This window comes from Saccostrea echinata, unplaced genomic scaffold (assembly GCF_033153115.1).
Source record: "Saccostrea echinata isolate AGI-Se365-2 ecotype Australia unplaced genomic scaffold, CSIRO_AGI_Sech_v1 ptg000001l, whole genome shotgun sequence".
Lineage (NCBI taxonomy): Eukaryota > Metazoa > Mollusca > Bivalvia > Ostreida > Ostreidae > Saccostrea > Saccostrea echinata.
The window spans coordinates 45,204,626-45,348,804 of NW_026889750.1; the positions used below are offsets into that span (position 1 = coordinate 45,204,626).

The 144,179-nt window shown below is 34.1% G+C and overlaps 5 protein-coding genes across 12 annotated transcripts; 2 read left to right on the plus strand and 3 right to left on the minus strand.

The window, feature by feature from the left end:
- Positions 1-4,261: 4,261 nt before the first annotated feature.
- Positions 4,262-21,859, minus strand: LOC133192661 (histone RNA hairpin-binding protein-like). Its single transcript, XM_061328657.1, has 8 exons — positions 21,707-21,859; positions 19,861-19,977; positions 19,570-19,653; positions 13,186-13,281; positions 11,097-11,144; positions 8,552-8,656; positions 8,197-8,343; positions 4,262-5,549 (listed from the first exon to the last, which is right to left on the minus strand). The coding sequence occupies exons 1-8, from the start codon at positions 21,781-21,783 to the stop codon at positions 5,309-5,311; spliced, it is 915 nt and encodes a 304-aa protein (XP_061184641.1). The 5' UTR covers positions 21,784-21,859; the 3' UTR covers positions 4,262-5,308.
- Positions 21,860-23,299: 1,440 nt separating this feature from the next.
- LOC133192581 (M-phase inducer phosphatase-like) lies at positions 23,300-53,462 on the plus strand. The gene is made up of 17 exons (XM_061328576.1): positions 23,300-23,688; positions 23,807-23,980; positions 25,238-25,332; positions 29,342-29,393; positions 36,720-36,776; positions 46,876-46,915; positions 47,292-47,513; positions 47,745-47,909; positions 48,134-48,277; positions 48,740-48,841; positions 49,061-49,216; positions 49,476-49,583; positions 49,864-49,926; positions 50,190-50,288; positions 50,555-50,688; positions 50,919-51,036; positions 51,258-53,462. The coding sequence occupies exons 2-17, from the start codon at positions 23,817-23,819 to the stop codon at positions 51,393-51,395; spliced, it is 1,857 nt and encodes a 618-aa protein (XP_061184560.1). The 5' UTR covers positions 23,300-23,688; positions 23,807-23,816; the 3' UTR covers positions 51,396-53,462.
- Positions 53,463-61,282: 7,820 nt separating this feature from the next.
- LOC133192699 (RING finger protein 44-like) lies at positions 61,283-91,510 on the minus strand. 5 transcript variants are annotated; one of them, XM_061328713.1, is made up of 11 exons: positions 91,378-91,510; positions 89,585-89,957; positions 76,827-76,909; positions 72,116-72,330; positions 66,929-67,103; positions 65,650-65,952; positions 65,369-65,524; positions 65,064-65,173; positions 64,663-64,738; positions 64,130-64,357; positions 61,283-63,862 (listed from the first exon to the last, which is right to left on the minus strand). In XM_061328713.1, the coding sequence occupies exons 2-11, from the start codon at positions 89,934-89,936 to the stop codon at positions 63,800-63,802; spliced, it is 1,761 nt and encodes a 586-aa protein (XP_061184697.1). In that variant the 5' UTR covers positions 89,937-89,957; positions 91,378-91,510; the 3' UTR covers positions 61,283-63,799. The 5 variants fall into 5 exon arrangements, with proteins under 5 accessions (XP_061184697.1, XP_061184712.1, XP_061184704.1 ...); XM_061328728.1 differs by lacking the exons at positions 89,585-89,957; positions 91,378-91,510 and adding an exon at positions 81,064-81,298; XM_061328720.1 differs by lacking the exons at positions 89,585-89,957; positions 91,378-91,510 and adding an exon at positions 80,870-81,022.
- Positions 91,511-92,129: 619 nt separating this feature from the next.
- Positions 92,130-92,504, plus strand: LOC133197778 (proline-rich nuclear receptor coactivator 2-like). Its single transcript, XM_061333987.1, has one exon. It carries the CDS (start codon positions 92,130-92,132, stop codon positions 92,502-92,504), a length of 375 nt encoding a protein of 124 aa, XP_061189971.1.
- Positions 92,505-117,423: 24,919 nt separating this feature from the next.
- On the minus strand, positions 117,424-132,947 carry LOC133192732 (protein regulator of cytokinesis 1-like). Of its 4 annotated transcripts, XM_061328749.1 has the most exons (15): positions 132,843-132,947; positions 132,226-132,484; positions 131,687-131,920; positions 131,391-131,561; positions 130,997-131,146; positions 129,430-129,577; positions 129,141-129,277; positions 128,819-128,914; positions 126,466-126,612; positions 125,992-126,108; positions 123,747-123,782; positions 121,813-121,914; positions 121,482-121,670; positions 121,169-121,218; positions 117,424-117,924 (listed from the first exon to the last, which is right to left on the minus strand). In XM_061328749.1, the coding sequence occupies exons 1-15, from the start codon at positions 132,854-132,856 to the stop codon at positions 117,915-117,917; spliced, it is 1,860 nt and encodes a 619-aa protein (XP_061184733.1). In that variant the 5' UTR covers positions 132,857-132,947; the 3' UTR covers positions 117,424-117,914. The 4 variants fall into 4 exon arrangements, with proteins under 4 accessions (XP_061184733.1, XP_061184748.1, XP_061184723.1 ...); XM_061328764.1 differs by lacking the exon at positions 121,169-121,218 and having other exon boundaries at positions 121,563-121,670; XM_061328739.1 differs by lacking the exon at positions 121,169-121,218.
- Positions 132,948-144,179: the final 11,232 nt, after the last annotated feature.

Genomic DNA, 144,179 nt, shown 5'->3' on the forward strand with positions numbered 1-144,179 from the left:
ACTTCACCTGAGCTACATGCTTTTCTGATCACAATTTGACCATCATCTGTCTCTAGCTAGCTGTCTGTTCGTCTGTAAACTTTTCACATTTTTGACTTCTTCTCCAAAACCACTAGGCCAGTTTCAACCAGACTTGCCACAAAGCATCCTTGGGTAAAGGGGATTCAAATTTATACAAATGAAGGGGCATGCCTTCTTTCAAAGGGAGATAAATAAGAATAAATGAAAATTTGGTGGCATGTTTTGAAAACCATTGGGCCAAAATAAGGCCATTCCAAGTTTTTATTAGCTCACCTGAGCTGAAAGCTTAAGTGAACTTTTCTGATCACCCGTTGTCCGTCGTCCGTCCGTCCATCTGTCTGTTTGTCCGTCCGTCTGTAAACTTTTCACATTTTCAACTTCTTCTCAAGAACCACTGGGCCAATTTTAACCAAACTTTGTACAAAGTATCCTTGGGTGAAGTGGAGTTTAAATTGTTAAAATAAAGGGCCAAGTCCCCTTACAAGGGGAGATAATCAAGAAAAGACAAAAAAGGGTGGGGTCATTAAAAAATCTTCTCAAGAACCACTGGGCCAGAAAAGCTGAAACTTATGTGGAAGCATCCTGGGGTAGTGTAGATTCTAAATTGTTAAAATCATGACCCCCAGGGTAGGGCAGGGCCACAATAGGGAATCCAAATTTTACATTGAAATATATAGGAAAAATCTTTTAAAATCTTCTTCTCAAGAACCACTGGGCCAGAAAAGCTAAAACTTATATGGAAGCATCCTGGGGTAGTGTAGATTCTAAATTGTTAAAATCATGAACCCCGGGGGTAGGGCAGGGCCACAATAGGGAATCCAAATTTTACATTGAAATATATAGGAAAAATCTTTAAAAATCTTCTTCTCAAGAACCACTGGGCCAAAAAAGCTGAAACTTATATGGAAGCATCTTGGGGTAGTGTAGATTCTAAATTGAAAAAATCATGACCCCCGGGGGTAGGGCAGGGCCACAATGGGGAATCCAAGTTTTACATTGAAATATATAGGAAAAATCTTTAAAAATCTTCTTCTCAAGAACCACTGGGCCAGAAAAGCTGAAACTTTTATGGAAGCATCCTGGGGTAGTGTAGATTCTAAATTGTTAAAATCATGACCCCCTGGGGTAGGGCTGGGCCACAATAGGGAATCCAAGTTTTACATTGAAATATAGAGGAAAAAATCATTAAAAATCTTCTCCTCAAGAACCACTGGGCCAAAAAAGCTGAAACCTATGTGGAAACATCTTGGGATGGTGTAGATTCTAAATTGTTAAAATCATGACCCCCCGGGTAGGGCGGGGCCACAATAGGGAATCCAAGTTTTTAACATTGAAATATATTGGAAAAATCTTTAAAAATCTTTTTCTCAAGAACCACTGTGCCAGAGAAACTGAAACTTATGTGGAAGCATCCTCAAGTAGAGTAGATTCTAAATTCTTAAAGTCATGACCCCCGGGGGTAGGGTGGGGCCACAATAGGGAATCCAAGTTTTACATTGAAATACATAGGAAAATTCTTTAAAAATCTTCTTCTCAAGAACCACTGGGCCAGAAAAGCTGAAACTTATGTGGAAGCATCCTGGGGTATTGTAGATTCTTTATTTTTCAAATCATGACCCCCGGGAGTAGGACGGGGCCACAATAGGTATAATTACAAGGGGGGAAATCTGGTAAAGAACAGGCCAAAGTCACTCAGGTGAGCAATGTGGCCCATGGGCCTCTTGTTAATATTAAAACTAAAATCCAGAAATGTGAGAAAGCAAAACCAACTCATCAGTATTTTCAGTCTGTGCTCAGTGATGTGTGCAGATTTTAACAAATTGAACACACCCGTGAAACGTAAACATTAACGATAACAGAGCTTGTCCCATTTACAAAAGCTGTTTACGTTTCACTGGGTTTGTTCAATTTGTTAAACTCTGCACACATCACTGAGCAGGGACTGACAATACTGGTGAGTTGGTTTTGCTTTTTCACATTTCTACTCTGAATTTTCTGAATTATAGTTTGAATATTTCCCATTATAATACACAACAAAATTTCTACTTTTCTTAAGTATTAAGGATAAAGTTTACTTTGTGAAAGTGCAAGAATGTGTCAATCAAATGCATCCCGAAATTTGTAGTTTCAATAATTTCCAGATAAAATAAGTTTTATATTATATTTCCATATGAAATGTTATAGCTACATATAAGTCATGATATTATACAGAAAATTTGAGAAAATATTAACTTCAAATCTGTGTCCAGTCCTCAAGACCATAAACTGAGAACAGACTTAAGTCAAAATTTTTATTTTGAATATCTTGAGTTTTATTTAGCATATGTGCATAAAAAATTGCAGGTTTGTATTATATTCAAGTTCAAACATTTTATGAAAATTTTGTTTCATTATCAAAGTTATTTCAAAAGTTACATTGATTTGAAATTTTGACTTAAGTCTATTCTTAGTTTATGGTCTTGGGCAGGCCCCTTTAATAATGGTCGTTCAGTTTTTGAAACTTTTCTGTATACTCAAATGTGAAACTTTGATTCCCTATTGTGGCCCCACCCTACCCATGGCCAGGGGAACATGATTTGAAGAAACTTGAATCTGCTGATTGCATATCAATATGACTAATCATGGTCCTGTTGTTCTCGAGAATATTATTTCCAAAATGAAAGTTTCATCTCCTATTCTGGCCTCATCCTTATCTCCCCGCAGGCCATGATTTTTAACCTGAATTTACACTGTATCAATAAGCTTCCCCATAGGTACTTTTTTCTGGCCCAGTGGTTATTGAGATTTTTAAAAGACCCCATCAAATGTTCACCATTAAAATTAACCCCTCCCCCCTTAGAACAAACTTGAATCTCCTTCATCCAAGGATGTTTTGCAAGTTTGGTTGAAACTAGTCCAGTGGTTCTTGAGAAGTTGAAAATGGTAAGTTTTCAGACAGACAAACGTGAGACAAAATTTGATCAGAAAAGATCACTTGAGCTTTCAGGTCCCAGGATTATGAAAGCAATCTAAACTCCAAATTTTAATCATTTGTAAAACTTTCATTACTTGTGAACTAAAGCTCTTCATTTGACGACAACAGCATGTTGATGATGCCAAGTTAAATACTAGCAGCTCTTTTATTTTGGACTGCTTGATTTCAAAATCATTTCAGTGCATTATATACATTTTTATGCCCCCGTAATCGAAGATTCGGGGGGCATATAGTTTTTACCCTGTCCGTCCGTCTGTCTGTTTGCTAAAACTTTAACCTTGCCCATAACTTTTGATTGGTTTGAGCTTTAGCTTTCATATTTCACATACATGTGTATTCCTTGTGACAAGACCTTTCTTTGGGTACCATCATATTTGACCTTGGAGTTTGACCCACTTTTGAAAAAACTTTAACCTTGGCCATAACTTTTGAACAGTTGGTGGTAGGGCTTTCATACTTTACATGCGTATTCCTTGTGACAAGACCTTCCTTTGGATAGCAACAACTTTGTCCTTTTGACCTTGACCTTGGAGTTTGACCTATTTTAAAAAAAAACTTTAACCTTGGCCATAACTTTTGAACTAATGGTGCTAGAGCTTTCATACTTCAAATCTATAGTTCTTGTGACAAGACCTTCCTTTGGATATCAACAACCTTGACCTTGGAGTTTGACCTACTTTAATTTTGAAAAACTTTTAATCTTGGACATAACTTTTGAACAGTTGGTGATGGAGATTTCATGCTTCACATGTACATTCCTTGTGAGTCCTTCTTTTGGATACCAACAATTTTGACCTTGGAGTTTGACCTACATTTAAAAAACTTTAACCTTGGCTATCACATTTGAATGTTTAGTTCCAAGGCTTTCACATTTCACGAACGTGTATCATGATCTTCCCTTGGCCACCATTTGATCTTGACGTTTTGCTTACTTTTAAAAATCTTTAACCTTCGCCATAACTTTTCAACGTTTGGTGCTAGGGCTTTCATATTTCACAGGTATATTCCTCGAGACAAGACCTTTCTTTGAATACCAACATTTTTGATCTCTTGACATGGAGTTTGACTTGCATTTGAAAACTTTAACCTTAGCCATAAGCTGCTATATGGGGGCATCAGTGTTTCACAAACACATCTTGTTGACTTGAGCTTTAGAAGTTTAATGTTCCTTGGGCCAGCTGAGATGAGCAAACAATAATTTCAATTTTTTAAAAACTGCATTTGAGCTGACAATGTCCCTGCTCAAATGAATATTTAATAACAAGATTACAGAGAGTATAAATTTATTCAACTATTAATTTACACAGCAGAAAAACGGACAACAATTGGAGTTTGCCTTCAAAATTTTCATAAAATGGTACACAAAATTATGTTTTCAGAAGAAACAGAGTACTCGTACATATGAAGAGATGCACAATTTTATTAAAACTTAAAAGATGACAAATGGTGCATTTAAAAATATGTTGATGAAAACCATGTTAAAATAGCATGCTGCCTTTTAAAAACTGTTGACGACAAAAGAAATAAATCATCAAGAATGCTTTGGAAAGACTTGGATCCTGAGTAGGCTGAATACATTAAGTGTCAAATGTGCAAAGAAAACTCATATGAATAGTTTTAGAGCTGTTTTGTTTGGTATTACAAATTATATATCTACCATCACAATTATTAAATCTTTATGAATATATATATGTCAACAAGCAAACTTCTGAAAACCTTACATTCAGATTACAATCAGGAATATCCAAACAACATATAAATGACTGAATAGATCACACACATCTAAATCTTCATAAATATCTTAATCTAGACAATGAAAATGAATTAAGATGATCACATGACGAAATAAACAGGGAATTTAAGATAAATACACTAGTAGCACTAATGATCATGTTCACTTTTCATTGGACACTCTCACTCCACTGATTGTCTGTGAACTTTCCTATGACCTCATTGGTGCACACTGAACTTCACATGGACATTTACAATATCATCAATTGAAAAGTGAAAATGAAAGTACAACTTTTACAATACACAAGGCAATTTGATTGGATTGCAAGGTATTTACCATCCTTTCTAAGGTACTATAAATGATATGAATTGAAAAGACAAAAGCTTTCAAAACTCACAGATCTATGCAAAATTTTGCTGATAAACAAACAACAACTCTTATAAACCATGATAAATTCACTTTGTATTAAGACTATTAATTCATATCGCACATCATACAATCACTCATTCAGTCAACAGATCCTTGTCCAAGATGTTTAAGAAGATGCATACCATGTGCTTCACCCCCCACGGTGAGCTTCATCACTCCAGAGTGAGGTTAACATCCATCTCTAAATCAGATTCATTCAACTGATCAGCATTCTCTTTGTCCACCAGAGCAGTAAATTTCTGTGGCCTCCTTAAGACATCAGTTGAGGTAGAGGATATTTCAGAATCAGCATCTGAGTCGTGCTCAGATGGCTGCGACAGAGAGAGTGAGCTCAAATGAACATCGCCACAGTCGGACGCACTCTCTGAAGAAGTGTCCAGTAGAGAAGGATTCCTGTAATAAGGCAGAAAGAATCTTTATTACAAAGATGACACAGCTACAAAATAATTTTTACTACTCTGGTACAACATGCAATGTGTGTTTTCCTTCAAACACCATAAGTCTAAAATCTTTCAAGAGGTCCATGGACCTTGAAATCAGGGAGTATTCAGGGTATTTCCACATATTATCCAAGACATGTATTAAGAGTATTTAATCATATCCAAGATAATGCAGATATCATTCACTTGTATGTCACACAAAACTTCATCAAGTTTCTTTGCTAAAGATTTTTTTTCAAAACAGAATTTCATAACTTTCTTTGAATCAAGAAACTTTTATTATATTTCTCTATTCCTAATGTACATATTTATCATGAAGATTTCCAAATTTATTTCACAGTATCAAACATTTATATTTTATGTTTTATATATTAAATTATGAATGAGGCAAATACAGAGAAATTAAAAACTTCTTAAACTCATTTAATCATAAGTACTGTAGATTCCTTATTTTACGCGAGTACTTAATATCGCGAAATGGCCCAAGGGCGTCAAATCGCGAGAACAATAATTCGCGAAGGGGTGATATATCTAGTGATTTTACATACATTAAGGATACACCAAAGGCTTTTTACAAGATTTTCAACAATTTTGAGATTTTTGGCTAAGAAAAAGAAGTTAATCACTGCTTTATAATGCATGTAAAATTTTTGGTAATTGTGAAATGGTTTTCTAATTATTTAACAATAATGAAACATAAACACTACCACATGTGAATGTTCCGTTATTGAAGCTTCTGATTTGATCTGTAACTGCCTGCTCATGAAAGACGCAATAAATCACTGTGACCACTTCGGGAATTCTTCACTAGCCACACAGAGGTTATCAGTAATTAAACTACAGGGACTCTAGATTTAGAGAAGAAGATCTAACAGATCACTGATGACCATAAAATAGGAGGTGGAGCTTAGCTCTTGCCATTTTGCCGGGAAATCTTTCTGATTCAGAATTGAACCTATTTTACTTGATTAAAAGCATCTAAATACAGAAAAGAACCTCCCATTCTTGTGAATATTCATGGAAAATATGGCTAAGTGACAGGTATCCAAAGCTGAATCTCCAAGGTGTCATATATTCCTAGCTTTGGCAGATTTTGTTGTGTAATGGGTTTTTGCCCTCTACTGTAAAGTAAGATCAGACAGTTTGTGGTATTATTTCAAAGGATTCAGCTCCCTTATTTATTGACCAATTTCTCTGAAAATTGGATGGGTTACTTCTCAAATGTGTGTTCACAAAACCGTATCTCAGATTTTTGATATCTAGCTTAGTTTTGGAATTATTGAGGGAAATGTTAAATTAGGCTAATAAATTGTTAATATTGAAGGACAAATGGCTGTAACTTTTGAATTAGAAGATTTATCAAAAATCTGAGATACAGTTTTTAAGTTCAATCTTTAATTTACCTTGAGGCAAAATTAACACTTTGAGGGGTTAAATACAAAAAAGTTGATTTATAAAATATTTATGCACTACAATTTACATTAATATTTAAATAATTTTTAAATAAGTTATTAATTAAAGTTTAAATTAGGATAATTCAATAGTAAATTTAACAAGCTTTCAAATGATGTATACTTTTATTATGTTATCTTTGATAATGAAAGAATTACATGCAAATTAAATTCTGGCATTTGGAAACCTTTGGTGTATCCTTAAAGCACCATAAAAATAAAAGCGAGTAATTTAATTTCGCGGGCGGTGCTTCTCACGTAATTACGCGATAATTAATTCTTCGCGTATATTTAGGAATCTACAGTATTGCTCATATTCATTAAGATTTTGGGATCTTCTTGTTATTATAACAATTGTATGCTGAAGCAAAAATCTTAAATCTTTTAAGTGCCCATTGAAATTTTGTAAATGTGACCTTGAACTTGCCAAGTCCTTGGTTAAAAAAAAAGGCACATCCCCTGTTCATTAGTAATCTTTCAGTGAAATCTGTACATGCAATGTTTCTCCATTAGAAAATTAAAGACATGCTTATAAACCAGCAGGTCTTTCAAAATCTGCCAGTACCCTGTACTTTTACCCAACTGAAATCATGATTGTACTGGCCAAAATATTTGATGGAGAAAAAAAATTAGTAACATATTTAAAATAGCTTTCACAAGGTACCTCCTATTTTCGAAGTAATACATTTCTAATCTTTCTGAAAGCCTTATACCAGTTACCCTGAACTTGCTGGAATGATCTTAGGACAAGGTCATGACACACCCCAAGGTCATAAACAATCCCTGTACCAAGTAAGAGCTTCCAATGATTCTCCATTACAAAGTTGTAGCCCAGGCAAGAATTTTTGTACCTTTCTGCCAATGACCTTGAACTTGCCAGACTGACCTTGGATCAAGATCATGACACACCCTCAGATCATAAGCAGTCTATGTATCAAGTATGAGCTTCCAGTGATTCTCCATTTGAAAATTATAGCCTGGATGAGAATTTTATACTTTTTTTCTGCCAATGACCTTGAGAACTTCCCGGATTGATTTTGGGTCAAGGTCATGACACACCCATGTGTCAATGTATAAAAAGAAATTGAATTGTGAACATCATGCATGTTTAACACGACCTATTATTGGAAACTGTTCTCATGTACTAACCTGTGTGGTGCAATGGTTCCATCAGCATTAGGTGGGTCCCACTGGTGGAGTGCTATACGCCACAGGCGTACCTGACTGTCCCAAGAACGACGGCTGCACTTTCTGTATTTATTGGGAGTTCTTGGATGTGTCTTTAATCTCTGGGCTCTATTGTAATCAAGGTAAATAAGAAGATTAGGAAATTTCAACACAATATTTATCTCCATTATCTTATTTAAAACACATTTCTTGTTGTCCTGCATAAGAAATTTATTTGAATTGTCAATGTTGAAATTCTTCATGAAAATGTTTCACTGCAGTAGTGTTATTTTACTGTGTTACTATGCTACATTTAACAAGCATGAATCTCTCTTACTTGGGCACCACTCGTATGTATCTGTCATAGGCTAGGGTATTTTTGCCATAGTCAATGGCCTTCTGGCGTCGTTCTAAGACAGATCGGTCAATTTCCCTTTCAAATCTAAAAATAATTCTATTTACATGAATTTTATAGTAAAAATTCTAATCTCATACATCAACATTGTTTGAAATAACCGTGCGCCCGACCGCCCGAGACGCACAAATTTTGCCGCGGACAAACAGATTTGCATGTATCAATGCCCAACTGGACATGTTAAAATTCATATATTTGATAAATATCTCTCAAATCAACTGATAGTATCGGTGGCTAAGTGTAACAAGCAAAGGGTAGAACTCAACAGCCTATAGATTTGGGATGGAAAATATGGTGATCATGCCCTATTCACATTATCGCTAAAACATATTCATAAAAGACTTATTTTCTCGGGCTAGTTGAGTTTTGGCTGGGCTTACAACTTTCACTTTGTCATTCAGCAGTCAGCCCTGTATGTCTAGCTAATTCTATCGTGAGTTTCAAATGCTGACATCAATAATGAATATTTGTATACCTTTACTAGAAAAATGTATCAGCTAGTGTATGTAACAATTTACAAAATTAATTTTAAAAATTCTGTGATTCTCTCAATGAAATACAGTGTCCACTGTCCAATCCGACAACTATGCTTCTGGCACAATTGTATATTCCGACCACTGTACATTCGGAATTCAGGCGCTATTTTGTCAACAAAACTAGATATTAAAACATTATGATTTCACTGAGGGTAATCCGAACATAATTATACGGGTGTCCCATAATGAGCCACTGGCCGGGTAACATGAATGCCCAATTTGGTCACATTGGTATACTTAGATAGTTAATTACATGTACGAGCTTGAAAGTGTTAATGTATGTAATAAATGAAAATTTTTTGTATTTAAACATTAGAATATCAATTCTCTTTGTTGTTTTCAATTTTATTTTAGTATTGAAAAAATAGGATCCACATGACAGAAAATATTAAGAGTGCATGATATTTAGATTGCCTTTACCTTACAGAATAATTAAGATTTTTATCTTGAAATTAAAATCAAACATGCAGTCAGAGTCATTCATAAAGCCCTTACAAAAAAAAATAAGTATGGCAAACTACTGTGTATCATGCAGACAATATACAATTTGAATGCAGCATCTTGTCTAATAGAAAATGTTTCACTTCCGGATTAATATAAACTGAATTAAGTGAGAAATTAAGTAATTTATATAAATAAACAAAATAATTCTTTTCAGTAAATTTGTTTAATGACAAAGTATTCTTTATCTCAGTAAAATTGAAAATAAGAGTTAAATTCCTGTAGGATCGATGCTTCATTAAAAAAATAAATACATGTACATTACTGATATAAGTCACATATTCTATTATTTATTTTCTTGGAATTACTTTGTCTAATTTCAATCGACTTATAAAATTGTTACTGTATATACTCGCCTATAAGTAGGATTTTTGGGAGTTCAATTTTGAACCAAAACTTTAGGTCCGACTTATATGCAAGTTCTAGAAAATTTGGAATTTTTCTGGAAGAGGAAATTTACTACTAGTGTAACAACTTTACGTTTGTAAAGATCGGAACATATTCTAATGCAGAAATGAAGATCTAAGGTTTCCACCTGCACATAAAACAAGTACTCGGAGATTTAAATGATCCTGTATTTGTTAAAATTGTTAATAAAAGATCAAATATCAATGTCTTACCCTAAAATGCACTTTGAAACACTGGTAAATACAATAGATTATTATTAATCTAATATTGGTAACAGATTCTATCAAAAACCTGCACCGACTTGTATGCGTGTCAATGGCTAACTCTTCCGAATTAATCTAAAAAAAATACAACCGAATTATGAGCGGACAAACTTATAGGCAAGTATATACGGTAAGTTTATAGAACTTCTGTACTGTTTGTGTATTTCCAATCATAGTAGAACCCCATAACGCTGGCCATTTCCTGTTATTAGCCTGACCATTCAAACATGGCAGTAAAAATTGTCAACAACAACCGTTGAAGTGAAGAAGGTTTTTACGTTTTAAACATTCAGGATAACTTTTGAACTTTCTAAAAAAAATTTTGGGGGGTAATAAAATTTGAAGTTTACACCCAAATTAACCCTTAATATTTTCATCAGCGACGTCGGGGACTTAAATTTCATAATTGATTAGAGGCATTAAAGAGCTCCTATTGATTGACAATTGATCGTCAGCAATAATCGTTTCATCACTACATATAGCACAACATCTATCTATCTCTATATATACACATAACAGCAAAAAGTTATCAATGATATCAAGTACAAGAATTTAATATCTGTATCTACAAACATTCTACTAAACTTATTTTCATCAAATCTGTGTACTGGTTGTTGAAAAATATAACTTTCTTTTAGCATTGAGAATGACAGAATTTATCTGTTCCCGTTACATTACTAGGAGGAAAATTGCTTAGCACATACCTTTATTTCACTCTTTTTTTTTGGTTTGTTATACGATGGGTTAAAGAGTACTTACCTCTGTTGCCTTGACTCCTCCCCATACAGCTGAAGTTTCCTTCTACCCCTTAAAAAATGGAAAAATTTACAATTATAGAAACATGTCCATAGAACATGAAAGCCCTACCCAGGGTTCATTAGTAGTGCAACATGAAAATTTGCATTAGTGTATGAAGTTCGATTCTTGAATAGTTTCTTTAAACTAAGTTTTATACACAATAAATTATATAGTCATAGGTCATTAGGAAGGTCAAGGCAAAACAAGAGTCCCATTGGCCACATTGGTCACCTGAGTTAATATGGTCCTGCTGTTCTTCATCAGCAGATTTTAGCTATTATATATTCCTTTACAAATCTTTGACCCCTAATGTGATCCCACCCTTCCCCTCAGGGCAATGATTTGAACAAACTTGAATCTACACTACCTCGAGATACTTTTATATCAATGTGACTAAACATAAGCTTTGCTGTTCTTGAGAAAAGATTTTAAAGAAGTTTTTTTAATATATCTGTACATCTTAAACTCTGATGGGGCATTGTGGCCCCCATCCACCCCCAGAGTCATGTTTTAAATAAACTTGAATCTACACTACCTGACGATGCTTCCATATTAATATGACTAATCATGGCTTTGCTGTTCTTGAGTAGAAGACGTTTTAAGTTTTTTTCCCTTAATATTCCTATGAAAAACTTCGATAACCCATTGTGGCCCCTCACTTCCCAAGGGGGTCATAATTTGAACAAACTAGAATCTACACTACTTGGTGATGCTTCCATATAAACATGACTATTTATGGCTTTGTTCTTGAGGAGATTTTTCCTATATATTCCTGTGTATAAAACCTGATTGTCTATTTGTCCCCCCCTCCCCCCCCCCCCATGTTTTGAACAAACTTGAATCTACACTACCTGATGACACTTCCATATAACAGGCAATCTGCCTGTACCTGGTACTTTTACCCAGGGGAGATCATGTTTGTACCAGCCAAAATATTTGTTGGAGAAAAAGCTGATAACATATTAAATTAAAATTACTTCCACAAGGTACCTCCTATTTTTGTAAAAGTACCACCTATTTCTTATCTTTTTGAAAGCCCTGATATAAGCATGACTAATCATGACTTTACTGTTATTGACAAGAAGTTTTTGAAGATTTTTTTGCTATATATTCCTATGTAAAACTTTGTCTACTTTGTCCCACCCTTACCCCATGGGGTCATGATTTGTTTAACTTCAATCTACATATAATGAAGCATTTACCTAAGTTTCATCTTTTCTGGACCTTTGGTTATTGAGAAGATATTTAAAAAGTGCCATTTAATTTACACTCATTCTTAATTATCCCCACTTGTAAGAGAGCATGACCCTTCATTTGAACAAACTAAAATCCCATTCACTCAAGGATGCTTTGTGGCAAGATTAGTTGAAATTGGCCAGTGGTTCTTGAGAAAGAAATGGAAAATGTGAAAAGTTTTTAGCCGACAGACAGATGCCAAAACCCTTCGATCAGAAAGGCTCACTTGAGCCTTTGCCTCAGGTGAGCTAAAAATTGAGGTTGGGGAAAAAATTTCTGTCTGGCAAGGGATTTTTGGAATTTTTTTTTTTAAGGCCTCAGGGTTGTGGATAACCAGTCGCCCACTCACAAATGCGAGTAAAATTTGCTGTGGGCGATTAAATATTAAAAATCTGGTCGCCCACATGGCGAACAATTTTTTTTCTGAAACATAATCACATTTCAGTTTTATTTTTTATGTACTTTCAGTTTTTAAGAAAACGCTCTATTAACTAAGATTTTTTGTGTTGCTTACAAGCATATTATTCAAACATATACGTAACCGAGATCAAACATGACAATTTATCAAAGCGGTTAAATCTCCGTTGATACAAGAGCAAATGTTTGAGATTGTTCTAACAGAAATATTGTAACAATTGGCTATGGTTGTCACACACTCCATCCGGACTCCATTTCACTTATAATGGATATAAAAATACTCAGTTCATATTCAGAAGACTTTCTTTTATCATAATGATAGAATGGATACAAAACTTCTATAGTGCACTGCTTTATGAAGTGTGATATATTTTTTTTTTTCAATATGTAAGCCTACTTGTGCATTGATTGTTCACGGTCCCTGATCTCCATTTCTTCAGCCCAATCTCTAACCCTTGTTTGGCTCCTTAAATCAGTAGCTTCAGGTGTGTAACTGCAAAATGTTTCAAACTTTAGAATCTTCTTAAACAATTTAAAAGGTGAAATATATGACACTTAAATAAATTGATGGTGAAATGTCTTCTTTACCTGTAAAGAGCAAATCTATTAAAAATTTATAATCTTGCAAGTTAGTTATAAAACTTTTCTATCATGAAAAATTGAAGGGGTCCCAATTCTCATCATAACTATGCACTTTGTTTGTGTGCTTAAGAGCAGAGAAGACTTTCAAACAACAACTGCATTTTCACTATATTTTTAACAAAGACCTGCCCTTACACAAAAACTCCTGACCCTGGGGCTACAATTACAATTATGGAAAAGGCAACCTTACTCATTATATTTATGCACCTAGTTGTTTGCTTAATACCCAGGGGCAGAAAAGATTTTCAAAGAATTAATGCATTTTCACTATATCATCAATAAAGCCCCACTCAAACACCAACCCCCTGACCCAAGGACAAAGAAATGCACAATTTTGGAAGAGGCACCCTTGCTAATCAACTTTGCACTTAATTTGTTTGCTTAATACCTTAGGAGCAGAGAAAATTTTCAAAGCAATAATGTGTTTTCATAATCATTAGAGCCCATCCACCCCTCCTCTGCCAAACACCTTGTCTCATCATAACCATGCACTTAGTTTACTTGTTAAATACCCAGTCCCACCCTGGGCTACAACTTTCAAAATTTTGGAAGAGGCACCCATGCACCTAGTTCACCTGCAAAATATATGGGGGAGGGAAAAAGAATTTTAAAGAATTGATACATTTTCACCATTTGATCATTAGAGCCCTACCCCAACTCCAGAACCCCTGACCCTGGGGGACATGAATTTCATAATTTTGGTGGAGGGCTGAATATTTATATATCACAGCAATTCACTGCTTGATGTCCAGGAGTAAAGAAGAAGATTTTTAAAATTTGAATTCGATGGTTTTAACCCCATCCCTCAGGCCACAGCAGTACATGGACCATTAAATTCACAATTTTCGTTTCATTTCATCATAGATGCTATACATGTATAATGACAACCAGAAATATGTCCATAGGACATGAATGCCCCGCTGAGGGTATATTAGTATAACAACATGAAAATTTGTATTAGTGTATGAAATTTGTATTAGTGTATGAAATTTGTATTAGTGTATGAAATTTGAAATTTGTATTAGTGTATGAAATTTGTATTAGTGTATGAAATTTGAAATTTGATGAGAATATCTTAAATAGTTTCTATAAAATTGAAATTGAAATCTAAAAAGTTGGATATAGATGTTTAAGTGCATAAGCTTACATAAATATATCGTAAATGGTTTCTTTAAATTTAAGCAAAATGCAAATTTAAGCGAGGTCAAGGTCACAGGAAAGTTCAAGGTCAATTTTTTTGATGCAGTTGAATAGTTCTTACAAATATGTATCAGCCTATTAAGTTTGATTAAAATATTTTGAATGGTTTATTTAAAACTGAGCTAAACACTACTTTAAAATAAATGAAGTTAAGATCAAAGGAAAGGTCAAGGAGAAAAAATGTTGATGCAGTTGAAAAGGTTACATCAGTATGTATTAGCATATGAAGTTTGATAAAAATATTATGAATGGTTTCTTTAAAACTGAGAAAAAAGAGGTCAAGGTCAAAGGAAAGGTCAAGGTCAAAAATGTTGATGCAGTTGAATAGCTCTCTTCAGTACGTATCAGCATATGAAGTTTGATAACACTATATTGAATGGTTTCTTTAGAACTGAGCTAAACACTAATTTAAGGTAGGTCGCGGGTTTGCTTTTGTCATCAATTTTGGTACACAATTTCGACAATTGGAGTGGTTGTTTTGTGCACATTTGATTATGACGTCAGTTACGTCACAAAGGCGACGTTGCATAGCTTCCCGTTTATTTCTCTGAAAATTACTTTAGCAATAGAATCTAGTCCGTGCGAAGCGTAGAAAGTACATGTTATTTTCCGTAAACCTCGTAAATGAATAAACCAAGAGTATTATCCATGTAGGTTTGAATTCTGCTCTGATTATACACGTATGTGTAATATGTGTAAGAACAAACTAATAAAACATGACATGTAAATGCGATGCAAAATGCAAGGAATAATTTATATTGTAAATGAGACTATACTGCTAAAGGTCAATGAAAATGAGTCAGTGTTAAATTAAAGATACGGCATGCAAAAAGAAAGTTACCGTAAACTGCTAAGCCGAAAAATTGAAAGGCTGTAAGTATGCACGTAATTTGCAACGAAGGGAAGGTGCGAAATACACCATGTTTGCTCAACACAGCTTGGAAAAATGTTATTTTTTAGGATAAAGTCAATCCCTCAACACTAAAAACGGATGAAATTTAATTACATGCATTTTCCTCTTTTTTAAAAAAAATTATCTTGTATTTGAATCTGATACAGTTGTTCTCTATATGCAGGCAAGCAAGGAATTGATTTATCATAGCGAAATGCATTAAACATGTTAAAATAAATTAATACAAAAACCCAGCATATCGGACCTTTATGACACTGTAAACAGATAATAATATATTACATGTATTACGAAATACAAGTATCGAGTACAATTTTTTTTCTATATAACAAAATTAAGCTGTCTGCATATAAGCTGAATGCAAGTATTTTACATTTTGCTGATGAAAATTCATTAAAAAAAAAAAAGAAAGAACAAATGTTTGAGAGTTGACCTACGACTTTCGATTTATATAAAAGGAACATTGCCGGTAAACCCCCCCCCCCCCCCTCTCAGTAGTGGTTTTTTTTTATTGACCTATTTCGAATGAAGTGATAAAATTCACGTGTTATACCAGGTTCTTGAAAATTTAATAATGAACTTGAACATCCTAACATTACTTGAATTAATATATTATCAAACGCAGTGTTGTCGCTGCATATTTAATTCTAATGCACGAAGAATGTTTATATCAATATACCGTTCATTCTGATGTCGTGGACAGAATATGAATTTCACAATACTAGAGTAGATAAGTTGCTGTTCTTCTTAACACATTTCCACAATAAGTGAAATGCTGAATAAAATTACAGTGTGCATCTATGTAACCTTTTAGATCTTGTATATTCCAAATATAAAGATACCTGTATGTAAACGCGATTAAGTTCAATATATGACGTTTTAGTCATAAATAACGCCATAAACGCAACATTTTGGCATTATAAAAGCAAACTTTGAAATTATTTAGCAAAAAAACTAGCGAGAAGACATACTGATTTTTTTACCTCAAAAGTTTTAATTTTACCTCATCTTGATATTTTGAAATTTCTGAGTAATTTGTCTACGTCTTTAAAAAGTTATCCGACCTTTTCTAAAGAAACACTTTCGATAAAATTGTTTTAAAAACGTTATTTTCCTATATATTTTTATAGTAAAGCGTAAAAATGTACCGAAAACTATACTGTGTTTACAGTAATATAGCATTAAAACCACGTAGGCAATTTTAATAAAATTTTCAGATAATATGCAGCAAATTCTAAGGAACATTATATCAAATTTTCAGGATATGTTTTCTCGTAAAAATTTTTATGCAGTAAACCCGTGACCTACCTTAAGAGCCCTCTATACACTGCACACTAGAGAGTTCTGATTTTGTGGTATTTTTATGCAGATAGAGTGATCTGCCCTTTGATTAAAAATAAAATAAATTGAAATGTACGGTTTATTACTTAATTTGCAATCAAATCAAGCATTCATAACACTTTAATAGGCCAAGATGAATAGATAGAACACTTCATATGCATGTATTTTGCCCGTTTAAGTAAACAACAGTGATTTATGTTCATCAGTACTTCATTGTCTTTGAACATTTTTCCTGGGGGTAAATGCAAGGCACCCTATGCTGAAAAAGTGATAGATAAGCTCAATGCTTACACCTTTACATACTATAATTTTCTCAATGTCCAAAAAATAGTTTCCTCTAGTGTATATAGGGTCCTTAAGAAAAGAGAGCTCAAAGTCAAAGGAAAGGTCAAGGTCAAAAATATTGATGCAGTTGAATAGCTCACATCAGTATGTATCAACATATGAAGTTTGATTACACTATCTTGAATGGTACCTTTAAAACTGGGCTAAACACCAATTTAAGAAAAGTAAACTCAAGGTCAAAGAAAAGGTCAAGGTCAAAAAATGTTGATGCAGTTGAATAGCTTACATCAGTATGTATCCATATATAAAGTTTGACAACAATATCTTGTATGGTTTCTTTGAAACTAAGCTTTGAACTGAGCTAAACGCAAAGTGTGACGGAAGGACGGAAGACGGACATGACAAACACTATATGCCCTGGCCATATTCATGGCGGGGCATAAAAATGTTTGAACATTTTCTACAGTTTCAGAGAAAAAGCTGAAAATGTTCAAATGTAATCGGACAATGGATGACAACGGACAAAGATAGGAACAGATAGGAATATTTCACCTGTGTCACTTAAGTGACCTAAAAGTAAATAATTTTTACTGCCTTGGTAGGACTCATGTAGACCCTCGGTCTTTGAACCTTTGGTCCCATAGATAATGAATTTTCAACATTGGTTAACAGTTAAGTTCTTTTAAGTACTGTAAAGTCGCCTGTATTGGCCGTACTTTCTTTTCTTCAGAAATTTGTTTAAAATTAGGGATGTGCTTAATACATCGGAACAAAATATAACCCCCTTTTTTCCAGGTCACTTTCACAGTGCTGAGGACCATTTTCCCGATCCATATGAATTGATTACTCTTTGTAACCAATAACATCAAAGTTTATTACTATTACAGGGCTCGAAATAATTGATGGCCCGCTGGTCTGGGACCAGTGAATTTTCAATCTGGGCTAGTACATTGCAGAAGGCATGTGCCCTTTGGGTCAGCATTTTTTAATGCATAATAAAATTCATTCACATTCGGGCTAGTTAACTTGACAGGGTTGTGTTTCCCAACTTCTGCCGTTTGTTGTTTTGATAAATTGTGCTTCTAAGTATCACAATATAAAAAATATTACTATTATTATTATGGTTTTGGGCCAGTCTTTTTATAATCTACTGGCCTAGAGGGACAGTGAAAGTACTCAGCTGTCCAGTAAAAATTTAAGGCAATAGCCTGAGTGACTAGTAAACAAAAATAATTATTTCTAGCCCTGTATTACTCTAATTTCAGAGTCATTTACGTCAGTTCTACCTGTTGTAGTCATATACATCTACCCTACCTGTTAAAATAAGATAATCGTTTCATAAATAAAACCATAATGAAAAACGATCTTTGTTTTTGTTTTATTTCCATTGCGTATTTCGCCATTTTGAACTACCGTCGCTTAAATCATATACAAGAACTGCATGTCGCTTAAGACAAAGATATATTAATACCTATAAATGAATCAACAACTATAATCTTTGTGATATATTCTGAATTACCCTTAATTCTGTATCTTATTTTTATTTTATTAAATTTCAGATATGCAATTAGAGGTGCAAATCGTTAGGGATTCTATTGTCGCGTCATTGTTATATATAACTTCAGTCTATGTTGTCACGTAGGACATAACCATTGTTTATTTAACAATTATCACCTCAACACCTGCAATGAAAGCAACACGTTTTTTAAAAGAACTTATTAAAACGTATTTCAGTCGGAAGCACAAATAAAAACGTATTTGTAAAATACAATCAAGCACATTCAAGAAAATGTTCATAAGACATAAATATTAAAATATTCATTGAGCATGTCATCATGGTCACAGCACTGATTGTTCATTGCACTAGCTAACTAAAATAATTATCGATGGATACCAAGAACTGTTTAATTACCCGAAGCCATACCTTTGACACTAATATCACTTGGGTATGATTTTTGTTTACGTAAATGCTGACACGCACTTGTTATGCAATATACCGGTAAGCATAACTTCATAACACGCTTGGAATTAATTTGAAAAGAAAATAATCAGGTATTTCTTTTATTATCTCTGGTTATATAATTATTAAAAAGATTAAATTTAAATGTTCACATATGCACAATTATAATACGTAGAGTAAAAAACTGACTTGCTACTTTCGTTTGAGATTTCGTAAATTTTTCTACTTTTATCTTAAGTTACTGTACTAGAAAATTAAAGTCACATCCAATTTATGCATTTTTTGGATGCGCATTTTACATAGGACCTGCGTTTTTTTTTCAGGACTTTCAACCCAACTTTGGGGGTGCGTCTTTTACACCATTGCGGCCAATACACGCGACTTTACGGTATTTTCTTTTTTGAATCATTTCTTCCAGAATTTTTATAATCAATGACAATTACCATATGTCTTTTCGTAATGGTGGGAAATCCTCATTTTGCACCTTTTCTGAGAATTCTATATTTTTCCATAAAGGTCTTCTGTTTCTTTAAGAAAAGAACATATTTTTGTTAGTGCAAGAATGCTGATCTTAATTTACCATTACATCTTTATATTACTGATCACACATAAACTAAATTAATTTACATTAATTTATTATCAATCAAGTCTATTTATAATGGCCACTTATATTCCAAGCTAGTGACGGATACTAGGGATATAAACTATACAGCTTTTATGCAGTTCTTTGTCACCTGTCTCGTGATTCAGTGGTCTCCTTGTTTGCTCTGTTGCAGTGGTCTTTCTTTGGCTGAAGTGGACTTCTCAAAGGGCTCACACCATCTCTGGATCTATACCGAAATTCTTTACTCCTACAAATGCAATGGGATGGATTTGTTTAGCATTTGTTTTTTTTAGGTTGGGATTTTTTTTTTTTTTTTTTTTTGCCAATGCATAATGGGGTCAAACATCCCCAAACTGAATTAACCAGGTGTGATATTTACAGTGGACATCCAACATGGCTGTCTAGAAAACGAACTTCAAAAAGTTGCAAGGGAATGCTAGATGTTTCAATAATGATTAGTCTTTATATATAGGGTAAATGTTGACTAGGTTGACATAATTTATGTCTCATATAAAGCTTCATTTAACATTTTTTTGTATAAATTCAATCAGCTGATTATCAAACACAGATTTGGCAGAAAAAAAATCCATCCTGGGGTAATTTGAATGGGTAGGATGGGTTACAGGAAACAAACAATTTTTTTAGGCCTTATGTAAATTGTAAAGTTTTGTTTACAATCAGACATCTATCCAAGTTTTCACAAGTTTGCATTTTATTTAAAATTGACAAAAAAATTGCAAGTATATGATTATTAATATTTGTACTAGGGAGTTTTAAAAAAGCAACTCGGAGCAAAGAAAAGATGCATCTCCATTGTTTGCATAACTGTACACCACCTTGTGAGGAGCTAGGCATGGATAAGAATGATTACTTCATATTGTGCTAAATTATTCAGGTCCAGCACAATCTCTTGATTTAGCTGTAAAGCTGTATTAAGCTATTCAGAATAGCTTGATTTAGCTATTTTATCACACTTTTTTCTTGAATGTGTCATTTTTTCAGCATGTACCTTGGTGCAGTGATAATATTCAACCTTGAACCCTTCTGAAAACAATGCATGTAAAAATCACTCACCAAATATTGTGTCTCCTTGAGAGACTTAGCACTCGTTTCTAAAAGTTTTGGGGCTATATAAAGCATATTAATTTGTGACCACACAGTACTTCTTGAATGAAATTATGAAGGAGGTCAGTTATGGTCAACAAGATAATTGACTGGTTATAATTCAACACAATGAGAAGCAATCATACGTATCTGTGCTGCACTGTACACAAGGAGGTGTATAGTTATCCAAACAATGGAAATTCATCTTTTGCTTAAAAGTATTCAACAGCTGTAACGTTAGAACTATCGTTGATTTGGGTTGATTTTATATTAGCCCATAGTACATATATAGGAATGGTCAAATACTTGCAACTTTTTTGTCCATTTCTTACAAAAACAAAACATTTTTATGAAAAATTGCATATAAATAGCTTTGTCAAGATTCAATTTTTTCATGAATTGTTTTCAGATCAGTTCAAAATTGAAAAATTATTACTGCATGAAAGTACAGTTTTCTGCAAATCATTAAAAAAAATGTTCATTTAAGAAATAAATATGATTCAATAGCTAAATAAAGCTACTTGGGGTAGGTAAATAAATCTTTGTAAAAAAAAGCTAACTAGGTAATTCAATCTACGTAGCTATTACTGCTAAATGTAGTGAATGTACCTGACCTGCCTATCATCTTGGTTGTAATTCTATCATGAGAAAAAGGGACCATATGGTATAAGGAATTACATATTCATGATATTGGTGGCAATAAACAGTTAAAAGTCATAAGAATTGCCCATCAAACAAACGTAAGAGGATTTTCTCCACCTCATTTTACTTCACTGCGATTTCTTGAGAAAAGACGACTGAGCGAGCGAATTTTCCATTCTCAAGTGTTCAACATGCTCAAGATTTTTTTTTCTTCTTCTTTAAATTCATACCTGTACTCAGCATTACGATCTGGACGTCGTTTGATTAGCTTTCCTTCTGTTGAGAATTTGTGATGTCCCTCATCCATTTTCAAACTGCACCTTAACCAACAATAAGAAATGGTCCCAAAAAAATCTTTCTCTCACTCTCTTTTCCCACCCAAAAACAACCAGACGCAAAACAAAGATTCGCGCCAAAGTACGACGCAAGCGCTACCAAACCAAAGCGAAAGTATCTGATTAAATTTATGCCTCCGGATAAAACCGGAAAATTATCAGCCAAGGTAATTTCAGAAAAACGGATGTAAAAGCCTTTTTTTCTATTTTATTTTTGTTATTTTATAGATGTCAGAGAAAATAAAGAGAGATACATTTCAATTTCGAAAAAAGAGCAAAATTTCTTTCATAATTAAATAATTATAATTTTACCATACACTTCAAACATAAAAAAAAAGGATAGATCATCGTCTCTTCTATTTTGGTCAAACATTTATTAAACATTTTGGTAGGTTCCCTTGTTGATATTAATAAATATACTGAACCAGTACATGTATATACAAAATTACATTTATATCTACAAAATGCATTGATTTGTAATTTTGTAAATATATATTACTGGTATAATTTAAAACTTCATGTTTAACTGTGACGATTCAAATTAATATACATGTAAGGAGAGGGCGTAACAAGTTTAAGAACTTGTGCCCATGCAATCCCTGTTTTTCTAAATTATAATCAATTATGTTCAAACCAATCAAGCATGTCATCTTCATGTATGATCTATGTGCACTATGATGCATGTGCATTTTGCACTTTGATTAATAAACAGTAGTGTAGCTGCATGGGCAAAATACGACTTTCTGACTGCAAAGGGTATGCATGGCGCCGCATTGTCCCATTTATTAATAATTATCATCACTTTGTGAAACAATTTTGTTTTACAACAGACAAACATGCAGCTTGTATGAATAAATTTCTTTTTCTGTGAAGAAATGTTCTGTTGATTTCAATATACAAACAGATATGCTTATAATAAATTCAAAATATTTTGATATATGCATGTATATTATTTGTTTTCACGAAAGAATTTCGTATTTATATTTATTCAATTTATTACTGTTTTGTTTTTTTTTTTTTTTAAATAATGCCGGATGCTTTGGCATACATGGTAGCCAATATGGTGGCTAATGCAATTTTTGCTTATTTGATGAATCAATAATTTACTGACAAGGAGATAGGTCAATAACAATTCACAACCTGAGAAATCCACAAACTTGAGAAAGATTTTTTGAATGTTGCCTTAGCCCCCCCCCCCACCCCCATTCTGGGGATCTACGAGTGAACCTTGACCCTCCAGGAACGTATAATTTTGGTGATTTTGGCTCTGTTTCACGAAATCCGACCATGCTTTTCCGTGTTACGCATAATATTACTGGAAAAATAAAGAACGATGAGTTGGGTGAGGGAATTTCCATTTCCGTTTTTATGCGGACACATCTTTTATATAACCTGCTCCTTTGTTTACCCTTTTGTCATTTCGCGCAGATTTCATTGAGGTATACGACAGAGTCTGCATGGAGTGGGAGTGATGGTTGTTGTAATTACTCTGTGTGATATGTAAGCAAAATTGTCTGTTTAAATGTAGGGAATACACAAAAATTGTTGTCAACGGAATAACTTCCTGTCTGCACACGTAATAAAACCATCGCTCCGATTGGTCGATTTGGTCTTGTTTTTCAAACACTACGGCGGCGCTTTATGTGCCCAGACACATCTTTTATATTAATGAACAAATTCTATGAGAAATTGAACATGGGGTGCTAGCTATGTAGCAATACTTGCCTCAGGCTGGACTTTGTGTTCTTTGCTTATTTGAATCGCATGAGGAGCCGTTGTGAGGGAAGCGGGTGCTCAAGTTCGGGATTTGTCGCGTTGTGTATTGTATCTTGGAGGCTGTGACAACAAATCGACTTACCCTGTGGCTTATCTGTAGCGTAAGAATTGCATGCGAACCTTGACATTAACTGTATCTAGGTTTTTTTTCAAAGAATATCCTATCGTTCTTTATGTTGTCCCCTGACATTGTGATTTTCTTTGTTCAAATGTATGCAGGGTATGGAAAATGTCGAAACTTGGGAACAATGACAGACCACCCCAGTTTCATCAACCATTAAGAACAATTGCCACAAGTAACACGATTCAGAATTTGTTCTTACGAGAAAAAGTAAAGATGAATTCTCCTATGTCAAATCTGGCTTTGAACTTGAGTGAACTGAGTACTGGAAGGTAAGTGTAATGGAGGTGAGAAGACAGTCAGGGTGTTCTACAGTAGATTGAAAATATGTGTATTGCTTTTGCTTCCCTGAGAGAGGAATTGACAGTTCTCAAGTCACTTTTTTTTTGAAACGGACAACGGATACATAAAAAATCTAAATTGTTTTAAAATGGAGCACAGCGGATTCCTCCCAGAGTGACAATATAAACATTTTTTTTATAACTATATATATATATTTTATAACTATATTATATTTATTTTTATATTAAGTATATTTTACACTCTGGGAACAAGCACCTGTGGATAATGCTGAAAATGTAAAATCTTGAATATATTATTATCATGATGATGTGAGACAATTTTTGTATGTTTATATCCAAAATAATAGTTAGATAACAAGTAAACATCAAATGTATTAAAAGTTTAATATTTTTAAAAAAAATCATCATACAAATTTACACAATTTGTTATGAACAATAATGAATTTGAGAAATGGATTTTCAGATTCACTGCCATAAGTATAGTTTTTTGCAGACACCCTGGGCAAATTTAGTAAGCAGATGTCTCATCATGTGATGAGATGTCCATGATTAAAGTCATGTTCAGTTCACACAATGTAGGAGTGTTTCCAACTAGACTGTCCAGTTAGACAGGTCCTGCACTATCTAGTCTGAGTCTTAAATGATAGGACATGTATGCATAAAAAAACTTAAACCTCAGTAAATGTACAAATTGATTACACTTATTTATCTGAGTTAGGAAGATTTCTTACCATTTTGACATCATGTACTTCATTTTTTTTCCCCAGTTTAATGTTAGTTTCTATCAAATCAACTCAATTTGGCTGGTTTATTTTATATGAAAGAAATGTAAACTTTCTTACAAACATGCCAATCTGTATTCTTGGAATTATCCTATTAACAAATCAATTACAACACAATAGGTGGTCAAATAGTCCATGTTGCATGTTAATTGGACCTTGAAGTCTGAGTCCCCACTACAGGAGGGCCTAGTTTGATTGACATATATGCAAATGAGGGCAGCATGTTTTGTTACTCTATTATGTCATCTAAGAATAAACATAAGCCATCTAGAGTACTTACAAGTTACATTAATGTTATTGTTTAATACATACATATAGGAAGTCATAGCTGATATTCCATAGATCAAATTAAGATATTATATAAAGCATTTTGTAGCAAAAGACTTGCAAGAATGAAGGATGAAATAAGTATGCTGTCTGACCTGCTGAATTATTTCAATTGTAGAGGAACCCCAAGGAGAAAGTTATCTTTATCAAGTGTCGATACACCACCAACATGTAGTTCAGCCAATCAGGAGCAGGGCAGTTCCTCAGAATCAGGTATTTTAAGTATTTGTAATTAATAATTTACAATGACAATTTTTGCATATAAATCATAGATTATTTGAAATTGATTTGTTTTCCCTCCTCCGTTTTATTTGCAGTTCTGTAAAATTCATGTGAAAATTATGCATTTGGTGTCTATTATGTATCATGCATGAATTTGAATAAGGTTTGAGAAATGCTCATTTGTCATGTTTGCAAAGGCATGTGATACAAATATTGTTCAGTTTCCCTGAGTTCTATTTGCAAGGCTAAATGCATATTAAGACTTCTAATTTTCTGGAAATGATGTGTGCTTTCACATTTGTATGTGTGTCAGTTAAATTATTTATGTTTTTGCCTTTCATTTTTTTTGGGGGGGGGGGGAGGGGGGGTACCAAAGTTATAATTATGAAAAGATTTTTCTAGCCATCCAATAGGACAAGATAGTATTGAACATCTTTATGTAAAGAAGGCTTTTTTTAACACTTTCATTGTTGTATATACACCTCCTCCTCACTATTAAGGCAATCAAACTAAATCTGTGATAAGAATATGATTATCTAGATTAAGGTTTTTTAGAACAACATCAACCTATTGATAACAGGTCTATCTCAAAATCAAATAAACTACACAGTTCCATTCTCTGTTCAGTATTTTGTGTCAAAGAGACATATTTTCTTTGAACCTACTAATTAATTCTGAGCAGTTTATTGGTTAATTATGTTGTTTGATCTCATAATGGTAGGTCTTAAGCACTTAATTGGGGCAGCCTGTATTTCAATTTTGATTTTAATCAGTGACACAGCAAGAGAAACCCACATGATTTCCTGTGAGTAAAAATTTAATGTTTTAAAATTGAATGTAATACTCAGCAATAAACATGCTCTATAGTCCATACAGGTGTCAATTAGTCCAATGTCAAACCCTTAGTTACTTTTCAAATGTTCACTAATTAAGCATCTGTCAAATATTCAGTAAATACATGAATAATGTTCATTTTATAGATAATTTCTTGGGAAGATTACTTTGTTAAAATTAAAGAGAACACCTAAAATAAGAGCAGTGAATATGAACGTTGACCATAGCAGTGGATTATGTTTCTTATGAAGACCTAATGAGCTTTCAGCAATTTTAAGCATTAAAAATGAAATGTATTTCAGCAGTGACACTATTTGCACAGATTCAGTATTATAGTTCTTCATTAGGCAGATTAGTGTTTTTTAGGACCGTCCTTGATTAATGACCAGGCCCCTGTATAGACATGTTTGTCAGTGAGCTTACTGTGTTAGCTTGGGTGTGTGAATGTCAACAGAAACAAACCATTCACAAGATTAAATCCATTAATTTCTGTAAAATCTCATTTTGTTGTTTATATCCCAGATTAAGATGCTTTTTAATACTGTATACAGTGAAATTTACCATATGTGCTTTATGTATGTACTTATTTAGCTTGAGTAAAAGCTGTACTGAAGGGTTTAATGATGTACTGAAGCTATCTCAAGTAACTTGTTCAGAGAGAAAACTATGGTTTGATAGTATAGACTGAAATATTTAACAGTTTGTGTATAAATCATTCATAAAGAAAAAGAAAGTCTGACCATGATAGCAGTTTTCATATCAAGCTGGCCACACATGACAGTGCAGTCCCCACTAATCCTTTGTAAGAGCAGTGTATAGTGATAGAACTAAATATCCTTGGTCTTTTTGTAAATGTACATTAGAATAATCTGATAGAGACAGTAGATCATCACTATAGCTGTTGAGGAGTACTTCCTCTCTCTCTCTGCTCAATTGCTGTTAACATTTGACTGACAAGAGGACAAAAAATAAAGACTGGTGACAGATTTAATGTACTGGTCACTTAGTAAGGTGTGAGAGTGACTGACAGTTGGAACACAGAGAGGAAATAAACAATCTTTTATATTGTTTTTCTCATAATGGGTTATGTATTTACATAACATGTTATAATGTCTATTCTTATGAAGTGTTCCTGTGTCTGGGAGAAATGGGGAGGGGTTAATTGATGTTAATACTATCCAGATTCCCTAGTCACTGACTGAAGTGACAAAATTAAGTGTTAGGATTATTGAATGGCATGGATAAAAGTTTGATAACAAATACTTACTGAAATGTATGCTGGTCATTTTAAATTTGGATTCATTTTGCATCATTAGTATCAAAATCAATTTTTTTTTAACTTCTTCTTAAAAAAAAAAGTCAGATAAATTCATTTATTATTATAGAATTAATACTTCATTAATTTTGTAAATAAATAATATGTTTTTGGGAAAATTCATTTATGCTCTACAATGAACAGTATAAATCTTTGTTCTGAGTATTAATTTTAATGCAAAAATTAATATTTAAAAATAAAATTAAAAAAAAAAAATACAAATTGTGAAAAACCATTAAAAAAAGAATAAGAAGACAAATGAGGAAGACATTTAATTCTCTGTCAGTGCTGTAAAATTTGGAAGGAAGTTTGAAATCATTGGCACCATCAATTAAGACATCATAAATTTACACTGAAGGTGTTTAAATTTGATGTTTCTGAACATTTTCTATTGTATTTAGGTACTTAATGTGCCATAAAAGTGATATCTTACTCTAATCCTATAAATCCAATGTAACAATTAAGATTTTTAAATCTGATATTTCAATATGTTCTATGACAACTTATCAAAGTCATCTAGAGCCCTGTAGCAGTGTGGAGATTCTGATAAGTGGAGTAACTCCTATAAAAAAAACCTGTTCTGTCCAAACCTATTGTGATGATGAAATGACAATTGAGTTTTTACTATCACTGACCTTGTAGCAGCAGATGGCCATTGGTCAGTTGTAGTATTTAGCCTTGGAGGTCTCTCAGAGAACTTCATTTTAAGTCCAACGTCGGGTAGTAAGGGTGTGGGTTGTTTTTTTCTCTGGGGGTAACTGACACTTGAAGTGTTAAAACAGTAGGAGAACTTTACATAGGACATAGAAGGAACACTTGTAGAAGTGTAGATACACTGGAGGTGTGATTGAGCATTGAAACTTAATTAAGTAGAACTAAATTTAGAGACTTCAAAAGTGTGGAAGATGATTGGTCATGAAATGGATCCTTTATTTTTTCTTGAATTGAAATTTAATGGTATGTATGGATTTTGATTTTATAAATTATTTGAAAAATGTATGTATATCTTCTTGTTTTAAGAAAGGTCGGGAAACAAATTAGAAAAAAATGTGTCAACTAAATTTGTCTTCCCAATGACTGTTTTCAAAATAAGTGAACAGTTTAAAATAGGATTGTAAGTTGAAATATCATAGAAGAAAGTAATGAAATAACTAGCATGACTAAAATTAAAATATTATAAAAGAAAAAAATCTTATATTTATAAATAAATTCACCCTTGATTTGCAGGAATTCCAAAAAAAAAAACCCCTTAATTATCTTGTTTATCAGACATTGTTTTGACATTTTGTTGTCCATATACACTGTATAAAAAGATGTTACTCGGGTTGATCCTGTTTGTACATGGTCAATATTATTTCTGCCCACTAGTGGCTTCCCTTTGAAGTCAGAGTTATGGGCCCTGGGACACTCTCAGAACAAGTCCAACAGGAGGGATGGGTACTGTATATTTATGTTTTGGGTTGGTTTTTCTTATGTCTGTGGTAATATTTATGTAAGGTACAGGCTGATTACAGAACTATCAATGGGAATCATTCTGGTTATATAACATGTGTAAGATGATAGAAATCATTCAACATAGGAGATCATTCAGTAAATGTAGGAGCACATGTTTGGAAGTCGATAGATTGTCAGAGTACACTAGAAACAGTAATAAAATGCAGATATTATTTTCTTGTGACAATGAGGATTTTGACTGGAGTCTTTACCATGGTAAGCTGGATTGATGTGTTTTAGGTCAGAGCTACTTCCATGTTTTAGCTTACCGGTAATCAAGTTAATAAGAACTTGATTAGTTGTTCTTTTGTGTGTGTGTGTGTGAGTGTTTGAAATATTTTTTTTCTTTATTTTCAGGGTGTTTTGTGGATTCTCCTACCCTCGTGGACTCTCCCACACTGGAGATGAGGTAATTTATTTTTAAAACATCTCTTTCCAGGCCCTGAAAATTCAGATACATAGAGTTGTTAATATTCAAAGACATACAATCAGTTTCTATATAAAGGACAAAATTATTTGGTTTGTTTGACTAACTGATATTTAGTATTGCTAGAAATTGAACTTAACTTAAAATAATTCCAAAAAAAAAAAAATTGATAAGAAAATAAGAAGAAGATAGTACTGACAACTCTATGTAGTACATTATCTAAATCATTGAAGTCTGTATACTGTGGTTACACTGTGGGGGTTGTTATCTCTCTCAGACTGCTCCAGTTAGCAGGTCTATCTTCTGATAGAGACTGTCTATTGTCAGGTGTTAAAAATTACCATTACTGGGTATTGTTTGTCAGGTGTTAAAAATTTACTATCCTACAAAACTGTATAAAGAAATAGAAAAGAACCAAACTTTTAGATATTTTAACTTTATACCAAGCAGATGCATTATATCCTAGATACTTTCTACAGTTATAAGATCAGGGAGAAGGTTCTATAAATCTATGGCTGATCTTTGGGAGCTTAGGTTGATTATGGTCAGATAATTACACAGTACTCTGTGTAGGTCTAGACAGTTTCTGTAAACACATACCAATCTATTGTCATGTCCTACTATCAGTGTAGGACAAGAGGAAATGGGGCAAGTTCCTATGCGATGATGGAGTATTATATTTCTTGAATAAATTTGGGCATTAGTAATTTAAGGGGAATGTTTGAGAGGAGACTTGGGTAATATAAAAGTTTTGCAACATCATAACAATTTGAAAGTAATGTTGCAACTTTCTTGAAAAAAAAAGATGAATACTCAGATGTCCATTTCAAACAATAATTATAATTTGAAGTCAGTGTGGCAACTTTCTGAAATAAATAAAAAGATATCAGTTTTAAATATGAGTGAAATGATTGGGGGGGAAAAATGAAAAAAAAAATCAAAATTTCAAAACAATGTTCATTCTCGGGGAGTTTTCCTTCTAAACAGATAAGTCTTGTCAAACAGTGTATTATGTATTGATTTTAGTGTCCAAGCAGTGGTTTACACCACATAAAGTTTGCACTATAAGACCATAAATTGTTTTTTCTGTCTTAAGTATCATAGCCATGAGGCCCATTAATTGGTAGATTTTCATTTGTTAAAATCAAGCCTCAAGACTAAGAACAATTGACCAATACCCTGTCCACTACTTATGGACATGTTCTAAATCTGATCCTAAAATCCATCAAAATTGATAGGTGATGCAATTATTAATTGATTTGAACATTGTTCTGTTTTGTTCAACATTATTTTAGAGATTTACAACAGGGGCAGTCTATGTAGAGTTCATTTATCAAAAGAGAAAATGTCCTCCAAACAAAAGAAGGAAATGGAGGAATTAATTACTAGACATGTAGGGTATAAATCAATATTGGAGACTGAAAATAGATTGATCAAACCTTGTGACATTGGCAAGGTAAAAAATAGTAATCATAGACTTTACTAAAATCTGCTAGCTTGGAAAAAAAAATCATTAAATTTTGATATTAGAGCTAAAAAAGAAAATTTTTAACTTCATTGATTTTGAACTAAGATTGGGTCTGATTTTTATTAGTCATAGACTGATGCATAAAAATTATATCAAGTCAGAGAGAAAAAATTCATTTGATTCTTGTGATTATGACATAATATTGATGTCAGAGATATATATGCAAATAACATGAGCATGATGAAACTGGAGATTACATCACTGCAGTGCTAACATGATGTGACTGTTATTGGGTGTGTGGTAATTCCCTGCCCCCCATACTTCACACCTTACTGTAGGTATTAGTATGTACATGTAAGGTAATGGGGCCATTAGCCAGGACAAGGTGGTCTGACAGAGCTTGATGTGATGTTAATTGATTGCACTAGTGACTAGTAGAACTTAAAAGTGCACATGTTTGAATATGTAATAAGCTTGTCTTTGATGGAGAGGATCAAAGTATTGTGTACAAGTACACATGCCTAAAAAAAAATTTAAAAATGGAACACCTGCAGAACTTGTATATTTAAGTGGCATCATTCCCCTGACAACTTTAGAACTTTGACTTTCTGAATTTGTCTTTTATATTAATTGTCCAAAAATGTAATTTAAAATCCATTAGTTTAACATTTATAATTTATTGCTTCTAAATGTGGTCTCTGTTATTTTTTTTATATATATATATATAAATATTCTTTGAAGTCCTGGCATTTTTAGGAGCATCCTGACTTGTTACAGTGTTATTTTGAAGGTTTCAAAAATATACATTTCCTTTAAACTTAACACATTAACCCAGATGACCCAATGTTTATTGCCATAGGAAAATATTTATGCAAACTGTGACATACTGCAAGATGACCACATGCTAAAAACAGAGTTTGGGTCAATACATAGTCTCCAGGAACTTAAATACTGATATCAAAAACTGGCAACTTTTTCCATTTGACTGGATAACATATCTTGGCCTTTGTTTGTTTTTCACTTTTTCAAGCTATCTTTTCCACAATTTTCAAAGAAATAATTTGAGATATCAAGATTTTTCACATGTATGATTAATTCAAAATATGAAAGAAGGTTGAAAGATTTTGAATTAAAATTAAAATTTTAAGAAAATAAAGTTCTACATTTTGTTTAAGAATTGAATTAGTAGTGAACTTAGAATTACATAAGTCATTTATCTCGCATTAATTGTGTCGGAAGCTAGTCTGTTGTTTTCCTCAAGACTTGTAAGCACTCATTATTAAATTATCTTGGTGTTAGACAGGGTGAAGTTCCTTGTCCTTGTCTGTTTTGTTGTCTGCTTAGTAGAATCAACAATTTCTAGTCTGCAGGAATTACTGTACAACAATGGTAACAATAGCCAGCTAAAATCCAGACCACAAGGAATAGAATTAACACATAGGTCTTCCCAGGGAAATTATTTCTTGTGCATTGTGAAGACCTTGTAAATAGTTTTCCACTTGATTTAATAATGATGTCACTACCTAAGCTGGAAACAAATTACCTATCTTAATTGTATTTAGAATTATATGCAGGGGGTGGTTATAGCTCATGCCTCATTTGATTCACTAGTTTGAAATGTCATGAAATTTATTGATTTCCAAATTTTCTCTTTAACAACTATACTGCTGCAAAGTGTACATTTCACTTGGTGTAAAAAAAAATAAAATCAATCAGTAGCAACTAAAATTAATGTAATTTATATAAAAAATATACACCTATTAAAAAGAATTAGACAAATTGTTAACTAGTTTTAATAGGTAAAGTAAATACAGACAACAAATTTTGATAGAAATTACTCAGACAGCCAGTTGCTCAAATTGATAAGCAGGTAGATTTTATGATATGTAAATCTTATTCCGTAAAGGTGTGAAAAGTGTGGAGGTCCCCTCAAAAACCACATATTAGGGGGCAGTTTAGTCTTAAAAGATCAAAACAAAAAAAATTGTTTGCATTTCTACTCAGTTTATACAAAGTCTGTGTTTTCCCTGGCCTATCTGATTACAGGTGTATAATCTTATTGTGTTGCTTAATCAGATTGGTTCTGGGGGTGTTAACTGAATGCCCAGGTTTTAAATTATCCTGGGCCCCTGTTTAAAGGAGAGAGTGAAAGGAGATGATAGGTTTAGCCCCCAGACATACTCCCCAGAATAAAGGCACAGTGGGGTTGTACAAGCTGTGACCTAGTTATGTAAAGGTTGGTAACTCTGGAATAATCAAGGGAGAGAACAAAAAAAGAAAGTAATTCAATAAAACAGATAACACAATACAATAGGGATTGCTTTCTATTAAAAGTTATCCTCTCCCCTTTTCACCTTTCTACTTTGTGTTTCATTCCTACAAACAGTTTTGTTTTTTCTCCTCTACATGTATATACGAGGGGTTATCAAAAAGTTCGTGGACTAGCGTCATTAAATTAAAACCGCTTAAGATACATCAATGAATTTTTAAACATTAAATAAGCATCTTCATTTCTATCCGTAAAATAAACCATAAATCATAAGTTTTATTTTTTAAATAAATTTTTAATGTTTTTGTAAGCAATGGTATGTCAAGGCGGCGCAACCTCGAACATGACGTATTTTCTACCTAAGTGTAACTGAGAAAAACTCTTCTAATATGAGCATTTGTCATCCGAAATTCGCATTAATTCACTCATGTGATATGACATAATTTTTCCGTAAAAGTTGTAATTTTTACCTGATTCAATATATTCTATGAAATTTTATCGTAAAGTTTATAGGGAATGTCCAAACAATATAGGGGTTAAAAATGACGTCGAAAGGGGGTAGGGTGTCATTTTACAACATTCTATAAATTTTCAGCCCCTGGAAAACCTGACATAGACCTAGAAAATGTTTAAACAGGCTAAAGAGAAATAAAATACATCCAGAGTATTTGTGTTTAAATACCAAGACAGATTCAGCAAGAAAAGAGACACACGGTTAATGTCGATTTGTAGTCAGGGTGTCCAAAGTCAGACACGTCGAAAAGTGACGTTGATCATTGGTTGACATTGAACACCGGCAAGAAAATTATGCAGGCAAATCAAGCGAGGATCTTTTCCTAAGTATAGATTTAATATTTACAATATTAATGCATTGAAATCATGTGTTCATAACATTGTAAAGTCATATAAACAAGACGGGTTTAGGTCTTTACTTTACTCAAGAGAATCTCATCATGAAAACTGTATTGAGGCAGAGGGAGCGGGCATGGAGAAATAATGACGTTGTCGGACGTCATAAAAATAAACGGCGACAGCGCCGGGTGATCGTATAATGCTCTTTTTATTTAATGATAATTTGGCAAATTATCAACATATCAAGCTGAAATTTTCAACACTTCTTAAACTTTTGTTGTTTTATGTTCCCTACAAATTTTGTAATCATCAACTACATAGTATTAATTTTATCGCATCAGTCCACGAACTTTTTGATAACCCCTCGTATTTAACAACTAGACAACTTTACTAAATATGTTTGAATCAAGCAGCATCCCATTACACTCTGAACCACCAGTGACATCTTATGATGCCGATAAGTCATTGTTCTGTTGTTGTACCATATGCCTCTGTGCAGCTGTGTAGATAATGAATGCAACCCATAAATGTTTGTTAAAGAGATTTCACCTGGCATTACAGAGGTCTATCTAAGTCAGACCAAGTAGAGGAATGGGGTTATTGATTGTTGGGGACCGCAGGTGCTCTGTGATAATTGTCAGGTATTACACACTGCAGCAGTGACTTTAGATTCATTCACAGATAAATCATTTCATTCTGTTGGGTTTTAGGGGGAAAAGGGAAAATTCACAAGACAAAGATTTTAAAGACAAGAACGTATGACAAGGCAAAGTTTGAACAGTCACACAGTAGAATTCAAGATATTAGAAGAAATTAACCGAGGCAAGTTTTACCGGATTCCCTCATTGATTCTTTCAGTTACTGATCAGAAACCCTCACAGAATATAACATTTCATTTACTGACCAAAATTCCTCCTCTATATAAAACTTTAACCGGCTTTAACTGACCCTTAATTATTCTGTCATTAAATTACTTACATATAGTTAATTCAGTTTCTCATCACAATTTTTACGTAATATTAACTTTGATTCAACATGTTTTCAAAAGAGAAAAAAAAGATCACAGAATTTATTGCCACCAGATAGTTTTATCTATAAATAAAAAATGAGAGGGACATTTGGTGAGACTTGTTTAATATCTTATGTGATAATTAGTCTTTCACACATCAGTTATCATTGTATATAGGTGACCATGTGCCCTGATCATTGTAAAAACAATAATTAACCCAGGGTTTGTCTAACCATCAAAGGCTATTAACTATCTGGTAAGGTAGACAACTTTTACCTATCACTAGAATCACATCAGGGTACATACTGGGAAATTGGCCTCTAAACAGCACAAGGAAATAAGGAGGTGTTGTAAACACACCAGAGTTAGCAGCTTGGGTCCAGTTTCCTGATTATACATGGTTCTTCAAAGTAACCAATAAATTCAGGAAATTTGTAAATAACAAAAAGAAAAAAGCACACAAACACAGAAAACACAAACTTTTACATAATTATATTTTAAAAGCTTTTTAGTCATTTAAAAACAAAGTAAATCTTTTTGATAAAATTTGAAAGAAGGAAAATCTTTTAAATTTTCATGCATTTTTAGTCATATATAAAGAAATAAATGGTAAAAACTTTCTAACTTTTCTTTACTTAAAATTATGGTGAAAGAAATTAGGTCAGTTATGAATTACAACCACTTTCTGTACCCAAATTTATGATCCTTATAAAAAGAAACGTGTCTTTGTAATATACCCTGGAGTAAAGAGAAGTCTTTGATGTTTGATTAACAACAGAAATAGGTGGAATTTTACACCTATGATAAGATCTATCTTTACCATCACTAATCTCTCAATTGCTCTAGAAATTAATTTAACAGATATATGCAAACAGGTGATGGTGATGCTAATAAAATCAGGATTGTTTTGTTTTTTGCTTTTGTTTTTGCTTTTTTTTTTTTTTTTTTTGGATTTTTTATAAAGAACAATTTGTTCAATTATCAAGTATACTGAAAAGAAAATGATGAAAACAAGAAACATCATATATTATTTAATTTATTTAAAAACTTTAAGTTGATTCTCCCTTCATAAAGGCAGAGACATATATACCATATATAGTGTTTTAAGTTGATATCTCTCTTAGTTAAAAGAGGTTGGATAAAACAATATGTGTGTGGTGCACCATGTGTACACAAGGGCAGTAACCCCATCTGGCCTTCCCTTTGATGTTGTAGACCCTGTACAGAGGGGAGTTAATTACAGGTAGCTCCACTGTGATGTTGTAGGGAGACTGTACAGGTGTGTTAATTACAGGTAGCTTCACTTTGTGTACCACTAATTAACATCTCTAGCTACTTTATGGGCTCCTTGTTAATTGCCTGTACACAGATTCTGATTGGTGGACAGGTAGGGAGGGATACCTGCTCTATTGTTTTTACCTGTGGGAGGAATTCATTCTTACCTGTTACCCCAATCTGTGTACACCTGTGTCACCATCCTAAGGTATGGTACAGTTACTGTGACTTATGGCCATCTGACAATAAACAGTTATTTAGCTACAGACAAGATTTTTGGAAGATTTATAAAACTTTTATGCTACTTGACTTATGGTAGTTTTAATGTTAAATTTTAAGTAAATTCTGTAAAAAGAGAATCCTAATTAAGATTTAGTTTTGTTTAATGTTGATGCATTGAATTCAGTGCTATTTTTTTCATTCTTTCTCTTACAGTTTGAACCGATTTGCCAAAACAGTCAAGCCTGAGATCCCAGTAGAAGCTTTTACAAGGTAAGTTCTTAGTTCTCATTAAACAAGCCCAAGGTAGCTAATCACCTTAATACTAGAAGAAAAAAAAAAACTGCTGTGTGTCTGTAAATTACTGCTTTCCAGGGGCTATCAACTGTTGTATGCAAACAGTAATGAGTTTGGTGTTGTATCACATACAGATTGTATGGCACTTAAGAAGAAGGGGAAAAGCACTTAAAAGAAAAAGATACCAAAGATGTTCAGTTTATGGGATGGTGGGAATGGGTCCACGAATGTAATTGTTTTGCTTTAGAATTACAATAACAGAAAATTTGAGCCCCTTTTTATTTTTTCATGCATTTTACAAGCCAATGACATGATACCCCATCCACAAAATCTGTTATATTTCTTGCATGTTGGCATATATCTAGACAATTTTCATTGACAACTCTTTCTTCCCTATCAACTTGATCAAAGTGAGAGGCAAGAAGCTAAAACAGAAAGTATTAAGTACTTAATTTTATTTAGTGGTTTAAGTGATGAGGTTATTTTGCATGTATTTGATAATGATATGTAAATCTGAATTGAATGAAATTACCTTCTCTATTTAAAAAAATAACAAATAAGTGGATGTTAAGATTGTAATTTACACCAGCATGTTAGTGAACAAATATTGAATGAGTAGAAAACCTGAGTCACTCAGATACCTACTGGGACTTGAGGGATGGGACCAAAACCATTAAAATAAATGCAATCATTAAAATCAATTTTATAACTCCTGGACACCCTGGGTATGGGTATGCGTCAGTTGTCATCAGTGAAAAAAAACCAGGAGTTTTTCACAATTATAGAACAGGGTTCGACACTAGGCATTAGTCCAGTCAGACTAGTGCCAGTTTACTTTTAGTCCACAGGCATTTCTATTAGTTCACCAGAAAAGAAAAATCAATGTTTTGTAATGATTAGATCAAAACTTTTAATACAATTTACTTTTTAGCTCTACTAGTCAGAGACCAGAAGAGCTTATGCATTGGTAAGGTGTCTGTTGTCAGTCTTTCTGTCCATCTGTAAACAATTTTACAAAACACTTCTCCTACAGTTTTGGTCTAATTTCAATAAGACTTGGTATACATGTAGACTATATTAAGATATATAATTCTATGTATCTGTTTTTGATTTTGACAAGCAGTGTTGCCATGGTTATTCAAATAGAATTTCTGTGAAATTCTTTTAAAATGCAGCTCCTCCTACAGTTTTGGTCCATTTTCAGTAAGACTGTACACAAACAGACTTTACTAAAATACATAATCCTGCTTATCAGTTTTTGATATTTGACAAATGGTGTTACCATGGTTACTAAAAATGGAAATTTCTTTTGACATTCTTCAAAATGCTCCACCTATATTTTTGGTCTATTTTTAATAATTAGGTTTGCAGGTGCACAAGTAGACTATACTAAGACACATAATCTTTTTATCAGTTTTTGATTTCTACAAATGATGTTGCCATGTTTACTAAAAAATAGAAATTTCATCGAATTTCTCTCAGAACACTACTCCTATTAAAGTTTAATTTAGTCAAACTTCAATAAGACTTGGTACACAAGTATGCTGTACTAATATACATAATTGAATTTATCGGTTTCTGATTTCAACAAAGTATGTTGCTATGATTACTAAAAATAGAAATTTGGTTGAAATATTTTCAAAATGCTACTTCTACAGTTTTGGTCTGATTAGACTTTTTACACTTTACTAAGATACATCTTCATCATAAGTACACATCATAAAGCAACAGTCTGGTCAGAGACCTCTGCTTATACTTTTCATTGAATTGAACAAAGAATTTATGTCAAGTTTTTGATTAAGTACTCATTATTGAGAACTCAATCCATAGGCAGGGCTTTCAAAAAAGGTAGACAGGAGGCATTTTTCACTGTTTCAATGTTGGAATTCGCTACTTTATATTTCATAATTAACAAAATAAACCAATGGAAATAATTCTTAAAAAGATTCTTCAAACAGATAAATTCACTTTTACACCTCAAAATTATTGAAAGCCCTGAATAGGGTTTAACATTAATTGAAACCACAAATACCTACATGCGATAAGAGCATATTTTTGCCCCCATCAAAGTCAAATTTTGAAAATCTCCAGAAATTTACACAATTGCATATTTGTATGAAAAATCTTCATTGACAAAAATTATTATTGTATGGAAGTAAATTATCCGCAATTCTTGTTTATGTGACATCACAAACTACATGTATTTGGATTTTTCATTACTTTAAAGAAAGAGGACAAAATGGATGAAATTTGGTCAATTTTTAGCAAAAAATTTACTTAGCACAAACTTGCTTCAGAACAATATTCACATATTTCATGGATATTATAATTCTACATTGTATCAAAAGATCGAGCTGGGGCAGACTTGCACTCCATGACTTTTAATCAAAATTTGATGTAAAATACACTTTTCCCTCTCAAAATCATTGAATTTATGAATTTATGTCATCTTTTTGACGTCATATCTATCATATGGCATCATGGCTAATGAAAACAAGCATTCTGAGAGTATTGCATTAGCAATACTAGTCCCCTACCGGCAAGTGTAATCTGGTTCCCGTTAAGAATTGAAAATGCCATAATTCCGTTAAAAATCAATGAAGCGGGACGAAATGCAAACTTGATCTATAACTAATCAAGGTAAAGTCACATACCAAAAATCAGCTCAATATCTGAAAGCGTTTAGAAGAAAATTGCGGAAAACCCTTAAAAATTTAAAAGGCCGTAATTCCGTCAAAAATCAGTGAAGTGGAACGAAATGCAAACTTGATCTGTAACTCATCAAGATACACTTACGTACCAAAAGTCAGCTAGCGTTAAGGAAAAAAGTGTGGAAAACCAAGTGGGACAGACAGACGGACGGACGGACAGACTCAGAGGAAACCTATAGTCCCCTCCGGTTTCACCGGTAGGGGACTAATACGTAATGCTTTCAAGTTTGCCAATTCCCCCCCCCCCCCCCCCCCCCCCCCCCCCGGTTTAGAACATAATTATAGATTTCTACATCAAAGTTTAATTTTGGGAGCAGATATTGGTCATTACAAAATATAGACTCTGTCAGGTCACCTGAGTCACTCAGGTGACCTATTGCTATCTGTTTTCGTCCGTCGTCGTGCGGGTATGCGTTGTGTGTAAACTTTTTCACATTTTCGACGTCTTCTCAAGAACTACTGGGCCAATTTCAACCAAACTTGCCACAAAGTATCCTTGGGTAATGGTGATTCAAGTTTGTTCAAATGAAGGGCCAAGCCTTTTTCCAAGGGGAGATAATTAAAAATTAGTGAAAAATTAATGGCATCTTTTAAAAAATCATCTTCTCAAGAACCACTGGGCCAAGAAAGATGAAACTTATGTGGAAAAAGATAGTGTAGATTCTCAGATAGTGTAGATTCAAGTTTGTTCAAATCATGACCCCCGGGGGTAGGATGGGGCCACAATGGACGATCAAAGTTTAACATAGGAATACATAGGAAAAATCTTTAAAAATATTCTTCTCCAGAACCACTGGGCCAAGAAAGATGAAACTTGTGTGCAAACATCCTCAGGTAGTGTAGATTCAAATTTGTTCAAATCATGACCCCCTGGGGAAGGGCGGGGCCATAATGAATGATCAAAATTTACATGGGAATACATTGGGAAAAAACTTCTCCTCCAGAACCACTGGGCCAAGAAAGATGAAACTTATGTTGAAACATCTTCAGGTAGTGTAGATTCAAGTTTGTTTAAATCGTGATCCCCGGGGGTAGGGTGGGGCCACAATGGACAATGAAAATTTTACATTGGAATCAAAGGAAAAATCTTTAAAAAATTCTTTTCTCAAAAACAGCAAAGCCATGATTGGTTATATTTACATGGAAGCATCCTCAGATATAGTATAGATTCAAGTTTGTTCAAATCATGACTCTGGGGATAGAGTGGGGCCACAATGGACGATCAAAGATTTACACATGAATACATATGAAAAATCTTTAACAATCTTCTTCTCAAGAATAGCAAAGCCATGATTTGTCTTATTTATATGGAAGCATCTTTGGGTAATATTAATTCATATCTGTTCAAATCTTGACCCCCTGGGGTAGGGAGGTGGCACAACAGGTGATCAAAGTTTTAGTTAGGAATATATAGGAAAGATCATTTAAAAATCTTCTCAAAAACAACAAAACCATGATGAGTCATTTTAATATAAGTTGGTTGTAACGCATCATTTGATTGGATAAAAAATTAATATATATTGTATAACCTGGGTTTGTTTTTGCAGCTTTCAATTTATACTCTATGGATCCTCTATGGATTGTTTTATACTCAGGTGACCGTTAAGGCCCTTGGGCCTCTTGTTGAAGTCTTGCGATCAGTAAGTACGATCGCACTCTCGATTGAGTTCCTTCTTTTCAAAACATTTAACAACTGTCAAATATGAAATGTTCAACATCACTCTTTTATATGTCATGCTAAATCATGATCACTTAACTAATTCACTTCATTATAATGAGCTGTACAAGCACTGAATTGACTCAGAGATGCACAACTACCAGCCAAAAAGCTAGAAAGCTAAACCCCACAAAAGAACAAAAATAACTACAGTTTTAGAGAAATCAAATTTCCTATTATCTAGCCTTAGATACCAACATCATTATTAGCATGAATGAAATTACAAGTGATCTGTAATGTTGTAATATATGAGGGATTATACTGTTTGTATGATTACAGTGTGTACTTACCCTTTACCAGATTTATAAAATTGAAGCCCCCTGGGTCTGGCATTTAGGCCCCAGTGATGAGGATGGGGTTAAGTTAGTCATGAATGTATATTGAAAATAAATTATGAAAATCTTATTTACTCATGGACACCTGGCAGGCAAAGTGTTTGATGATTATTAAGTTAGCCCTCTACCAAATTTATGAATAATTCATGACCCCTAGTCCAAGGTTCAGTCCCCAGGGTGGAGCTAAGTTTGTCACATATTGAAAGCAAATAAAATTTTTGAAAATTTTCTTCATTACTCATCATGCTCATGGAAGTGTATCAGGCAAATTGTTTGCATGATTGCAATGTGTTAACTTACCCTTTACCAACATTATAAAATTGATGCCTCCTAGGTCCAGCATTCAGGCACCAAGATGGGGCTACATCAGTCATATACTTGAAAATACATGATACCTTTGAAATTCTCCTTCTTATAGACATCTGACAAAGTGTTTGATGATTATAATTAACACTTAGTCCTCTACCAAATTTGTAATGATTTTTATTAGGAGGTTGCCTTCTACCAAAATTATGAAATTCTTGTTCCCTAGTACCAGGGATCATGCCCCAGGGAAGGGCTAACTAGGTCATATATTATAGGATTATTGAACTTATATTGGTGAAAATTGGCACAGTTGGCTGTACAAATGCACGAGCTTGCGAGTGCATTTCAGGGGTTGAAATATACGGTAGCCCGACGCCCGGGGCTAGTCATTTTAAGACTCAGGGTAGCTAATTTAAATGTAATGATAGTGCGTCGGACTAGCAGAATGGAAAAAAAATTCTTGTCAGTTTACTTAGCTTTTCTATGTAGAGTGATTTCTTTTGAATAACTACACAGTAGTTAAATTTGTTTCTGTCGATCACCACAGCGCAGTGATTCATTTTGAAAATGGTTATCAAGGGTCCAAAGGACCCCTTTTACTGACAACAATGAGTCCCATGCCAAAACCAATGCGTCCAAATCCAAGAGTACTCAATGGTACCGTATGATATTAGATACTACAGAGGAAATTCTGGTGAAATAGAAAAAGGTTTTGTCCGAAAGTGCAGTTGTGGTGTTTAGGACTGTCACTGTTCCAAAAATTTTTGGGTCGGGTCGGTTTTGTAAATTTTCGGTTCGGTTTCGGGTTTTTTCGGGTCGGTTATTTACATCTATTTTAAACCTTAATTTCATGAATTTAACTTGAAAAATCTTTATTTGTTACATGAAATATAAAATACAAAAAACAAGTCTTAACCATGCGAACGTCTAGACATCGGTGACTTGGCCTACTATTGGCCATGGAACCTGACCATTCCTGCTCGTTTTGATAATTATCTAATACTTCCGTGACAAGTGTTTGTCATGGAATGAAGTAGATTTCAGTTGTGATGTTTATTTATCACTCTTATCGTCATCATTCCTTTGATTTCGACGCCATTTTTTGTATTGAACAGACTCTAATATATAAACCAGACCCGAACCGAAATCCGGAAAAATGGAACGGAACCGAACCGAACAACTTAGACCGCGGTTCTCGGTTATTTCGGGTACTCATGACAGCCTTAGTGGTGTTCAAATCCGATGTCAACTTCCTGTTTATCTGTGCATCTGTCTGTACCAAATTTTCGTCAGTTTTCTCGCAACTACTCATGGCAGATGCTTGATATTTTAGCACACTCTTTCTCAAACCCAGTATAAATGTATAATATTCAATTTCAGAGTCCCAACACCAGAGTTATTGAAATCCACCGGTCCCACCGGCAAAACCGTTAAATATTTTAAATGTCCAGTAATTTTCTTCAAGTAATCAGTCCGAGCGACCGGTAATTTTTTTTTCCGACCTTTCCAGAATTTTAACCTCAACCTCTACTGATATCAAGGTCTGATAGAGATCAAACTTTGAATTATGTTTGCCTCTGACTAGTAGGTTAACCATTTTTTCACTATCAATACAGACATTCTGAACTAAAGTTGAGCCTTTTTTATATTGCCACATGGGGAAGGGGGATATCTGTTTCTAAAATATTTCTTGTTATCACATCAGTCAAGGCCAGTTCTAGTTTGGCCCAGAGTGATTATAACCTGAGAAACTTCTGATACTCAAGTGACTGGGCCTCTTGTTTGTTGAGTGAAACTGGTTATGAAAAGCAAACTTGCATAAGAGATATACAAATCAATCCAACATAAATTATATCTTTGGATGTTATGCATATATTGGTTGCAGCATCTAACTTCAGTTTACACTGCAGTGCCCTAGGAGAAAGTTTATAATTTTTCTTTCCACAGCTGTAGCCTAAAAATGTATAATATGACCAAAAATAGAGATTTTGGTCCGAGGGAAGGATAACATATTTGAAATGGATTATAAGAATCTTAATTATTCTATCAGTTGTTAAAATTACAAAGCTCTGGTTTTATTTTATCGAATTTAATAGATCCTCAGATATGCAACAGGCATGGGGATTTCATGAAAGCATTTTTCCAGATTTCCATACCCTTCAAACTTTGGTTGGTATATGCTTTGCTTAATAGGCACGAACACAATCTAGGCATCAGAAGAAAAAGAAAGCTCCCTAGTAGGTGACAAAAGAAAAGGAAGAAAGAAAGGTGGGGAAAAATCCACCCTCAGAGGAAAAAAAGAAAAATCTGTCTTTTGCACATACTTTTTGGTGGCTTAAACACTGCATTGTGACCTTTTGGACACTGTAGGACCACATCTGTTGCTCATTTTGTAACACATCAAACAACAGTGTTTTCATGTTGAGTATTTATTGATATAGTAGTTTATAAATTTTAAATGATTTTTTTGGGGGGGGGGGGGGGGCATACCCACACCCCTACAACCTACCATACATCCGGCCTAGGAAAGGATGTTAAGCTCATTCCAGCTATCCACAAGAAATTAGTTCATATGGTGTTCCACTTTCATTTGTTAACCCATTTACCAGTTTTTAAAATTAGGTGTTATCTTAGGAAATGAAGTAAATTGGAATAGGGTCTGTGCTGTTTTGACAAACAATTGCATCTAATATTTCTAACTGGATGAATATTATCCCAAGTGATGGATGCAGGAATCTTGAAAGGGGGGGGGGCAACCAGTTTGGGGTCGGGGTAGGGGCCCACAGCCACACCAAAAAACTTATATATTAAGTCTTATGTATATTTTGGACACAAAAGGGGAGGGGGCGGCCCCCCCCTCTAAATTCACCATTGATCCCCCTCCCCTAGAAAAAAAATGTTATAAAATGACATTTAGAGAGTAACATTATGAAATTGGCTGTTTTCAAATGACATTTAATTAAAACCAACTTTGATATAGAATATTTTCAAGTTTACCAAAATAGTTGAGAGTTGCATTAACATGATTAAGAACAACCAAACATTGCAAAAGAGAAGTAATGTACACATACTTCAAAAGAAAGAAAGTTGTTTTACACAAAAAATATTGCAATAATCCAAGGACTATTGATTGATAAAACTTTTTACACAGTCTTAAGTTAATATCCATAAAACATGAAAACAAAACATATTTTAAAATTAGTAAAACAATGTATTCTATGTTTATTCTGTAAAACATGGATTTATAGTTGCTAATTTTACAGTAAATGTCATTAAATGATTTGTTGAAATGCTAAAGAATTCCCAATTTGTGATATTTCCACACTATTTTTCCCAATTGAATCAGTATTAGTACCATTCCTAATTGAGAGCAAAAAGAGCTGAATAACATTTTTATGCTCCCACCATGAATGGCTGGGGTATATAATGTTACCCCTTTCCATCCGTTCATCATTCTGTCAAAGTCATTCGTCTAAGTTAGTTTTCTGGACTTCATCATGATAACTACAGATCAAGTTTGAGTTTCACATTCATTGACCCATTTTCATAAATATTATTACCCATGAAAAAAATGCAGGACATTCATGTAGAACTGACACATCTAGTTTCAGAGTAATTTAGTATAATATGACATTAATGAAGTCATGTGAGGGGTTGATTAAAAGTGAAAGGGATACATACTTTAAAGGGAAGAGTACTAAGTGGAATGAATAGGGTACTAGTATCTTATTATATAAATTCCAATTTTCCAGTGGTGGATGTAATAGACTTGAGAATGAAAGATATCAGATAAACCATTAATCTTTACTTTCATACACATGTATCTTGATGGCTGTAAATACCAAGGATTAAATATGAATTTGGGCCTTTGTGGTGTAATATCTTGGCTTTGAACTCTTTTTGCTGGTTACTAATAATTCTTCTTGTTCTCAGACCATTAAAAATTAATCCATGGGCATTTCAGATGGAAAAACTGGCATAAAATTCAAAATGTGCTTTTATAAAGGTCCTAGTTCTATGAAGGTAGAAATAATACAAAAGTTAAAGCTCTATGATTCTTACAAATCAGAAAAAAATGTGACAAGGACTAAAAGTGTGTCATACACATTGGTATTATAAGAATAATGGGGTATTATGAATTTATTAGTTTGTTGTCCAAGCCTATGATAGGAAATTTATCTGGTACAAGCTGTGTTCATTCTTTTGTGTTTCATGATTCTTTTTTTCCTTAGTAGATCATATGGAGAATGGTATAAAATTTAAGGGGATGTATTTTCTGCTCATTCTTGTCTATCTTTTGCTTCAAAATATTGAACAGCAATGCTGTAACTCTAAGGGAAAACCAGCTTTACACGTAGGTTTTGCTGAGGGACATATAATTTTTGCTTGTCAGAGCACTTACCAAAGTTCATTAAGAACTTCACTTCATCATTGTAGCAAAAAAATTATCTTATAATAATCTTGTTGAAGTTAATCTATTGTGAAGTTCTGATCACTAATAGCTGTGTGTTAATCCATCTAATGGCCCTGGGAACTATTCTGATGTGTAATTATGATTTTTACTAATCTGTCCAGTTGTGATAGGTGTTAATGAGAACACTTTGGGGAACAGAGAAGTGTAATAGAGAGTTCTAAATGACTCCTGAGTACCTTACCTGTTAGGGTGTTTGTATAGTGACCACAAATTATTCCCACCTGAGCATTGTTACCTGGACAGGTGAAGATGGTGAGAAAAGTCTCCCAATTAGCCACTTACAAATCAATTAGGATGCATCTCTAATACTTCTAATTGATAGGAAGTGTTGAGATCTATGTGATATATAGTTCAGCACTTTGGGTGTTGGGACATTGTGATCTCTTACACTGCTATATAGACCTGACAAACTAAGAACTTCACTCTCGCATACATTGACTTGGGTTTCCTGTGTTAGGATGGCACTGGACTTAAGTGATGAGTGTTTTTGGTCAGAATTGGAGTCTCAGGGATTATTTTTGACTGATTGCAGGAAGAAGACCATATCCTTCAGAAGAATACAGTCCATGCCTGTAAGTAGACAATGAATCCATCATTATGTAGGACTGACTGCAATTCCAGTGGATAATACTGTAAAGCAGACGTTTATATTTGCCTAAAATCATGGGCAATTTATGATAAAATTAAATATACTTCCCTTATAGTAAACTATGGAAAGAAGAGATTTAGTACATTAGAATTCTATAATACAATTAAAGTAAAAGTTTGCATGAAATTTTACTGGTAAATTTTTTACAAATTTGCTACCATTCCTGCAGTATGACCCAATTCGCCACATGGAGAGATGAATTTAAATCACCCAAGCGTGCCATTTGTTGTCCAAGAGGCAATTAACAAAAATTTTGTAAAAATGTACAATAATTTTCTAATTTTAAAAATGTTTCATAGCTTCCCATGATGCGACTCAGTCCAGTAGATTTCGTCGACAAGGAGAACGAATGTACCGTGTCCCCACCCACAACATCAGCCTCCCCTGTGCTGAGCCCCAACACAGATGTGTCCCCACCCATTCCCTCCTCTCGATCCCCACAGATGTCTACCCTCAGCAAACCCAAGTTTTACATGGACGAGAACAGTTCCCAGGACAGCGGAGTGTGCCTGACAGACAGGGTAAGAAGGCAGAAAATCAGCCTAAAAAACATTTGGATCCTTCAAAACAGAGAGGATGCTTAATTTCTTAAACCAGGAAAGCAAGAATTAGATTTGAAGCAAAATCCTTGGAATGATTAAAGTGAAAATAAATTTGACTGATAATTAAATTCAAGTTTATTTGTAATTTTCATACACACTATCAATATTAAAGGCGTCTGTCACACATTATATATCATTTTTGCTTTGTAGGAGGATGATTCACATGACGAGTTCCTCTTTGTGGCCCCCAAAGGTGTACCCCGACGTAACAAGGTGACGAAGATCATCAGTGAGGACACCTGCTCCCCGCACAAGTACTCCCCTGTAAAGAGCAGTCCAGAACCCTCCAGACGTAGAGCCTCAGCCACAGGACTGGTAAGTAGAGGAATTCATAAAGAAGCACCCTCTGTAGCCCAAGTCTGTCACTAATAAAGGGCCACAACTGATGCATAAAGGCACATTTCTTACAAATGTTATCTCTTATCTATTCTTTGAAAAACATTAGGCACTACTCAATCTTTTAAAAGTTAATGGCAATTAGAAAGAAGTCATGTGTTTTCTACATAATCCTCATTTTTCTTTTTTCTACATTGTTGCAGGATTTCACAAGTATCTCCCTGACCCCACAAGAAGAGTCCATCAGTCCACTGAAGACAAACATCTTCCTGAATGATGAGGAGGAGGAGAGGAAGGAAGTGGATGACGGCTTCCTGGATAGCTTCATGGACCAGGAAGTGGCAGAGGTAATGGTCTATATCCCAAAGGGATTAAATATATCACATTCTGTCAAAGCCCTTACAAGATACAGATTGCTGAGTGGTTAACTTATGCCATATTTCAGTTTTTCAAATTTTAATGTTTCTTTGTACTACTTTTACAGTAAATCACTCTTATAGTGAAGGGACTTGCAATGCAAACTTATTTGATTCATTAAAAATGGCATTTGTTGTGTTTATAATACATTTTAAAGCTACAATGAATGAAAGTCACTTTACTATAAGCATGAATTCATTTTAAATGCGTTTGCTCTAACTGTGTTTTACTGTGTATGTTAATAAAGAGCAGTATTTCATCCATATAGGAATGGAATGTAAATTGGGTTTATTTTTGACGTGGAAAGTGAAACATGCACTCCCCCTTTATCAATACTGTTTATAGAAGTATACTGTTTATATTTTGAGTACAATTATTGATTGAATTTGTAGATTAATGACAATGTTCCCAGCAGCCTGTGTCAACTATTTAGTGCACCAGTCCTGAACTCAACAGCCCTTTCTACAGATGACACTGACAATGAAACTCCCATTGTAAGTAATTAAATATCAGAGATCTGACCCACATTGAGATACACTTAATTAACAATTCATAACTTTAATCATCTAAAAACAATTGTAATGTAAGAATTAGTGTATAATTGCTGGCAAGAGTCATATTTTATTAGACTCTTTTTGTTGCATTTTTTCTCTGGTATGTTTTAAAAATATAAATTATGGTTGAGATTGAAGACTGTTAAATATACTTGGTAGATTCGGCGTACTCAGAGGCGATTACTTCAGCGATCTCAGTCAACTCTAGACTTCAAATGTAGACGATTATCATCCAAGCGTGACCGAGATGAGAACACACCCATCCAGAGTAAGAGAAGGCGACCCGTGTCCACAGAAGTGACCAGTCCTGTGAAGGTAAATAATCCACAGTTAATGATCCTCATTCTAATACTGACCAGAATAAATCAGAACCTGAGAGGGAGATTTTGTAAATAATATTTGTATGAACTTTTAAATGATACATGACATACAGAATATGTGCATTAGTCCACTGTGCAGCACTTTACCAAAATTCTTACTTATAAATAAGAACACACTGGCATGAAATTGATAATTACTCCTTGATTGGACACTTTTTTAAAAGATATACTTTAATTTTTTTTATAATTTGCAGAGCTTGAAACCAAAGCTCCACAGATGTCACTCCGAGTCTGAGGCCATGATTAAATCTGCTCTCAACAGAATCGCTGACGAGCCAGATCTGATTGGAGACTGTTCTAAGGTTGGTGTTTCTAATTGTTGTTTAAACAGTTCTACATTTTTTAGAGTTAACAGTAAATTGATTAATTAGTCCAAATTAATGTAGAAAATATTTTTTTGATTTATTAAATCAACTGCTACATCAAGATTTATTCATTGGCTATCTAAAATGTCTTCAAGGACATTCATTTATTCAAATATTATGATTCAGGTTAATTTTTTGGACAAAAATTTTGCTAGTGTAATAACTAATCTTGCTTTTAAACAAAAATTGACTAAAATGGATTCAATTTTGTTTCCAGGCCTACTGTCTGCCTACATTCCCAGGAAAACACTCTGACCTGAAGGCGATTTCATCAGAAACTGTAAGTCATTGACCCTGGTAGCCAGAATTTACTCTGACAAGTTAAAAAACGCTAGATATTCTATTGAAGTCCTCTACATAATTTATATACAGTACAGTTGCAAATTGGCTCTAAGTTTAAATGATGAATTTTAACTATAATTCTGTAGAAAGCTGCAAAATAAAGTGTAAACCAGTCATCCATGGATTATCTCTGAATAAACTTTCCTAGCAGAAACTGTTTAAAAAACAAAGAAATGTATAAGGTTTTATTTTGTGTTGTAGTTGTCGCAGGTTATTCTCGGGGAGTATGATCATGTGATTGAGCAGGCTATTGTCATCGATTGCCGTTATCCATACGAGTACGAGGGTGGACACATCAGGGTATGTTTCACAAATCTTAATTTATCATTATCTGACATCTGTTACAACAAAATGAAATAATTAATGGTGATTTTGTTCACATTTTTCCGTACTCACAGATTGTTAACATTGAATATTAAGCACACATTGAAATAAAGCTAAAGTAATATTAAATTGAGAAGGCATTTCAAATCGGAGACAATTTCAGTTGTAAGAATTCATATTCAGGATTATTTTTTTTAATTGTGAAATTAAACACTTTAATAAGATTTGATTTGATTTTGTAGGGTGCCCAAAATATCTACACAAAGGAGGGGATCCTGGAGAAGTTTCTGACTACCCCAGTAACGACAGAGAACCCAGACAAAAGAAATATCCTCATATTCCACTGTGAATTCTCCTCAGAGAGAGGACCCAATCTGTAAGCCTATAATATCAACCCACAAAATAATCACTTAGTGCTCTTGGTTTATTGAAATGAAATAGCTTTACCAGCTTTTTTTTTTTTACTTAAAGTAAAAGACCCTACGTACATGTATTTCAGAACATCCAAATTTTATCAGTATCACACCCATAGGATTGAATTACAAGAAATAAATTTGATACTTAAGACTGTCACAATCATTCAGGTGTGTATATTGATTATTTCAGGAGTCGGTTTCTGAGGAAGTTTGACAGAGATTCAAACAAAGACTGCTACCCCCACCTGCACTACCCAGAGCTTTACATCCTAGAGGGGGGTTATAAGAACTTCTATGAAAACCAGAAGGTGAGTTTTTCTGCAGCGGTCTAGTTACTTACTGAAAGTACTGATGTGGAAATATGGCAAAAGATGTAGATCAAAGTAAATTATACTGAACATTACTTCTAAAAACATTGTACATAGGATATCATTTCACTTTGGAGAGATGTGCATTGCTATGTCTTTTTTTTTTTTTTTTTTTTTTTTTTTGGAAATGTTTTATTTATAGATTGTTGCATATTTTTCAGTCACTTTGTGAGCCTCAGTCATACAAACCAATGTTACACAAAGACCATTCTGATGATCTACGACATTTCCGACTCAAGTCCAAGTCCTGGGCCGGGGAGAAGACCAATCGACCAGGGTTCCGTCCACTCAAGATCTAAGCCATCCCATGATGCTCAGCTGCCATTGTTCTGTCTCCATTATTGACTGTTTTTTTTGTTTTTTATTTGTTTTTATTTTTTTATTGTCTATTTTAGCTGTTATCTGTTCTTTCTTACTATCGATCTAACTGTTATGTATACTTAAGACATTATACAGAAACAAAAAACAAAAAAGAAGAATGTCATTACTCTTATCAAGGATTAATGATTCCAAATTTTTATTATGTGTGTGATGATATCATTGGCAGCAATAAGTGCTTATTCCATCTTTTGTCAGATGTAACTGCCCCATTGTAAATAGGTATAATTACATCTGTACAGACCTGTACAAAAGTAAGGCTCTATACAGGGGTCAATAAATGTTGATACAAGATTTATGTGTAAATAAGACCCCAGCTTTGTTATCTTACACTGTATAGTCCTAATATCACTGTCATGACTTTTGAGTGCAGCTGTCCTGATTTTTGTGTGCCTGTGATTGTGCGGTGTGTATATTTATGTTTGTGTAAGTGAACTTTAACAGAGAATGTGGATTTGTATTTATTTTTCCTTAAAATGTGTGATTTATATTAAGAGTCTTCATATTTTTCTTTGTAATAAAGTTACCTTATGGAATTTTACTTTGGAACTACACAAATGATTACAACTGTAAAAAGGTCAGATTTTTTGATGAGGCAATACTCAGAAAAGAAGAGAGAATTGACGATAAGAAATTTTGTGTAAGAAATTAAATCACATGCTTTTGTATGGGAGAAAACAATGAAATGGTGTGAAACAGTGTTGTATGGATGGTTGGTAAATGTGAAGAATGACGTATACAAGTAACCTGTTTGATGTAGTGCTTAAAATCAGTGCCGATTATTTAAGGGTCATGATAATGATTGTACATATTGTGTACAGTGTACAGAATTTGATGTACAGAGAGCTATTTATTTACAGAGCCATATATATTTATCTTTAACCTTTGCTCTAAGCAATCAGTAATGAGTGGAATGGTAAGAAGGCAGAAGTAGAGAGAAATTGTTTCAGTTGTGCATCACAGGTTCGGGAAAAAAAGGTTTATACTGGACACATGATCTGTGGCAAGAAAGGTTTTACACGTGATATATGGCTAGGAAGTTTTACCCTTGATATATGGCTAGGAAGTGTTGATTTTTGTTGTATTATGTGTGGCTGGCTATGGGCTTCTATTTAAAAGGTTTTTGAAATTGTTGGTCATTGAATACAAGATGATTTTAAAAAAAGTTTTTAACAGAGAAAAACAATGAACAGGTCTTTGAACTTAGATTTATTTTTGTATAATTGGAAGTCCTTGGTAAGTATGGATGATTAACCATGGTTTAGTTGGGATTCTGATGTTAAATGGCTATTGTTAATGTGCTGTGTATCTGTTGTGTATATTTTCTTCTGAATTCTCCTAAATTATTGGTATTTATTCATCTGTGTGCATAGTTTTTAGTTAAATATAGCCTAAAATGTAGTATCGTAGTGGATTTTTAGATTAGTTTAGGTGTGTTTTATCTCTGGTGGTCTTTAAGCTGATGTCTGAAGTAGATATTGTTTTCATATGTGTTTAGCTTGGAGGACTGTAAGCATTTTACATGAAGGGTTTTTTGTAAGAAAGACTGCTTTTAGTAGTTTAAGTGGCATTGTGGTTTTAAGAATTTTAGGAAAGAGATTGATTTTAAAAGTTAAGGTGGTGCTGTGGTGTTTGTAGGGATTTGTGGTGGTGCCATTGTAGACAGATTCTCATTAAGAATGTGGCTCTGTTCTGACTTGTGATTGACTTGTGATGAAGGTGGTGTAATACACACATAAAAGTAGGTCTCACAGAGATTAGACACCACAGAATCTATTTCTATTTTAACACAGAGTTTTATCAGAGATGAGTTTATAGGCAATTAGTGTGTGGCTGGACATTTCTCGAGCTTCAAGGTCCATGAGAGAGAGAGAATATACCATATTAAGTGTGTATTGTTGTATTTTAATGCCAATACATCATATCTAGCTCATATTATAGTAATATCTGACTAACAGATTATCTGTAATAAAACTTTTATCACTCATTGTTCTTGTTCTATTATGTTGTGGAACCAGTAATTGTAGAAAGTTAAAGAGGGTTTTATCAAACATGGTCTCTTGTTTGATTCCATGTTTTTACTTAAACTTAATTGGAAATTTAAATATTAAAAATTTATAAATGAAGAATAAATTTATTTTTCCTGTTAGCTTTTTTTCAAGTGCAACAAGTGGCCTATAGGACCACATATGTTAAACTAGCAATTGCATATACCGGTATATTTCCCAATGAAGGCTAAAATTGAATCGTGTCTCTGTCTGCTAGACTACCCAATTACTAGAGAAGAAATCTCCTCGTCTGTTAATGATTTGAAGAACAGTGAGGCCCCGGGCTTCGATAATATTCTAAATGAGCATATAAGAACAACCTTACCAAACCTTTTACCAATTTATGAAAATCTTTTTAATCTTATTTTCGAAACTGGTATTGTACCAGAAAATTGGTTAATTGGTATTCTGAAACCAATCTACAAAAATAAGGGTGACCCAACCCATCCTGAGAATTATCGCCCGAATACCCTTTTAAGCTGTCTGGGTAAACTTTTTACGAGAATCTTAAGTAATCGGCTAGAGAATTATGCAGAAGATGTCACACTCATTAAAGAAAGCCAGACTGGGTTCAGAAAAGGTTACTCTACTCTGGACAATATCCTATTATTACAATTCTTATCACAGACACTAATTAACAGCAGAAGAAAATTGTTTTGTGCATTTATAGATTTCAAACAAGCATTTGATACAGTATTGCGAGATGGTCTTTGGTGTAAACTTTTCAGAAGTGGGATTAACGGTAAATGTTTTACTTTTATTAGAAATATGTATAATGGTATCAAATCTAAAATACAGATGAATGGTGTGTCATCAGAATTTTTTAACTGTAATGTTGGTGTACGACAAGGGGAAAACTTATCGCCCTTCTTATTCTCATTGTATATTAATGACCTGGAAGATTTTTTGATAGAAAAGAATATTGTCGGTTTGTCGAGCATTAGCAAAGGTATAGAGGATGAGCTGTTTTTGTTTATGAAATTGTTTATCTTATTTTATGCCGACGATACTGTAATACTTGCGGAAATTGCTGACGATCTTCAAAGAGCATTAAATGAATTTTACGTATATTGTGAAAAATGGAAATTGTGTGTGAATATTAAGAAAACAAAGATACTTATTTTCTCAAAGGGTAGACAACCAAAAAATATTTTTACATATAACGGCAGTGTCATAGAAGTAGTCAAAGATTTTAATTATTTGGGGATTGTATTTTCTCGTACAGGCTCATTATGTAAAGCAAGAAAACACCTATGTGAACAAGCACAAAAGGCAATGTATAGTGTGATACGTAAAATTAGACAATTTAATCTACCCTTCGAATGTCAATTGGATCTGTTTGATAAAGTAGTTTTACCAGTATTGTTATATGGCTGTGAAATATGGGGTTATGAAAATATTGATATTATTGAACGAGTACATTTACGTTTTCTGAAACATATATTGAATTTAAAAAGTACCACTCCAAGTAATATGATTTATGGAGAAACTGGACGGTTTCCATTATATATAAATATTTACCCAAGAATGGTAAAATATTGGGCAAAACTTGTGTATGGGAAAGAAAACAAATTGTGCAGAATTGTATATATGTATTTACGTAAACAATATGATAAAGGAGAAATGATAAACTCCTGGATTTCATTTGTACAAAATATTTTTGACAGATGTGGTTTATCAAATATATGGTATGAGCAATATTTCTATAATGTAGAATGGATAACTGCTACAGTCAAACAAAGATTAAAAGATCAATATATTCAAAAGTGGAATAGTGAAGTTCAAGAATCTTCAAAAAGTTTAAATTATAGAATTTTTAAAACCAATTTTGAGTGCGAAAAATATTTAACACTGTTATCATGTAAATTTAGAAAAACTTTAGTTAAATTTAGAACCACAAACCACCACCTTCCAATTGAAACAGGTAGATGGAATGGTACTCAAAGAAGTGAAAGATTCTGTAGCTTATGTGATAGTAATCAGATAGGAGATGAATATCATTATATTTTAGAATGTAGTGCTTTAAACCAAGCGAGGAATTTTTTTTTGAACCCAAAATTTTGTTCTAAGCCAAACACTATGAAGTTTTGTGAAGTTATGTGCCAAAATGATGTTGATTCTTTGAAAAAATTATGTACATTTATTACTAAGATTAATAGTATGGTCTGTTCTCCCTAGCTAGCTTAATTAATCTCATATATGTATATATGTTTTATATGTTTATGTACCTCATGTAACCATTTACATGGTTTTTGAGTGAATAAATTGAACTGAATTGAATTGCAAGGCTGACCATCTAATTTCCAATGAAAAATAGAGAAAATGCCCCAATGAAATTTAAAAAAAAATAAACAAACATGAAAAAATTTCATTTTTTGAAGTTCGTGAAGGACTCTCATACATATATTTCTGGAAACATATTGGAACACAAAAATTCTGCACGTTTGGGAAGTTTATTTATACTAAATGAACTTTTCATGGAAGATTTTTCTCACATATTTTGAATTATTTTTTTTAATGAATATACTATATGATATATTGAAAATCATGGAAAGATTTATTATCCTTCAGTTAGGCTGAGATGTGTTTCTTAGTAACCACCGTTGTTACATCTTTACTTGTAATTCGAGGATTGTTCCAATGATGTCATATTGAGCCTGAAATTGTGGTTCATAGAATGAATTTTATATTGTTATGAATGAAATGAAGATTATTACTTACGTAAATGTAACCTTTACAAAATTATCTTCGATATCTGTTAATGTAAGATATGCTGCTATCTCTTAAGTAATGATAGAATACATCTATGAAACAGCATGCATACAATTGACCATTTCCACATATTGAAAAACAAATTTTCCACATAAGGTGGTCTTTGCTCCATATTTTCCAAATATGAGTGAAATGTAGATTTATCTGATAACTACAAACATGAGGGAAGGATCCACATTTATGATAAAATATCCTTATCAAATATCCTTAAATGCCCAGTTTTTCATGATCAAGGGTCATATCACAAACAAGATTTTAATATCGCCACAGAGTACTGTTGTGTTGCTCATGGGATAAATGTCAGTCTGACAGACCTTAGCTGATGGCATGGATTTTTAGGTCACCTGAGTCACTCAGATGAACTGTTGCAATCTGTTTCATCTGTCATTGTGATTCACCTTTTATTTAACATTTTCAACTTCTTCTCTGGCATGGTTGAACCAATTTTAACCAATTATAGGCAAAGGGGAACAAAAATTGTAAATTCCATGGTCTCTGTTTCCCTGAGGGTCTTGGGGATCTTGTCAAAACCATGAAATTAATGCAATCTTCAAAATATTCTTCTTAATTCTTATTAATTCCTGCACATCAAGCAGTCAAACTGTTGGCATGATTATAATAAGCAATGAACCCTTTACCAAAATTGTAAAATTCAGAGTGCCTAGGTTCTGGTTTACAGACTGAAGGCTGGGGCTAATTTGGTCATACTGAAAATGCATTACATCTGTTGTTGCTGGACATCTAGCATGATTATGATGAGAAACTGTACTCAATGTTTTACCGTAATTGTGAAATTTGTGGCCCTTGGGTCAGTGGTTAAGGCCCTAGGGCTCAGCTTAATTGGTCATATAATTAAAATTAATGTAATATCATTCTTTGAACATCTCCGCTCATAGACATTGAGCAAGCAAAGTATTTCCTTGATTATAATAAACCTTAGCCCTCTTCTAAAATGTGAAATTTATGGCCCCTAGGCCCATGGTTCAGGGCCTCTGAATAGTGCTAAGTTTGTCATATATTGAATGAAATTTTTGTCCATTTGCCCGTAGGAAGCAATTTCACTTTGAGGGGGCACAAGCATACATTTTCAATTTGGGGGCACTATTAACCACCAAAATTTCTTGTCTTGACAAGCAAAAAAAAAAAAAAAAAAAAAAAAAAAGGGTCATCAAACATTATTATTGAGGGGGCACAAGCATGTAGTATAGTAGTTACTAGTATGTTTTCTATAGTATTGTATAGGTCGGGAAAATTATTGGGGGGGGGGGGGCACGGCCCCCCGTGCCCTCCCCCCCCCCCGGTTCCTACGGCCATGCTTTACGTGTACATAAATTTGCGTATTCAAAATTTAGCGCAATCACTGGGTATGGAGTTGTTGGCGAAATCATGAATTAGCGCTATACATTCCGTGCCGTATACGTGTATTGTATTTATAAATGATTTCTTAGCGCATCGTTGTCTGCGCCAGAGCCGCTAAAATATGAAATCCGCTTTTTAAAGTACACATACAATAAATAGATTGAAAATAAATTAAACATTTTGAAAATCTTTTCGCACTGTTTGCATGATTATATTTAACTCACAGCCCTCTACCAGAATTACAAAATTCATGGCTGATAGGCTTAGGGTTCAAGTTGGTCATATACTGTAGATCGGCAAATAATCACGATGGTTTTGATTTCACTATGTTCGCGATTCATAATTTTTCCGCGAAATTAAACCCATAGTGATGCTATCATTATTTTTTAAAATTGTTTAAATGCTTATACGAAATTTAAATTAATTTCTTGCACTGTGAAATTAAAACCTTCGCGATTGGTACTTTTTGAGAAATCGTGACACCGTGGAATTAATACGACTTACAGTATTGAAGACTACCCTGATAATTACATCTTTGAAGATCTTTTTTATAACAAATGGACATCTTGCAGTTAAATTATTTATAATGAGCAGCTAGCCCTATACAAAAAATGTAAGATTTATAGGTTAAGAAAATGGTTAACATATTTTCTTAACCCCAGGATCCAAAATTTGAAGAAAAAAAAATCCAGATATTTTGTAAATATGATTTAGTATTGCCCTGCTACTGCAGTATATATTTAGTGAGCAAATAAATATCTGTGTAATATCCTTGTTTGAAGCTTATTTTCTCTCCAGTAGGTCCCATTGGCTCATACCACAGGAATCTGAAGTTTTTATTGGGGAAAAAAAATTCCACCCTCTACTAAAAAGTAGCGGGTGGAGTATTTTTTCCTGATATTTTTTTTTTTCACAGTAAAAACTTCAGACTCCTGTGCTAATTCTAAACCCGTGGAGTGCTTGTGTGTAGAGGGTGAGCACCGACCTTGAACCAAGTTTCTAAGTCAGACATCAGGGTCAAAGCAGATCTCTGTGTAAAATTCTTGTGAGCATATTTCCTTTCCTCTTGACACCATTTGGCTCATAGTTCACTCAAAAAGTGACCATGGTTAAAGGTGTTATTCAAAGGTCAAGGTCAAAGCAGAAATCTGTAAAATCTTTGTTTTGAGTTTATTTTCTCTTCCCTTTGTCTAATCTGGATCATACTTCAACCAAAGAGCGTCCATAAGTAAAGTGTGAACAGTGACCAGGAACTAATTTTCTCAGTCAAATGTCAAGGTCAGTGCAAACCTCTGTGTAAAATGGTCAGATTTTAAGATCAAAACAGACCTTTGTGTGAAATACTTGTCTGCAGTACTACATATTTTCTGATCTTGGACAAGTATAGCTCATACCTTCCCCAAAAAAGTGCTCTTAGGTAAAGGGTATGCAGTGTTGGTTAATTTTTTTTTTTAATAAATTCCTTGTTTAGGTATACATGTATATTCTCTTTCTAATTCCACTCGCATTTCACCAATACTGTGCCTTTGATAAAAAGAAATCTTAAGTGAATGACTATTTGCAAAAATTGATAAATATTTATTGTCTCTTTTTACACATAATCACACATTTTCGCACACTTCAAGTTATTTCTCTACAGTGTGCTATAACCACTTTTTAAAATAATTTTACGTAAACCGGGAAATCCTTTGAACATCGTTGATGTCATGATAAAGATTTTACGTAATCATTTGCATCAATCTTACGATTAAGAAATGTATAAAAAAAATAATGTATTGCTGGTTACGCAAAAAACATGGAAGGGTAAAATAAAATCTATATTCAAATCGACGGACACTTCTGTTGAAGGCTTGTTTTTAGACAAAAAATCAGCATGCATTACCAGGGGTTTTGAAAAGATATCAAATGATGAAAATTCTTGTATAATTCAAAGAAAAATTTACAAAAGTTACTAAACATATATTTTAAATATTTTGTTTATCCAAATTTGCTCTAGAAGAAGTGCACAACAGCATATGTAGACAATAAAATGTAGCACATATTTCCTTTAAGTATAGTGAAACTCTTCAACTCCAGGGAAAAAGACAATAAAGTTCAAACTATGTTGCGTATGTCCTTAAGTAACACTGTAAAGCAACTTAAATGTTATTTTTCTGATTAAGGCTCGACATTGGCAACAGTTTGTTATTGTTTTGGTACATACCTCAGTATTTTTACTAATTTATACTCCATATTTACCTGATGATTTATTTTATTTATCACATAAAGGAACATTTGACATTTACATATTATTACAGTGATATTTAACACATGCCAGTAAAAACTAATAGATTGTGTAACAGAATTTAAACAATAAATAGAGGATTGTGCTTCGCACTCGTGAAAATATAAAAGAAATCCTGTCCCACTCGTGAAATAAATTCCATATCCAACTACAAAACATTGAATTTTCAGGCTGTGATGTCATAGCTGAGCAGTTGTGAGATTGAAAACATTGTAACATGGATTTTAGCAACTTATTTGGGAAGAAATTGGCAGTTTTAGTCTCTATCAAGACGGTTTAGTTACTATCTTTATCTTAGTATGACAGGCCAGAAATTATTTTTTACTTACTTTGATATCCTTTCACAGTGTGAGAGAATATCACTTTTATTCAATAAATAAATCTCAGTATTTCACTGTTGAAAATGTAATAAAATGCGTTCTTTGGTTGTATGGGAATAAATGCTGCAAAATAAACACATAACCCATGTGGGCGGGTTATGTAAATTTTGTCTGCATAGCTGCAACATAAATTCCCATACTAACAAAGAAAGACATTTTATATAGTTTATATTTATCAATTATGTCTGTATAAATAATCATAAAGAGTAGGATTAAGTATGTTAAATTAAACAGTAAAATGCTTTCTTTGATTGTTAGTATGGGAATTAATGTGGCAGCTGTTGCAGAAAAAATACATAACCCGCGTAAACGGGTTATGTAATTTTTTCTGCAATGGCTGCGACGTTAATTCCCATACTAACAACCGAAGAAAGACATTTTATTGTTTATATTTATATCTGTATAAATAATCATTTAAAGTAGGATTAAAAAGATTAATTATTGTATTATTGATATGTACGTCATAGTAGGTTTCATTTGATGGAACAGCCACTGATCAAGAAATCTGTACAGATGATATGCCTAGTGTTGTTCATGAACGGATAAACGGCAATGGTTTTCTATTGAAATAAAGGAGAAAATATTCAGTGGATGTAAATATTGTATTATTGATACGTACGTCATTGTATGTTTCATTGATGGAAGAGCCACTGCTCAATTAATCTATACATGTGGCTTGCTTAGCGGTGTTAAAGTATTGATAGACGACCGTGGATTTCTTATAAAAAATAAGAGATAATATTCAGTGGATGTAAATATACTGGTTTAAATAAAAAGTTTCTAATGTAGGTGAAAGTACCTTTCCAATGTGCTATGGCTCATTTTCATTCAAATTATTTGATCCGCTCATAGACATGCAGAGTACTTGACCATATGTCTGTACGTGAACGCAAGTGGATCAAGTGAGTTGGATTTACTTAGATTATTTTCCCACTGCTACTGAGTAAATATCAACAAAAAAGTAGTAATTTTTATTCTTTTATTGTGCTTTACAGCATAATACAGTGTAGTCTATTATTACTAGAGTATATCAGGGTGAAATTCTATGTTTTGATTGACTTGCACTGCATGAAAAAAAAAACAAATATTTGAAAAGGTAGATTAATATGACACAAATATTGATAAAATATGAATAATATTACTTTGTAACACTGTGTCTTGCCAAAGAACATCAATACCAGAAGAAGAAATGCCACCTCTTCCTTCTTCACAATGTAATGATAAAATGAAAAAAGCTGCTTATTAGTACTATACTAAGAAATGAAAGCAAAACAAAAATGTGTGGGTAAAAACATGAGTTGCGACAAATCACGACCATGGTCACATCTGTAGAGAGGTAGAACTGTTTGGCTATCACTGAAAATTAGCTCTCAATGCACAGCTTTCTATCAGATCAAAAGAAATAGGTGAGGGGAAAAAATTCTGAAATATCAAGGCACTTGTAAAATTCCACATTACATGGGGCATGGGCATTTCAAATTCTTTGTAGAGCAGAACAAATGTTAAAATAAAACACATACATAAACTGGGTCAAAAATACGTTTAAAAATGCTGCTCAAGAATGTCTCTGTTTTTATATTCAATACTCAAATATTTTAATTTATTGTATGTGAGCGAATTACCAAAAATTTAGAGAAAAAATTGCAAACATTGGAATTCACATCCCCCTTTCTAATGAAGATTACAATAAACAAATGGAATCAGAATAAAATTCAACAAACATTTGTTGCATACTGCAATATCCTTATTGTGCGTAGGTTCAATGGCATAACTGCAGATCATCTTACTATCTTCATGGAAATACTTTGCATTACATAAAGCCATTATTTTCCAAGCTACAATATAAATTTGAAGGGGAAAAAAATTCATACATTTTGGCTCAAATGCCCTGGATTCAAAATCTGCTTATATATATATAATGTTTCTCCATTTTGATTTCTCCGCAGAAAGAAATAAATAGGTGCCTAGATACGCTAGTTAAGCATGTTGCTCAGCTTTCACAATTAAATGAAATATAGCTGGGTGTATATGTTCTCAATGTGTAACTCTTATAATAAAAGTTTTTCATTCTATAAGGATACAATTTAAGCAATACCAAGACAATACAGCCTGGATGAACATTTTTGGAATTATTGCTTAATAATCAAATGGTTTCATTGTACCAAATTAATACTCAAATCCTATGGTTTACAAAGTTCAAAATTCATCTGCAGTCGAGACAAATATTGAAAGTATATTTCTAAATGGATATCATTTTGATTGCTCTTCTATTCTAACACTGGTTCCATTACAACGAGGTGGATCTTACACAATATAACTGTTGTTTCCTCTTTTTTCAACTAACTCCCTTATAAACATCTCTTAATGCAAGACTGCACACATTAAACAAAATGTTGAAAACAAAACAAGGACAAAATTCCTACAATATATATTATCTGAACAAAGGCCAATTCAATTTTGTGACAAAAGTAAATCTTGTCAATAAATCTGCATTGCTCTAAACAAAAGAAATACATATAAACATTTTAATACTGAATTTGCTCTAAATTGAATTGGCCTAAAATGTAATAAATACTTTTTTAGATCTAATAATAAATTTATTACAAGTAACAAATATTAACAAGGTCTTAAATTCTAGTTTCCTTGGATAATAAAAGAAAACTTTGCATTAAAATCTGTATATAATTTTAGAACAAGAGGATAACACTATCCATTGTTATACATGTACAGTTATGTGTACAAAATCACTACTAACAAACACGGACACGTAAACAAAACCCCAACCCCAACAAAACAAATACCTGCATGCTTGAGCCTTCACTGCTTTTACACAAAGGCACTACTTTTAATATTGAGTTCAAGTTACTGCTGATTGTCAAAAAAGAAATAAAAAAAACCTCTTCTAATTTCTTTTTTTAAACATTGTTTTTGGTTTCTTAATTGAATATTTTTGTTATTCATGTAGACATTGCTGGGATCTGTCTGTCTACAGGCCTACAAAAATATTACTGTACATACACAAGCTTTGTCATTTACCATTTTACTGATCAAAACTTACATAAACAATAAATATACACAATTAATCAAGATGTTAGGCTATGGATACTGGCTTCATAAAATATTTATGATGTGAAAAAAAACATCCCTGAAACAACCACATCAGTTCATTATGCAAGGAAAAAAAACCTTTCACCTCAACAAAAAACAGGGATATACTTGTTATAGTGGATAAAAACAAAAAGCATTGTATAGCTGTATGCTCAAGTATTAAGTGAAATTATATATTTTTATATATATATCTATATAACAAAGCATCTATTACTAATAATAAAAAAAAGAGAAACATTCAATAATAACAAATAATATATATGCACCAAATCCTATTTTTCTGTTTTCTTACATCTGCTTCAGTTTTTAAGAAATAAAAACCAGTTTGACCAAATAATAAATAAGAAACACTTTTGTGCTGTCACTTTGATTCCTTAGTCAGACTGGCTGGCTATTTCTGTGGCATCAGCTCTGCAAATTGGGCATGTTCTGTTTGTCTGGAATAAAATTTTGTTGAAGTGAATAAACTATGAAAGCTTTAAATAGTGCCTTCATCTTTAAAAAAATAATTAATTTCCATCAACTTTGATGTTTGAGAGCAACTGTATATGAAGATTCTGTTTTGTGCTCCACTTCTTAACATTTTTTATGAGCAATTAAATCTATTGTTGTTAAAATCATCAAAATGACAAACCAAGTTGTATGTACATTTAACCTGCACTGAAGTTAAAGAAAACCTTTTCTCCAGTCCTGACAATATTTACCTTCAGCCACTTGTCGACACACTTGGCATGGAATTCATGACTGCATGGCAGGACCCGTAATAATTGTCTATTTTCAAAATCGCACATGCACACCACACAGGAGGTCTGGTCCATGTCTGAGTGATGATTTTCCTTGTTAAATCTGTAGGCCGGAAGCTGTTCAATCTCATGTTTGGTCAGACCCTTTGGTTTGGCCTCCCCTAATCTCTCAGCCAAGTTTAGCAATGCCTGAAATCACATGGACCAATAAATACGTATCATTCAGCAATACAAAGACATTTTTAAAAATCTGAATGAATAAACTTTTAAATTGCTTCTTAATTGTCCTTGAAGATAGCCACAGCTCTGGTAAGTTTTCTTACAGACACAATCTATTTTATAGTGTTATAATAGATTTAATGGACACAATCTGTTTTATAGTGTTATAATAGATTTAATGGACACAATCTGTTTAATAGTGTTATAATAGATTTAATGGACACAATATGTTTAATAGTGTTATAATTATAGATTATCTGTCTTATCTCCCCTACCTCGTAATTTTCAACTTCTGTTGCATCTTCATGGAAGTCTCTGCCATAAGGCATCGGAGGATTACCCAACATGGCCCTACAATAAATATATCTGGTTTACATTGGAGGATTACCCAACATGGTCCTACAATAAATATATCTGGTTTACATTGGAGGATTACCCAACATGGCCCTATAATAAATATATCTGGTTTACACCAATCAATTCAAATATATAACCCCTTAATATTCTCTTAAATATGTGTGCTAAATCAATCACACAAGAAATCAAAAAGCAATTACTTGTACCTTATATTTTTTAAAGCCATTATGGAGTAAATGAAAAATAAGTTTACAAAGTTTTAATATAGAAAGTAACTTTTACAAAACAAATTGTTTTCGCAGTTAATGTTCTAACTTACAGGAAGTGTAACAGGAATCCTGGGTAAGGAGGAGGAGGAAGGGGAAGTGAACGGAGACGTCCATTTCTTCCACTTGTACGTTGACGAGCAAAGTGACGCTGAAATGGACCCTGAAAAAGTCAGTCATAACAATTCACTCACAATTGAAATACAACAGAGTAATGTCTTTTTAATATTTAAATGCATATTAATGTCCCATAATCATAATCATATCGGAAAATCTCAAATCTTCAATTCTGAATGATGTATGTGGTTTGTTCTATTGTTGGTATGAGATGTATCATGTCTATTTGTAGGGCTCTTACATAAATATCATGAGGTGTAGGGTGTACATGTGGCTCCTGCAACATGACTGGGGCAGAGGCGGTAAAAGGAGTGGCACCATGAGGGTGTAATGTCCCTGGGTGTAGGGGAAACCGGGATCGCTGATCTAGGAGACCAGAAACTTCTTCCTCAGAGTGCTAAAAATTACAACCATCAATCAAATATTTATTGATCTTATAAAAAGACAGAAAAAATCTAAAATCATTTAAGATTTGTTTTCATTCTTGAGCTTAAAAATGCATGAATGCAGAAAAAGATTTACCCCTCGAGCACTTGGATTAAAGTGAGTGGGTGGAGCTAGATGCTGTGGAGGTATATGATTGGCGGCAGGGTGATGATGAAACAGAGGCGGGATGGAGCCTGGATGAAATGGAATCTGTGGCAGGCTACATGTGGGGATGTGCTGCATATTACAGGACGGCAGTGGCACACCACAACCTGGGATTGACCATGTGGGCGCCGTGCTACAGACTGGGTGGTGGGCCCCAGTGCACACTGGGAGATGAGGCCCTGTGCACACTGGGATTGCATATGGTGTCATAGATACCGGTGTGCTCACAGGAACCTGAAATAAATATGGTTGTAGTTATCAAAATAAAAAAAAAAGAACTTCTTTCTATATTATATAACAGTATATTGTTATTCATTTATGTGTCTTTGTGATTGCTAACATTCAGATTTTTACCCAATCAAAAGTCAGAGATAACCTGAGAATCACAATACAACTGTAAACAAACAACTGGTTGATATTAGCCAATAGAGATTATGGCAGACTATGAATCTATAAGCACGTAACAAGAAAACATGGAATGTTGATTAGAGATTCAAGCTTCAAACTTCTTCCATTAAAGACTATCAGTCTCTTATTTCTGCATTCACATTCCTGTTATGTATGAGTAAAATTGCATGAAATGATGTATATGTCACAGGATTTTTCCTTTGTTTATAAAAAAATACCTAGAATGTTATCACTTATCCTTTCCTACCTGTAACAAAGTTCTATAATCCTTAACTTATACCAAAGAAAAAGGCCTAGGGCTAAAGATTCAAAATGGCTAACATACAAGAAACAAAGGAACAAAATGATGTCTGTAAAATGGTAATGTTCTTGGCATCTTTCACCCAAATGAATCTCTCCCTATTAGAAGCAGAAACGAAAAAGTTTAATCTTGTCTAAATTTCCACACACAGAATCTCCATGTCACTAACAAATGATCAAATATCCTAAATGTCAACAAATTCAAATGTGGTTTCTGTAAATTATAACCGACTTCTTTCTTATATGGCAGATTACTGAATCTTATCATCTTTACAAAACAGGAAGTGGCTGCTTAAGGATTTTATTCCATATTTAATTTCCTTATGGACTCCATAACTTCCTTGTGATTCCAGCTCTATCATACTGACTTTCCCTAACTCTCTGAACAACACCTGCCATTTAGGACTTATCATGAAAAATGGTAATACATACAGTTATTCAGAATGAATGAGGAAAGTTTATAAGCTTTACGAGTCCTTTTTACTCAGTAGTAAATTCCTACCTGTTCCATGTCAAACATGACCTGCTGTGGGGCCCCGTGGATGTGAGGGTGGAGAGAGGCTGGGTGAATCTGTCGGGGATTCATCAGGTGTGGCGGTTGGAAGGCCCGGGTCTCTGGAGCAATCTCATTCTGTGGACCACTATTTCTGTCCCTGGTTCGCCTGCGTGTGCCCGGGCTAAAACAGGAATAAAAAAATATATATATAAAAATCACAATAAATTTCAAAATCCAGTTTTAGCCTTGGACTAGAATATTTCTTTTATTTACATGCACTTTTTAGAGTGCTGGTTTCATGAGTGCTCATAGATTAATAGAATTTTAAATTATCCAGTGTAACTAACGAGCAAAAGATTTTTCATTTTCTTTTGAAGAATGACACCCTGCTTTCTTGACATCAATTTTATTTCCTTGAAATATCCCTGACAAAATTCTCTTTAATTTATGCTGTGCCTTTTTTCCCCTACTTCTATGAAACTAAGTTAAAGTGCAGCTGCAGGAGTTAGCATCCTCTTGATGAAAAAATGGCCTTCGTTTAAAACCCCCAGCTGTTTAATATTCAACACCTGTACATTCCTCTCCGAGCCAAGCAAAGATGTTCATGGGACTCAAATCAAAAGTAAACAGAGAGGCCCACTACAGCTATACACAGCTTTCTAGATCACAATGGCTCCACGCAGCCCCTGCATTATCACAAGTCAAACACACTCTCCAGGGCAGGAAGATTTCCTGTCACAAATGTTCACAGGTGGAACATACATATTTATACACTTCATACATATTCATGGAAAGAGATACCAATTGGATTACTGAAAATATTTTGATGGAAAATGAAAACCTAAAAATCTAATCAATGAAACTGACCATAAAATTATGCATTTTTGCTTAACAAAATGCTGTTTATTACAGAAAATAGCCTATAAAAAATCTTATTTCTTCTAAACAAACACAGCCACCGAACAAAGCCACATTAAAACTACAACAAAAACTGAAATAAGATAGAGACAAAAATTGATTGCCTCATAATGTGCTTTATAATGTTGGTACCATGCTGCAACTGATATTTTAATTGGATGAAAGAAGAAATCTAATCACCATCCTGGTTGGTCAATAATTCGTGCACTGTGCTGCTGTATCATGACGATCATGGCATTCCTCACAATGTCAGAAAATCTATGAAGTAGCTGCCGCGGAGCTAGGTTTATGCTGAACACAACGCTCTGTACCCTGAACAAAGAGGTCAGGGTTGGTGAGAGCAAGTGGTATGCAGTGAGCGAATTCAAAATCTGAATCAAAAGCTGGAAATGGCCAGCATGGCTTATACTGGTCCCCACCATAAACCCCTGCACCATGCTGGTTGTCACAGAAACACATGGCTCCTGGATGATATCTGCAATAGTGTTGAGCATGTGTCTAAGGTTTTCTTGATCAGGATGCCATACTGTAGTTACAAATATCCACATCATGACCTCCTGGTAAAACTGGTGTAAGAGCTGTTGGAAGAGTGTGGCCAGAGGTCCAGGGTTAGTGTCTACCTGACTACGAATCCTTCCTCCCTCGGTCGCATTATCAACATTCCTACGATGTTCTTCACTTTGACCAGAGTTTCTGGTACTGAGATTTGCTAAATTAAAGGATGATCCACTCCCATTGTTTTCTCTGTTGTGACTAAGGTTGAACTGTGGGTCCCTTTCTCCCGCTGTGATATGACCGTCTCTTTCACTTCTGCAATGTACTGCTCCATTTTGTCTAGTGTTGATCTCTTGGCCTCTATCTTGTCTACTATGTAATACTGGACTTTGTCTGGTATGGACCAGTCTGTTTCTTTCCCTTCTATTGTGCACTTCCTGTCTCTTCCTATTGTTGACCTGTCTGTCTCTTTCATGTCTACTGTATACCTGTCTAACTTGACCAGTTTCTACTGTACTATGGCCTGTTGAGAGAGAAGATGTTTGCCCTTTCATATCTGTCTTTTTCTGTGTTTGGTCTGACTTTCTGTCTTCATATTCTTTGTCAATGTTACTGGAATGTGGTATACTGTTTGAATGACTGGAATATGTTTCACTGTACGAATGAGTATTTCTTGCACCAGCTGCTTGATTAAAAGAGTGACTGTCTGTACTACTTTGCTGACTCTGGTCCCTTACATTATTATCTCTTTTCTTTCCTCTTTCCCCCCTTCCTTGTCTGCAATATTGATCCTGTGTTCCCAGATCTGCTGTCTGCTTGGGTACATAATGTCTTCTGTTTTCAGGTCTGTTGTACCTCCCTCCACCTCTCATTAAGTGACCACTGTTCTCCCTACTTCTTAATTCACTTGGTTTTTCCCTCACTCCATATCTAAAGTGGTGTTTATTTTCATTGCCCTCCAAGTCTCCATACTGCTCACTACTGATTTCATTCCATTCATTATAGAGACCATCCATCTGTTGTGGTACTTGCCTCCTCCCATCAAAATCTTCCTCAAATCTGGAACTTCTCTGATGATTTCTTGACCTTGACATCATCCTGCTTGTGTCAGAGTGAGTTTGGTATGACCTTGAAACTGGAACTGTATGCTGCTCAGTACTAGATATTCCTTCATCATCTTGATATATCTGTCTAAGAAATTTTGAAACATATATGCCTCTGGGAGGAACATTGTACATCTGGTTTTCAAACTGTATTCTAGCTGTTACACTCCCCACCAGTACAGGTTCAGATACTTCTGAGTAAATAACAGTAGGTGTCATGGAATGTAGAGAAGCATTATGGGTATCATCAGCATGTCCATTCTGACCTGTAGTAGTTGGAGGTCTATACTGAGTATTGTCAGCTATCTCACCCCTTTCTGTGGTATGTGATTCAGACAAGGGACTAACACTTTCAGTCTGTCTATCAGTAGAAACTCTATGAAGGCTATCAATCTCTCCACCTCCTGACTGGCCACCAGACAACATACCAGCCCTTGGAGCAGTAGACTGTATAATACAATGAACCACGGCATGGACTACACATCTAAATGCAAAATCATAAAGTTCTGGTTCACTGACTGCCATCACTTCATTCTCTTCATCTGTCTGCATTTGAAATTTCAACTTGGTATGAGATTTCCTTTAATAGCTGCTGGTTTGTTTGCTTCCCAGTTATCCCTTTGACAAATCTGTTAGCAACAATAACATGGAAACATAGCAACACTTCTTTGAGCTCCAAACTATGTCACAGACCTGTGTATATTTCTTCTATGATGTCATAATGATAATGATGTCATAATTGCCAATTGTGATGTCATGGTGCACAAGCATTATGCATTGGACACAGAATTGGTAAAGTTAAAAAAAAAACAAAATCTTTTCCAATAATTATGATAATAAAAAATATTTTTAATAGAACTGACAACAATAAGTGCAACTTATCAGTTTAATGGTTCTTCTTTTGACATACTAATAAAAAAAATTATGTAGCTCCTCTCAAGAAGCAATATATTACTGAATTTACATTGAGCATCAAAAAGGAGACATGAATTTTTCATCAGAAATCTCTCTACTCAGAATGAATGAAACAGCCAGTATATTTAGCAAATATTTTTAAACCAGCTTGAAACTTGAACTAACACAACTCTGATAAAAATTGTAATTCAGTGGTCTGGTTCTGTGTAACTCAAAACAGATGGCACCATTTTTCAAAAGGTTGGCGGAAATGTTAATAATTCAAACTCGGCACAAAATGGAACTTATTTAACTTGGGACTCCATTTCCTGCTAAACTATCACTGACAATTATACATTCACATATTAATAAAGCATTTTCTGACAATGTTGTTAAGGTATTCAATTTTAAGAATTCAATTGTCATCATGGAAAAATAACCACAAGATTCACCTCCTTCTAAATATTCAGTAACATGAAATGACGGTCTTTCATGTGGTGATGATTTATCAATATTTCTAGCACTGATTATTAAGTGGAATGATTAAACAGACTGTTTTTTTTAAGTCATTGACATTCAGAGCACAGAGCAGAAATAACCAGTACACTGAACATGTATAACAAAATGGACACATTTTACTCACTCATTCTTAAAATAGGGCATCATATAACTACATAAATTGGAAAAAAAAAAAAAGAAATAAAACCAAAAATGAAGAAAAACAAACCCTCACAATTCTTTTGTCTATAGCATACATGTATGTTAAGAACAATAAACCTTTCCCATTACTGTAATCATATTGAATATGATCTAGTGTCAACAAATATATTATACATCACTGTTGTTTTTCATAAGAGGAGCCCTACCCTTAAAAACATTTATCATAATGAAATCACGTTTTCACATGTATAATAAACTACATGTATTACTGTAATGAAAAACAAAATAAACTTCAAATTATTACACACCAAACTCCTTGGGAATTCATGCATTTTACAGTTACTTGTACAGTAGAAGTAAAAACAATGTGTTAAATTTTTATTACATACTGCAGAGTAATTATAATTTGAAGAAAGGGGACTATGTTTAGTTATAAATTGCTTCATTCTCTGTCACATTAAAACTTATAGTGGATTGGCGTGTTAACATAACAATGTAAACCTAGGAGAGTAAAAAACCACCAGGCACGAAGAGATTCTACACTGTGCTGTACCACTCAGGAAAACAGAGTCCTGAAAATCAATGTCACTCACAGCGAATCAATACCCAATGCTACAAGCCTTAAAATGTTTGACATGGTCAAGCAAGCACAGGTGCCACACAGAGGTATGGACACAATGCCACTTCACTGTGGCAGGCTTTACAATGCCCCCCTTCCCTCCTCACCCCTCAAACCTGACAGTCGTGCCCAAAACACAAAGAAAATCAATTCCTCATTGATCCCTCTACCTCAGCACGCTGGCAAGCATTTTTTTCCCACAATCTACGCAGACTTGCCTATTATCAACACTTCTCTATGCTCGGATCCTACTTGATTATCAAATACCAGAAACCATGGTATCCACATAACAACCCAACCCTGACAACTAATGAAACAGCTCTACAGGCAAAACACACACCCCAAGATCAAATGCTGGCTCAATCTTAATCACATTTCTACATGTTCTCAGAAACAGGGCTTAATGAATGTTTGAGAATTTTGCCTTTTTAAAAATTTTTTTATGCTACCATTGTTGACAATGTAAGCTTGAATTGCAATATTACACAACAAAGTTGACAATACCTGTGTCTTGCTCGTGGAGTATTGCTTCTCTCTGACACGGATCTTCTACTGTCACCAGACACCCGTCGCTGACTGGACACTCGTCTACGACTGACCCCTAACCTGGCTGCCTCAGTGCTTTCCCTTGACCAGGTAGGAGGGGGGCTGGGAGAATGATTTGTCAAATCTATGTAGCTGTTGGAAGTCTTCCTTCTTTTGCGGCTCGGGCTCTCACTCTGAAAAACGTGCAGGAATCAATATCAAAATCAAGGATTATATTCTCTCTATCACACACACAATCAACAGCAGGCACATACACTGCAGATTCTTTTTTTCTTTTTTGTTCTTTTCCATACAAAATTTTAAAAAAAATTGTGTAGAAAGTTACAGTATCATATGCATATCAATATGCAGCATATACCTTCATGTTTAATCCCATATTCCCTTTCTGAAACCTACTTTGTTACTTATGTGTTTGCCACAATAATGAAAAGAGCCTTCAACATATTCAAAGTAAGAAACTTAAAACAAGTACTCAAATAAAGAAAAGCTTTGAAAGAAATAATGACTAATTTTGAAGACTGTTCAAAGTTAAGATCTGGAATACTTTTTCAATCATTTCCTTTCTGCGGGGGCTATTATTTTTAAAAAGACCGTACTTTAAATTCCACATTCATGATTCATGGATCTCGCCAGAGCTGAACAACAGATAGGCGAGCCCTTTGTTGGTACATGGGATTTTACTGTGATAAACGATAAACAGTCCCCGCTCTCTCTCTCATATAACTGGAGACAGCTAAATTTTCCTTGCATGAATCCCACAAGCTTTTTGTGGTTTAGAAGGCTATAATCGACTATCACAATTCAAACACTTTAAAATTTGGTTGTATTTTTGGTCTGTGTTAGACTGTAGATTAGTGATTCAACTTTGAGCGCCCCCCTTTGTTTGGACAGGTGAGAAGTTTCCAGGCTCTACAAAGATCTCTCTAAAACATTATCACAATGTCCAAGGACTAGCCCCATCAACATGTAATACAATGATCAAGTACCTATCAAGGAACCACAATTCATTCCCATTCCACAAAACTTATCCCTGTGTTTATGTACCTTTTTTCATACACAATGTTGATTTAAGTCAACTACATTTGCAAGGAAAATTTACCAGTACTCATTAACAAGGAGAAATACCCTACCATGTTTGGTCTTGATCTCTCTGACATAGCATTAATTTCTGTCCACATCCACCTTGTTCTACAGAATTCTCCATATACAGAATGCACCTTTATACCTATATCTCTACACAAACAAACAACAACCCACAGGTGGATCTAGGTATTTTGTAAGTGGCTTCACCTCATCACTAAGAGATAGGAATCGATCTATGTAGCTGTATCAATCTATTTCTAGTCTACAATGGTGGCATTCTCTCTTCCTCTATACAATATGACCCCTAGCTATCCCTACACATGTTCTGGTCCTCAGTCACACAGGTTAACCTGCCCCCTACAGTTATATGTAGACATACACAAACCCCTGGGCCAATTTTTAACCTTCTTTTTTTCTTTGTATTTCATGTATTTAGCTTTTCCATGCAATTTTATCTTCTAATCTGATTAACTAAAACAATATTTCCTGAATTATTGTTATCTTGTTCAGATAATTTGTGATAATTTTTTAGTATTGCAAATAAACCATTGAACCCCAGAAGAAATAGAGTACTAAAACATATTTCACACAGAAAGCCCACTCTTTGAGGAATACAGAACAAAGTCAACTTCCTGACACTTTGCTTTGTTGTTTCAATTTAAGAAACTCATTGAGACTTCATCCAAATCTCCAGGAAGAGGGCAGACAAATCTCCTCAATGGATAACGTACTTCCTGTCTACGTCAGTCCCTGTAAGTGTAGTGTGTCACTCAACACAAAGAGACAGTGGATTCACTTTTACCTTAACATTGTCATCTATATCAACTTAAAACCTGAACAACACAGCGAAAGTCAAAACTGTACAAAAACCGCTTGTGAATAGTCATTTTGATGAAAGTATCTCAAGTCTCTAACAAACCTTTGAGTTTACTTAAAGGTGCTGAAGATGGATACGGTCTAAAAGTCAAATTTTCAGAACCTTATACTCAAAATGAAACTATAAAATCAATATACTTGATCACAACCATGCACCCAAGGCAGCAGTAAAGAAATAGGATGTTAAATAATGAACACCATTTTACTTAACAAAAAAAAACAACAACCCTCTCTTCACTACTGGGTATGTTCTGGCAGAAAGTTCTTATCTATTGAAAGGGTAAACTACAGTAAAATAATTTTCAAACTCCAACTAGACACACTGAGATAAGTTGTCAACTACACCATTGCATAAGACTCTTTATAGCATATGTATGAGAACTGAGGACCTTAAACATAAAACATGAAGGCAGACTACAAATGCAGAGTCTACAGCAGTTTCTCTTTCATGTCTTTGTTTGGTGGAAACTTGGAGCTCTGGGTTTTAACTAAATGTAAATTTGCACAGAGAAGCCTGGCTTGATAGTAATTGCCTGGCCAGGATCACTCCAGTCTTTATAGACTCCATATGTATTGATTAGGGTAGTATAACACAGCACAGGTCCGGTAACAACTAAAGGGACATAACTGATGCTTATATACAACCCTGATTAACAAAATAGTTCATAATACAAGTTGAAATAATGCTACCTTACAAATTCTGTCAAAAAATGCTAAAAGCTATATATAGAGCATAAATTGTCTGAAGTCTGTTTGAAGGCATATATATACATATGTAGGACTAGTGTATCCTGATCATGATTCACCCTACTCAGAACTGACAAGGATCACACCTACAACATGGAGGCATATAGTGTTCCATTGAACATATGTCCCCTACAACAACAACACTAAAGAAATTTGATTTTACCTTGCACCAAGAATTGAAAAGATGGTGATTTTATCTAAAACTTGGTTTTAACTACCAGTAGAATTTATAAAAGAATAAAAAAAAGTGATCAATAAATCTGGATTTTACAGAAATTAATGCACAATGATAAATATATTAGGGCTGGGATGATATATCGAGATTATCGATTCATTGTAAGGATGATACGCATATCGATACGTATGAAGAAATATCGAAATATCGCAAAAAAAAAAATTCTGGCTCATGTTTTTCTCTGTCTACTTAACATTTTGAGTTAAATATATAAAACAAATATGCTAAATATGAATATAAATATGAAATACATAACAAAACACCACTTGTGTATAATTTTTTTTACAACAGATATACAACTTCTTTGAATAAATTATTCTTATTTGCGAAGAAATGTTTTGTTCATTTCAATACAAACAAAACATTTTATAACCAATTCAACATATCGTGATATATCCTATTGTGGCTCAAATATTGTGATATGTATCGATATAGAAAAAGTTGTATTGTCCCAGCCCTAAAATATATCATTCCTATCTACCTGTTTTCAAATGTATGTTAGCATCAAGGTCACATGTTTATTTATTTAGTAAGTCTCTTTCACTAAACCAAATGCTTCATTAGGTTTTTTTTATTGTGCTGAATATTAAAGCAAACAATTAATTTCCAAGAATAGGCCAAAGGTTCAGGTCACATGATCTACAGGCTGGCAAAATTTATCAAGTCTTCTGACATCCTTCATATTAATTAAAACCAAACCTTTTAGTCTTAGCACTGGTAAAATGCTAGTCATAGATAAAAGGGTAAGTTCGAGGTCCAAAGGTAAGCCAGCCCAAACTTTCCATAAGGTTTTTTATCATGCTGAAGATCAAAACCTCACATCTTACAATTCAAAAATTATTGGTCAAAACGGTTTTTTAGTAAAAGTAAAAGTAGGTCAAAGGTTAGGATCAAGATCACAAGGTCAGTAATTTAAATATTATGACAAATCTTTCATTTCATGAGGTCAGTACTTAACCTCTATTTAAAAAAAAAAACCTGAGATCATCAATAAATACGCTAAATATCATAGCCTAACTTTTCAGAATTGAAAAGATTCAGTGTATAATGTCATGAAATAGTTTTGAAAACTAGGTCAAAGATCATTTTCTCTGGTACTCAGTTAAAACACTTATGGAAAGTAATACATGTGCAAATTATCAGATACTTCAGTACAAATATTGAAATATCCCTCATTCCTAGTCAGTTTTGCTCTGCTTTGCAGGTAACACAAAAAATTGTCAAAATTGTAAGTGTAACTTTAAAACCCTTAGAGTGTTGGATATAGAAAAAAAAAATTGGGATTTAGATGAGTGAAAATGAATGAAATGTCACAAAATATATATATTACTCAATGTTTAACCTTCATTCTATGCATATGTACTTTTTTAAATCAATTCTCAGGAAATGTTTCATACTGCACTCTTTCTATTAAAATAAATATTTTATCTGCTTGGTTCATATATCTTCACAAATTTGACATGTGTGAGTCCTATTTACTGTTATTTTGTCAAGACCTTTGGAATCTCTTTCAAGAGAGATTTCTCAAGCATTACAAATTACTAATATTAAGTGAATGTGATTTTTTATTTATATTTGAAAATTTAAAAACTTCAAAATTTAAAGCTTGATATCTTTTATAAACAGTGCCATAAACCTCTAAATTTCAGGTGGAATTTCAAAATCAAGATGCACTAGATGCTACAAGAAATATCTGGCTGTAAAACTGTACTCTAGACACTGACTTACCTTACGACTCGAGTCATCGGCCAGTATTCCTGAACAAATTTGAGTAGTACTCTGCATTGGTTGGCTACAACTATTCTGGAAATCTGAAATAAACAAAGAGTCTTAGAGTCTACTGCAACCTATATATATCCAATGACACTGAAAATAAAACCCACTATTATCATTGATTGGTTTATCACGTTCATGTGACATAGCTAAGCTTTTTGTTGACAGCATCACAACATCTTGACCTGTATGAGTGCCTAGGTAATAATAAATAATAACCTTCTTATACTACTGATTTGTCCTCCTCTTCATCAGTATTTATTACTCGTACATTCTATGATTATGTTCACAAGTTTCTTACGCAAAACACAGAATTCTCCAGAAGCTACGTTTCAGTACCAGATGATGGTCACAAATTTTTTGAAGAATTCTTCAGAAACTAAATAACTTCTAAAGTGACGTAACCTTCATGAGACCAAAATAATGTTTCTCACTAAAGACCAAATAGCATTGATAAAGGCAAAATAACATTATTTAGCCTAAGGAAGACCAGGTAATCTTGACAAAGGCAGAATAATGTTATCGAGCCTCACATGAAGACCAAGTAAGGTTGATAAAGGCAGAATAACGTTATTGAGCCTCACATGATGACCAAGTAAGGTTGATAACGGCAGAATAACGTTATTGAGCCTCACATGAAGACCAAGTAAGGTTGATAACGGCAGAATAACATTATTGAGCCTCACATGAAGACCAAGTAAGGTTGATAAAGGCAGAATAATATTATTGAACCTCACATGAAGACCAAGTAAGGTTGATAACGGCAGAATAACGTTATTGAGCCTCACATGAAGACCAAGTAAGGTTCATAATGGCAGAATAACATTATTAAGCCAAGTAACCTTGATAAGCCAGAATAACATTACTTAAATGAAGACCAAGAACTGCTAATTTTCTTCGTAATTCTAGAAACATCTGTTGAAACAAGGAGACCTGGTTTGTTATTATATGATAAAATACTGATGAAATTGACGTAATAATTGTTCACACATCAACTGAATTGCTATGGTATCAGACAATGGAATGATTTGTTAGGAGTTATTGAACTTCATTACTAATATTAAATTATTTCTTGCTTGAGAATATTCTGTAATGTTCCACAATTTTTCTTTTATGTTATAATGATACAAGTTCACTTTTTGCTAAATTTTGCACTTCAGAATCATCATCAATGTTATAAAATATAGCATAAATCTGTGTCTTATGATACTGATCACACCTACCCAAGTAAAAGTCATTTACAATTAAAATTAAACAAAGTCAGTAAGACAAACTTTAAGTAACATTTTCGCTCCAAATGACATCAGAAATGTTCAATACATATATCATGTATATCCCAGTTCTTACCTTTTATGTATCTTACAAAACTAAATTTAAGAGGTTGGCATTTAATTTCTTGCTCTAGAATTTACAAAGATAATAAAAATGAATACAATTTAAACTAGAGGTATTATGAGTGAACTCACAAAATAATACACCCCCATCCCACCCCGCAATTTTTTCAAAAAGCCCAATGGCATTCAAATTTTGTAAATGTAAACTTGCCATAGAGACCTTGGTTAAAAAAAATGACATATCCTCTCATCATAAGTAATCTTTTAGTAAAATATGGACATTCAATGTTTCTCCATTAAAAATATTTATAGACCTGTCATGAATTTTAAACTTTTTATACCAGTGAACTTGAACTTGCCACAATGAACTTTGGTCAAGATCATGACACACCCTCAGATCAGAAACAATCTTTGTACCAAGCATGAGCTTACAATGATTCTTCAAAAATATAGTGCAGACAAGAATTTTACACCTTTTCTGCCAGACCTTGAACTTGCCAGAATAACCTTGGGTCAAGGTCATGACGCACCCCTCTGTTTATAACCAATCTTAGTACCAAGTATTAGCTTCCAATGATTCTCCATTACAAAGTTATAGCCTAGACAAAAATTTTATACCTTTTCTGTCAGTGACCTTGAACTTGCTGGAATTACCAAAGGTTATGGTAAAGGTTATGACACACCCTCTGTTCATAAAAAATCTCTGTAATAAGCATAAGTTCCAATGATTCTCAATTAAAAAGTTATATCACAGACAAGATTACAGGGACAGATGGACAGACAGACAGACAAGGTGTTTCTTAAGTAACCCACAACTTTGCTTATGGGAGGTATAAAAATGGGTATTTGTTACAAAATGTACACAAAAGATATTATCCCCCCTTTTAATTACTTATCCAAATTGAATGAATCTTAACAACAGGCCCATTGACCTCAACACTCACCTGAGTCACTTTGGCCCTGGTGTTGATCAGCAGTTTCTTTACCTGGTACACATTCTTATCTAAAACTTCTGATCACCCATTGAGGCCCCACCCTACCCCAGGGATTATGTTCTGAACAAACTTGAATCTACACTATCAGAGGGTGCTTTCATATAAATATGGTTAACCAGCCGTGGCTTTGTTATTTTTAAGAAGATTTTCAAGATTTTCCCTATATATCTTTGATTGTCCATTGTGGCCCCCATCGTAAGGGATTTGAATAAACTTTAATCTACACTATTTGAGGATGTTTCAATATAAATATGTCTTTGCTGTTCTTGGGAAGATGATTTTTCAAAGATTTTTCCTATATACTCCTCAGGGGTCCTGATTTGAACAAATTGAATCTACACTACGTAATGAAGCTTTCATATACAAGTTTAATGTCTTCTAGCCCAGTAGTTCTTGAGAGGATTTTTTAAAGATGCCATTAAATTTTTCAAGATGCCAATGAAAACAGGCAATGGACGAATTTTAATCACAAAAGGCTCACTTGAGCCTTTGGCTCAGGTGAGCTAAAATGGATTCTCATTCATTGAAATATGCTTTTCTACAGAAAATCATATCCCCAAAGTCAGCATATAATTATAATTAAAAGCATTTTATACTTTCAACTTCCCACAAATTTTCATAACATGCAAGTAAATTGCTTGAATTACTTATTCCCTTAAATTAACTAGAAATGCCTTCATACTCATAAATGCACATTTAATAGACTAATTCCTAGTTTTGACATTGACCAATATACTCCAGGAGGAACCATCATAGATCCAATAGTCACAAAATTATTGCTATCAAAACACAAGTACATTTTAACATCACAGGTGCAGATCCAAGAAATTTTTCAAGGGGAGTCCATCCCAGTCAAAAATATCCAACAGTGAAATTTGTTGACCCAGAGAACTTGGAAATATGGTCCAATTGCCAAAGGGGAGGTAGGGGGTCTAATATTAAAACAGACATTGAAGCAGAATTAAGTGCAAACTTACTCATACGATAAGATAGCCTAAAGATTAAAAAAAAATCAGCTAAATCATATATATATATATATATATATATGTATATATATATATATATATATATATATATATATATATATATATATACAAGCATCTAGATAACCAAGTGGGACATGCTAAAGATGAACAGAGGGACAGTCCAATGGTTCAGTCCCTCCAGCCTCACTGATAGGGGACTAATAATGATTACATGTATGACTGAAAAACAAAAGACTAAAGACCAAGTGACCGGTTGTGTATTCTGTCAAGAATGGTTAAAAGAGGTGATTGTTTTTTCTGTAACTTAATTCTTTTTTTTTTATTCTTCATTCAACTTTCAGAGAAACAAGTTCAAGCAGTTTAGAATTTTGGTGAATTAGTTAAATTAAATAACAAAGAAGTGAATAAAAGCTATCAAAACTGATGCAAACTTGACAGGAATTAAGTCTAAGACACTATGTCTTCACTTCTCAGAAAAAAACAGAGTAGACATATGTAATGTTAAATATGCAAATCTGACTCAGAAAAACAATAGGTATAATCAGTGGGAAAAGTGAACAAACTACAAACTGATAAAGAGTAAAGTCTGCATAACACATGGACACAAACTTCATACTTTACATCATTTATCTACACTAGGAATTAAAAGTCGTAGAAGCTTATTGTGCTGGCACCACACTTACTGCTCAACTATTGGTTCCCGACTGGAATCCATTATAAACTCTACCTAATAGAGAGAGAAGCAGAGCCATTTCCTACCTCACTCCTCCATGCCTGGTTAAGGGAGGGTAAAAAATATCAACAACATTTCAACAGGGACAGAACTCTGGCAGAAACACAACACATACGCACATACACTTGGAGGATTTAAATGTACCTGTAAACGGATTCCTTGTGTGCAACCAACCCACGTGTGTGTATAAGTGAGGGCCTGGCAGTGAATCAATAGTCCCCCAGTCTCTTGGTGCTGGTCTAGGTAATCAATAATTGCCTAGTACTGACACAATAGGGTGGTGGTTCACAAAGTACTAATACTGCCTGGCTAATGAGTCAACTTCACACACAATAACTCAAGTGTTAATCATAACTTATCATACATACGATACACTTAATATTTCCCAGTTTTTGTGTTAGATTCTCTGAAAACCATATACATGTATCTTTCAGAATTATCTTTTTTTTTTAAAATATTTTTCCAGTAATTGCCATGGGCTTTTTTACAATTTAAAATTTTTTAAATGCTGTCAACTCTAAGACATGGTACATTCATCTCATGAATTATTGATATAAAAACTTGAAACTTCTATCGAGCCAAATTATCGCAGAAAAATACAATAAGCCCTTAAAATGCAAATAGGTTACTAGGTCTCTTCTGCATAGTTATAGGAAACATATATGTATACACAGCATAGCTACAGGTTATAACTGGTTAATTTACGCAGATGTGTGTTGACATTATATGGTTGCAACTTTCACCCAATGAGGAACATACAGAAAGATAAGAAATTGTCATCAAAATTTATATAATGATGCCTTGGACCAAAAAAAAAGACCCCTGCCTTTCTACAATATGCGAGCACCTGAGTGTTTGAGCTGCCCAGGGGCTTGTGTTAGTCATAGCGCCTGGACTTAGACCATTTGTCAACATGAAGATTACCAATCCTCACAATAAACTCCACCACATGAGAAATATTCCGTTCCTAGCCACAAATTGTTCCCACCAGCGCTTGTAATAAAGCCACCCTTCAGACACTGGGTAAAAAAAAAAAACTGCTATAAGAGTTTTAAAGAGTGCCGCCAATTCAAGAGGGATATTTAAACTCCTGCCTGCTGGCAAAGAAATTATTTTCATATACATACAACATTTCCAATCCTCTGAAAACTAAATTTATTTAGTGGTTTCTTGATGCAAAGAACGAAGCCTCTGTAATATATTATTATACAATCTGCTTTTCATGACAGAGAAATTTGAGAGAATGAGTAAGCCTGATCCTAATCTCTCTCTCTCAACATCATAATACTTGGGAGAGGTAAACTTCTACATGTACTACCACAATTTTCATCTTTAATTTTTTCCCCCAGTATTTCCATCTGGATACCTCATTCATTCAATTAGAAAAAAGGATAAGATTTCATAAAACCAAAACACTGTAAGCCCCTACACATAAACTGGTGCAGATTCATGAAGCAATCCAAGTTTAAGATTTGATGTTCCATAAAAAATTCAAATGAGATAATTCCAGACATATGACAAGAAAGAAACTATTATGTATTAATGCATTAATGAATATATAGTAGTATATAATATATGCTGTAACTGAGTTATCTTCTAATATCTTTACTATATATAACTCCCTGTGGACCTAACTAATTGTGGAAGAGACATATCTGTAAACACACACATCTATAAAGAGAGTCCAGGGAACAGACAAACTCCTTATTAATTCATGATACATACAAATATATACCTAGAACTAAACCACCATTTTCTAAATCCTTCATTTCCTAACACAACTCTTGAAAACTTGACTATTATTATTATTTTTTATCAATTAGTGGATGATGTATTTTTTATTATAAAGACTAATATATATTTAAGAATTGTTTAATTATATTTAGGTTAATTCTACTTGTGTGTTGTATCATGTCATACATGTATGTGGTGTAGTCACTGACTTGAACCTTGAGGAATAAGAAGAAATAAAGATTTCAGCTCCATAGTATATCTCCATATTACTGACCAGCTCAATATTAATAACAAATAATGATCAATAAATACAATCTCACAATCACCAAATTGTAAGACTTTTGGTAGAAATCATAAACATGATGATGAAATGGCTATAATCATGTGATATAGTATAATATTCTATGCTCTAACAAAGGTAAACTGACACATAGGCATAGTTATGACATGAGGCATAGTAAGGGGTCAGTGACATAAAAGTCAAATATCACATGGCTGAGCTTCGCATTATAAAAAACGCATCTTAACCATATTTAAATTCAAAAATCTTTTACCGTAATATTTAAGTTCTGACTACCTATGTAATGATACGTTGATAAAAGATCTTGTTGGAGAAAACCATTGTTAGCAGTCTCTACTAGTCTAGGTCTAATAAGATGTTCGATACAGAGCCTCAACAGAGGAGCTGGCTGCCAAGTCAATAATTACCGATTTAATCAATTACGACCAGTTTTAATGTCAGTTTTCATCTTCCTCATTAAACTGTACTCATCTAGAACATAAACTTGATGAGCTAGTCTACAGACATTTTTTTCTGTACTTCTCTTTTCCTTCAATATCATAAAAACATTGAACAGATATTGTTCAAGTTGTTCTGGATTTTAACAAGCATTGTTTGGTTGCTTTTGCAAAATAAAGGTGCTTAAAAAAATTACAATAAATGTAAGCACACATCAAACTCAGGTTCAAATGTCATTTACTGCGACGACATATTTACTCAGCATTGGTTTTTTTCCAAGTCAAGCGACAGATTTTCACTAGAGGGTAAATTATACTGTAAAAACTTCTAGGTAAAAATTGTATGCAAATAAATACAAAGATTTATAAATTATAAACCTTAAATCTAGGTACGAAATGTCACTGTCTTCAGCTCAAAAACTTCACAAACGAAATCATGCAGAAAATAAGATGAACATACAATATATGTAAAGTTTAGACAGGAGGCGAACTTAAATGACTTGGTATGCAGACATAAACTAGGTCAGCATATATTTATAGCTGACTGACAAAGTTAATATATATATGGATACATACTCTTATAACACAAATGTTTCCCAACAGTGTTGATGGCAAGTCTCCCCCTTCTGATAGTTTTTATTCACCATGAACAGACAACTATCGATAAGGCTGGTGCTTGGTGTAGGTGTGTACCTTCACACTCCAAATATACACAGACATATGTGTACACATGGTTGACACATTTTTTTTCACACTGAACTTTGAATACAATTTCCAATTCTATTTCATTTTTCTTTTAGTTTCCTGAAAAAAACTGCCTCCAGTATTTACAAAGATAGAGCTATAAAATATTCAACCCATTATGTAAATATAGAGCCTACAAGGGGGTGCGGATATGCATGAATGATGAACTCTAAAAGGAGCTCCTGTGCCTAATCAACTTACTTTATCAACATAAAACACTGCAATTTCCAGTCAGTATGTTCATGCTCTGGAACCACAAAATAAGTAATAAATGTGATCCTGTTTATATGTTGAAATTACACGTACAAAGCCTGTGCCAAGTGGTGTATTTTGAGGGCTTTTGAGTGACCTGAAATGTTCAGGATGCATGATGATTTGTAATCAACAATTTGACTCTTTGTCTTTCAGATAACAATGTACTTACTCTTGGCTTTGCCTATGCCTGACCCAGGTTCATATGTTAATACCTATTCAGTATTGTTCATGAACATCAAAACAAACAATAAAAGAAATTAAAACAGTTTTTATACTACCAGGGATTGCTCTGGGTCTCTTAAAGTCCACATACTATTATCTATAATTACACACGATATTTTATTTTTCACAGCCATATTTTTCCTCCATTAGTTTTAATTATCACACTCGCAAGTCTCCAGCATGTTGAACTAGGATCATGTCAGAAATGGAATAAAATTATGTTTTATGATATTGATCACACCTACCCATTTTAAAGTCATTGATAATTTTCAAAAAAATTGAAAGCAAAAAATTAAGTTATATTTTCACTCAAAATGGCAGTTAGATGTTCAAAATCAGGTACACCCTAATTATAACTTCTCATGTTCTTTTAACAAACCCAAAATTTAACAATTATCAATTATTCTTGCTCTAAAACTGGTTCATGTACTTTGAAAATAATGGGTTTCATTCATATTTTTCAACTGATTCAACTATTCAATTTAACAGAATCATAAGGAGTAAGATCAAAAATTGAATGTCTGACAAAAACTTTTCATCAAGACCCCCTTCCCCACCCCCTCAAAAAAAAAACCCAAAAAACAAAACGTCATGAATTTTATTCATATTTGATTTAATATCATATAATAATATCTATTGCACTGTAAATTTTATACCTCTTTTGTTAATTCATCAAAAGAAACATATCAAATACCAATAAGGCCTATATAAATAAATTTTGTGTTTCTGGTTCCCCTACTGACCCTAACTAATTATATGAAATGACCCTGAAAATTTTCGTCATATTCTTTCTGAAAGTAAATAATTCTGGTTTTACTAAATTAAAAATCATTATCTTGGTCTTTTTTGTGTTTTAAAAAACAAGTATCCTATACTCGCCAGCAATTTCCCTGGTGAAATGGTACCATAAGGCACACTTTGGGGAAAAGAAATGAGCATTGTTTCTCTTATAAAATATTTTTTATTGTCACAGTTAAAAAATTAAATGTTAAAATAAAATATTTTTTCTACTTACCTGCCCTATTTTTTTTCAGGTTGGAATGGGAAACACATGATTTATTTATCTAGGCCTAATATAAAGTCTCTTTCTCTTGTATAATATGCACTTTTCTGTTTAATTATCAATGTCAGACAACAAAAATTTTGAGGCTCTTTATCCCTGCCCATAAGAACCTAGGTATATTTATATATAAATATCTAGGACTCTCAAACTGAAGTCAGGACCAAACTACTGAGAAATGTGTTAGGAATTTCAATACCATATCAAGTGGAACTCTCCACAGAAATAAATCAAGAGTAGAGGTTGAGATTTATGGTTTTTAGCAACAAAAAAAAAACTTTACACAAATATAAATCTAAATCATCTATATTTATGTAATCATCAAACTTCAAAAACCATACATTTCTGCAACATCGCTAGCCAAGGGTTTCTGATCCACTACTCTCCTCACAAACCCTTGGCCTATGGTGCTGTTTACGTCACATGATCTCGAATCTTCCCACATATGCAGAGATTGCGTCATCAACAAAAATAAACGGCATATTTACAAATTTAAAGTTTCTATAGAATAATTAACAACAAGGTATCAAGCAATGTTTATTTGTTATTTATTGTGCAAATCTACATCTGCAATAAAGATTCCTGATCACAGTATTTGTACATCAGCTGAAGATTGGATGACACAATATCTATTTATAGAGTGGCATGTTATCTTACGGATCATTGTTTACTCGTGTTTTTCATTCCCGGATCGTTGTTTACTTGTGTTTTTTATTCCCGAGACTAAAGAATCAACATATATCACAAAAGCAAATATCATCATTTACAAAAGTAATTGCTGATTGGTCGAACCATGTTGATCAACTCCAATCACAACTCGAGAAAAAAAAAACTTTTAATAGCACCATAGGCGAAGGGTTTGTGAGGAGAGTACAGGGATTTTTTTACCCTTTGATTTCAGGGGCCGGGGCCGTCAAGACTGGGAAAAATAGCAATACTTGGTTGAAATTGGGAAAAATATCATCATACAAATAAATAGGAAAAAACAAGCAAAAGTCAAATATTTAATAATTTTTCTCTTTTTTATAGTATGAAGCTGGCTTAAACCAGCTTTAGTGATACGAAATAATAGTGGCTGTTGAAATTCAGAAGCTTAAAAATGGCAAAGCCGCAGGGTATGATAACATTGTAAATGAACATATTATCTTTTCTACCTTTATGTAAGAAGTTCTTTAAAATAACATTTGATAGTGGGTTTGTTCCAGATGAGTGGTTAATCGGTATTGTTTGACCAGTTTATAAGAATAAGAGCAATCAACCCAGCCTGAAAATTACCGTCCTAAGCAACTGGAGAGACTGACATGAGCATGATGCACATTTATTTTTTTGATAACGATCCCGACTTTAATTTTTAAACATCGATCCCGCTTTAAAAAGTATGCATGCAAACATCCGGAGTATTCCGAATAACTTCTCGGAAGTCCTCGGATGGCTTGTACATCGCACATAGAGAACATAAACACCTTTTGTCATTATTTTATTTTAATAATTTACAACTTAATACTTTTTTTCATATTGGGAATTTTTAGGTATGATTTTGGGAAAAACATGCACTTTTCAGCATTGGGAATGGGGCCGAATTTCGGCCCCAGAGAGACCCTAAAAAAATCCCTGGAGTAGCGTATCAGAAACCCTTGGCTAGTGAAGATGACATTTTTGTTGATCGAAGTTGGATCAGTTAAAAAAAACCCACTAACATTCTTGTGGAAAATTCAATACTGTTCAACAACGACCATGTCAGAAATGAGAACTATATTTTATGACACTGATCACATCTACCCATGTTACAGTCATTGACAAAATTCAAGTCATATTTTCACTCAAAATGGCACTTAGATGTTCAAAATCAGGTATACCTTAGGTATAATTTATTTTAATCTTTTAACAAACCTAAATTTTAACAATTATCTATTGTCTAGCATTAGAATTTGTCCAAGTCCTTTTAAAATAATGACATTCATTCATATTTTTCAAATGATTCAACTACTGTGATTTTTCTACATTTTTTAAAAGGGGCCTGGGCCTTTACAATTGGGAAAAATCATCGACATTTGTATCAAATTGGGAAAAATCAAAAAAGTTGAAATTTAATCTTAATTGGCAGGTAAAATAAAATACTGGTATATAAGTAAATGTAACATCATTATTCAATTTATTTGCTAAAAAAATAACAAATTAGACACAGTTCTAAATTCTTAACCTTTTTTTTTAATCTTTGAAAGTTGTTATTAATTGTGACCAACCAATATTTCCATTTTTTCCCCCCATAATAGTAGACATAAGAGAAAATCTTTCTCGTATTAGCCATCGAAGATAAAATAATCTGACATGATTTATGACAAATATCATTTATTTTTCAAAATAATTATTAAAGCTTTTTAATTACCCTAGCTAATCATAGCTAATCATATTGCTGCCATTTCTCTGCAATACTAGATGTATCTGCCGGATGTAGAAACAGTTTGATTTTCGTGGAATCAGGGATGCTTATTGTAGAGTTTCTAGTACTTGGATTTACAAATAAAGCTACATGTATGTTTTGCCGGTTCACATGCACATTACACTTTCTTACGATGTATTTACACAACGAGTTTGACATGACTAGGGCTGTCACGGTTCCAAAATTTTTCGGGTTGGGTCGGTTCTGTAAGTTTTCGGTTCGGTTTCGGGTTTTTCAGGTCGGGTATTTACATCTATTTTAAACCTTAATTTCATGAATTTAACTTGAAAAATCTTTATTTGTTACAATAAATTTACATTGGAAACAAGCCTTAACCATGCGAACGTCTAGACATCGGTGACTTGGCCTACTGTTAGCCACAACCTGACCATTCCTGCTCGTTTTGATAATTATCTAATACTTCCTTGACAAGTGTTTTGTCATGGAATGAAGTAGATTTCAGTTGTGATGTTTATTTATCACTGTTATCGTCATCATTCCTTTGATTTCGTCGCCATTTTTTGTATTGAACAGACTCTAATATATAAACCAGACCCGAACCGAAATCCGGAAAAATGGAACCGGAACCGAACCGAACAACTTGGACCGCGGTTCTTGGTTATTTCAGGTACTCGTGACAGCCCTAGACATGACCATGTGTTTTTCCAAGTCTTGTAAACGCACAAAGTAATCTGCTGTTCCTTACTATTTTAAGAGTCTGAATGACCGAGAGCAATAGCGTTCCATTTTAGATAAGTTGTACGTGAAAAATCTAACATAACAAAAACAACATCAGTTTTGTTTTGGGAAAAATGGAACAGAAACTGGGAAAAAAATCGGTAATTTTTGAGAGGGGAAAGGGCCGATATTCGGACCTAAATTGGGTGTAGAAAAATCACTAAACTATTCATCTTAACAAAACTATAAGAACCTTCATCTTGTATAAAAGGACTCTCATGACTTGAAGTTGAGCCAGGGCCAAATGCATGTTCCACCACCATGTCAGGTGGATCTTAAAAAAGGAACAAATCAAGTGCAGAGGATGAATAATTTGAAACAATGTTTTAAATACTTTTTAAACCTTCCATATTCATTTAATCATTAAACTGGGAAAAACCACACCTATCCTTTGCAAAATAGTACCTTAATTTTAGATTGGAAACAGGGCTGAATATCTGCCCATGAATATAATTTCATGAAAGGAAGAACATAGAGGAAGTTATATATATACTTCCACTGCTTGTGCTAAATTTTAAAATTCTGGTCACCTCACCATTTCAAGCATTCTTGAAGACAATGTCAACAATGTCATGCTCAACAAATTAATAACAATACTTTGTTCATTGCTCTGATCATACATTTTAAGGAAATCAGAGGGTCGATTATCCAACTTGAACTCTCATTAAGATTATGGTATAGAGTTAAGTAATTTCAAAACTTATTATTTGTTTAGTTTTACAGCTAAAACATACCATAGAAACTCCTACGGCGAGTTGTTTCTCTGAGGTCATAAAATGGCGAGACTCTCTGGGGCTCCACAGTAGGACTCAGGTTTGGACTGAGGTTGATAAGTGGTGGGCTGTGGGTGCTGAAAAAGCTGGCACTCCTTTCAGCAGATGTTGATGCTTGAAGAGCAGAGAGGGGCCGGAGATCAGACACATAAGTCGCACCTTCCTCTCTCCTTATGTAATGATCAGAACTGGGGACCAATGACCCCGGGGAGAGCTGCCCTCCTAAGTGATAGGTAGGGGACTTAGGCAAGAGGTGCTGGTAGTGCTGCAGCAGCTGATTTTGTGCATCCTTCTGTGAAGAGGCTACTGGCATTATAAGAAATGCACTGATCCACTGAAACAAACAAAAAATTTTCAAAATATTTCAAATCAAAGACTAGTATGTTTGGAGCTTACTTTGATATAGTGTATGGTACTGAAAGGAAAAAAATCCCTGATTCCAGAAAGAAGGGACACCATCTCAGAATCACAACAAGCTACAAATGGGTACCATATACAGCTGAGTTGACTTGGTGCATTGATGTAAGGGTGAAACGATACACCTCCTTCACAATATGATATGTATCGTATAATTTTGTCTGGGTACAGTTATTTTTGAAAGGATACACTTTGATTGAAAGGAACCAAGTAAAAGTTGTTTTATGTCTTATTTTACTTAAGGACATGCGCAACGTAGATTGAACTTTATCTTTTTCCTTGGAGTTGAAGAGCTCCAATACTTAAAGGAACTGTGTGCTACATTTTAATGTCTATATATTCTGATGTACACTTCTTCTTAAACAAGTTTGGATAAACAAAACATCTAGAATATATGTTTAGTAATTTTCGTATATTTTTCTTTGAATTATACAAGAATTTTCATCAATTGATATCTTTTCAAACCCCTAGTAATGCACGCTGATTTTTTGTCTATGAACATCTGATGACACTATAAGCTTGAATTAAAGAATATCTTGAAAAAATTATCAGTAGGTAAGGTACACTGCATTTGTCCTTAAAGCAGTAACTTTATTTACATGCAAATTAACTAGAAGGAATTGACTAAAATACGAATTGACTATTAATAATCTTTCTTTAAGTATCCCAATAAAAATGATGAAAAATGCCAATCCTCATTGATTTGTCTCTCAATTTTCATGATATACCATGTAGTTTTTAACAACTGTATTACATTTATGCATATTATTCAAAAGCTGGAAAAGTAATTTTATATTAAGTATTATTTTGTAAGCTTATTATCATGAATGAAAAATCTTGGGAAAAAATGAAGAAATGTTCTATGTCCATTTCAAACCGATAGACTTTTTATTTTCTGAAACTGAGAGCAAGATAATTCTTATAAAAGGAATCAACATAATATTGATTCCTTGTTTAGATTTTGCAATATAAAAGATTCAAATAGTGAAAAATAGCATTCTGAAAGCCTTGCATTTTACTTGAACACACATTCTACAGTTTTAATATAGCATATCTACAAGTTCAGAAAATACAAAGATAAAGCATTTATTCAATCAATTATCAAGGCCTGGCAGCATAATGCTTATTACTGCCCAAAGATTAACGGAAATCCAGCAGGCCCAGTACTTAGCTCCCATCCCCTAAATTTAACGTCAGGCAATGCATGATAGACGGACACGCTTCACTGATGGGTCAGGAACAGATGAAAAAAGGCACATTAAGTCAGAAACTCTATCCTTTAAGCGCAAAATATCTAACCTAGATAAGAACTTCGGAGATAATATCAATATACTGACCTGTTTTTATTTCAATGTTCACAAATTTCCTAGAAAATTCAGTTATTTCAGATAGGTAATGTGCGAACATATATCGAGGATCTCCTTTCTGAAATCGTTCATCTGTAAAGTTAGTCAAGCCTTGGATCCCCCGCCTACCGTATGATACGTCATTTCCGTTTTACTCATTAATTTTCGTGAAAATCCGTAAAATCACGAATATTTTGTTAAGTCTTTTAAAATTTAAAATTATAATTCGGTAGGAATGTTTATAACATAAATATTTGAAAATATGTATAAACTTAAAAAAAATATAGAGATATACAATATTGCAAAGTTCATTCGTTGGGTTATTTATAAAAATAACCTATTCAATGATTGGTTATTGCATATCACGTGAAAATATACTAACACCTCATTGGATAGTAATATTAAAGTGACCTTGGACACGGCTTTGTTAGCGTAGAAGAAGGAAGAAAGTTCCTGGCTGGAAGGCAGAGAGACGTCTCTCAAAATTCTGAGCGAATTGCTCAAAAGTTCAAACACATCTACTTTAGATTTGAAGCTTTTGTTTAAAGGAAGAGGAAAGAAGTCTTCAGAGAGCGAATTTCTATTCGAAAGAGTGAAAAAGTGACAGTTTTCATCGAAATTGTTTTCCTTTGGTCCGCCATATTGAAACCTTTGTTTACAAACAACTTTGACAGAAGTGCTTAAATTTTGTAAAATTTTCTCTCGTATTGAGGAAAGTGCGAAGAAATCCGTCTTTTTTCCTGATGACTTGGGCAGCCAATATGAAACATCCGAACCAGCGACACGGAAGACGACCTCAGAGGAGACAGTCTAAAAATAGCTCACCTCCTCCTGAGCAATTTGACAATTCGCCAAGAGGATCTCCAAAACTAGGATTTTCTCATCACGACGGTCAGTTTTCGTCGGCTGACGAGAACAGTAGGGGAAGTCCCAGCCCCAAATTTGATGCAGGAAGCATTGCATATGCAGGTGCACGTTTCAGCGATCCTCCTGCCCCGACAGTGCTCCCAAAACCCCCGTCTCACTGGATGATGAGTACTGACTTTGTGGAAACAAGTCACTATGAAAATGTCTCGAGTCACTTGAAAATGCTTTTAAAAGTGCAAGTTAGTGCATAGACAATGCTAAACATTCCAAAGATACTTATTTTTATGAAGTGCAAATCTCATGAAATCAGTATTGTATGAATTGCCATTTGATTGAATTCATGAGTTTGTTGATTATGTCTTGTGATATGTGTATTTTGTGAACGTTAGTCAATATGATTTTTTTTTTTTTTTGTTATTGGGTTTAAAACCCACATTTTTCTTCTACAACTGAATTTTTGTCAGATCTATCTTTCTTTCTTTTATGATTACGATGGTGACAGGTGAAAGTTGACATGTAAATTGTGACAGTTATATTTCAGGCATGATTTTTTTTGAAGTATGTATAAATTCAAAAATACATATTTAGTTAAGATAAATCTTTATAATCTTGGAAAAGAAAATTGCAAAATGGCTTTATTTGAAAAAAAGGTTACATGTATGTTTCCCCCTTTATTCCCTAATCGTGTATGAAGTAGTAAGAGATATAAAAATAAGATTTATTAATTTTATTTGTCAACTTCATCTGTTACTACAGTTCTCTTGTCAACCCGGAATCAATTATTTTTAAGGTTGTTCATTTTAAGCAGCAGTCTTTGTATTTTTATTCCTTGTTGAAATTTATTTTTATATTTAAGAGAAAACAATGAAAAAAGAAAATCATGAACTGTTTTTAGTTCTTGGAAAAAACAATATTCCCTCTACAAACAAAAAAATAATAAAAAAAATTTTTTAAATGCATGCTGCAAACCTTGAAAGTAATTGATATATATATGCTTGTTGGTACATCCAGACAATTTCATCATTTTATGTATATAAATTTTTGTGTATATATATGTATATTAGGACAAGGACTGCAGATTGCCAATGATCTATTATAGTGCAATAATTATGAAATGTTTGCCAAATGTTTAGTAACATTTTTATGTTTTTAATTGTTCTCTAGTTACATGAGATAACGAAGCCATTGAAATCCTCATGTATCATGTATGCTTGGAAGATTGCTTAAGTGAATGTGAACAAGAACTGACCTACCATTTCAAACATTTGATTTTTTTTTTTTTTTTTGCTTGATTTTTTTGTTTTGGAACAAAGTCAATAATAAGCTAATACAAGATGTTTTATGTTTTTCTTTTGTAAATTTAATTGTTCAATTTCTGGTTGTTTGGTGATAACTATATGTTGCTATTTTCTCTCTGTATTTTATTCAAAAAAAATTTAAAGAATTTTTTCTGCAAAACTGACAAAGTAGTTTAAAGTTTTAAATAATTTTTTTCCCTTTAAAATACATTTTAAGATGTTGGTATGATTGAGATTTATGTAGAATGATTTTCTTGTGTGGATTGTATCTCTAAAAATGAACATGTAAATTGACTGTAATGATAAAACTACTTAGTAGTTTATCAAGTTTACATGGACAAATCAAGAAATGGATGAATGGACAGTTCACATCAACTCAGAAGCTGCAAGTTTCATCTTCATTATCATTGTTCATTGGGGATGCCAACCATCGTCATCTACAACGATGGATAGTGGCACGAGTATGGCTGAAGTGAGAGACTGATGTAACAAGAGCTTCGCGCTGGAGAATTCCAGATCCTGGCAGTCTGTAGAACCTAGTCTACCTCAATCGTCCCGCATGGAAATGTCTCGGTGAACCAGCAATGCTGAATATCCAAAATAAAATCAAACTCTTCCTTCTTTTCTTTAGGGTCCTCTTTAGGACCCGCCAAATTCTTCGAAAAGATGCTTTCGTTACATACGAAAAAGAAACGTTTTGGGTACTTGAAAGAGAGATAATTCTTACAACTTGATACATACAGTTGAAAGATGTATGAAGTCTCTCTTTCACTTATTGATAATGTAGTTGTACTACAAAAGATATTGGTTATAATGAGAGAAGTTGCCTAAACAGGAATGTTACATGATGCAATGCCCTCATTATAAGCAGCCTAATTTCAGCTCCAATGTCTTTTGAAGACACTGAAAACTACTTGGATTAGAATTAAGTTGTTGGTCCTAAGAGTTTTCTGAAATATTTAGTGACAATTCAAATTTTTTTTTTGAAATCATGCCATAAATTATTATGCCCCTCTTCAAAGAAGGAAGGGCATATTGCTTTGCTGTTGTCGGTTGGTCAATCTGTCTGTTGGTCCGCCAACAGTTTCCGTTCATTTTCTTCACTGAAGTTGCACATACTGAAATGAAATTAGGTATAGATTTATCATAACAATATCTAGGTCAGGTTGTGTTTTGGGTACACTCGAGCAATTTTTGACAGAGTTAAGCCCCTTGGACTTAAAAAATTCCAATATTATTTGCAGTTTCCATTCATTTTCTTTGCAGAGGTTGCACATACTGAAATGGAATTTGGTATACAGATTTATCATAAGAATATCTAGGTCAAGTTCTGTTTTGGGTACCATCAAGCAATTTTTGAAAGAGTTGTGCCCCTTGGACTTAGAAAAATTCCAGTTATTTGATTTCTGTTCATTATCTCTGCAAAGGTTAAACAAAATAATTACTGGTATATCATGAAAAATGTTTTTTTGCCAAAGATGTGATGTAGAAGACTATTTCTGGTTGATGCATCTCAGATAGTACCGGTAGATGACCCCTATTGATTTTAAGTTCAAAAGGTCAATTTCATTTCCATATACATTGCCCATAATGTATACTGCCCATAATAAAGGCTTGTGCACTCTATAATTTATGTGTGTGTGGGGGGGGGGGGGGGAGGGGTGCATAAGTGTTTCACAAACATCTCTTGTTTATTTATTTTTGCAGTTTTATAAGTATATAATGTTCATTTTAATATTAGAAATTATTACAGAACACCTCAGACTACCTCTGTGTATTATCCAGCAGTGGATGAATATGAAAGTCTTCTGATCAGTGAAGTATTTAGTTATGCATCGATTTAAAAATTCTTTTCTTTTTTTTTAACATTGTTTTACATATGTATTTGACAGTATTTTGACTTTCATGATTTGGTCTCTTCTTGCCATGAGTATAATTCATGCAGATAGTCGTGTTTGATGTTTGAGGGATAAATAGATGGAAGTGTTACAGGTATTGTATAAAACAGAGGGGAATCACAAATAATGTATAATTATTTGTATTTTGTGCAACAAAAGTCTGGAAATGGGGGGTGGGGTGGGGGTAGGGGAGTATTTGTTTTAGAAATATTTTATTCTTTAAACATTCGCATATTTGGTGATTTTTTTGAGGTTACACAAGTGATTATTTTCTTGGAAAAAATTCTTTAAAAATCAGGTTATGAATTAAACAGAAATATTTACAATAAAAATACTAGTTGCTGTCATAAGACAGTAATACTTGCACATAAGTGTTTGCCTCTAGATGTACTCTCTCTTCTACCTGGGTAATGAAGAACCCACAATAGTTACTCTATAATCTGCATAAAAAATATTCAATACATGTATTAATTTACTTTGCTTACTTAAATGGGGGGAATACATTCAAATAAAGTTTCCAACTATTTTTAATTTTGAGAATACCCTGGTACTTTAATTAATAGACAAAATTGTCATACACTTCAGAATTGCAGTTTTCACATCAAAGGAGAGATCAAAAGTACTATGGATCCAAATTAGAATTCTAGAGAGGGTCCTGAAAACCTATATTCTGGAAATTTTGTCAGAAACAATTTAGTTGTATGTATGTATGGCCTTGGGATCAGCCCCACCTCCTTTGAATATCTTGATTAAAAAATCCATGTCTTGGGTATATTTTCTCTCCCTTTGACCCTATCTGGCCCAAACTTCACCCATGGTTAGAGTGTGCAGGGACCTTGAACCAATTTTTTAAGCAAAGAACCTCTGTGTAAAATCTTTGTTCAGAACATATTTTCTCTCTGCTTTGCTCAGTTGGGCTCAACTTAATCCATAGAGTGCCCCTGGGTAGAAGTGTGTAGTGACCTTAAATCAATTTTCTAGATGAGAGGTCAAGGTTAGAAAATCTCTTTGCATAAGAGTTCAGTGTATTTTTTTCTCTCCCTTTGGCCTTACCTGGCTCAAACTTTACTCATAGAAAATCCATGGGCAGAGAGTGTTCAGGAATCTTGAACCAATTTTTTCAAACAAAGGTCAAGATCGAAGACATCCTTGTGTAAAATCCTTATCCAGAGCATATTTTCTTACCCTTGGCTCAGTCAGACTCAAACTTCACCTAAAGAGTGCACCAAGTAGAGAGTGTGCAGTGAACTTGGATTTATTTTCTAGTTCAAAGGTCAAGGTCGGAAAACCTATCTTTAGTAAAATCTTTGTCCAAAGCATATTTTTTCTCCCCTTGCTCAGTTTGGCTCATATTTTCACTCACAGAGTGTTCATGAGGTGGAAGGTGTGAAGTGACCATTATAGATGACAAGTCATGGTCAGAAAACCTCTTTGTGTAAAATCCTTTTCCAGGGAATATTTTCTCTCCTCGTGGCCCTACCTGGATCAAACTTCATAGTGGTCAAGTTGACCTCTAAAAAAATTTTTTGATAATTTTTTTTTCTCCCATCCAAGTCACAAAGAAACTAAAGTGAGTTCCTGACTTAAATCCTTTAGAAAATATATGACTGTCTTCATATTTTGAGTATGCAGAAATTAACTAACTTATGTTGAAAACTACTCACGTGGACCCTCACCTGACTTGTTGCAGGTGGGTAAACATACCCCTCAGGATATAGTTATCATACATGGCCAGCCCTGTAGGAATTTGGACTAGTCAGAATTAAATCTTCGTATCTGAATTAAAATACAAAATTGTAACAAGAAACACACTAGAAGTGTAATGAAATAGATAGAAACACAAAGAGTCAATTTCTTGTGTAAAACATGTAATATTTTGTATGTTGTCAAACTTTTCCCTAGCCTCAATTTGGTCCATTCCTTTGCTCAGTACCAAATCTCATGGTACTTGGGAAAAAAATCACCAACATATTCTATTCATCCAAAATTTTAATAGTAAGAGCTATGCATTGAGTATAATGTTGGGCAAGTGCTTCAGGGTCATTCCCCCTTTATTTTTAGCTCACCTGAGCTGAAGGCTCAAGTGAGCTTTTCTGATCAAAATTTTTCTCTTTTGTCTGTCATTGTTGTTGTCTTCCTCATATAGTTTTTAGCTCACCTGAGCCGAAGGCTTAAGTGAGCTTTCCTGATCAAAATTTGTCCGTTGTCGTTGTAAACTTTTCACAATTTCATCTTCTTCTCAAGAACTACTGGGCCATTTTCAACCAAACTTGGCACAGAGTATCCTTGGGTAAAGGGGATTCAAATTTATTCAAATGAAGGGCCATGCCCTCTTCCAAGGGGAGATAATTGCAAATTAGTGAAAAATTAATGGCATCTTTTAAAAATCTTCTTCTCAAAAACCCTGGGCCAGAAAAGATAAAACTCAAGTGGAATCATCCTCAGGTATTGTAGATTTAAGTTTGTTCAAATCATGACCCCCCGGCCCCCGGGGTAGGGTGGGACAATAATGAACGATCAAAGTTTTCATAGGAATATATATAGGAAAAATCTTTAAAAATCTTTTTCTCAAGAGCAGCAAAGCCATGATTGGTCATATTATATGGAAGCATCCTAAGGTGGTGTAGATTCAAGTTTGTTCAAATCATGACCCACTGGGGTAGGGTGGGGCCACAATGGAAGATCAAAGTTTTACATAGGAATATACAGGAAAAATCTTTAAAAATCTTCTTCTCAAGAGCAGAAAAGCCCTGATTAGTCATATTTATATGGATGCATCCTCAGGTGGTGTAGATTCAAGTATGTTCAATTTATGACCCCCTGGGGTAGGGTGGTGCCACAATGGATGATCAGAGTTTTACATAGTAATATATAGAAAAAAATCTTCTCAAGAACAACAAAGCCATGATTGGTTATTAACTATTCAGAAGTATTCGAAGGTAGTGTAGATTCATGTTTGAAAAAAATCATAACCCCCTGGGGATAGGGTGGGGCAACAATTGATGATAAAAGTTATGCTTAGGAATACATAGGAATTTTTTTATAAAAATCTTCTTCTCAAGAACAGCAAAGCTATGATTGCATGGTCATATGAAGCATCCTCCAATTGTGTAGATTCTGACTTTCCAAACCATGACCCCCAGGGGTAGAGTGGGACCATATTGTTCAAACTTGTAGGAAAAAAGTCACAGTTTGACATAGAAATATGTAAGTGTCTTTAGTTAGTGTAGATTCAATTTTGTTCAAATCATATCCCCCCTTGTCCCTTTTTAGGGGTAGGTCGGGACCATTTATGCATTAAAGCTTTTCAATACTGAACTGATTTTTGCTTTTTTCCTAGCAATGTGGCCCATGGGTCTCTTGTTAGCTGAAGTGAGCTTTTCTGATCGAAATTTGTCCATTGCCTGTCGTTGTCGTAAACTTTTCATAATTTCACCTTCTTCTCCAGAACTACTGGGCCAATTTCAACCAAACTTGGCACAGAGTATCCTTGGGTGAAGGGGTTTCAAATTTATACAAATGAAGGGCCACACCCTCTTCCAAGGGGAGATAATAACAAATTAGTGAAAAATTAATGGCATCATTTAAAAATCTTCTTCTCAAGAACCTCTGGGCCAGGAAATATGAAACTCATGTGGAATCATCTTCAGGTAGTGTAGATTCAAGTTTGAACAAATCATGACCCCCGAAAGTTTTGTATAGGAAAATACAGCAAAAATCTTTTTCTCAAGAACAGCAAAGCTATGATTGGTCTTATATATATGGAAGCATCCTCAGGTAGTGTTGATTTAAGTTTGTTCAAATCATGACCGCCGGGGGAAGGGTGGGGCCATAATGGGCGATCAAATTTAAACATAGGAGTATATAGGAAAATTTTTTTAAAAATCTTTTTCTCAAGAACAGAAAAAACCATGATTAATCATATTTATATGGAAGCATCCTCAGGTGGTGTAGATTCGAGTATGTACAAATCATGACCCCCTGGGGTAGGGTGGGGCCACAATGGATGATCAAAGGAAAATTCTTTAAAAATCTTCTTCTCAAGAACCACAGGGCTAGGAAAGATGAAACACATGTGGAATATCCTCAGGTAGTGTAGATTCAAGTTGTTCAAATCATGTCCCCCAGGGTTAGGGTGGGGCCACAATGGACGATCAAAGTTTTACATAGGAAAATATAGGAAAAATCTTTAAAAATCTTCTCTAGAACCACTGGGCCAGGAAAGATGAAACTCATGTGGAATCATCTTCAGGTGGTGTAGATTCAAGTTTGTTCAAATCATGACCCCAGGGGTAGGGTGGGACCACAATGGACGATCAAAGTTTTACATAGGAATATATGGAAAAAAAACTTTAAAAATCTTCTTCTTAAGAACAATATAGCCATGATTGGTCATATTTATATGCAAGCATCCTCAGGTGGTGTAGATTCAAGTTTGTTCAAATCATGATCCCCAAGAGTAGGGTGGAGCCACAATGGACAATCACAGTTTTACATAGGGATATATAGGAAAAATCTTCTCAAGAACAACAAAGCTTAATTATTAGGAAGTATCCTAAGGTAGTGTAGATTCATGTTTGATAAAAATCATGACCCCTCAGCTGGGGATAGGGTGGGGCCACAATTGATGATTAAAGCTATGCATAGGAATACACAGGAAATTTTTTAAAAAATTTTTGAAATCTTCTCAAGAACAGCAAAGCTATAATTGGTCATATTTATATGAAAGCATCCTCAGATAGTGTAGATTCAGATTTGTTCAAATCATGACCCCTGGATTTAAGGTGGGACCATAATGTTCAAACTTATAGGGAAAAAAGTCACAATCAAAGAATTATGTAAGCATCTTTAGTTGGTGTAGATTCAATTTTGTTCAAATCACCCCCCCCCCCCACCCCCCACCCCCTTTTTTAGGGGTAGGTCGGGAACACTTTTCAATACTGAACTGATTTTTGCTTTTTTTCTAGCCAGAGTACTCAGGTGACCGATATGGCCCATGGACCTTTTGTTTTTGATATTATCTTCTTCTCAAGAACTGCTGGGCCAATTTAAACAAAATTGCCTCAAAGTGTCCTTGAGTGAAATGAGTTTATGTTTGTTCCAATGAAAGGTCAAACCCTCTTTTAAGGAGAGAAGAATGAGTGAAAATTTCAAAAATCTTCTTCTTAAGAACCACTGGGCAAGAACAGTGAAAACTTATGTGAAAGCTTTATTATTACATAGTGTAGAATCAAAATTCTTCCACTCTTACTACAGTTTTGATATGATTTCAACAAGACTGCACAAGAGGACAATACAAAAACACATAAATCTGTTTACCTGTTTTTGATTTCCTTGAACAATGATCTTGCCATCTTGAACTAGACTGGACCAATGTTAAACTTTGAGATATCAGATGATTCAAGCTAACCTTGAAATTTGGAATGATATAGGTGGAGTTCTGGGAACCAGTTTTTTTTTTTTAGAAAAAACATCATTTTATGACCCCATTTGACACTCATGGGTGAAAATGAAAATTTTAAAACTTTATTGCACATCTACAGGACACCACCAATCACCTGTCAAAAGATGATTTAGGCTACTGCAGAAAATGTAAGAGGAGTTACGGGAACCAGGTTTTTTTTGTAGAAATGTTTTTTAGCTCTTCTGAGCCAAAGGCTCAAAGAGCTAATGCTATGGCCATTTGTGCGGTGTGCGTAAACCTTTTAGAATATGGGCCATAACTCAAGAACCCCTTGGCCAATTATTGTCAAATTTGGCACAGGGTATCCTTGGACCAAGGGCTCCCATTTATACTAAAACTAGGGTTGTGACCCTTAAACAAGGGGAGATAATTAGGAAAATAGAAACAAAAATACTGGTTGCTAAAAAATCTTCTTCTCAAGAACCACTGAGCAGATTATCACCCAACTTACACAAAAGGATGAAGATATTGTTATGTTCTGATAAGTTTACCTGTGAAATTCGGATTAACTGTTGTTATCATTTCGGATTATTTCACCCGATGGATAGAGGCTTATCCTGTCAAAAACCAAGAGGCAATAACCATTGCAAAGGTATATTCGTAGATGAATTTATCACAAGGTATGGAGTCCCACTCCAGGTTCATACTGACCAAGGCAGACAGTTTGAGTCGACATTGTTTCAAGACTTGTGCAAGATGTTACAAATAGAGAAAACAAGAACAACCCCATTCAATCCAAAGAGTGATGGCCTAGTAGAGAGATTCAACCGAACACTAGAAGATATGATAAGAAAGTATATACAACCTAACCAAAAGAATTGGGTTGAAGTTTTACCATTACTAATGCTTGCCTACCGATCGTCAGTTCATGAGACTACAGGATACAGTCCGGCAAAATTAAATTTTGGTAGAGAGTTAAAGCTACCTGTTGACCTTGTGTATGGGCACAATCCAAGGGAAACTTGTCATGAAAGCTACCACGAGTTCATTGACGAGATGAAACCAACTTAGAAGACATCCACGAGAAAGCCAGGAGAAAAATGATACTCGCGAACGAGAACCAGAAACGAAAATATGACACCAAGGCAAACCAGATTCAATACACCCCAGGACAACATGTGTGGATTGCATCAAAATCAAGGACCAAAGGAAGATGTCCCAAACTTCAGGTTCATTGGAATGGACCCTATGTAGTGGTACTTGCTGTGTCCGATTTGATATACAAAGTGAAAAAGTCTAAAGCCGAGAGACCAAAATATGTGCATCATGACCAGATGAAGCTGTTCCGTTGTGAAGCAGATGAGAATCTATCTCTGTAACGTGCATCTCTAAAAGATATAAAAAAAAATTTCTTGATTGACTAAGCACCCCCAAACGAGGACGTTTCGACTTAAGAGGGGGGTATTGTTACGTTCCGATAAGTTTACCTGTGAAATTCGGATTAACTGTTGTTGACAAGTTCCGAATAAATGGACCCTGAACCCGATGTGTATAAACTACTAAAATATTTGTCAATGAACAATGAACGAAAGAATTGAACAATGATTTATTATTCGAACTTTATCAATTTGATTTATGTATTGCAATTACAAAGCGTTATGTTGTATATGTTCTATATAGGTACAATGTTATTAAGTAATTTTAGTGGTCAAAACCCGCTAACTTACAAATTAGATATTGATTGTGACGTTATTGGTATCTGACGTTTATACGTCATCATAACAACTTTTGTCTATAAAAGACAGCTGTTTTGTGTTTAGAAGTCAGTCTGCAGTGGGTAGCGACTCCGTATACTTCGGGTGTAAGACAGTGGTATGTACAAACAGTACCAAGTCTATGTATACGAAATCATTAGTGAAGAGTCATTTAGAGTAGAAACGTCCTGGACTGACCATTGGTTCGTCATCTTTGTATTAACCAAATAACGTTGTACCAGCCAAGTGTATCATTGTGCTTATAACTGAACCATTTGATCGTCTTAATAAATATCATAAACTTTACAACGTTTTATTCATCACGGTTCTAGTGCAGATATTATAGTGAACTAAAATTTGGTCATTTCGCCAATAATTCAGTGGACCAAAAATTGGTCATTATTCCGATTGTGTATAAACTTTGTGGACAACCATTTCAACCTTGACCAGTTACCAGTAACCAACAGTGGCCCACAATTAACTGATTAAGTAATAACCTTATACCCTCGGTTTCGTTACAATATGTTGTAGATTAAAATTTGCATTGGGATTTACCCTGGGGCAAAGGGCGTGGTCTCAAGGTCACTTCAAAGTTGACCAAAAATTACATTTTATTAAAATGTTGATATTTTGCTTACTATAAGGACTAGGATCATCAAATCTTGTCAGTTGATGCATCTAAGGACCTCATATCATGTTGACTCAAAAGTAGGTCACAGTGACCTACTTCTTAAATTTTGCGACCATTCTTTTTCAAAACGATTTAGAGGCATATTTTGAACAATTTAAGGCCTATGATCATCAAACTTTGTTAGTTGATGTATCTTGGGTCCTTGGAGTACGTCAACTAAAAAGTAGGTCACCATGACCTACTTTTTGAATTTCATGGCTAATCTTTTTCAAAACAATTAAGGTCATTAATTCGAATACTGAGAAGTTGAGAATCATTAAATCTTGTAAGATGATGCATCTTGGGGCCATAAAACATATTTATTAAAAAGTAGGTCACAGTGACCTACTTTTTGAACTTTGCAGGCATTCGATTTCAAAGCGTTTTAGAGGCATAATTTGGACATTTTGCGGCCAATGACCATAAAACTTTGTATGTTGATGCATCTTGGGTCCTCAAAAAACGTCAACTGAAAAGTAGGTCACCATGACCTACTTTTCAATTTATATGACTATAATTAAATATTTCGGGTACTAATTGGCTTAGAATCATCAATCTTTATCAGTTGATGCATTTTCGGTCTTCGGAGTAGGTCGACTGAAAAGTATGTCATTGTAACCTTCTTTTGAAAATTTATGGCTTTAATTAAATATTTCAGGTACTAATTAGCTTAGAATCATCAAACTTTGTCAGTTGATGCATCTTTGGTCCACAGATTTAGTCGACTGAAAAGGAGGTCACTGCGACCAATTTTTGAAATTTTATGGCTTTATTTAAATATATCTGTTACTTATTGGCTTAGAATCATCAAACTTTGTCAGTTGATGCATCTTGGGTCCTCAAAGTATGTCATCTGAAAAGTTGGTCACTGTGACCTACTTTTGAAATTTTATGGTTATAATTTTAAAATATTTTAGGTATTAATAGCCTTAGAATCATCAAACTTAGTTGATGCATCTTGTGTCCTCAGAGAATGACAAGTGATAAGTAGGTCACCATGACCAACTCTCAGGTACTAATTGGCTTAGAATCACCTTGGTTTCTCCGAGTGTTTCATCTAAAATGTAGGCCATGATGACCTACCTTTGGAATTTCAAGGGTTTATCTAAATATACAGGATACTTAGAGGCTTCAAATAGAAGTGATAGGTTGTACAGTTTATCAAAAGAGTGATTCAAGGCCCTTGTGCCTCTTGATTTTTACCCCTATTTGGGTCCAAGGGGGAAAATGAAAATTCAAAAACCTTATTACACATCTACAGGACACCAGCATTCACCTTTCAAAAAATGATTTGGCTACTGTGTAAAATGTAAGAGGAGTTCAAGGAGCCTGGGTTTTTTGAATAGTAAAAACATCTTTTTTTGACTCCCTTTGGGCAGGGAAAAATGAAAATTCCTAAAACCAAACTACAGGACATGAGCAATCATCTTCCAAAAAATGATAGGCTACTGCATAAAATATAAGCGGGGTTCTGGGAAGCTGGGTTTTTTGGTATACAAAACATCATTTTTCGACCCCCATTTGACCCTGAGGGTTTAAAATGAAAATTTTAAAACCTTAATTATTGCACATCTACAGGATGCCATTAATCACCTTCCTAAGATGACAATGTGTAAAATGTAAGAGGAGTTCTGGGAACCAGGTTTTTGTATAAAAACATTTTATTTCCCACCTTTTTGCTCCCAGGGTAAAATTGAAAATTCCAAAACCATATTGCACATCTACAGGACACCACCTAACATATTCCAAAAGATTTAACTGGTTACTGCTTTTAAAATAACAGAGGAGTTTGAGGTAGAGGAAAGTTTAACAGACAGATGGACCAGGATAACAACAATATACCCACATTTTCTATAGAAAGTGCTGGTATAAAAATATATATACAAGTATGCTGAATTTCAAATTATCCATAACCGAGTATGAACATATAATTTTCTGGATTTTCCATCTGCAAACAGGACTGCCCTAAAAACAAGTTTTTCCTGCATTTTTAAACATTTTTCAACCTTTATGGAATGGTTTGGGGAAACATCATTAAGAATACACAAAATATCCCAGTCACATACCAAACTTTATAAATTATAATGGGGATGTGAAATTTCTCGCAGCAATTAAAGAAAAATAAATGTTTTGTACAAGCATGGAATTAAAATTAATTAAAAATAATTGTTTGAACGAAAGTCCAGGTATTTAAGCATTGAAGTATAGACTGTTTCACGATAACTGCGGTACTGATTTTTTGCAGGGCAAAATAATATGTTTTGGTGAAATATGACGTTAAAGCAATTGTTTAATATACGTCATTTAAGTATCTGTCAACAAAAACTTCACCAAATGTTATTAATTTGCCCTGCGAAAGAGTAGTACCGCAGTTATTGTGAAGGGGAGGGGCTAATTATTTTTTGAAAGTTGTAGTCTCATAACAGCAATGGTGTTCGTGAACAAATTGAATAATGCACGTTAGTAACCCTCTGTTATATTGTGATTTTATCTATGTCTGCAGGGTCCAGAGCCCCTCTGTTAAAATGTGATTTTAAATTTGTCTCCAGGGTCTACACCCCATCAGTTAACAGGCCCGTAGGAAGCAATTTCAGTTGAGGGGTTGAGGGGGGGGGGGGGCAGTCATACATTTTCAGTTCAGGGGGCACTATCAACCATCAAAAATTCCTTGACAAGCAAAAAAAAAAAAGTCAATGTCTCCAAGGTCTAAAGCCCCTCTGTTAAATTGTGTTCTTATATAAGTATCTTGGGTCCAGAGCCCCTCTGTTAAATTGTGATTTTATATAAGTCTCTTGAAACCAGAGCCCCTCTGTTAAAATGTGTTTTTGTATAAGTATCCTGGGTCCAGAGCCCCTCTGTTAAATTGTGATTTTAAATAAGTATTTTGGGTCCAGAGCCCCTCTGTTAAATTGTGATTTTATATAAGTCTCTTGGGTCCAGAGCCCCTCTGTTAAATTGTGATTTTATATAAGTCTCTTGGGTCCAGAGCCCCTCTGTTAAATTGTGATTTAATATGAGTCTCTTGAGACCAGAGCCCCTCTGTTAAATTGTAATTTTATATAAGTATCTTGAGATCAGAGCCCATCTGTTGAATTGCGATTTTATATAAGTCTCTTGGGTCCAGAGCCCCTCTGTTAAATTGTGATTTTATATAAGTCTCTTGAGACCAGAGCCCCTCTGTTAAATTGTGATTTTGTATAAGTCTCTTGAGACCAGAGCCCCTCTGTTAAAATGTGATTTTATATAAGTACCTTGAGTCCAGAGCCCCTCTGTTAAATTGTGATTTTATATAAGTATCTTGAGACCAGAGCCTCTCTGTTAAATTGTGATTTTATATAAGTATCTTGAGACCAGAGCCCCTCTGTTAAATTGTGTTTTTTTTATATAAGTCTCTTGGGTCCAGAGCCCCTCTGTTAAATTGTGATTTTATATAAGTCTCTTGGGTCCAGAGCCCCTCTGTTAAATTGTGATTTAATATGAGTCTCTTGGATCCAGAGCCACTCTGTTAAATTGGGATTTTATATAAGTCTCTTGAGTCCAGAGCCCCTCTGTTAAATTGTGATTTTATATATGTCTCTTGGGTCCAGAGCCCCTCTGTTAAATTGTGATTTTATATAAGTCTCTTGGGTCCAGAGCCCCTCTGTTAAATTGTGATTTAATATAAGTCTCTTGAGACCAGAGCCCCTCTGTTAAATTGGGATTTTGTTTGTTTCCTGGGTCCAGAATCCCTCTGTTCAATTGTGATTTTATGTATGTCTACAGGGTCCAGAACCCCTCTGTTAAAGTGTGGATTTACATATGTCTCCAGAGTCCCTCGGTTAAATTGTGATTCTGTGTACATCTCTTGGGTACAGAACCCCTCTGTTAATTGTGATTTTATATGTCTCCTTGGTCCAGAAACCCTCTGTGAAATTTTTACGTCTGCAGGGACCAGAGCCCCTCTGTTAATTTTGATTTTATACAAGTCTCTTGGGTCCAGATTTTCCAAGAAGGGGACAAATAGATTATATGCATTCAAATCTCATCTTGAAGTCAATGGGGCAATAAAACAAGAGGCCCATGGGCCTTGAATCGCTCTTCTGATAAACTGTACAACCTATCACTTCTATTTGAAGCCTCGAAGTATCCTGTATATTTACATGAACCCTTGAAATTCCAATTCACACTCTGAGAACCCAAGATGATTCTAAGCCAATTAGTACCTGAGAGTTGGTCATGGTGACCTACTTATCACTTGTCATTCTCTGAGGACCCATCAACTAAGTTTGATGATTCTAAGCCAATTAATACCTAAAGTATTTTTTAAAATTATAATCATAAAATTTTATAAGTAAGTCAAAGGGACCTACATTTCAATTGTTTTACTCCAAGGACCCAAGATGCATCAACTGACAAAGTTTGATGATTCTAAGCCAATTAGTACCTGTAATATTTAATTAAAGCCATAAATTTTCAAAAGTAGGTCACCATGACCTACTTTTCAGTTGCTGTACTCCGAGGACCAAAGATACATCGACTGACAAAGTTTGATGATTCTAGCCAATAAGTACCCAAAATATTTAATTACAGCCATAAATTTTCAAAAGGAGGTCACAATGACCTACTTTTCAGTCAACCTACTCCGGGGACCAAAGATGCATCAACTGACAAATTTTGACGATTCTAAGCCAAATAATTCCTGAAAATATTAAATACAGCCATAAAACTTCAAAAGTAGGTCACTGTGACCTACTTTTCAGTTGTTGTACTCCGAGGACCCAAGACGCATCAACTGACAAAGTTTAATGATTCTAAGCCAATTAGTACCCGAAATATTTGATTAAAGCCATAAATTTTCAAAATTAGGTCACCGTGACCTACTTTTCAATTGTTGTACTCCGAGGACCCATGACGCATAAACTGACAAAGTTTTATGATTCTAAGCCAATTAGTACCCGAAATATTTTATTAAAGCCATAAATTTTCCGAAAGTAGGTCATGGTGACCTACTTTTTAGTCGACCTACTCCAAAGACCCATGACGCATCAACTGACAAAGTTTGATGATTCTAAGCCAATTAGTACCCGAAATATTTAATTAAAGCCATAGATTTTCAAAAGTAGGTCACGGTGACCTACTTTTTAGTCGATCTACTCTGAAGACCCAAGATGCATCAACTGACAAAGTTTGATGATTCTAAGCCAATTAGTACCCGAAATATTAAATTAACCCCATAAATTTTCAAAAGTAGGTCACTGTGACCTACTTTTTAGTCAACCTACTCCGAAGACCCAAGATGCATCAACTGACAAAGTTTGATGATTCTAAGCCAATTAGTACCTGAAATATTTAATTATAGTCATATAAATTGAAAAGTAGGTCACGGTGACCTACTTTTCAGTTGACCTTTTTTGAAGACCCAAGATGCATCAACTTACAAAGTTTTATGATCATAGGACTTAAAATGTCCAAATTATGCCTCTAAAACGCTTTGAAATCGAATGCCTGCAAAGTTCAAAAAGTAGGTCACTGTGACCTACTTTTTAATAAATATGTTTTATGGCCCCAAGATGCATCATCTTACAAGATTTAATGATTCTAAGCCTCCCCGTATTCGAATTAATGACCTTAATTGTTTTAAAAATGATTAGCCATGAAATTCAAAAAGTAGGTCAAGGTGACCTACTTTTTAGTTGACGTACTTTGAGGACCCAAGATGCATCAACTGACAAAGTTTGATGATCATAGGCCTTAAATTGTTCAAAATATACCTCTAAATCATTTTGAAAAAGAATGGCCGCAAAATTTAAAAAGTAGGTCACCGTGACCTACTTTTGAGTCAACATGATATGAGGTCCTTAGATGCACCAACTGACAAGATTTGATGATCCTAGTCCTTATAGTAAGCAAAATATCAACATTTTAATAAAATGTAATTTTTGGTCAACTTTGAAGTGACCTTGAGACCACGCCCTTTGCCCCAGGGTAAATCCCCGTGCAAATTTTAATCTACAACATATCCTCATCCTTTTGTGTAAGTTTGGTGATAATCTGCCCAGTGGTTCTTGAGAAGATTTTTTAGCAACCAGTACTTTTGTTTCTATTTTCCTAATTATCTCCCCTTGTTAAAGGGTCACAACCCCAGTTTTAGTATAAAAGGGAGCCCTTGGGCCAAGGATACCCTGTGACAAATTTGACAATAATTGGCCAAGGGGTTCTTGAGTTATGGCCCATATTCTAAAAAGTTTACGCACACCGCACACCGCACAAATGGCCATAGCATTAGCTCTTTGAGCCTTTGGCTCAGAAGAGCTAAAAACTTCTGTACAGTCAAACTTTGTTCCCGGTAACTTGATAGAACCATGAAAATAATTTTTGTTCCCAGGAACTTGATAGAACCATGAAAAAAAAATTCAAGACAGCTTTAAGGATTCAAGATATTGAGGTTTAGATGCATAAAGAAGTGGTTGAGACTTCAAACCCACTTTGGCATAAAATCCATAGTATGATTAATATCAATGTTCCATATACCAGAGTTCAACTGTATAACCAAGTTGATGTTAAAATTTACAGTAAAACATGCTTATAGTGAGAGAACAGGGACCAACAAATTTAATTCATCATAAACATAATTCATTATATCCATTTAGTTTATATGTTTCATAACTTCAAGGAATGAAAATCACTTCACTGTAAACGTGAATTCATTATAAGCGTGTTCATTGTAACCGTGTTTTACTGTAGAGAGAAAAAGTGGTTGGGACTTCAACCAATCTAATTATAATCAGATTTCTTAGATCTGCCCCATATATTCCATCTGCACAGTGTGTATTGTGCTAATATAAGAAATCTGACTATAATTAGATTGCACTTTAACATACAAGTTGTATTAGAGATATTGATGTTTGAGATACTGAAATACAACTGTATTGATATCAAAAATTCATTTAATCTATATAATTTTGTTTGATAAGCGAGATTTACCATAGAGTCTGTGCAAAGATTCATTTGTCCTTTGACACTGTAAAACTTGGGACCAAATGGCTGGAATAAATTTGAAAATTTTTAGAATTTGTGCCAAATCCCTTTGTAATTATAAATTACAATGATCGAAGTATGTTCAAATCAATAAATAATTTTTTGTTTGATGTACTATGACCGACCTGTCAAAATTACCCCTACCCACTCATTTTTTTTTTTAAATTTTAATTTTTGGTTTACATGTGACGAAGCCTCAAGTGAGCTTTTCTACATAAAATTTGTCCAATCTTGTTTTTCTAAATAAAGGATGACTGCACTTAAGGACGTGTAAAATTTGCGACAAAATAAACTTTCAAAACAAGCATTTTTCTTTTAATTGCAGGAATGGTCAACATCTAATCTAAAACTTTACATAATTACATAAAATAAAAGTATGTATTTACGAAGTACGAATCTGTTTTCAAAGGCGGAGGTTATTACAATTTCTGGAATTTCCGTACGATAATGAGGACGCCCATGCACTTTTTTACTAACTTTATACATGGTCAGCGCATGTTTGTCTATTGTTCTCCTTTTAACAGTAGCTGTATATTTGCATTAATAATGTTGACTGTGTCAAATGGAGATTAATAGATAAACATGCGCTCATGGTTTAAATGAGAAAAAACTTCTTACATTCGCTCTCTCTACTGTAACCAAGGGCTGTGACATGTTGAATATTACAGTCCCTGAAACGTTCTACTTTCCCACTTGAACGGTGAGCGAACGCTGAACGAACGCAGAGCGAACGGTGAAGGAACGCAGAGCGAACGGTGAGTGAACGATGTGTGAACGCTGAACGCAACTTGGTGAACGGTAGGTGAACGCTGAACGGTGAGCGAACGCAGAACGCGAACGCGAGCGCAAAGTGAACGGTGAACGCAAGATGAACGATTTATTCGGAATGCCTCTGATCTTTTCCATGCATTGTATCTATTCTATTGTATTCTAATGTCAGGCTGAAAATAAATAAATATTCAAAAATTGTCCTGAGAAAGATGAAAGATGCACATTTAGTAAAACTATTAATTAAGTTTCTTACAATATTTTCTGCACATATGTATGATGTTTAAATTCCGCTGTTTAATCACACGATTTTTATCGCTGTAAAACATTGTCATTGTTACCGAACGCTGTAGTTTAAAAAATAAAATCATTCTAGTTGTAAAATAAATATGTTTATTCTCATTTGATATATAAAACCATTACAAATAATGATTTTCGAAGAGTACATTACTGACTTATAGAACGAATTACAACGGTTGTAACAACCATACATGTATTTCCGTGTCAAGGCATTAATGAAATAATGAGAAAAAAAAAATAAAAAAAATATTTTGCTAGTCTGTGGACGTATTGCATGTATACCCTCATATTTAGAAAAAATTAATGCAATAATATATTTATGTGTCTTTTCATTTTTTTTAATGATGATTTATTCAGCAGACTTCTACATGTATCTATAAACAATTCCCCGTGATTATGCTCGGACAAGGTGATACAAAGAAGCATTCATTTTATTTGTTATAGATTAAAATTTCAGAACTTGGTATTTAAGTAATACGTGTTATAGTTTTGATTAAACGGACAAATGAGAGAGAGAGAGAGAGAGAGAGAGAGAGAGAGAGAGAGATTATGTATTAGCCCCCCTTTTCACAAATGCATGTACATGTACCTGTATAAACGAAAACTCTTAATTTTTATCTAAATATCTCAGGCAGTGAAAGTAACCTATTTTTTTTATTTATCAACAAATTCACTTTGTTTGACAGTCATAATCAGTTTTTATTTTCCTGCTTCAAGTTCACACGAAGTCCACGTGCTTGTCCTGTCAATCAAAATCATTCGACACTGTGCAGCCAGGTGTGAAAGTTTCGTCACACCAAAGGCGAGGTGCTACACTGTAGTATTTCCAAGAAGTTTTACATGTTTTATCATTTCTAGATCTGATTCCAATTTTTCCAATAAATAAATAAATAAAATACATTTGGCATAAACACTTCGAACGAATTTGAAACATACTCCCTGGCGAATTTAAAATACCACCGTCAGCGCGTGTATATTTTGAACTACTATTGTTTAATGACTTTTTTAGAAGCATGTTTGTTCTGAGACTGAAATTTTTGTGCTACAAAACGCGTTAACTTCTTTTTAAATATTAATTTAAAATATACTGGAAATACTGACTAAGTGACCGATCTACGTGGAAAAGGGGGGGGGGGTCTTAATCATATTGAATGGCAAACATATAAAGTTATTGTGAAGAAAGGAATTTTTTCTCTCTAACAGTAGAATTTATAGATGAATTGTAGTATATTACATTAAATAAATATTTTTTTAACCACACTATTAATTTAATTCGTTCCAAAGATATTTAATTAACTGGATATCCGCAGTACTATTTATAATTCTCAGAACTAGTTCTAATAATGTATTTCTATAATAATAGAAAAAAAAACGTGTTCGTAATAAATACTTTCTAATTTTCCTGCAGTTGCTAAATTAAATGACATGGATTATTATCTCTCCATTAACGACTTGTCGTATTTAACATAACAGTAAAATGTTGCAGTGCTTGAAGTACCCCTATATTGCCCGTATTTAAATTTCAGCATCGTTCTACATAGGTACATACTTATAAAAACATTTATTTTCCAGAGTAATTTAAATAATAACCTAACAGCTAAGTTAGAATAATAATAATAATAAAGCATATTGTAGATAATTTATTCCAATAAAATAATGATCCTTTAAAAACGATATGTGAATTATTAAATTTGAAATCCCGTAAATCCTTACTTCAAAAAAAGATAAGTCCTTTCACTTCGGAGTTCCGAATGACACTGAAGACTGAACGATAAGTGAACGCTGAACGCAAGGTGAACGCAAAGTGAACGAACGGAGAGCGAACGGTAAACGCTTTGTGAACGGTGAACGCGAGCGCACGGTGAACGCAGAACGCAAGACTGTGAACGGAGAGCGAACGGTGAACGCACGCTGAACGAACGGTGAACGAACGGTGAGCGAACGGAAAAATGGGAAAGTAGAACGTTTCAGGGACTGTATAATTCCCCACGTGATTTCTTACCTCAGGGAACTCTGTGAATACTAAATGCCGTCATGTGACTTGTAAAGTAGCATATTTTGTGCTTACTAGGACATTGTGTTCGAACACGTTAAATTGTTAGGCATTGATTAAAAGATTCTTTTCTTACATGGACATCGGACATATTGTTAATTTCATTTTGAAACCTCTGAAAATAGTGTACTTGTGCCATACAGAATAAAGAGGGAATGAGAAAGAGAGATATCATATTTTTTAAATACATGTCATTGTTTTTTATCTAGTCTAATTTTAGACCCATTCTTACAATGTAAGCTCCACATCTCATACCTAATGTTCAATCATGGGCAGGTAAGTGTTAATTCTCTATATTTGGAAAGATTAAGGACAGAAAACATAGAATCATTTTATTGTATCATAGTCTAATATCATTTTAACATTTAAATTTGGTTCGAAATTGACAGGATTCTTTCATAAATATATAAAAATGAAATAATATTATGAAATAAAAGCAAAAGAAGCGACCAAAAAAGACCCAAAATCCTGCGTTAAGTGCAGTCATCCTTTGTCCAATGCTTTTTGTTGTTGGCATTGTTGTCATTGTCATAAATTCTTCTTCTCCAGAACCACTGGCCCAATTTCAACCAAACTTGGCACAGAGTATCTTGGGTCAAGGGGATTCAAGTTTGTTCAAATGGGGCCACATCCTCTTTTAAGGGGAGATAATTAAGAAATAGTGAAATTTGTGTAGGGACATTTAAAAAATCTTCTCAAGAACCACTGGGCCAAATAACATTAAACTTATTTGATGGCTTTCTGATATTGTGTAGATTCAAGTTTGTTCAAATCATAATCCACAGGGAAAGGCTGGGGAAACAATGGATGATCAAAGTTTTATATAGGAACACATAGAAAAACTTTAAAAAATCTTCTCAAAAACAGCAAAGCCATGATTAGTCATATTTATATGGAAACATCCTCAGGTAGTGTAGATTCAAGTTTGTTCAAATCATGACTCCAGGGGGTAGGGCGGGCCACAATGGGCAATCAACGTTTTACATAGGAATATATAGGGAATATATAGGAAAAATCTTTTTTAAAAATTCTCAAGAACAGCAAAGCCATGATTAGTCATATTTGTACAGAAGTTTCCTCAGGTAGCATTCAAAAAAGGAAGATTCAAAGGACAAGGTATGGTAATGAATCTGGCCCCTCATTCAATGTAAAAATCAGAACACAGTTAAAATTGTGATAGTTTGTAGTTAAGAACTTAAAATGATGCTTGTTTTAAAAAACCAGTACTATTTTTCATTCAAAGCTTACACGGAGGCCACAAGAGGGTGCCAAGTAGGATATTTTACCGTATTTCCTCAATTCTGGTGGAATTTTGTCAAATTTGAGATACTATTCACTTTGAGAAACATAGAGCACAATCTTGCCTATATGAAATTTTTATACACAAGATGCATCTGATACTAGTGTATGAAATATATAAATTTGGTAGATAGGCAAGCTTGTGCTTTATGTTTTCTGAACCAAAATGTGCTGTAAAATCGATGAAAATTTGCATAAAAATGAGAAAATTCGGAAATTGACATATTTTCTGACCTTCCTGTGACCTCTGTGTATCCCATAACTTAGAACCAATACTCGTTTTGTGGCAGGGGTGACAGCAGGTTTTTAATTGATAAACTATTGCATCATTCTAGAAAACACCCCAAACCAGGGGCTAAAAAGGGGTATTAGCCTATCTTGTCCTTTGTAGAAAACTAGTGTCATGACCAGGGGGAGGGGGGTGCAATTTCAACCAAACTTGCCACAAAGCATCCCTGGTTGATTCAAATGAAGAGCCACATCCTCTTACAAGGGGAGATAAGCAAGAATTAGTGAAAATTTTGTTTAAAATAGCCTCTAAAAATTATGCTGAATAGTATTACTATCAATTGACATTACGAAGTAACTCACAAACAATACAAGTTATTTTGCACAAAAATTTTATTGTTCATTTATTGACATTTTCTTCTATCCTGAAATTTTTACAACTGGATGTTCATTATTATAATGATAATTAAAAATAAATAAATCCGATCAACATAAAATACTCCTCACACATTTCAAAAAGCAGTCTAAAACAAAGATGCAGCCAAAAGTCACTAAATAATTTAATTACCTGAAAAAGATGCATATACAGCATGATGTGTTTATTTACAAATATACAGATGGGAAAATGATCGAGATTCTGAGAAGGAGAGAGAAAAGATTACATAAATCAGATAGGTTCTAATAGATACAATAAGATAACAAGAGGCCCAGGGGCCACATCGCTCACCTGAGCACTATGGCTAGGAAAAAGCAGAAATCACTTCAATCTTGAAAGGTTGAAAAGTTTAAATATAAAAGTGGTTGGGGGGGGGGGGGGGGGTCATGAATTGAACAAATTTGAATCTACATTATCTGAGGATGCTTCCATTTAAATATGACCAATCATGGCTTTGCTGTTCTTGAGTAGAAGATTTTTAAAGATTTAACCTATGTATTCCTATGTAAAACTTTGATCACCCATTGTGGCCCCACCCGACCCCCAGGGGTCATGTTTGAACAAACTTGAATGTACACTATCTAAGAATGCTTCCATATAAATATGACCAATCATGGCTTTGCTATTCTTAACAAATAGTTTTTTTTAAAGATTTTTACTATGTGTTCCTATGTAAAACTTTGATCGGCCATTGTGGCCCCACCCGACCCCCGGGGGTCATGATTCGAACAAATTTGTATGTACACAATCTGAGGATGCTACCATATAAATATGACCAATCATGGCTCTGCTATTCTTAACAAATAGTTTTTTTAAGATTTTTACTATGTGTTCCTATGTAAAACTTTGATCGCCCACTGTGGACCCACCTGACCCCCGGGGGTCATGATTTGAACAAATTTGAATGTACACTATCTGAGGATGCTTCTATGTAAATGTGACCAATCATGGCTTTGCTGTTCTTGAGAAGAAGATTTTTGAAGATTTTCCCATATATTCCTATGTAAAACTTTGATCGCCCATTGTGGACCCATCCGACCCCCGGGGGTCATGATTTGAACAAATTTAAATGTACACTATCTGAGGATGCTTCCATGTAAATGTGACCAATCATGGCTTTGCTGTTCTTGAGAAGAAGATTTTTTAAAGATTTTCCCATATATTCCTATGTAAAACTTTGATCGCCCATTGTGGCCCCACCCGACCCCCGGGGGTCATGAGTTGAAGAAACTTGAATCTACACTACCTGAGGATGCTTCCATGTAAATATGATCAATCATGGCTTTGCTGTTCTTGAGAAGAAGATTTTTAAAGATTTTTTCCTATATATTCCTATGTAAAACTTTGATCGCCCATTGTGGCCCCACCCGACCCCCGGGGGTCATGATTTGACCAAACTTGAATCTACACTACCTGAGGATGCTTCCATGTAAATATGACCAATTATGGCTTTGCTGTTCTTGAGAAGAAGATTTTTGAAGATTTTCCCATATATTCCTATGTAAAACTTTGATCGCCCATTGTGGCCCCACCCGACCCCCGGGGGTCAAGATTTGAACAAACTTGAATCTACACTACCTGAGGATGCTACCATATAAATATGACCAATCATGGCTTTGCTGTTCTTCAGAAGAAGATTTTTAAAGATTTTTCCTGTATATTTCCTATGTAAAACTTTGATCACCCATTGCGGCCCCACCCTACCCCCGGGGGTCATGATTTGAACAAATTTGAATCTACACTACCTGAGGATGCTTCCACATAAGTTTCATGTTTTCAAGCACAGTGGTTCTTGAGAAGAAGATTTTTTAATGATGCCATTAATTTTTCACAAATTCTCAATTATCTCCCCTTGGAAGAAGGCGTGGCCCTTCATTTGAACAAACTTGAATCTCCTTTACCCAAGGATACTTTGTGGCAAGTTTGGTTGAAATTGGCCCAGTGGTTCTTGAGAAGAAGTCGAAAATGTGAAAAGTTTACAGACGGACAGACAGACAAAATGTGATCAGAAAAGCTCACTTGAGCCTTCGGCTCAGGTGAGCTAAAAACTGGGACATTTAAGATACTTTTTTTAACATCTGTAAATTAATTTATACTATAGATATACTGAAACATTTCCATGTGTATAAGGTTGTAAGAGTATGAATGAAATCCTATACATTTACAACCATTAATCAATGTACATATGCCAGCAGCATCTATTGGACAAAAAATTATTCATAATTTAACATTAGCAGCAGAATTAACAGTTTTAACTGGCCCCATGCTGGATTATCACAATGTGAAAGAAAAGAAATATTTAAAAGTCCACATGATAAAAAATTTATTTTCTTAAAAAAATATTGGGTTGAAGAAGTTCAAAGCAATAGCTTATAAAAAGCCTGTAGTTTTTCTGACCATAGTAAAACGTGTTATTGCACTGCTGTAGAGGTCTGTACACTATACATTATGTACACAATATGTACAATTCACATTCTGTTACTGGGGCTCCCATGGGGCATCATACTGCTTCTACAAAAGGCTCTGGTGGGGTGGTTTAAATTCCTCTGAAAAAAAAGACACATCAATTCACATTTTCAATCTCAATGAATGAAATCTACATCAGCTAGCATTTCCACCTCAATGACTGATACATGTACCGGTACTTGTATCACTTTGCATAGATAATCTCAATGACCAAAATCTCAATACTTTTCATTTACATAGCTAGCACAAAGAAATGATAAACACTATGTGCCCCATTCATAATTGGAGGGGTGGGATAAAAATTTGTTCTTTTGTAAAAGTTATCGCCAAGATTAGAGTTCTTGAAAGTCAAACTGGTCTAGGTCATGACGTCAAAAATCATAATACATTCAGAAATGTCTTGTCACAAGTAATGGGTATAGGACAAAAATACGGAAGCCCCATCTCATCAGGTACAAAAGTTAAAGCCATGGTTAAATTTTTGAAAAGTAGCATCAAGGTCAGGGTCAAGATGTCAAAAATCATCATGTCTCTTCAGGTGCAAAAGCTTACTGAAGTTAAATTTTTTTTTGAAAAGTTGGTCAAACTTCAAGGTCTTGAGGTCAAAAATGGTACTACTTCTTGAAAGTCAATGTCACATATAATGTACTTCAGAAATACGAAAGCACTTTCATTCAAAAGTTATTACCAGTGTTAAATTTTGAAAATTTAAGAAAAACTCTGGTGTGGCCCCACCGTATCCCTGGGGGTTATGATTTGTACACACTTGAATCTACACTACCTGAGGATGCTTGCATATAAATATGACCATTCACCAATCATGGCTTTGCTGTTCTTAAGAAGAAGATTTTAAAAGAATTTCCTATGTATTCCTATGTAAAACTTTGATCGCCCATTGTGGCCCCACCCTACCCTCGGGGGTCATGATTTGAACTTGAATCTACACTACCTGGGAATTCTTGCATATAGATATGACCAATCATGGCTTTGCTGTTCTTGAGAAGAAGATTTTTTAAAGATTTTTCCTACGTTTTCCTATGTAAAACTTTGATCGCCCATTGTGGCCCCACCCTACCCCCAGGGGCCATGATTTGAACAAACTTGAATCTACACTACCTCTCAATGATTCCACATAAGTTTCATATTTTCAAGCACAGTGGTTCTTGAGAAAATGCCATTAATTTTTCATGAATTCATAATTATCTCCCCTTGGAAGAAGGTGTGGCCCTTCATTTGAAAAAAAACTTGAATCCCCTTTAACCAAGGATACTTTGCAGCAAGTTTGGTTGAAATTGGCCCAGTGGTTCTTGTGAAGAAGTTGAAAATGTGAAAAGTTTACAACGACAGACAACGGACGAATTTCTATCAGAAAAGCTCACTTGAGCCTTCAGCTCAGGTGAGCTAAAAAGGTGTCGATTTTTCTATAAAAGAAAAGCAGACCTTTGAGTTACTGTAAATAACAGGTAACTATGAGAATATCATTTTAGTTTATTTATACTTTCAGGCAAATCAATCTTTTGATATCAACACAATCTGTTATTTTTTTGCACACAGATTTGTGCTTCTCAATATCTATCTCATTGTGTGTTTATATATATTTAAGGATAATATATCATTTTTAAACATCTATCGGGATATAAATACGGGTCGGTCATGAGATCAAATTCCATAAAGCCCGAAGGGCTTTATGATAAATTTGATCTCATACCAACCCATATTTATATCCTGATAGATGTTTAGAAATGATACATTATTACTTATATTTACATTTACGACTTATTCATATTTTATATTTTCCTGATTATAATCTTTGACGAGTGAAATATTTTATTTTTCAAACTCAATGGCACGTATTTGATCCATTGATTGCACATTGACTCTTTATGACGTCACCGAGAAATTACGTCGAACATTTATGACACGAGGAACCGTGTTTATACAGATATAGATACACATTGCTTTCAATAGTGTTATACAAAAACATTTGCAAATGTAAATATATATTGATAAATAGTGTGCATATCTAGTTTTGCTTATTTACATCTGTCCAGTTCAGTTGCCAATAATGAGTAACATGATGACTTACAAAAGTATTTGAGTAGTGGGTAACAGGAAAGATAACTCTAAAAAGGAACTTTCATACCAAGGATTTTGAAAATAATTTTTGTACACCAATAAATTTGATTTTAATTCAATTTCTGTTGTAATTTAATTCATTAATGTTTCTTCTAAAGTCTTCCCTAATTTTCATCCATATACCTATAATTTAGAGAAAATAAGTTATATAATTACTTTTTATAAATTTTTATTACCGGTAATATCTTTAAAAAATATGTTGACTGATACACTTAAGTTTTTGTGGTTGTTAATATACGCCAGGAAAAAACAAAATTTGTTGTGCTACTTATCCAAACTCAATGGGAAAAATATCTGAACACTTATGAAATTAAATCTTAAGAAAATCAGTATAAATTATATTTCATTTCCTGCCAGTTTTTAAAGATTGATATGCTTGTTAAAAGTAATGCTCAGTAATATGAGATCATAAGCTTGGGGGATGAGGAGGACTCTTAAAGATTCTCCCTCCTAAGAAAAGAAAATTGTGAAATCCAATGCTGTCAAACATAATTAAGGTCATTGTAGTGCAGTTATTTATTTTCCATTCTGTACAAAGCAAGGTGTATGTACATGTATCTGGTCTAACAAAATTTTCGACCGGTCAAACATAGCCTTCGACTTCGTCAGATCAAATGTCTGACAATGATTTAAAAATTTCGACAACTCTGGATATGCATGTGTAAATATGAAAGTCACGTCTTCTCTCAATCAAAGAGAAGACCTCATGACCAAAGTTAAAGTTTTTGTTACAGACAGACAGACAGATGAATGAGATTTAATGTTCCCGCAGAAGTATGGGGAAAAAAAACTACTTTTATTGCAAATTTGTTATTCATTAATGTATTTTTAAGAGGGCTGAAAAACCATTAATAAACATATGACAGTTCCGTTATCTGATGCAATTCAGATTTATTACTTGCATAAACTGAAAATGAAACTAGCTTATATTTTAATTACAATTTTTTTTTGAGTTAAAGCATTACAAAAATTATTGGAACATGCTAAAAGGATTACAGTAATATTATACACTGAATAAAAAAAGAATAAACTTTGAGAGAATTTTTATAAATAATGTGCAAAATTATATTAATGATGGGAAACTCAATTACGTCATGCATCTGAATGCAGTAGGGTTGTTAAAAAAAGTCATGCTGTGAGTAAACTGTGACAGAAATGGCAGAGTTTAAAGGCACAAGTATCACCTACATGGGCGGTTTTCTTCTGTACGTTAAAGTGCTATTCATTTGAATTCCCGACTGAAAATAGCATCAAATAAGATCACAGCTTCAAGTATAATATACTAATTAATGTATAATATTCCATTTATTGTGTATTATTTATAACTCTGATTTAAAAATAGTCATATGGGATAAATCAAGACTTCAAATTGGAGAGGAGAGGTGAACTTAAAGATTGACTGTATTACTTAAACAATTTTTAAAAAAAGTGATTCAAAAAATGTTTTTTATTAATTGTGTTAATGATAGAGAGAGACGACTTGATTAAAAAAAATACACACTTCAAAATCTTGATACGTTCCCATGGAGGCTGCCGAGACGTCAATATGGGCAGTAGGTGCGGACTGTCCGTGACTGCTTACCGTCGTATGGCTGAACAGGGCCGGGTTTGGAGGACCATTGTTTCGCTCTGACAGAACTTTACGATTTCCACGGAGGGACCTTCTTCGTGTTGTTTTACAGCCAGGTGTCTACAAAAAACATGACTTAAAAAATATTTCATATTATCTTCAAATTTTTAGTTAGATAAATTTATTCAGTCACAAAAATTTTTGACAAATGATATATAGGGGAAAAGAGATACTTCTAGCAAATTTGGCAAAAAAAACTTACATATTTACTTGCTGACATGGGAGCCCTCATAGATGGGGAAGCAAACACACTACTGTGCTGAATCTTACTGCAAGACATTGGAGTCTTGGTTGTGTCATTCAGCTGAAATAATATTGACAGTATGTCAGTAACAGAAATTGATCAAGCCTTTATACTTCACCTCAGATCGGGAGACAGCAGTATCAGTACTACATTAACACCTGAGAAAGGAGTTGCATCTACAGTTTTAATACCATCTCCTTTGATAAATTGCCAGTGTAAAAACAAAATATTGAACCCTGTGAAATGACCAGGGGTCCATTTTTGGCATTAAAAAATGACCCCAGGTCTCATTATTTTACAGGGGTCTTAATCGTCTTTACATCAGAGATCTGGAAATTTATCTGCCAGACTGGATTGTATTACTTCCCTTCAATAGTTATCCATCCTATGTGTAAATTATTTAACTGTATTGCCCCCACTTTGAACTGTCAAACCACATTTGCCATCATGGGCCCCTTTCATACTTTCTTAAAAAAAAATAAAAAAATAAAAACTGGATCTTTCTATAGGATGCAAATGTTCAGGACATGTCAATAAAATGATTTTTAAAACACCCTAAAGCTCTACATGAAGAGGCATTTTTTATATAAGTTCCCAAGTCATTACTAAGCCCAGTTACTAGTTCATGAATTATGAAAAAGAACCTTGCTTTTAGGTGTCAGTAAAAAACTATAATAAACCCCCTACCTATTTCAACAATATGATACATATTAATCTTGATTTCTTCAACATATTGATCAAATCACCATGTTGTTTGATTAAGATTCATTGATTTGACTCAACAGCCATATATATTTTCAAAGTAAAATTGGTATTAGTCAAGTAATTAAGGTGTAAATTTTATGGTTAAAATGGTACCATAAATTGTGAAATAATGGAACAGATGTGTACTTATTAATTGATCAAAAAAGTGCAATTTACAAGATATCAAAATCACAGATGTCTTGTGCATTGGAGCATAACTAATCTTATCGCTGTCTATTGTAATTAGGGTTTCTTAATAGAATCAAGATATTTAGGTGTGAAAAACTGCATACATGCAGTTTAGAGCTACATATGTTTTCTGGTTGCAGGAGTTGGGAATGCAAACCCTGAACATCCATTGTAATGAAAAATAAAATACACCAAATACAGTTGAACTTCGGTATCTCGAACACGGATATCTCGAATGCCATGGATATGTTGAAGTCATTTTGAAGTCCCAACTGCTTATTTCTTAAGTATTTTACCATGGCTATCTCGAATCCTCGGATATCTCGAAGTATTTTCTTGGTCCCTTTGAGTTTGAGATAGCAAGGTTTGACTGTACTAATAAAACTGAATTACAAAAATCCCTTTTTTAAAGTTTTAACTTTCTAAAGAAACAGAAATGAGAACAGTTTGTATGATTGCTTCCCTCATTACCAGAAATATAAATCTCCCGGGGACATTTTAAAAATAACTTTAATATGTGTTACTGCACCATTGTTTTATAGATACCTATCCCCAAGATGAAATTTTTAGATTTCAGTGAATGTTTATTTTTATGATTCAATGAAATAATTAGAACTTCCATTTTTATTTCAATGCCAGAATTTTAAAATTCATCGGGCACAATGTCCAGTGTGGTTTTAACTTTTTCTGGACATACATGAAAACTATCCGCAATCCAGTATTTATCACCATCTCCGGCAAAACAATATGCCTCATCTGTAATCTTCAAGATATTAATGATTATTTAAAGAACTTCAGTTGGAGTGAGATCAAAATTCTGTTAGGAATAAATCAGTTTTAAGAAATGCTTATTATTAAACTTGGTAGATCAAAAAATGTGTGTTAAAGTGCCAGATTGTCCAGAAGTAAAACCGTGTCAAAGATCCAATTAGTGACCTAACCTTGACCTGTAGTCTGACCTGAACAGATATCCTTGAACTGGAGCCATCAGTCAACTAGATCAGGAAAGTTAAAAAATTTGATTCCAGTGCCAAACATTTAGAGTTACAGACTTTCCAATAAGAAAGTACATTGTAGGTAAAAATTAGAACTCTCCTAATGGGTCCAGGACTATCACCCCCAAGGAGCAACTTAAAAAGGGATACATTTTAAAATGGCTTTAAAAAGAATAGCCATCTTGCAAGAAAAAAAAAAATTATACTGCAAATTTCTGTGGTCTGCATTGTGTTGAAATGCAATTGAGGTTGTAGCATCTCTGGTTGTAAGCAACGTCTGTATTGAGTATGAAAGTAAAACCTTCAACAGTCCATACACCTTGATGTATTTAGTATTAAAGTAAAACCTTCAACAGTTCATAGACCTTGATGGTCAGCTGAATATCAAGTTTTAAGTAGGACCACTTTAGCTCCACCTGTACTGAAACTTTGGTCGGACATGACAAACTTTTAGTTTATCAAAACTCTGTCATCATCATTTTCTGACATAGAAGATTCCTAGACCCAGGGAAAGAAAATGAATTTTTAATTTTTTTTAGAGGGCTAGCAAGACCAATTAAGCCCCCCCCCCCCTATCATGGGACCTGAACCATGGGCAAAAGGGGGGGGGGGGGGGGAAATAAAACAATCTTGGTAAAATGTTGAGTACTCATTATATTCATGTAAACAATTTCCCTTTAGGTCTTTGCCATGAGTAAAAAAGATTTTATATAAGATATAATGCATTTTCAATAATCTGACTTACTTAGCAGGGGTGTGCAATTCGAAAAATTCAGCACTAGCCCACGGGCTAGTGGTAGAAATAAAGTTACTGGCCCCAAGTAAAAAGTTACTAGCCCCAAGTAAAACGTTACTAGCCCAAATGTAGGGGAAAGGGGGGGGGGTAACAAAGTTCTAATATTAAAAGAAAATAGTTTATTGTTGAAAAAGTCAGCTAGGGTTTTAATGTGATTCTTTTTAATTCTCACTAGTAAAATTAAATCATTTATAAATTAATAATTATGATAGAAACTAAAAATGAATTAAAATAAATTATCCTATCTAAAATGAAATGACAATCATTTTTTTTCATCTTAAATCATTAAATACGCTGGAGTATATGTTATGCAAACCAAATAACACTTATCTTTCAATTGATTGAGTGATCGTAAATAATTTAATGAGATATCTGCATGCGTATTTACCATAAACAGTGGAATAGAGGAAATTCGAATTAGATAAAAACGATCGTTTTTGGAAGTAAATAAGTCAGGTAGTACTGCAAAATGGATAATATTATGTAGATTTACGAATAATAGGCGCATGCTGCCGAAAAATTTTCATTGCTTAAGAATTTTATAGCCAAAAATGAGAGAAAATACCGATAGTGATTTTCATGTATTACATTGGTAGTTTTAATTTTTACTAGCCCAAGGGGCTACCTCCGTGCAGAAAACTACTAGCCCGACCCCAAAAAATGGTAGCCCCGGGCGTCGGGCGATGCTAATTGCACACCCCTGCTTAGCCCCCACCCTGGAGCCTAAACATTTAACAATTTTTGGTAGAGGGCTCAATGCTTATTATAATCATGCCAAACAGTTTGCCTGCTATATGTCTAGGAGTAAGAATATTTTTGGAGATTGCATTAATTTTCATAATTTTGGTCCAGGGGAGCAGAGATTCATAAAATTCTTAATTTTTTTCTCCTTTCCCCATATATGCTAATATAGCAAAATTGGTTGAAGTTGGTTCAATGTTCCTGAGAAGAAAATGAAAATGTTCAAAAGATAATGCACAACAATGGATAATACAGATATCAATAGATCACCTGAGTTCCAAGAAATGTCTACAGACAGACATGGTGATATCCATATAACTGATGTCAAGTTTCCAACAAACCTTTTAAATCTCAATGTACATGTATGTCCTCATTTGTGAAATTTCATGACTTGTTTTTGAAACGTCCTTGTTAACATTGTAAATTGTGGCTTGAACTCTTTTATACAAAAATAACATACATGTACATTGCAGTATGAATTCAATGAAATGTAAATTTAAAAGTTAACAGTCCAGCTGTATGCCCTTAAACATATCTAGTGCTCTGGAAACATGATATAAAGAGTTTTTTGTACAAAAATACAAACTCATTACAAAAACTACAAACTAGAGCTAAATGTACACTGCATGCCTTTGAGATACACTGCCTTGGTGTGTGATGACCTTTACTGACCTTCCTGAGTTTACTGGGGGTCTTTGTGGGCGTAGTCAGGAAGCGTTTCTTGGCAGGAGTAGACGGCTTACTACCATAAATCATCTCTTCCTCCATCAATCGAGCCTTTGCTTTGTGCTGGAGAAATAAATCAAACAAGACATTCCCAACTGATTTTAACATTGCAAGCAATGAAAAAACAATGAACTGAGAAGCCCCCCCCCCCCCTTTACTTTTTAAGTTACGATTCAAATTAGCATTGTCAAATCTTAGTTTACTTTGAGTAACATATAATCAGACTTTAACATTAAACATCAGAGGGATGGCTTGTTGCTAACTGATGTAGTACTAAAGCTTTTTGTGACAGCCTTACAGGAAATAATACAGTTCTAATATACCAGATTTACCAGATTTTTTTTATACATGTCACATCATAACTTTGGTTAAAAGACATTTGATAGCTAGAATTTAGATAGATTTTTCAAGGATAAATACCCTTTGTTCTTTTTCCTTGATTTTCTGCTCTTCATAAGCGGCCCACTGTTTCTGTACAAATTCATCAAAAGCCACACCCTCTACCAGGAATGGCTGGCTATGTTCTGCCTCCCATTTAATAACTGTTTCTTTAAGTTCTTCTTCAATCTAGATACATTTAATTATAATGTCATTAGATTGCCGTAAGATCACTTTACAAAGAAAACTACAAGAAGTTTCACTTTCTGCAGGTCAGTCTACAGTTCCTGTACCTTTCCGCATTCAAAGTGCCAAAAAAAGTTCTAAAATCTACATTTAGAGCAAAGACTGGTATGGTAATATTGTAGATAATATACTGTAAGTAGAATGTATTACAAAAATTGATAATTATTAAATACACATTCCATGTACTTCAGAAAGGAACCTGCACTTTGCTGACTGTACACTCACCCTGTTCAGATCCTACAGGAATGAACCTATCATCTGTTGTAAATAATTATTTCAATAGTGGTCGTTATTTCAATAGTGGTTGCAACATACCACCTTAACCTTCTAACCCCAGGCAGATCCTAGAGAAATGAACCTATAATTGGTTGTATCACCCTCAGAGCTCCAGATAAGGTGCATATTTGCAGAAATACGCATTGAATTTTACAAAATATGCATTGAAAATTAAAACTGGGAGTACAGTTATGCACAAACAATCGTAGATAAGCATTACACCACGAAAGTACTGCGTATGACGGGTTGAATAATAAAAGTACGACTTAGCTAACGATATGAATTGAGGTTAACTCAGTATTTGATTTTTCTCAAAACGAAATACTGATTTAAAAACGTTTTATTAACCAGGAATATTCAAGTAATGGTGACAATGATTTTCAATTATGGAGAAAGAATCAAAGATATAGATTAAAATCGATTTCTTTAAATAGAAGACTTTGCACTAGGCATAGTTACATGTACTTTTAAGCACACAAACGCTTGTGTTAGCTATGTAAGATGATATTGTAACAAGTGTAATGCATAAGTTAAGAAAACAATGTTACCTAGAAAACAAACGATAGTTGGAGGAAAAAAGTCAAAGCTGGAGAAAAAAGTTTATCCTTCAATGTTATCAAAGAGGACATGATGTGTAAGAAAAAAAAACATTAAGACCATATTAAAACCATATATTGAATAAACAAGCTCTATTTAATTTCAAGACCTATTAAATAAATAAATTGCAGTAGAGAGACATTATGCATAACATGTATTTGAATTTACCGATCAAGACTTCTCTTAGATTCTGTAGAGTTCTCTGTTTAGTAGGACGGTTACACACAATTTGTACATGACGTTTTTTATGATGGGTTCTTCTTATTTCTGTCAACTTGCCAGATTAAGATTTTTTTCTCGGTTTACTCTTGTTACGATATCATCTTAAAGGAAATGTTTTATGTGCCTATGGTAGCTTTTACCTACTGTATGATCTTCCTTGTCAAAAAGGAACACTTCTCAGTTTTAGCAAAAAGTCTAATTGGTATTTTCAAAATTTATCTAAATGAATGCAGGAACTTTCCTTTGTAGTTTTTTTCCTTTCCTCTTCTAAAACACTTTATTTCGATAGCAAGCTCAAAATCAAAATAGATGTCAAAACATTACATGTGTATATATTAACAAAATACTCTTAAATCATTTTGCTGAAAATCAAAATCTGCATTGATTTGAAAATCAGGGAGTAAATACACTTTAGGTTAAAAAATTATCTGGAGCTCTGACCCTTAACCATTCACCCATTCAGATCCTAAAGATATGAACCTATAATTTGATGTACCACTTTTTACCTCTCATCCTGTTCAGATCCTTCAGAAATAAGCCTACAATTTGTTGTACCATCTACTCACCCCAGACAAATCCTACAGAAATGAGCCTGTAATTTGTTGTACCATCTACTCACCCCAGACAAATCCTACAGAAATGAGTCTGTAATTTGTTGTACCATCTACTCACCCCAGACAAATCCTATAAATGAGCCTGTAATTTGTTGTATCATCTACTCACCCCAGACAAATCCTACAGAAATGAGCCTGTAATTTGTTGTACCATCTACTCACCCCAGACAAATCCTACAGAAATGAGCCTGTACCTTGTTGTATCATCTACTCATCCCAGACAAATCCTACAGAAATGAGCCTGTAATTTGTTGTATCATCTACTCACCCCAGACAAATCCTACAGAAATGAGCCTGTAATTTGTTGTACCATCTACTCACTCCAGACAAATCCTACAGAAATGAGCCTGTAATTTGTTGTACCTACCATTTACCACTCACCCTGGGCAGAATCTTCAGAAATGAACCTATAATCTGTTTTACTACCTTTTACCACTTACCCTGGGCAGATCCTTCAGGACTTTTTTTCTTGCCTTTTCCTCCTGAAGTAATTTACCTCCACGGTTGTTAAATCTGTTGGGATCATTTGCTTTCCTCTTCAAAACAGAAAAGAAATGGCATCAGTTGAATCACAGTCCACCAAGTTTACATTTTCCAACACCAATACATTACAATATCAGTATGTATATATTTATATATTTCATAAAATGAGGTAAAGAGTGGCAAAAATATTTATCTTATAAAACTGAAAGCTCTAGCATATTACTCCTCGAACTAATGTATAAAATAAAACTACATGCTGTTGATAACTTGCTTACATACCTCCATTTCAATCATCTGCCGAAAGTGGGAATCCCATCGTTCCAGATTTTCAAACATTTGTTTATGATCCTCGTAATACTTCTTCAGTTTTTGAACTTCTCTATCATGCTCGTCTAATAGAGCCTCTGTATAGTTTTCTAAAAAAAAAAAAAAAGAAGAGTTTTTTTCTCTCAAGAAAACTTATAGTAATTAAAGTTCAGATCTATGAAGTTTAGCAGAATGTTTCAGCCATATGTACATTATAAGACTTTTTAACAGTCAAACATTTGGTTTTTATGAGATTTCTTACCATTAAAATAAGCGGTGAAATCTTCCCTCTGTTGTCTACTGAAGAAGCACTTATCCCACCATTCAACGATCTCTTTCCTCATGCCCTCCACAAATCGCTGAATATTATCAAACTTGAGCTTCTCACAACGTGCTATTTCAGCCTTTAGCTATAAGCACAAACAGATATTTGAATCAACATGATTGAATATCAATAAAATTCCATAGAAGTATACGAAATGGTCAATATTAAAGCTCTGTAATCATAATAATAATGATGCCATAATTAAGGCTGGGTATCAGCTGGGAATTTCATATTGCGATATTTTTTAACTGAATTGCGATATGTATTGCAATATTTTCAGTAACAGTTAAAATGATCTTTTCTTATTTTATTGACCTCCATTTAAGCAAAGTGTGGATAACTATTATAAATGTGTTGTAACAAAAAAGTTCTTGTTGATTTCACTACAGTTTTGCAACAAAATGCAATCATACAACAGCAACCTTAGTGTTTGGCACAATTGATATCGTTTCTGACATCTTGAATTATATATTTTACATAAGAAATCCCAAGCCCAAGCATTTTGCAGGTATATCAGTATTGGAAAAAAATGTATCGCAATACGATATTTTTGGTCAACGAATTGCAATATACCAGAATATTGATATTATTGCACAGTCCTAGCCATAATCACCAAAAGAAAACATTAAATTGCAATGTTTTCTTATACTATATATATATTGGAGTTTTTCCCCATATAATGAGGGGTTAACATTGATATTCAGACTCAGAAAAACTAAAACAATAATCCATAGCCTTTTTTTAAATGGGATGTTTGTCTGGTGTTGCACAAGACTACAAGCATTTCCATCTTGTTTATACTTGTATCTTATGCTAACCTGACTTGTTTTTTCCCTTGCCAATACTAGAGAATTTGTTGGTCAATTTGGAAAATTTCAGATAAAAATATTTTTTGTTCATATCTTATAAACGTAACTCTTCATCAACAAAATGTTTATTTGGAAAGATTCAAGACTGACTAAAGCTCTGCTACAGTAAAGCTTTAATGATTTCAATAGAACTTGTTATAGAGCAGCAATCACATGTAAAGGCAAGAAACAGAAAAAACAAAATAATATATTTATGTTTATTTGAAAAATTATTGAAAAATAAAATTTACTTCTTAAGTTCTTATCTACTTATCTATTTTTTTCACATCATTACTGGAAACAGACCATTTATTTATTTTGGGAAGAAGAAAGAGAAGTAAGATTTATGCTAGCAACAATCAAGCCCCCCCCCCCCCCCCCCCCCCGCAGTAAATTGATTGAATTTTAAATGATATAATTATTTAATACATGATAAAGTAATTAATGGATATAACTCTAGATGCCAAATGAGTAAACTAAATAACTCAAGACAACAGGGTGCTTTTTTAATTACTCAGGTGAATATGATATACAAGAGAATATTATGGTACAAAAGTATATTATTAAACATTATACTCATCATCATAAAATAATTCAATACCACTAATTCATTAAGAAAAAGAAACCATCTTTCCTTTTTTCAAACACAGACTTACTGCCTCTATGACGGGGGGTTTGATGCCAGACTTGTCTTTCCTAAAGTGACTTCTCTCAGCCTCAGAAATCTCCAGTCTATCCCACAGACAAACGATCCGCCCCCATAGATCCGCCACTTCTTTCTCCATATCTTCTTTCTGTTCTTCTAACTGCCAATGTCAGAGCAAACAAATCTACATACACTTCTTGTTATAGGAATCAAAATGTCAATCTTTTGTTTGATTTATGTAAAAGAAGATTATTTTTATTATGTTAAAAAGTGTAGACAACTAAAACTGCTAACAAGAATTTGAGCTTAAGTATGCAAACTTTTAAACAACCAGTCCTGAAAAACAGTTTTCCTCTCTTTCAGAAAACTCATTAATCTTAATGGTATGCTGTTGTTTGCCATACCTCTGTCAGTAGAGTTTTGAGAGATTTCAGGTTTTCCATGGATAGTAGGAAGGTACTGTCTTCTTCACATATCACATCACACTCAAAGTCAGATTGGGGATTACGGTCTATTTCATGAAACAATTCTACAACTTTCTTTTTCTTTGACACAAATTCTGCAAAACGTTTTTCCTGAAAAAAAGAAAAACATCCCAGTATAATTAAATGATATATAATTAATTAGCAATAATGTGGCTTTATAATAAGAACATGTATCTTCTTTGCTTTTTACTTGTTTCTATTAATAGGCTACATACCTTCTCAGCTTTTAAGGAATTAACATGCTGCTCAAGAGCCTTTAACTGCTCATTTGAAGGTGTGGATCCAGTGGGGATGTAGTAGGGAGTTAAACACATGGCATCACATAGGTGCTGATCCTGGTCCTTCAAATTCTTAAGAGTCTTTAAACGTTCTTGTTTTTCTTGAGATAAAGACTCTACTTTTGCCCGCAGGTCTTTCTCTCTTTGTAACATTGACAGTTTACCATTTGGCTGAAATAAAAAATGACTATGTATCACTTTTAATTGATTAAATTGACTTTTATGTCCCTGTAAATTATTCAGCTATATCTTGTTCCTAGATGTAAGCCAATGCAAACTCCATTGCATTTTTTTTTTTGCATATCAATGCCAACTCAGCCCAACTGTGGACTTACGCATTATTCTAAAAAGTCATAAATTATGCAAAATAATGAATTTGAAATCTTCTCTGTGAAGGACCATTTCTGAGTTCTTGTGGATAAATCATTCAGTTTGATAATTTCATAAGATAGTGGCAAGACTTGTTGAGAATGTACCTCAAATTGTGGTATTTCCAATTCAGTACACAAGCTTTTGACTTCCAGTGTATATTTCTCAATTCGTTTGGTAATCTGGTGCTTCAGAGCTTCTTCTTCTTGTACCATATCCTCCAGAAGATTCTGTAGGTGTAACATTGCAGTTTGAGCACGCTCCTTTCTCTGATAATCCACAATTCCTATTTCTGTCCATATTCTGTTCAATTTGCTCATGGATGTATCAAGAAACTTGACTAGATCTTCAACAGCTGTCATTCTTCTGATATGTACATAAAATACAAAGTGAATTGCAATACAAAAGGCCAATTCCAGGGATATATCATAAGCCTACATTTGGTCCTTTACTAGAATTTCATTGAATATCAATAGTAGTTGATACAATTTTTCACGCATTATTGATCTATAAATTTTAATACTACACTGAAGAAAAAATCTTTAAAAACATTATTTACATATCCCTTGATTGACGCTATTATTTATATGTCCATATTTGATAATCCAGTTTTTTTTAAATCTAACCGAGCTACAGTATAATGATCTGCCTTCTAGGAGTTTATATGTGATATCTATACGTTAATTTCATATTATTAAAACTAAATAAAAACTACTGAATTTACCCGTTCGTTGCCATTTTGTCTTAGTACGTTGAGTAAATTATCTCTTCAAGTCCGACATTTTCTTTCTAAACTTTTCAAAATAAGCGCATGAACGCAGCGATTTGATTGGCTCAATATTCAAGGGCATATAACTCTCTTTAAGCTCGACAGATATGAAGAGTTATTCCACTTGTGTGAAATATTAGAATCATTCATCACTATTAGTTGAATTTATATAAATGTTAATGTAAAATTAATATAGTGCTCAATATAAAACAAGGTACACTAAGGTGCTATACATGTGTACAAATAAAAAGTTAATTCACGCATGGCTTTTTCAGTGGAAAAAAAAGAACCCATAAAACTAACATTAACTAATATAATGAAATAGATATATAAAAAAATCGTAATGTAAACCATGCCTTAAATATTTAAAAAAAAAAAAAAAATCGAAGTTTTTTTTTTTTTTGGGGGGGGGGGGGGGGGCTAAAAGTAACGTTAACTAATATTTTTAGCTCACCTGAGCCGAAGGCTCAAGTGAGCTTTTCTGATCACATTTTGTCCGTCGTCCGTCCGTCCGTCTGTCCGTCTGTCCGTCTGTCTGTCCGTCTGTCTGTCCGTCCGTCTGTAAACTTTTCACATTTTTGACTTCTTCTCAAGAACCACTGGGCCAATTTTGACCAAACTTGGTACAAAGCATCCTTGGGTGAAGGGGAATTTAAATTGTTAAAATGAAGGGCCAAGTCCCCTCACAAGGGGAGATAATCAAGAGAAGACAAAAATAGGGTGGGGTCATTAAAAAATCTTCTTCTCAAGAACCACAGGGCCAGTAAAGCTGAAACTTATGTGGAAGCATCCTGGGGTAGTGTAGATTCTAAATTGTTCAAATCATGACCCCCGGGGTAGGGCGGGGCCACAATGTGGAATCAATGTTTTACATAGAAATATATAGGAAATATCTTTAAAAATCTTCTTCTCAAGAACCACTGGGCCAGAAAAGCTGAAACTTATGTGGAAGCATCCTGGGGTAGTGTAGATTCTAAATTGTTCAAATCATGACCCCCGGGGGTAGGGGGGGGCCACAATAGGAAATACAAGTTTTACATTGAAATATATTGGAAAAATCTTTAAAAAACTTCTTCTCAAGAACCACTGGACCAGAAAAGCTGAAACTTATGTGGAAGCATCCTGGGGCAGTGTAGATTCTAAATTGTTTAAATCATGTCCCCCGGGGGTAGGGTGGGGCCACAATAGGGAATCCAAGTTTTACATTGAAATATATAAAGGAAAAATCTTTTAAAATCTTCTTCTCAAGAACCACTGGGCCAGAAAAGCTGAAACTTATGTGGAAGCATCCTGGGGTAATGTAGATTCTAAATTGTTCAAATCATGACCCCCGGGGGTAGGGCGGGGCCACAATAGGAAATACAAGTTTTACATTGAAATATATAGGAAAAATCTTTAAAAATCTTCTTCTCAAGAACCACTGGGCCAGAAAAGCTGAAACTTATGTGGAGCATCCTGGGGTAGTGTAGATTCTAAATTGTTCAAATCATGGCCCCTGGGGGGAGGGTGGGGCCACAATAGGTATTACAAGGGGGGAGTCTGGTAATCAACAGCATGGCCAAAGTTACTCAGGTGAGCGATGTGGCCCATGGGCCTCTTGTTATTATGGTTACCTAAATGTACAGAACTTATAATTAATAAAAATGAGTCCTACTAAGTAAACCTAAGATAAAAGATAATTTAAAACCCAATAAGGTAATTAAAAAAAAGAAGTAGTGTTTTTAGAGGACTTTAAGATATTCCATAAGGGTTGTGTTGCTCAGCTGAGTTGTCACATACGTCAGTCTTGATTTTTTTTTTTTTTTTGGTCTTGTTTTGAATCACAAGTCGTGATATTGACTTTGATCGAACTGATCGACTTTGTTTATATTCCGTTAAGATTTTCATGATCAATGTAGGTTGATGTTTGAAATAGACCCTTTATCCAAAGAGAAACATTGAAACTGAATGCAAAAAAGTTTGTCAACGTACAAAACAAATCTTAAATAGGCCCATGGATCACAACGCTCACCTTAGTCATTTTGGCCCTGCTGTTCCTCGGAAGATTTTTCGAAGCCTTCCTCCCCCCCTCTATGATACAATGAAAAAAATCTGACTCAGTAACATGACCCTATCCTAGCCTTAAGTCGTGATGGCTTAAACAAACATGAATCCACAAAACACGAGGATTCTTACTATCAATGTGACTAAAATGGATTTGCTGCTCTGGAGAAGATATTTTAAAGTTTCCCCCGAACAGACACAACTTATGTAAAATCATGTGTCCATAATACAAAAAAAAAAAAAAAAAAAAAAAAAAAAAGAATTAACACAATATAGGACTGTTTGCATATCAATATACTAGTAACTTATTGTCACCCTGTTACTCTCTAAATTATTATTGAAAATCTTCAATATTCCCATGCAAAATTGAAAAATATATTTGAACCCCTTTCTTGTCCTTAGGACCATGAATTGAACTAACTTGAATCTGCACTTAAAAAATCCTATAAATTCAAATATATTCCACGTGAATATATAGTCTTTTACCGTGGCCAAACTGAACTAGGGTCACGGTTCATTGCTCCATCCTATACCCCTGGGACCCCGATTCGAAGAAACTTTAATCTGCACAACCCACGGGGGAGGGGGGGGGTTGATTGCAAATTATATGACTAATCATGGCCGTGTTGTACATAAGAGGAAGGTTTTTTAAAGGTTATTGCCTATTTATTTCCACATAAAAATTTGAATCCCTCTCGTGGCCCCACCCTTCTCATGGGGACCATGATTTGAACAAATTTGAACCTGCTGAGGATGCTTACATACTAATATCAAAAATGACTAATCATCGCCCTGCTGTTCTTGAGAGGAAATTTCTAAAATATTTTTTCCCTATATATTCCGATGTTAATCTTTGATCCTTTATTGTGGCCCCATCCTATCCAGGAACCATTCTTTGAATAAACTTGAGTCTACACTATGTCGGGAAGCTTCGTCTATTCTGGCATAGTGGTTTCCGAGAAGAAGATTTTTATATGAAGGCATCGTATTTTTGCTTTTATTTGATCATCTCCGCTTGGAAGGGGATGCTTCCCTTCATTTGAAGAATTTCAAATCATCTTTCAGGCCTGTAGAACGCGGGAGGCTTGGGGGCGGCCCCCACTTTTTTTCCGAGCACTGACAAATTCCAGGATTTGGACAGTAAATTATTATTAATTTTTTTTGCCTGTCAGATAAGTTTTGGAAGTTAGTCACTCACTTTTTGGTCAATTTATTTTTCATTTTTTATTTACTTATTTGCCTGTCAGATTTTTTTGGGGGAAAGTTGCCCCCCCCCCTTCCGGCCACCCGTTCCACTTTTGTAATCGTTGCCTGTCTTTTCTGAAGAATACTCTGTGCCAAGTTTGCTTGAAAATGGCCCAATGGTTCTGGAGAACAAATTGAAAATGTGAAAAGTTTAATACTACGACGACAGACAAAGAATAAATTTTGATCAGAATAGCTCACTTTGAACCTTTGGTTTAGGTGAACTAAAAACTACAAAACAAATGATTATGCACATTCCTCCCCCTCGCAATATTCATATGTAAGTGCGTAGAAATCTGAATCTTTTTCAGACCCTTTTCTAATGAAATTTGTGATGAATATACCTTTACGAATAAAAGAGATTTGTGATTCAGTTAGGATGAGACACAAAATAGAACAATCCCCTCATGCCCACTAGAAAACTTGTCACTGAGGCTAGAGATGCATGGAGCCTTCCCAAAGGAAAAAAGGTAATAACAGGATTTAACTGATAGACATCAAATTAAATAATGAAATTTTCAGCAATGATATCTTCCCGTCAAAATAAACCAAATGTATTTTACATTCTAGCAGTGTTGCACTCTGCATAAAAACACTATATAATTCTTTAAATTTCATGTGGATTCCTTTTAAGTAATATCTGAGGGACATGTCACCGAAATTAAAATCTATCTTGCGACACTTTTTTAGTTAATACTTCTACATCAGTATTTCCTAATTTTCACTGGCCACATAAGGTTAAAACTGTTTTACATTGAATCTACTGAGAATTTTTATCAGAATAGGAAATTTTACCATTACACTGTGCAATAGTTACTGACGACAAAATGACGCGTACGCTTCAACCTTCGATCGAAAAAAGTTGCTATGTAAAATGCATCGATTAATAAATCATATTAACGCAAGTTCCAAATAATTAAACAGTCTCTATTTTAAATTTACATCATGCAACTCTGACAGGCTGATGTGACATGTCATCGACTCTGAATTTTCACCAAAATGGTACTTTGTTGAGAAGTTGCTAAGCTAATGAAGCTTATATAAAGCAACATATCTGAAAAAATCATATATGCAGAATCAAAGAACTGAGATGCTACAGTGAATTTTTTATTGACAAATAATTCTGCATGCAGATCATGGTGTAATTTCAATTATAAAAGCACTCTGTATATTTATAATTCGAAAGTAGTTAAAAGTTGATGCCACACAGTAAAAATAATCATAAAAGAAAAAGAAAATACACAGGTTTCAAACTTCATTTCACTAGCGCTTTCTGAGATTTCATACATCCATCTTCAGATGTACATACATTTGAACTTCAAATGTATGTACATGTACACGTTAATATATGGAAATAACGAACAGTATTCAAGCTCAAAAGTCCATTAATTGAGCAATACAAATCAGGAGCAGAGCAAATACTGACCTATATACATGTAACATCAGAGTTGGGATTCCATGGAGGAGTGAGCATCCCTTGCAGATCGGTCACACCCGCCGGGTGCTCCTTGTCAGGATCGAGAAATAACGGAAAAATCCGTCTACAATTCAGTGTGTAAATAATGGCCTAACAATAAGTTTGAAAAACGTCAGTCAGCATTTGACTTAATTATAGATTGTCTTTGCTGACAAGGTCATTGTATAGACCATAGAACTTACGAAATGATGACTTTAAACGAGACTGCTGATATTCTTGTTTCATCAACTTGTTTGTCAATAACCTACCTCGATTTAGAAATTGATCATACGTAGAGCATGCCCTTGCGTATTGAATCAGCTGAGAGACAAAACCCCGTATGCAGGTGATAAAGGTATATTGCTGCATAAGTAAGGGAAGTTGACGATTGAAAAGTTAAATTAAAGTCATCACGTTTATCATAAGGCTTTGTTGTCACCATTAACGTCTTTTTGTAGTAAAATATCCAAATATGAAACAGATGTGTCAGAACCTATGGTATCTTTTATTTCAAGCTCACCGGTATATATCGTATCGACATAAGAATAGAAATAACCAATGTCAATTGGCAATACGTCGTCGATATATCTAAATGTCGAGTTGAAGGCCACAGCAAGTGTTTTCTTCTTTTCACATATAAGAGTCTGAACAAATTTTGCTTCATATGAATACAAAAATAGGTCTGCTAATAACGGGGCGCAATTGGTACCCATGGGTATTCCAATAGATTGTTGAAAGACCTTGTCTCCAAAAACCACATAGATATTGTTTCTGCATTGTTGAAATAAGAATTTCTTCGCTAACAGAATTATCAAATTTATAGCAACATAATCTTTTTCAAGAAGACCAAAAATAACAGTGTTCACTTCAAATACAATTTTTTCGCCAGACTTTTGAAAAATCCATGCAGTCTGACAATGCTAGCCAGCCAAACACAGATCCTTCAAAATCTGCCGGTACCTGGTACTTTTACCCGACTGAAATTACGATTATACCGGCCAAAATATTCAAGTGAGAAAAATTCAATAACTTATTTGAAACTAAAATGGCTTCCATAAGGAACCTCCTATTTTTGTAAAAGTACCACCTTATTCATATCTTTATGAAAGCCATGGCCAAATGATAGAAACCTGTGGATAGCAGAAAATATATGCTTAATTGTTTCCGGTGCTAATTCACATACAGAATAAAGGCGAGATTTTAATTTTAGACATGTGTAAGTAATTGTTAGTACCTAATATTCTATGAATAAGTCTATAGTTGAACCATGTATCAGTCCTGAATCTTTGGTTATATTTAAGGTTTGTATAAACATGCTTCCAGTTAAAATCTGATTCTAACTTTAAATCAGTAGCTCATTTGTTTTCACAAATAGCTATATTCTGTATTTTGGACATTAAATAATCATAAATATTTCTGGATCCTTTTTTATTCTTACAAAGTATTTTGATAAATTCAGGTTGGTATGGTTTGACATTATTGTATGACAAATGTTTGACATTTGCTATGAATACACAATTTGCTTGCTTCAAGCTCTTATATGTATTGAATGGCAACTTAACTAAATAATCATTTGTGATACTTTCATATTAAACCAATAAAATTACCTTCTGTATCAAATAAATTGTGTACTATGTGGAATCCTTTTCCATACAGTGTCTCACAAAAACATATTTATTCTGAATCTTTATTTTATTATTATACCACAGTGGTTCACTAAATATATGTAAATTATTATAGTTAAAACTTTCTTTAATTTTTCAAAAAAAAGATCAGTAAAATTAAGCAAGGTTTCTTTTTAAATAAAAATGTTTTGTGTGATTTTGCCCTTTGTTTACAATATTCAGACCCAAAATGACATAATTTATTAATATTAAAACCAGTAATTTAGAAAAAACAATATTTTTCCAGTTTGAATAAGTTGTAAATATTCTCTTAATCAATTTTGTAATTTCAGTGTTTCTATATTGGTCATTCTGCACCCACCGCTTTAAGAATCCAACTGTAATGTTTATCAATTTTATTTCCCCAAATAATTTTGTACAGAGCCTTTTTAAGTTGATTACAGACACATTTACTTATGGAATGTTATCAGTGCCACATGACTTCTGTTACAGTCAGTATCCGTCTAATAAAGCCCCCTCCCTTAAAAAATCGTCAGGTGTAACATAAAATGATTTAGAATCATTTTTCAAAGTTGAAAAAAAATCATTGAAATTTAACCCTGATCTTCTATTTGCTAATTATTGAAAAACAAAAATTCATTATCTCTAAACTTAATCTCAATCTTAATCTTATGGTCTAGGTAATAGGTCCTTTTCCCTACAAAGCTAATCTTGATCTTATGGTCCAGGTAATTAGTCTTATCCTACAAAGCTGGTCTTAATCTTATGGTCCAGGTAATAGGTCCTTATCCCTACAAAGCTAATCTTGATCTTATGGTCCAGGTAATTAGTCTTATCCTACAAAGCTGGTCTTAATCTTATGGTCCAAGTAATAGGTCCTTATTCCTACAAAGCTGGTCTTAGGTCTAGGTAATAGGTTCTTATCCCTACAAAGCTGGTCTTAATCTTATGGTCCAAGTAGTAGGTCCTTATCCCTACAAAGCTGGTCTTAATCTTATGGTCCAGGTAATAGGCCCTTATCCCTACAAAGCTGGTCTTAATCTTATGGTCTAGGTTATAGGTCCTTATCCCCACAAAGCTGGTCTTAATCTTATGGTCCAGGTAATAGGTCCTTATCCCTACAAAGCTGGTCTTAATCTTATTGTCTAGCTTATAGGTCCTTATCCCTGCGAAGCTGGCCTTAAGCTTTTGGTCCAGGTAATAGGTCCTTATCCCTACAAGGATGGTCTTAATCTTATGGTCCAGGTAATAGGCCCTTATCCATTCAAAGCTAATTTTATGGTCTAAGAAATAGGTCCTTATCCCTACAATGCTGGTCTTTAACTTGGGGTCCAGGTATTAGGTCCTTATCCCTACAAAGCTGGTGTTAATCTTATGGTCCAAGTAATAGGTCCTTATCCCTACAAAGTCGGTCTTAATTTTATGGTCCAGGTAATAGGTCCTTATCCCTACAAAGCTGGTCTTAACTTTTGGTCCAGGTAATAGGTCCTTATCACTACGAAGCTGGTCTTAATCTTATGGTCTAGGTAATAGGTCCTTGTCCCTACAAAGCTGGTCTTAAGCTTTTGGTCCAGGTAATAGGTCCTTATTCCTACAAAGCTGGTCTTAGGTCTAGGTAATAGGTCCTTATCCCTACAAAGCTGGTCTTAATCTTATGGTCCAAGTAATAGGTCTTTATCCCTACAAAGCTGGTCTTAATCTTATGGTCCATGTAATAGGTCCTTATCCCTACAAAGCTGGTCTTAATCTTATGGTCCAGGTAATAGGTCCTTATCCCTACAAAGCTGGTCTTAATCTTATGGTCTAGCTTATAGGTCCTTATCCCTACGAAGCTGGCCTTAAGCTTTTGGTCCAGGTAATAGGTCCTTATCCCTACAAGGATGGTCTTAATCTTATGGTCCAGGTAATAGGCCCTTATCCATTCAAAGCTAATTTTATGGTCTAGGAAATAGGTCCTTATCCCTACAATGCTGGTCTTTAACTTCGGGTCCAGGTAATAGGTCCTTATCCCTACAAAGCTGGTGTTAATCTTATGGTCCAAGTAATAGGTCCTTATCCCTACAAAGTCGGTCTTAATTTTATGGTCCAGGTAATAGGTCCTTATCCCTACAAAGCTGGTCTTAACTTTTGGTCCAGGTAATAGGTCCTTATCACTACGAAGCTGGTCTTAATCTTATGGTCTAGGTAATAGGTCCTTGTCCCTACAAAGCTGGTCTTAAGCTTTTGGTCCAGGTAATAGGTCCTTATTTCTACAAAGCCGGTGTTAATCTTATGGTCTAGGTTATAGGTCCTTATCCCTACAAAGCTGGCCTTAATCTTATGGTCCAGGTAATAGGCCCTTATCCATTCAAAGCTAATTTTATGGTCTAGGAAATAGGTCCTTATCCCTACAATGCTGGTCTTTAACTTCGGGTCCAGGTAATAGGTCCTTATCCCTACAAAGCTGGTGTTAATCTTATGGTCCAAGTAATAGGTCCTTATCCCTACAAAGTCGGTCTTAATTTTATGGTCCAGGTAATAGGTCCTTATCCCTACAAAGCTGGTCTTAACTTTTGGTCCAGGTAATAGGTCCTTATCACTACGAAGCTGGTCTTAATCTTATGGTCTAGGTAATAGGTCCTTGTCCCTACAAAGCTGGTTTTAAGCTTTTGGTCCAGGTAATAGGTCCTTATTTCTACAAAGCCGGTGTTAATCTTATGGTCTAGGTTATAGGTCCTTATCCCTACAAAGCTGGCCTTAATCTTATGGTCCAGGTAATAGGTCCTTATCCCTACAAAGCCGGTCTTAATTTTATGATCCAGGTAATAGGTCCTTATCCCTACAAAGCCAGTCTTAATTTTATGGTCCGGGTAATAGGTCCTTATCCCTACAAAGCTGGTCTTAATCTTATGGTCCAGGTAATAGGCCCTTATCTGTGCAAAGCTGGTCTTAATCTTATGGTCTAGGTAATAGGTCCTTATCCCTACAAACCTGGTCTTAAACTTGGGGTCCAGGTAATAGGTTCTTATCCCTACAAAGCTGATCTTAAGCTTTTGGTGTAGGTTATAGGTCCTTATCTCTACGAAGTTGGTCGTAATCTTATGGTCTAGGTAATAGGTCATTATCCGTGCAAAGCTGGTGTTAATTTTATGGTCTAGGTAATAGGTCCTTATCCCTACAAAGCTGGTCTTAAACTTGGGGCCCAGGTAATAGGTCCTTATCCCTACAAAGCTGATCTTAAGCTTATGGTCTAGGTTATAGGTCCTTATCTCTACGAAGCTGGTCGTAATCTTATGGTCTAGGTAATGGGTCCTTATCCCTACAAAGCTGGTGTTAATTTTATGGTCTAGGTATAGGTCCTTGTCCCTACAAAGCTGGTCTTAAGCTTTTGGTCCAGATAATAAGTCCTTATCCTTACAAAGCTGGTCTTAATCTTATGATCCAGGTAATAGGTCCTTATCCCTACAAAGCTGGTCTTAAACTTGGGGCCCAGGTAATAGGTCCTTATCCCTACAAAGCTGATCTTAAGCTTATGGTTTAGGTTATAGGTCCTTATCTCTACGAAGCTGGTCGTAATCTTATGGTCTAGGTAATAGGTCCTTATCCCTACAAAGCTGGTGTTAATTTTATGGTCTAGGTAATAGGTCCTTGTCCCTACAAAGCTGGTCTTAAGCTTTTAGTCCAGGTAATAGGTCCTTATCCCTACAAAGCTGGTCTTAATCTTATGATCCAGGTAATAGGTCCTTATCCTTACAAAACTGGTCGTAAGCTGTTAGTCCATGTAAGAGACCATTATCCTTCCAAAGATGGTCTCAATCTTATGGTCTAGGAAGAGGTCGTTACTCATTAGTCCCCCCCCATCCCCAGCTGTTCTCAATTTTATGATCCAGGTAAAAAGTCATTATTCCTCCAAAACTGGTCTCAATCTTTTGGCCCAGGTAACATTTTCTCCCCAAACCTGTTCTCAATCTTATGGTCCTAGTAATAAAGACAACATAAATAGTGAAATGTTTTAAGAATTTTTGGCACATAATACTCTAAGATTGGCCGTTTAGGAAAACAAGTCCAAAAGTATTGCATGTGTATCTCTATGATCTGCCGTCTAATTTTTTTTCGTCCAGTTGTACAGCTTTGTAAACGTATATCAGAAGGCAGAAAACAGTTTATTTTGAATGTTTTTAAATTATTAGATATCATAATAACGATGAAAATAAGTATAACAAGATGTGTTTGTGAAACACTGATGCCCCCGTATGGCAGCTTATGGCGAAGGGTAAAGTTTCTTCAAATGCAAGTCAAAATCCAGGCCAAAAGATAAAAAATGTTGATGCCCAAAGAAAGGTCTTGTCTCGAGGAATACACCTGTGAAATTTGAAAGACCTAGATACAACTGTTCAAAAGTTATGGCGAAGGTTAAAGTTTTTTAAATAAAAGTCAAACGTCAAGGTCAATGTCAAAGTGGTTGGTATCCAAAGGAAGATCTTGTCACAAGGATTACACCTGTGAAGTATGAGAGCCCTAGCACCAACCATTCAAAAGTTATGGCCAAGGTTAAAGTTTTTCAAAAGTAGGTCAAACTCCTAGGTCAAGGTCAAAAGGTCAAAGTGGTGGTTGGTATCCAAAGAAAGGTCTTGTTGCAAGGATTACATACGTGAAGTATGAAAGCCCTAGCTGCAACCACTCAAAAGTTATGGCCAAGGTTAAAGTTTTTCAAAAGTAGGTCAAACTCCTAAATCAAGGTCAAAGGGTCAAAGTGGTTGATATCCAGAGGAAGGTCTTGTCACAAGGAATACACATGTGAGGTTTGAAACCCTAAGCACCAACTGTTCAAAGGTTATGGCCAAGGTTAAATTTTTTCAAAAGTAGGTCAAACTCCAAGGTCAAGGTCAAAAGTTCAAATATGATGGTACCCAAAGAAAGGTCTTGTCACAAGGAATACACATG

Bases quoted from the DNA above. Each gene is read 5' to 3' on its own strand.
- LOC133192661 (XM_061328657.1), bottom strand. From the start codon at position 21,783: ATGGATGAGGGACATCACAAATTCTCAACAGAAGGAAAGCTAATCAAA. The intron at 8,657-11,096 runs GTAAGTACTCTT...AATTATTTTTAG, and splicing joins GAGGAGTCAAGGCAACAGAG to ATTTGAAAGGGAAATTGACC. The intron at 8,344-8,551 runs GTAAGAGAGATT...TGATTACAATAG, and splicing joins TACATACGAGTGGTGCCCAA to AGCCCAGAGATTAAAGACAC.
- LOC133192581 (XM_061328576.1), top strand. From the start codon at position 23,817: ATGTCGAAACTTGGGAACAATGACAGACCACCCCAGTTTCATCAACCA. The intron at 36,777-46,875 runs GTAAGTTCTTAG...GACTGATTGCAG, and splicing joins CCAGTAGAAGCTTTTACAAG to GAAGAAGACCATATCCTTCA. The intron at 49,584-49,863 runs GTTGGTGTTTCT...TTTTGTTTCCAG, and splicing joins TGATTGGAGACTGTTCTAAG to GCCTACTGTCTGCCTACATT.
- LOC133192699 (XM_061328697.1), bottom strand. From the start codon at position 69,963: ATGGCAGTCAGTGAACCAGAACTTTATGATTTTGCATTTAGATGTGTA. The intron at 67,104-68,020 runs GTGATTAGATTT...TTCCTGTTTTAG, and splicing joins ATTATTGACCAACCAGGATG to CCCGGGCACACGCAGGCGAA. The intron at 65,174-65,368 runs GTAAGAGCCCTA...TGACTTTTTCAG, and splicing joins CTACACCTCATGATATTTAT to GGTCCATTTCAGCGTCACTT.
- LOC133197778 (XM_061333987.1), top strand. From the start codon at position 92,130: ATGACTTGGGCAGCCAATATGAAACATCCGAACCAGCGACACGGAAGA.
- LOC133192732 (XM_061328739.1), bottom strand. The intron at 131,921-132,225 runs GTACATTCTCAA...TTTTTATTTCAG, and splicing joins TGGAAATACCACAATTTGAG to CCAAATGGTAAACTGTCAAT. The intron at 128,915-129,140 runs GTATGTAAGCAA...TCTGTTTTGAAG, and splicing joins GGCAGATGATTGAAATGGAG to AGGAAAGCAAATGATCCCAA.